This window comes from Oryx dammah, unplaced genomic scaffold, assembly GCF_014754425.2.
Source record: "Oryx dammah isolate SB20612 unplaced genomic scaffold, SCBI_Odam_1.1 HiC_scaffold_12, whole genome shotgun sequence".
In the NCBI taxonomy this organism is placed as follows: domain Eukaryota; kingdom Metazoa; phylum Chordata; class Mammalia; order Artiodactyla; family Bovidae; genus Oryx; species Oryx dammah.
The window spans coordinates 5,043,411-5,172,398 of NW_024070196.1; the positions used below are offsets into that span (position 1 = coordinate 5,043,411).

General features: G+C 44.1%; 1 protein-coding gene and 1 non-coding gene across 5 annotated transcripts; both read left to right on the forward strand.

The window, feature by feature from the left end:
- The first annotated feature begins 9,718 nt into the window (after positions 1-9,718).
- On the forward strand, positions 9,719-61,857 carry TMEM154 (transmembrane protein 154). 4 transcript variants are annotated; one of them, XM_040251444.1, is made up of 7 exons: positions 9,719-9,913; positions 34,573-34,830; positions 34,921-34,959; positions 43,497-43,524; positions 44,681-44,766; positions 46,747-46,807; positions 59,260-61,857. In XM_040251444.1, exons 1-7 carry the CDS (start codon positions 9,826-9,828, stop codon positions 59,273-59,275), a joined length of 576 nt encoding a protein of 191 aa, XP_040107378.1. In that variant the 5' UTR covers positions 9,719-9,825; the 3' UTR covers positions 59,276-61,857. The 4 variants fall into 4 exon arrangements, with proteins under 4 accessions (XP_040107378.1, XP_040107377.1, XP_040107379.1 ...); XM_040251443.1 differs by lacking the exon at positions 9,719-9,913 and adding an exon at positions 34,275-34,494; XM_040251445.1 differs by lacking the exon at positions 9,719-9,913 and adding an exon at positions 34,275-34,494 and having other exon boundaries at positions 46,774-46,807.
- A 24,488-nt stretch (positions 61,858-86,345) lies between these two features.
- TRNAE-UUC lies at positions 86,346-86,419 on the forward strand. Its single transcript has one exon. It is a non-coding gene; the product is annotated as a tRNA-Glu (tRNA).
- Positions 86,420-128,988: the final 42,569 nt, after the last annotated feature.

The window sequence follows — 128,988 nt, forward strand, 5'->3', positions numbered from 1 at the left end:
GCCACCGAGATCTGGAAACACTGGTGGCCCAACATGGCCAGGAGAACCCCTGCAGGTATTCACACCCTAACCCACATGTTAAGACCTCCATTCTGTTCTGTTTCTTTTTTTTTTTTCCAAACAAGCAACACATTTTTCAAAGGACCCTGATGAGAGAGTATGGACAGGTTTATGCAATAGCAAAAAGTAGGTATACCAGAGGAGGAGAATTAGGCATGGTGTGATTGGAGCTCACTCCAGGGACTGTGCTGCTTTGAAAAGGCTTACGGATTAAATTCTTGGCTGGGAGACAGTAAGAATTATTTTGTTTCTGGTTCAGTAACTTGTGCCCATTTACAAATACAGGTGTCACTGTGCAAAGGAAAGATTTTTTAAAATACCATTTAATAAGGGCCATTTTTAGATTCTTTCTCTGATTCCTTTGTTCATTCAGCCCGTATCATCGGTTTTGGGCTGTCTTGGGGGGCAGAGTTTTGAGGAGGAGGAAGTCATCAAGTTGACTGAGACATGGAAACTGCTCTCTTTCAGGGAAGAAAGAGATTGTCTACATTATAAAATGCAAATGTAATGTGGCAAAGGTCATGAGGGCGGCCAATATGCTGCAGATGCTACCAATATACTTGTTTTCCAATGAACACTGCCGTGAACAGTGTTTCTAGCACAACTAGCTGTCCAGGGACCGAGAAATCCAGAAAGGCCACGGGCGACAGCACAGCACAGCTCAGCCATGGACATTTGCCGGCTGTGGATCGAACACGGGTCCCGCAGGTGGGGGTAGGAAGAGGAGAGTGGCGAGTTGAGTGTGGACAGCCTTATCCTTACTGTCTACAGGATCATGTGGCAGTCACATTTCTCCGTGCTTTCACGGTTTTGCCAGCAGCAGCTCTGATTTTCTTCTCTGACTTTTTCTGCTCAGGTCTGCCACTTGTGAACGAAGGATCTTAAGAGCTGTATTGTTAGTCAGCTATTGCTGCGCTGATGCTGTGTGAAAGACAGCCCTAAATCTCTCTGCAGCTTACAATCTTAAACATTATGTCCACGTTCGTGCTTCTGTCAGCTGAGATTTGGCTGATCCAGGCTGGGCCGGGCAGGATCCCAGGTTGCCGGTCTTGTTGAGATCTGCTTCACATCACGGGGCTTATGATGTCAGATCACAGAAATGCAAGATTCCAGGAACAAACACGAGACGGCGAGCCGTACTGTATGATGGCGCTCGGATAATTCAGTCCACACTGTCGCTTCCACTCATGTTGTTTTTGGTCAGATCAAGTCATACATGCCCTGGCTCAAGATCAGTAAGGCAGGGAGATAAACAGTGCCTACGTGAGTGGGAGAGACTGAAGTCACAGGGCGAGGAGGAAATTCATGTCATTCAGAGACAGCGTCAAGAACTGGGAACAGTTATCTAATCAGCTATAAGGAGTTGCCATTTTCCTCAAAGAGAAAAACCTCACAGAGAGACCTAGAAGGAGCGGCCTCTTTCCATGGAGTGGACTTGGCGCTAGCCTGTGGTGCTGAGACCCCAGTGTCACCGCCCCTGTGTGGCTGGAGCTGAAATGGCCTTCACTGTAGAGACCTGATGACTCCGGTCCCTGGCTTCAGATAAGTTTTGGGCCTGCTGCTTTAGTCGGTGAAGGAAACGTGCCATCTTTCTTTGCGGTATTCTTGCCTGTTTATTTCCTTCCTCCTGCCCCAGGCCCACAGCTGTCACTCTGCTCCAACCCGCTTGCTCATAGCTGCTCCTGCTCGGCTGTCTGGCAGCTCCGGAGGTCCTCTGCCCTCTCCTCTCATCTGGCCCAGGGCTGTGATGCTGCTATCAACACCTGCTGCAACTCGGAGCTCGGTGATGAATGACAGGCTTGAGGATGGGCTGGGTGGTTTGTTGCAGGGCCTGTCCTTAGGCCTTTAGAAAGGCCTTTTTCTCCACTAAGAACTTTTAAATGCACCCACCCCCAAAAGGATCTCACAGACACATAGGGTATGAGTGCCGGGGCGATAGCCACTGTCTTGTCAGCCCCACTGTTGCACAGATAAAGCCAACGAGGCCAGAGAATCGAGTTCCTGACAGAATGAAGCCTCTCAGTTTGGTGTGCCCCTGGCGTCTCACCACGCCCATCCTTCCCCATTTCGTGCACATTGTGGCAGGGTACTAGATGAATTCCAAGAGTAGGCGGATTGGGGAGCTCGGCACTCCATTTATACTCCTGTCTAAAGACCCCATGACTAGCAAATGAGGCTACTATCTGTGCTAGGAAAAGGAGGACTCAGTTAAAATGCAAAGATAAAGAGTTAATTCTTCAATTTTGATCTTCTAAAGGCCCAAGGAAGGAGACAGTCCTCCCTACCAACTCTGGCATTCCCAAGGCAATATCAGAGAAAACTGCAGGATGGAGGGAGGGACCCTGAAACAACTGAAAAGTGAAAGCTTTAGTCACTTGGTCATGTCTGACTCTTTGCAACCGAATGAATTGTAGCCTTCCAGGGTCCTCTGTCCAAGGAATTCTCCAAGCAAGAATAATGGAGTGGGTAGCCATTCTCTTCTCCAGGGGTTCTTCCTGACCACAGGGATAGAATCTGGGTCTCCTGCATTGTAGGCAGATTCTTTATCATCTGAGCCACAAGGAAAGCAACTGAAGTTAATCCTGAATAACTGAGAAATCACTGAACTGCTGAGAGGTTGTATTTGTGACTGTATTCAGTTTACCACGACCAGAATGGAAAGTCAAAATTGATGCTGTAATAGAAAAATAGAGCAAATTACCCTCTTTCCATACCTGAGTTTGTACCTATAGTCTGTTGGCAGGATAGTGGCATGAATGGCTAGTACTACAAGTGCCAGGAGGGGTGAACTGCCAGCTAATATCTGGAAAAAGATCTGGAAGGGTTTAAACATGGAACAATTTTGTTTTGCTTTTATGCACTTAAAATTGTTCCACAATAAATATATAATGTTTTTACTATAATTTTAAAATGTACTATTTCAATTTAAAAATAATTGCCTCCCAGCCTCCCCTATTCTCTGCCACTGGATTCAAATACCCTCAATTTTTGCTTATTTTTGGCATGGCCCACATACCTTGGAACTGGAGTTGTTCCTCCTGGTATCTTTCTTTACTCTATTATAACTTGCCTTTGTGCTTTTGCATTTGATAGTTTCTTGGGTGTTGAGGGCTTAGTTGGCCAGCACATCATCAACTGCAAATCTGGAAAGTCAAATTAAACAGGAAAACAAATAAAAGAACAAACATTAAAGTCACTCATCTGTGTTTATCATTCTAAAGTGCAGTCTAATACAGATACTCTGAATTTGTTAATAATCTATGTCCTTCAAAAATACTTGAAGGGACTTAGAAAAAAAGCTATCAGTATATGATCTGATCAAAGCTGAAACAACAGTGGGAGGAAGTTTGATTTCCTTTAACGGGCATGCGAGGCTGCAGATGAGTGAGATCAGGGTGGTCAGTGGGGAGACCAACCAACGAGATCTTCTTAGTAGGTTCTGATGGGTATTGTGGGATAGGGGGAGGCTCTTTGACCAGTGTGGGGGCAGGGGGAGGCTTCTGAGAAGGCTGTCTGGTGGAGATGCTTCATAGACTAAGTCCTGGAGGATGAGTCAGGGTTAGCCAGGAAAAGGAATGTTCCTGGAAGTGGTGAGGAAACCTGGGCTAATGGAAGTTCCACTCCCAAGCTTTACTTCTAGTTCCAGGCTTTTGGGCCAATAAAGTGAAACCAGAAAATAACTCATGCTATTTATTTCTTACTGTGTGAGAAAGGGGACATAACTTTCTAGGAACAAAAATGAAACTCTATAATAGTGATTCTCTAGTTTTATCATGAATGAAAATGCCCCCAAACATCATTAAAATTGCAGAGTTCTGGACCTCAGCTCAGATTCAGTCATGCTGGGATGGGGCCCAAGGCTACATATTTTAACAAATTCCCCAAATGATTCTGGGGTATGTACCCTTTACCCCCAGTCCACCTAAAAAAATACTGCTGTAAAAGGAATTTTTTATTCACCGACCCTTTCATTCATTTGTTCATTCAAAAACAAAACTGGGAAGTACCGTCCTAAATGCAGGGGATAGACTACAGAGCAAGGCAGGGAAGCTCCCTGCTCTCGGTGGGCTGTGGGCCACTGGGGGGAGGACTCCTGCCTCTCTGGGCCAGCAGCCTCTTCTTCCTCTGGTGCTCCCCACAGGGCCTTCTGGACTAGAGACCACAGGTTACTGTAGCTCCTAACTGCAGTCCTTCTCAGTTTCACTTCTGGTGACCAGACATCTGCTTAGGCCCTGGAGACTCTGTCGTGGAGGAGGTCCAGGCTGAGGCCGAGGGTGGAAGCTGCTAGAATTCCCCCACCCCGCAACAGCTCCTCTGAGCAACCAGCTGAAGGGTGAGTGACCAGGGCCAGCAGCCAAGATGCAGGGGCAGAGCCACCAAGGGTTCTGAAAACAGGTCAGTAGGGACCTGGCTGGCAGAACTCCCAGCTTCAATGGTACTGTGCTACAGACCGAATACTCGTGTCCCCCTCAAATTCAGATTTGAAGCCCTAACCTCCAATATCTGTATTTTTGTCTCGGGGAGGAAAGGCGATTAGGGTTAGATAGGGCCATGAGGGTGGAGCCTTCCTAACAAGATCAGGGTCCTGTAAGAAGAGATGCCAGAGGGCTTGCTTGTCTCAGTGCCATGTGAGAACACAGCAAGAAGGTGGCCATCTAGAAACCAGGAAGAGGGTCTTCACCAGGACCCCACAGGCAGGCACCGCGATCTCAGCATTCCAGCCTCTGAACGCTCAGAAAATAGGTGTCTGTTGGTGGTATTTTGCATGGCAGCTGGTGCTGACTAAGACACAGAAGAACTGCTGTCATCTGCTCTCCTGGCTGGGATTCCCGGCACGACCTGGGGTTCCACCCCAGCTCCAGCCCTAGTCCCTGCCCATTCATCTCTCTGGGTGCTTCTTTAGAACCTCCGACCTTAACCTGCACCACCCGCTCAGTGGGCTTCAGAGTGATCTACAGGCCGCCCTGATGTGACTGTTACATTGTGTGAGGGCCTGCCTCCTTTTAAAGCAGAGTGCACACCCTTAACTACCACCAGCTAGCACTGAGAGAAAGAGGGGTGCCCCAGAAAGTGTCTGCAAGCATGTCAGTGAGTGTGTGTGTGTGTGAGCATGCATGTACATTTATGAGTATGTGAGTGTGTCTGTGGGTGGGTGTTGAGAGTACACAGACCATGGCTAGGGTATATACCTATATATATATATGTATTTTACATGAAAACATAACTCAGACCCTACCTGTAGTAGCAGTCCAAGAAGCTGAGCACTAATCCCTATAACACTGGCTCTAATTTTTCCTCTGCTTCTGATTTAGGAGAAGCCAGATATGCATCTCTGAGCAATCGCTGGAACCCATCAGTAGAACTGGCTTCTGGTACCCCACGCCAGTGGCTCCCATCAGGGTACTGGAGCCTTTACTTTTTCCACTGTAGAACTTTCCCCACTCCTCTACTAGACTTTGAGTCACTGCCTACTGCAGATGGTGGCTGACTCCCTGGCTGTCGCAAGCTCTCCGTAAATGGCCTGTGCTTGTTCTCTGGTTGGCCTTCCTGTATTTTCCACAGTGCATGAGTGTGTTAAGCACGTGTATGGGGTGTGTCTCTGTGTTGGAGACGGTGAAGCTGGGGGATGGAGGGGAAAGTAGGGGTGGGGAGCCCTGCAGTCCCTGCAAGATGATCCCTTCTGGAATGTTCTTGAAAGGGGATGATCCTTTTCTGGCTGGAGGGGTGAGGCAAGAGGGAGGGGAGGAGAAACTGGATGAGAGTCACCTCCGTAGTACAGAGAGTTGATTGTGAAAGCCAGACTGTTGTGCAAAGTCATAAAGAGTGGCTCCAACCAGTAATGGGCTTCTCTTCCCGCCCTCCTGATCATAAGGAGGCACAGGGCATCTTCCAGGCACACTACCTCTTCTCTCTCCTCCCTCCCCTTCCCTGAAGGCTGACAGCAGGCATGCTGACCCCACCCCTGTCTGCAGGCCTTGCTCTGAGGCTCCCCGCTGCCTCACACCTACCTGCGACTGGGACCCTGACTTCCTGCCAGGAGCGTGTCAGGATTTAATCTGGGGCCAGGTGGCCACTGCCAAAATGAATAGTTGGTAAAATTAGAACAAACAGAAGTAAATAGCCCTTTACCTCGCACACAGTCACCCTGGGATTTAACTGCAGTGAAGAGATCGCTGAGGTGCTGCAATTTTCTGATCAATGATGGTAATTTTCTCCCCGTTAAGATCAGCTTAATCACTCTGAGGGTCTTACAGAGCACAGGGGTCAAAAGAAAATTACAGAGTGGTGCAGGGCTTCTCTGTAGCTTATTTTGCACATCGTTCTGAGTGATGCAGTGCTGTCTGCTCAGAAGCAACACTGGGGACCCTCGGAGAGACTGTGAGACACTCAAAGGCGGTGTACGTGCTGCAGAACAGCTAGAGTCTGTGCTCTAGCTGCAGACAGACACCTGCCTCTGCAGACCTTCCTGCCAGACGTATCTTAAAATCACAGAAACCAAGGCTTACACCTTGCCAACCACATGCCTCAAGCCTGAGATCCAAGATGGTTTTAATAGAGTGTAAATGGCAAAATGAAGAGAACGTTCAGGCCCTGGGCCTTTTCTCTGGCACACACGCGGTGCAGCAGGAGAAACGCCTCCTCGCACAGGAATGATTGCCCTCAGACTCGGTGCTAGAGGAGCTCAGAGCCAGCAATCAAGATTTTGATTAATAGGTCCTTGCTTGTTGTTTCCGGAGAAGGCAATGGCACCCCACTCCAGTACTCTTGCCTGGAAAATCTCATGGACAGAGGGCCTGGTTGGCTGCCATCTGTGGGGTCGCACAGAGTCAGACATGACTGAAGCAACTTAGCAGCAGCAGCCTGTTGTTTCCAAGTCAATCATCCAGTTTTGAACTCTTTTCTTCTGCTGTTTGTTCTAAATTGTTACCTAAAGCACAAAAGCATATTTTATCAGGATTTGACTTAACTGCCGGTTAAAAATATTGAAATACATACTGTCAATCCATTAACACACTGATTATTACATGAATCATCACCCTGTTTCTGTGGATAAGAACTGAGATAAACAGTTACCGTGGACAGGGAAGAGCAGCAATGCACTAAGCAAAAAATGGCCACGTCCGGGGCTGAGGATGACAGTCACCTTGTGCGCTCACACCGGCCAGGCCACTGCAGGTGGTTTGGACCGGAAGCTGGCGACTCACGGGCCACTGCAGGTGGTACGGACCGGAAGCTGGAGACTCACGGTAAGCTGCAGGCAAAGGTTTAGAGATGAGATGGGTGTCTGAAGCCTCGCTCTGTCTGCCTGTCTCTCGTACCACTGCAAACATGATGATGAAATTCCATTCTTTTTCTGTTCTATGAACTTTATTTCTCAAAAACAGTCTTATGTATTTGTGGAATAAAATACCCAATATTTATGTGGAATTCCGTTCTGCAGTGCTTAGACCCTATACCTAAACCGAAGAAAGGAGTTCAATGGAACACAGAACTCCTAGCCTACTCTACCGGCTCTCAACACTGGTGTAAACTGTTGTGTCCTCCCTGCATTTTTTCGTTCGGGCAGGCTTCCCACACCCCCTTCTAGTCCAACTCACTCTACTTTGTTTTGTTAGGTAGTTAGAATAGGAGAAAGGAGTCCAAAGCGGCAGTGGCTAAAAGACAAAGGAAGGGAAAAGCACGTGAAAAGGGAACAAAGGAAAAACCCACCTCACACCTGAAGAGTGAGACCCCCAGATGAAAACCCACGCCCCCTCCTGGCTAGCCCTACTTTGCATGGGGCAGGCTCAGGGAGTGGGAGACAAAGCATATAAAAAGAGGGAGCCAAAATGGATTGAGGCCTCTCCCTTGGGGTCGGCTGACCCTCACGCCTCAAGGTGTACTACTATTCTTTGCTTGCCAAATAAAACTCAGCTGTAACACTAGTCCACCATTTCCCACCTTTGCTGTGGCAAGACAGAACCAAGGAAACTACACACTCTGCTAACTGTTCGTTGTTAACAACGCCTGAGAAAATTGTCATTCAAGTATAAAGAAACATAAAATCCAGACTTTTCCCCTCCTGACAGCATATTCTACTTTGGAAATGGGCCCTTTAAAAGATTGTTGACTATCAATCCAGCAATCAAGCTGCTTGGTATTTTCCCAAAGGAGTTGACAATGGCTGTCCATGCAAAGAGCTGCACATGGAAGTTTCTAGCAGCCTTATGCCTAACTGCCAAAACTTGGAAGCAACCTCGATGTCCTTCAATAGTGTGTGTGTGCGTGCTAAGTCACTTCAGTCATGCCTGACTGTGAGACCCTGTGGACTGTAGCCTGCCAGCCTCCTCTGTCCATGGGGTTCTCCAGGCGAGAATACTGGAGTGGGCTGCCATGCCCTCCTCCAGGTCCTTCTAGTAGATGAAAGGATAAATAAAGTGCAGTACATGCACCCAATGGGATATTATTCAGCACTAAAAGGAAGTGAGTTATCAAGTCATGAAGAGACATGGAGGAAGCTTAAATGTGTATTACTAAATGAAAGAAGCCAGTCTGCAAAGGCTAAATACTTTGTGAGTCCAACTATCTGTCATTTTGGAAAAGGTAAAACTATGCCAACAATAAAAAGATCAGTAGTTATCAGGGGTGGGAGGGATGAACGAATGGAGCACAGAGGATTTTTAGGACAGAGAAACTACCCAATATGATACTATAATGATAATACATGTCATTATTATATATTTGTCCAAACCAATAGAATATATGGCACCAAGAGTGAGCCCTAAAGTAAACAATGGGGCTTGCTGTGGTTATGACATGTCAATGTAAATTTATCAATTGAAACAAACTACCACTCTGCAGGGGTATTGATAGTGGAGGAGGTGCTGCAGGTGTGGGGACTTGGGGTGTAGGGATAATCTCTGCCCTTTCCTCTTAACTTTGCTGTGGACTTAAAACTGCTCTAAGAAATAGTCTTTATAAACAAAAAACCAAACATGAAAAGATGATTTCTCTCTGGAGAAGCAGAGCACGCCCTTCCGGCACGGGTAGAGCATGGGTATACTGTACCTTTTCCTTCTAATGAGCTGTGGGGGTGGGGCACGCAGGACCCAGGACCCAGGGAGAAGGGTGTGCATGACCAAAGAGAAGGATTGGTCTGTTCCTGGCTGGGCACAGTTCCTGATGGCACAGGTGTCCCTGCTGAATGGGGTCCAATGTGGTAGCCACTAGCCACAAAGAGTTACTTAAATTTACATTAATGAAAACAAAAACTGACTATTCAATGCTCACCAGCCCTATTTCGAGTGCTTAGCAACCTATGTAGCTAATGGCTACTGTATTGGACCACATAGATTCAGAACATTCCCATCATCTCAGAAAGTTCTACTGGAGTGCGCTGCTCTAGACTCTAGGCAGAACGGGACGCTGACCTGGGGATGGAGTAAAATCACAAACTCAGAAGGCGTGTGGTCCACGCCCCCCAGCCCCAGATCCGGAGTGACATCTGAGCGCAGGACACTGCTCCTACTGGGGCGATGTCACAAGGTGGGGGCCCATGCGGGCCGGGGTGGGGAAAGGCCTTGCGAGGTGTGTTAACTGAATCAGTGCTTGAAGAGCAACTTCTCTTTTGCAACTCTTGCTGGTCTGACAGGCTCCTACAGAATTACATCACTTCCTAAAAAACAGGCAAACACCTCTCCTTCAAGTTAGCACCGACCCAAACAAGCAGGAAACAGGAAATGTTCACGTTTCAGCGGGACTGAAACTGCGCGCAGCAGCATCGCGATGCCGGGGCGCGCGCCCCCCGAGGCTCCGCGCGCCGCCCTTTTCCTCGCCGCGGTCCTCGCGTCTCTTCCCACCCGCCCGGCGCAGGGTAAGCACCCCTCGGCTTTCCACTCCCGGCGAGGAGGATGAGGAAGGCTTGTCTGGTACCTGAGGCTACAGATCTCTGCCGGGGAGCGTAACACTTAGAAAAACCTAAGCCTTACTGTGAAAAAAGTGGAGGAAAGTCTAGCTGTCTTTTTGTTGGGAGGAGGAGGGAGGAGGGACTTGGCTTCGTTCGCTGCCGGCTGATCCAGCTGCAGTTCGCTCCTGGAATTTAAGCTCCCCGCAGTCTTTGTTTTCCAAGATGTAATTTACCGGTCCCAGTCATTTACCGGCTTTAATGGGCATATTAAGAAATGATCAACTCTTTGGCAGTTCCTGGAAAAGACCGTTTCAATCAGCTGAAACAGAGAAGTCATGAATTAACTTTTAGTAATGTGGGCCGAGAAGTCTGCTGGTTCCAAAAAGTCCTGGAAAAACTGGGCTATGGAAATTTAGGACTGGAAAGTAGACTAAAGAAACACCATAAGTTTAAAAAAAATAAATAAAAGAAAAAGCAAGCAGGAAATTGTCTGAGGAATCCCCGGGCATCCATTCCAACTTGTAAGGTCTTTCATCAGCTTTCCTTTGATCTTGTTACCTTGGGAGAGATTTTCTTTGTGTTGATGTGACTAATGAAGCTTTGTTTTTAAAAAGTTATGTGATTGTAGTGAATCAAAGGTATCAGAAAAGACAAAGTATTAAATCTCCTAGTGTTGAGCTAAGAGCAGCAATTGACAGTTGCTACAACCAGCACAGTCACTCTCGGTTGCTTCTTACTCTTGGGTGGATTTGCTCTTGGGTAAACAAACTAGTTGCAGGTGGTTCCTGTTGGTGGACACCTCCTGCTGCTGGCGGGGAACAGTATTGGACCCACAAGGAAGGTTCTCAAGCTGAGGTTCTTTAAATAGGATGTGGGGAGGGGCATCAGACACTACCTAACAGACAAGTAACCTCCTGGAGATTAGAAGTCAGCAAACAGCCACTCCACCCTGCCAATCTCCCTTTCCCTGGGTGTTCTCAGCATGGTCTCTAGGGTTCCAGGAGGAGACTGGAAAGGCCAACCATTCCAACTGGAGAGAGATTTGGTTGAAATTGAGGTTCATGTTCAAAATGAGTTTGGGCGACACTGAGTTTTTAACGCATAAAGTTTTGGAGCAGGTGTGCTGTGCGCTTAGTCGCACAGTCGTGTCCGACTCTTTGTGACCCCATGGACTTGACCCACCAGGCTCCTCTGTCCATGAGGATTCTCCAGGCAAGAATACTGTAGCGGGTCGCCATGCTCTCTCCTCTGGGGGATCTTCCCAACCCAGGGATCAAACCCAGGTCTCTCGCATCGCCCGCGGATTCTTTACTGTCTGAGCCACTCACTCCCTTCCCCATTTGGAGCAGGAAGAGAGCTTAAAGGTGATGCTCAGACTGTACTGAGTGTTTAGCTGTGCTGGAGGTGCAGCTGTGCTGGGGGTACAGACGAAGAAACTGAGAGGAAAAAGGTAAGACCCACTGCCAGTCAGCTTTCCTGACTTGGACTCCAGGGTCTTTCCTCTGCAGCCAGGGAATCCACCATGCCCCCTGCTAAAACCTCTGGACCACATTCCTTTCCCTGACAGGCATCCCTCAGCACCCATGGGAGCAGGGCCCACCTAGCCTTCTTCCCTGCTTTTAACTCTCACTGCTACCACACTTGCCTCAAACAGGCTCCTGAGAGTGATATTTAACCTTAGCTGAGTAGTTTTCTTGAGCAGCTGAAAATGATGGAATCAAAGTGTCTGCCATTCAGGAGCTGTCCTCTGGGGTCTGTGTGTGATCAGTGACCCTTCCCTTCACAGAGGTGGCTCCTCATTCGTGGCCCCTGGCCTCTCCCTGCAATCTCCTTTCCACAGCATCTCCTTGAGTCTCTCCTGCTCCCTCGCCGCAGCCCCTCAGTCACACGAAATGGAGCGTGTGTTCCAGGCCTCTGTGGCTTTGGCTACAAGTGATGACAGGTTCCTTTTTTTTTTTTTTTCCTACAAGTGGATGCCTATGTAACCTTAAAAGGCTCAGACTGAATGTTACCTCCTTATTGGTGTCTGTCTCACTGCCCCTTCTGTGGCACCTTTCCTATTGTGCCCCCATAGACCTGCTGTTGCTGCTGCTGCTGCTAACCACTTAGAATCATACCCAGGCCTTCCTCCAGGCTGTGAGCACCTCCAGGGAAAAGAAAATTTCCTTTTGTTCATCTTTGATTTCCTCAAATCTTGTAAGGGGTCAGCATAAATTAGGAATTCGGTGGTTGTTGAGAAATACAGAAATCATCCTAGAGTGGGTGTGAGACTGATCACTAAAACTGATGAGCTCCTGAAGGCAGGTAATGTTAGGATGTCAGGAGAAGGACAAGGTGAAAAGCTGCATTTGAGGGGAGCACGGGGCTTGTCTGGGTCAGCCCACCCTCACTGGGCTCTGTCTCCATTCTCGGTGCCTGAAAATGCAAAAATGCCCACTTGCAAGCATCTGGATAATCAGAGCTTATTACTTTGAGATTAACCGAGGGAAAGGCTGCTCTTAATTAAGGACTGAATGAATATACATTGTAAAATTGAGTAAGATATACATCCTTTTGAGGGGCTTCCCTGTGGCTCAGCAGTAAAGACTCTGCCTGCCAGTACAGGAGACGTGGGTTCAATTCCTGGGTCGGGAGGATCCCCTGGAGGAGGAAATGGCAACCCACTCCAGTATTCTTGCCTGGAGAATTCCATGGACAGAGGAGCCTGGTGGCTACAGTCTATGGGGTTGCAAAGAATCAGGCACAACTTAGCTACTAAACAACAACAACTTATCCTTTTGGGCTAATGGTGTCTAAGTGTCGCGTGTGTGCATGCTAAGTCGCTTCGGTTTTGTCCAGGTGATCTTCCCGACCCAAGAATCAAACCCGCGTCTCATGCTTCCTGCATTGCAGAAAGGTTCTTTACCACTAGTACCACCTGGGAAAGCCAAGTGTCATAGTTGTATCTAAATATTTCCTTGAATTCTTCAAAAAATATCACAGAGGTGTTTGGTAGAAGAATGCAGTCTACCTAACAGCCTGATTCCCCTTTGCAAGCATAATCCAGGTTTATCTCAAATCAAACGGGCGACATTATCTAATACCTGCAGTTATCATTACTGCTGAGTCAGCATCTTTTAATCTTTTGTTTTATGTAGATATGGAGCCTGGTACAGAATGGATTACTATCTCAAGTGAAGTCATCCACTTAGAAGTCACCAGGGGAGAAATGAGGAAATAGCTTTTCTGGGATTTTGACCAAACAGATGAGAACAGTTAAAGTATAGCTCTGGGCCTAGGGATCTTGGCCAGTGTAGGATGCTAAGAAAGTTCAGAATGAAGGCAGCGTTCTGCCTGTGGGAGGAAGGGCCACCTTGTTCCTTATCCTGCGTCCTGCCAGTGCCAACTTAACACTATCAGAAAGTTCAGAGCAACTTCCCAGATACCAAAAGCATGGGATTTATTAGCTGCTAAAAGCAGAATAGTGTTAGTGTTAGTGTTAGTCGCTCAGTCGTGCCTGACTCTTTGCGACCCCATGGACTGCAGTCCACCAGGCTCCTCGGTCCATGAGATTTCCCAGGCAAGGATACTGGAGTGGGTTGCCATTTCCTTCTCCAGGGGATCTTCCCAACCCAGGGATCGAACCTGGGTCTCCTGCACTGCAGGCAGATTCTTTACTGACTGCAGAATGGTCTGTAGAAAAAAAGAACTGAGAGGCATGAGGCAGGAAGAAGGCAGCTATAAATGTTCTGATGGCCAAAGTTAAACACTAGGTTTGATGGGGAGGACTGGGAGGTTTTCTGGGCTGTTTCAGAAGAGTAAGGATCATATAAGGCTTGGATGAACCTTGAGAAGGGAAGAAATAATAGAACAAAGTACTAGTTGCATAAATGAAACTAAACTTTCTGAAGCTGTTCTTATTTCAGTGACTGTGGCCGCCACGTGCTATTTCCTGGGACAGTCCCAGTTTCAAGTACTAATAATGATGATGGCCAACAGAGATAGAGCTCAGTATATACCTGTTCTGAACACTGTACATATACCAGCTCATTTGATTCCTTTAACAAATGTTATATAGTGGGTACTATTATTGCTGTTTTTCAGAGGAGAAACTGAGGTACAGAGGGGTTAAGTGACTTGCCCGAGGTCACACAGCTAAGTAGTGTATCTGAATAAGATTTAGCCTCGTGAGTCCATGCTCTGACAGGACACCATATTGCCTCTGGGTTTTCAGGCTCTGCCAGGCTGTGTGTGTGAGTTTCAGGTCTGTCTCTGGTGCCTTCCTGACTGTGTACGTGCGTCACAACAACTGTTGGCTGGGCTCTAAGACTGTCACACTTGGGGCTGTGTGTGTTTGGTTGGACTGGAGGCGGGCTCACAGGAAAAGGGACAGAGGAGTTGGGTTGAACTTTGGCCTTTGGAGGAGAAGGGAGAGGCGAAAGGTACAGGGTAAGCAACAGAGAATCTGAAGTTAGTACAGTTAAGACCAGAAGCAGGAAAAACAGAATGTTGAAGTGAGAGGCGGCAGGGTGTGGGAAGCAGGGAGAGGAAGCACAGCCTTCTCAGGCATCAGGCGGGGTCACTGTGGGAGAACCCTGCTGAGGTCTGACCTCCCCCAGGAATCAACCCGCCCTGGGGGCAGAGAGAGGAAAAGCAAGCAGAGAGAGATTTATTAAGGCTTGAAGTCCTGTGTCTAAAGCCAGACCCGGGGAGGGCAAGACCTTGGCTGGGATGGGCCCAGTTCTGTAAAACAACAATGCAGCCTGCGATCGGCCTGCCTGTGTATGCTTTGCGCCACCCTCAGCTGCTGGCAAAGGTGTGGAGAAGCCCTGCGCCGCCCATGGGAGGGCGGATTAATGCAGTCATCTCCTGTCGCCTGCTGCTGAAGCTTTTCATATCAAGAAAATTCGAGAATATAGAATATTCATAAAGATATATGTGTGTGTATATATGTATATGTCTTGGCTTTATTTTTTCTTTATGTTCTTTATTCCTTCTTTTAAACATATTATTAACTATTTGACAATTTTTGTCTGATGTTTATGTAGATCTAATCTTGTTGTATCTGTCAACTCCCATCATGATGGAAATCTTGGGGGCACTGAGGGCAAAACCCAGTACGCAGAGCTGGGCCCAGCCTATTGAACAGAACTTCAACTTTTCTGATCCTGTCATCAAGCTACTGTAAATACTTCCACAGCACAACCGCAGTCCTGTCACCACAAAATAGGGTTTGGAAAAACTCAGACAGGGATGTGCACGGGGCTTGAGGAGAGTAGGGGCTTGGACCTGAGGCTTAAACCCCAGCCCTTGGGTGTGGAGGGAGCAGCCCCCAGGGGTCGGCCTCCAAGAGCTGTGTGAGGTGCCAAAACCTCGTTAAAGGGGCAAGCCAGTAACTAGAAGCAGGTGACCAAAGTGAGCAAAGAGACTGCCAAGGAGCATGAAGCAGACAGAACCAAATTCACAGCCGGGCCATGGGCCAGGGGTCCACAGTGTCAGGATGATGGTGAGGTCAGCCTAGGGGAAGCACTCCTGACTTTGACCTTTGCCAGAATCACTGCAGCTGCTTTTCTTTTTTTCTTTCTTTTTTACTACCATGACCTAGTGTTTAAGCTTTAACTTTTGACCCAGTGGGTGGACTGGAACCCCTGAAAGCGCTATAGAACCGCTGATATCCCTGTGGGGTTCTGGGAAGTCCCTGTAGGTAGGTAGGTATGGCTGTGAATTTAAATTCCCTCTACAAGCTGTTGTTTTGCTTTCTCCATGTTTTCTGGGCCCTGGGGATTGCCTTGCTTTTTTGTGATTTATTTATACATTCAAGAAGTTTCTTATATAGCCAGTCCCCTACGTACAGACCTTCAAGTTGCAAACTTTCAAAGATGCAAAGTTGTGTTCCGTCATCGTCAGGCCTGAGTGAGACTGCAGCTTGCTCTCTGTCTCCTATTGCTGACAGTCCTTCAGCTCCACCATCTTCCACCTCCTCTCCCTCCTCAAGTCAGTGACTCTTCTTGCCTGTTCACTTGATGCCAGCTCCAGTATGCCAGCTATGGTACTGTAATGTGAGATTAAAACCATTTTCTGTATTCTGTGTTTGTTTTTTATGTATTATTTGTGTGCGAAAATATTATAAACGTATTACAGTAAGTACTATATAGCTGTTTGTGTTAGTTGGGTACCTCAGCTAACTTTGTTGGACTTATGAACACATAGGACTTAGCAATGTGCCCTCAGAATGCTCTTGTTCATATGGAGGGGACTTACTGTATTTCATTTGTATCTCTAGGTATTGAATATTGGAAGAATTTTTCAGGTTACTTACTATATGAGATTATTGGAAAAGGAAGCTTTTCTATACAATCATTCTAGGGAACAATTTGGAAACATTTAGCCAACTGAAGATGTTCATAGCCTTACAGCTTCAACAATCCACTCCTAGGCATGTACCCCAGACCACTCACAAATGTATAGCAAAGAAGTATGGCTAAGAATGTGGAGTGTAGCCTTGTTGGTAAAAATGGAAAAAATAGAAACAATCTCAATATCTATTAACACAAGAAAAATATAAAGAACTTGATATAGAATGAGATATAATAGATTAGGTAAATTTAATGAACTATAGCCAAATGTATAAATCAGTCTCAAATGTACTGTTGACCAAAAAAAAAAAAAAAAAGAAAAGAAAAGTTGCAGATTATTATGTACAGAATAATTATATTTATTTAAAGTTTTAAAAACACTCCAAGTTCTGCTTCTATGGCTTAGGGACACAGGCATATTTGAAGAGTGTGGGATGGATACATGCTGACTTGAGAGCAGTTAACTTGAATGAGACCAGGGGAAGGAGGGCTTCAGCTCTATCTACAATGTTGTGTTTCTTTCAGAAAAAGCATGGTGGTTCAGGGTCAGCAAACCAGGCCTTATGGCCCCAGTTCAGCAATCATCCTGTTTTTTTCCAACTCTCGAGCTAAGGCTGTTTTTTAATGGTTATCTAAGAACAGATAATAGCCTCTATTTGGCCTCTTGGCCCACAAGGTCTAAAACCTTTACTCTCTGGCCCACTAAGAAAAAGTTTGTCAACCCCTGCTGTAGTCATTATGGAGACATAGAAGAGAATTGGGCTGGGTCCCCTGTTATTTGTTATATTTGTTTCTGTTCTCTTCGGTAGATGAATGTTCATAATGAAAAGTGAGTTCTTTCCCAGTTCTCGGGGGTCCTTGCTGGCTGTCCCACCTCTTTTCTTTCCATGGCTTCCCATCTCTTTGAAAGACAGCCAGCACATCTTCATTTTCTCCCTCTTCATTCATCTTTCAGCCCCCTGTGATCTGGCTGCCACGGCAAGCACAACACTCAGCCACTCTACCCGAGTCAGCAGTGCCTCCTGATAGCTGAGCCCAAAGGGCCCATTTCCGTCTTTATCTCCGGTTTCTCTCTGTAGCCCTTAACGTAATTAATCAATTATTGAAAGCCTCGCCTTCTGTGGCTCTTACGAGGTCATTTTCTTCTTGGTCTCCTACGAGTCTGGTTGTTCCTTTCAGGTTTGGGGTTGCGATCTTTCTCTTCCATCTGTTCCTTTCATATTTTTTCTTTTCTCCTCTCACTCCTTCCATCATTTCAGGGCCACGTCTTCCATTTTCTCGGCTTCCATCTCAGTCCTCGGCTGATGATTTGCCCCATATCACTTCCAGTCAGGTCTGAAGGCCCAGCCCCTGTCCTGCATTTTGATCATCTGTCCTCCTTGGAGGTGTCCCAGGGACCTTGGGCTCAGCCTGGCCAAAACAGAACTCTTTCTCTGCTCCCTGCTGGTTTAGGCCCTTTCTAGCTCTCACCTAGGGTACGTCATCAACTTCTGAACTAGTCTTCTTGGCTTTGTCTCCTCTCCAACTCCATTTCATATAACCTCCAGAGTGATGCTTCTCTAACAAAAATGTGATAGTTTTTCTCTTGTACTTACCCCTCCAGTGGTTTTCCATTTCCTCTGGATAGACTCCAGTCTCCCTGGCATCATCCCTTTATAAGCTTGTGCTGGCCTCCTCTCCTGCTGGACCCTTCCCACCACACATCCTGTGATACAAGCACTTGAATGTGCCAAGCTCTGTTGGGCCCCGGAGTCTTTCCTTAGCGGTGCTTCAGCTGCAATGCCTTTGCAGCCATCATTGCTTGACGAATCCTGAGATTCAGTTCAGTGATCACTTCCTCTGTGAAGATCTCCTGAATCCCCCACCTCTAATGCAATGTGTGTCTTCCCCTCCTCATGATGCTCTGTACCCAAACCTGTTACAGCTTTTATGAAACTGTCATGTGACTATTAATTTGAATGCTGTTGTCCCTACTTACCCACTGCTTCCCCGGGGAAGTGGTCTCATTCACCTTTATGTCCCAGAATAGGGCCTGGTGCCTAGCAGGGACATGAATGGCGTGAAATTTATTCAGTCGCCCAAGACATACTCGCGTTTCTGACAAAGTTATAATCATTTCAGTAATGCAATGTGGTGAAAACTGGATGCATGCGATTTTTTGCTTAATCCAGTTTTATTTTATTCTAAAATGTTAACTCTCTCCAATCATTTGGTCTGGGAATAGTTCAGTTCTGGCTCCTCAAACCAAACAGGCCACAGCTATTCCTCCCTCCTCCTGTGGAGAAAGCTACGTGGCTGCATCAGTGAGTAGTTCCGAGAACGCCTTCTGTCCACCTCCCTCTCAGAATATGGAGGGAAGTTCAGGAGAGAAGCATTGAGTGGCATGACAATTTGCAGAAAATCCAAGTAGTTACAGAAGTACTTTTGGAAAAAAAAATGGAGAATGTAAGTTTCATAGACATGAAATTTCAAGCCAGGAAGAACTGATTTGAAAACTTGGGAAAAAAATTATGTAACATAAAAAGGATGGAAGAGTCTGCCTCAGGTGCTTGAGGACATCACAGAAGGACTTCCTGAGAAGTTAAAGAGGTGGAAAGGAGGGCTATCCACCGAGTAGGGTGTGATGGATGGTAGTATTTTTTTTTCCCATAAAACAAAACCAATTGATCTAGTTTGTTTTTGAAATCTGATTTTTTTCTATATTTCTTTATTTTATATGAATTAAAACCATCTTTATTATTTCCTATTTCCCCATTCCATTGTGGTTTTCAGAAACAGGAGCCCAGTAATTAATAGGGTTTGCTGATTTTTTCCCCCATCACTGTTTATTAATTTAAAATCTATTTATTCTTTTCTAAAAATTATGCTTATTTGTCTATGATTAAGATGGCTAGCCTAGTGGTGAAAAAATCCACCTGCAATGCAGGAGACCTGGATTCAGTCCCTGGGTTGGGAAGATCCCTGGTGAAGGGCATGGCAACCCACTGTAGTGGAGAATCCCATGGACAGAGGAGCCTGGCGGGCTACAGTCCAGGTGGTCGCACAGAGTTGGACACGACTGAAGCAACTTAACAAGCATGCAAGATGGCCAGAAGGCTTCCCAGGTGGCGCCAGTGGTAAAGAATCCACCTGCCAGTGCAGGAGACCAAAGCGACTCAGGTTCGATCCCTGGGCTCGGAAGATCGCCAGAGGAGGGCATGGCAACCGGCGCCAGTGTTCTTGCCTGGAGAATCCCATGGACAGAGGAGCCTGGCGGGCGACAGTCCATGGCGTCACATAGAAATGAACATGACTGAGGCGACTTAGCTTGCATGCACGCAAGATGGCCAGATTTAGCAAATAATATAAAACACTCAGATAGATATACATTTTAAATAAAAAAATTTTAGTATAACTGTACCCCCATGTAATTTATTGTAAGTATACATATAAATATTACCTATTTTTAAAAAATTATTTGTTGTTTACCTGATATTCAAATTTAACAGGTGTCCCATATTTTATCTAGTAACTCTATTTATGATTAGATGATCTTTTGCCAAGCAAAGACCACTCCTCTTTAGGTGCATCACTAAACCCAGAGACATATTGACTATGTAGCCAGTTAACAAATATTAGAAGAATATTTAAACTGAGTCCTAGATCAGTCATTCAAATAACAAGGAATTATCACTTTAAAAAAAAAATTAAAAAAACCTTGGTGATGAAGTAGAAGAACTCAGGACTACAAGTATGGATCAACTTGAAAGCATATTTTGACGTAATTAGTCTCATTAAAAGCAAAGTGAGAAAAAAGTCATGGGGTATATTAATAAATGCAGAAAAGAGGTGGACAGAAGAGAGTGGGGCTAGCACATAGAAGGCCAACAGCAGTACTAAAACTCTGAGGAGGGCTTCTCTGGTGGCTCCAGGTAAAGAACCCATTTGCCAGGGCAGGAGACACGGGTTTGATCCCTGGTCTGGGAAGATCCCACATACCGCAGAGCAACGAAGCCCGTGTGCTCCAGAGCCCAGGGGTCGCAGCTTCTGAAGCCTGCCTGCCCTGGAGCCCGTGCTCCAAAACCAAAGAAGCCACCGCAGTGAAAATCTGCAGCACCTCCAGAAACAGCAGCCCCTGCTCTCTGCAGCAACAGAGACCCAGCACAGCCGAAAATAAATCAGTAAGATTCTAAGAAAAGACAGGTGGAATTGTAATAAAAACAGTGATTATGACCAACCTGAATACTTTTCCATCACTTAAGAATCTTTAAAAAAACTTTTAAAATACTTTTCACACTGCTATATATAAAACAGATTATAAGGACCTACTGTAGAGCACAGGGAACTCTGCTCTGTATAACCTGTATGGGAAAAAAATCTGAAAAAGAGCTGGTATATGTGTATGGATAACTGACCCACTCTGCCGTACACCTGCAACTCACGCAGCGTTGTCAATCAACCATACTCCAATATAAAATATTTTTCTAAAAAGTACTTTTGTGTCTATCATCCCACTGATGATAGGAAGAAATTTTAATTGTTAGAAGTGTATTCTGTGTCATATAAATATGTACATTTCTTTAAACTGCCAGGTACTGACAGGCCAGGATAAGATGAAAGGTACTCAGATGGTCAGAAATGCAGCTTCCCAGGCAAGTAACTTCAAGCCAGAGACAGCCTTAAGGTCTGGGCACATCTGCTTAGATACAAGTAAGCTTTCTTTAAAAAAAAGACACCAAATAAAACGTTTAAAATGGAAAAGACATCTGAGCACTGGGGGCCCTGTGGTGGGCATGTTTTCTGTTTTTTCTGCATTTTGTTGGAGGATAGTTGATTCACACGTTGGGTTAGCTTCAGGTGTACAGCTAAGCGATTCGGTTATACATATATTCATTCTTTTCCAGATGCTTTTCGCATACAGTTTATCGCAGAATATCGAGGAGGGCTCCCTGTGCTGTACAGTAGGGCCTTGTTGATCATCTGTCTTAGGCATAGCAGTGTGCATATGTTTATGCCAAGCTCCTGATTTATCCCTCACCCACCCTCACTTTCCCCTTTGGTAACCATGTTTGTTTTCAAAATCTGTGAGTCTGCTTCTGTTTCCTAAAAAAAAGTTCATTTGTGATACAAAATTAGTTTCCACATATGCGTAGGCATATTGTATATGTAGTCATATGATAGGATGTTGTAACCTGAGGGTAGATTGCAATTGCAGGGCTGCTCCTCAAAGCAACGGGGTAAAACACAGCCCAGCTTCACAGGTGCTTTCCCAAAGCAGACTATTGTATGAAGGCCTTCATCAGATGACCTCCTCGGAATGAGCAAAAGAGATGCTGGTTTCTTCCACGTGAGGCACTGTGACCTTTGGTCATCTGATGGCTGAAGAGAAAGGGTATAGGAAACACAGACACTGCTTTACCCAGACTTTGGTGCTTACAATCTGCCACTAACCTTCGCTGATTTTGTACTGAGTCTGTTCAACCAACTGTTTATTCTTCTTCAAGTATAATGTCAGAAAAAACATCCTGAGTGCATATTTTCACTTATTAAAAGTTGTCCAGTATGTAGTGAACAGAGCTTACAGAGGAATTAATAGTCCCTCCACCCCTGGTCCTGCTACCCAGAGAGGGTTCAGTCACTCGGGCTTTATGGGGGGAACCCTAAGACACACCTGATTCCAAAACCAAAACCAACAGAAAGAAAACCCCAAAAGCTAGAAACATGAAATCTCATTATTAGAGGTTCTTGTCTTTTTACTCAGTTCCTCTCATTTCCCAGTGTTTTCTTTAAAATTCAGATAACGTTTCTGAGAAAACTGCTGTAGATCCCTTTTCTGTCTCTAAGAACACACTGTGTGTGTTCCTGGAAGGGGGTTGATTGAAGAAGAAGATACCAGACTCCTGATAAAAAGGCGCGATGCCTGTCTAGCACTTTGCCTCCAGCTCATCTGGCCTTTCTCCTAAACAGCTGTTCAATGAACGGCAGCCACCCGGCAGACAGGGCTACCTGTGCTGTAGAGAGCTGGGGGGCAGGACGGTGGGGGGAGAAGTCACTTCAGATAATAAACAGTTCAGAGTACTATTTCAAAACCAAGTCAACTAGAGAAGGGACTTGCCCTTGAGAACGTGCCCCACGCTCCCGATGGGATGGTGTCCCAGGGCAGCCTCTGGTCCATGCCAGAGCCCCGACATCAAGGACATGGTCTGTCCACTTGGCATCAGTAACCCCAGCATCAGCACAGCCATCCTCCCCCACAGCCCAGCTGGGGCCTGGGGTGTCTGGTAATGTTTGTTCCTGTTTTATTCCCATTTTGCCCCTGACCACATCACAGTCAGATGTCACAGATGCTGAACAACTGATTAAAAAAAAAGATACCAGAGCTGAAGAGATAGGCTCTTTGACAAGTACATACACAGGTATTTCTATTGTTAAGGTATAGTCAATTTACATTGTTAGGTTAGTTTCAGGTGTACAGCATAATGGTTCAGTATTTTTTATAGATTATACTCCAAGTTATTACAAGATAATGGGCTTCCCTGATAGCTCAGTTGGTAAAGAATCCGCCTGCAATACAGGAGACCCCAGTTGGACTGCTGGGTTAGGAAGATCCGCTGGAGAAGGGATAGGCTACCCACTCCAGTATTCTTGGCTTTCCCTGTGGCTCAGCTGGCAAAGAATCTGCGTGCTGCTGGAGACTTGGGTTTGATCTCTGGGTTGGGAAGATCCCCTGGAGAAGAAGAGAAAGGCTACCCACTCCAGTATTCTGGCCTGGAGAATTCCATGGACTGTATAGTCCATAGGGTCGCAAAGAGTTGGACATGACTGAGCCACTTTCCCTTTCTTCACTATAATCCCCTGTGTTGTACAATATATCTGTACTGCTTATCTATTATTGGAGAAGGCAATGGCACCCCACTCCAGTACTCTTGCCTGGAAAATCCATGGATGGAGGAGCCTGGTAGGCTGCAGTCCATGGGGTCACTAAGAGTCAGACACCACTGAGAGACTTCACTTTCACTTTTCTCTTTCAAGACTTGGAGAAGGAAATGGCAACCCACTCCAGTGTTCTTGCCTGGAGAATCCCAGGGATGGGGGAGCTGGTGGGCTGCCGTCTATGGAGTCGCACAGAGTCGGACACGACTGAAGCGACTTAGCAGCAGCAGCAGCAGCAGCTTATCTATTTTATACAGTAGTCTGCCTTTCTTAACCCCATATCTCTAATTTGTCCCTCCCCACTTTGGTTTCCTCACCTGTAACCACTAGTTTGCTTTCTGTATCTGTAAATCTATTTCTGTTTAGATTCCACGTATAAGCGATATCACACAGCACTCTCTGTCTGACTTATTTCACTAAGCATCGTATTCTCTCGGCCCATCCGTGCTGCCACAGAAGGCAGAATTTCATTCTTTCACGGCCGAGTGGCACCCCGCTGTCTATATGTACCACATCCCTTCACCTGTTCATCTGCTGATGGACACCTGGATTGCTTCCATATCTTGGCTGTTGTAAATAGTGCCGCTGTGAAGATTGGGATACATGCATCTTTTTAACTTAGTATTTTCCGAATATATACCCAGGAGTAAGATTGCTGGATCACACGGTGGTTCTATTTTTAGTTTTTTGAGGACATTTCATATTGTTTCCCACAGTGGCTGCATCAATGGACGTTCCCACCAACAGTGTAGGAGGGTTCCTTGTTCTCCACACCCTCATCAACATCTGTTATTTGTAGACTTTTTGATGATGGCCATACTGACAGGGGTGAGGTACTATCTCATTGTGGTTTTGATTAGCATTACCTAATAATTAGTGACATCGAGCATCTTTTCTTGTGCCTGGTGGTCATTGTATGTCTTCTTTGGAAAAATATCTTCAGGTCCACTGCCCATTTTCTGATTGGGTTGTTTGTATTTTTGATATTGAGTTGTGTGAGCTGTTCATATATTTTGGATGTTAACCTCTTGTCAGTCATATCGTTTGCAAATATTTTTCCACATTCTGTAGATTGTCTTTTTGTTTTGTAGGTGGTTTCCTTTGGTGTGCAAAAACTTTTCAGTAATTAGGTCCTATTTGTTTATTTTTATTTCTTTTGCCTTGGGAGACATATCCAAAAATATATTGTGGTATATTCTGAAACCTGGGAGGGTTTGCTTCCAGCTTTGTTCTTTTTCTTCAGGATTTCTTTCATGATTCTGGGCCTTTTATGGTTCCATATGAATAGTAGGATTAGTTGTTCTAGTTCTGTGAAAAATGTCATGGGTATTTTGATAGGAATTGCATTAAACCTGTAGATTATTTTGGGTAGTATGGCCATTTAAAAAGTATTAATTCTTCCGATCCAAGAGTATGGGATATCTTTCCATTTTGGGGTATCATCTTCAATTTCTTTCATCAGTGTTTTATAGTTTTCAGTGTACAGGTCTTTCACCTCCCTGGTTAAGTTTATTCCAGGGTATTTCATTCTTTCTGATGCAATTTTAAACAGGATTTTAAAAAACTTTCTCTTTCTGATAGTTCATTAATAGTGTCTAGAAATACAACAGTTTTCTATATATTCATCTTGTATCCTGAAACTTTGCTGAATTAATTTATTAGTTCTAATAGTTTGGAGCTGGAGGCTTTAGGGTTTTTATATAAAGTATCATGTGATCTGCAAGTAGTGACAGTTTTATTCTTTCCTTCAAATTTCAATGTCAGAATATACCTTATTAATTTTGCTCCCAAAGACGTCTTTCTCTGTAGGGTTCTCCAGTCATCTTTGAAGTGAATAGACTGTCTTCATGAATAACAGCAAATTAAAGTTAATTGAATTATGATTTAACTCAGTAATTTTCAACCCAGCATAAATACTTAATGGACTCACCTGGGGAGCTTTAATAAGATACCGTTGCCCAGGCCATGACCTTGGCTGTCCTCAGGAGCCGGTTTTGAGTGGACCTTAAACAGCACCAGGCGCTATCAGTGTGCAGTGAGTGCCGTGAGCAGCCGTGGGTGTGACTGATAGCTAAACTCAACCCCGTGAGGTTGTCTGCGCCACTCAAACCCCTGGTTCTCAAGGTATGGCCCCCAGACCAGCAGCATGAGTGTTTTATTAGAGGTGAAAGTTCCTGGTCCCATCCCAGACCTGCTGAGTCAGAAGCTCTGGGGACAATGTCTAGCCGTCTGTGTTGGGCGGGGGGACCCTCCTGCTGATTCTGGTACACACTAATGTAGGTGGACTGCTGTGTGGGTAGTCCAGCGGTTACTTTTGCTTGAGTTGAGGTTTTAAGCTCCTGCATGATTTCTCTTGTTAATGCCTCTTAGTCACATAATAAGGCATGATTGTCACAGCTCTCTCTAGTATATCCAGGCTAGAGGTTCTGAGGGTCAAGGCTCCAGTAATGCTTTTTAAACGACCATGTTCTTATGACACAGTGGGCAGCTGCTGGGAGCTGGGAATCCACTCCCTACCCCGATTCTCCACCAGTTCACCAAGAAGGAACATAGAGAAAGAGGGGTAGGCTGGGGAAGGTCGGGAGTGGACAGGGTTTGGAGCCCCGGTCCTCAAGCTTGGCTGCACACTGGAGTCTGTAAAGGGTACTGAGACCTGGGTTCAGACCGAATACCACAGGTATTCGGATGTAATGATTTGGGCTGGGCTGAAAGGTCCCCAGGTGGCTCTAATACTCCACTGAGGCTGAGAAGCTGGAGGACGTCTCAGGTGGTTTGACCCTGCCTTCCTATGAATCTGCCTCTTTTCCGTAGACAGAGGTACACAGTTAATGGAAAGTTGGTAGGCTTCTTGGGCTTGGTTTCTTGAGCATCCTGAAATCCTAAATCAAGTTTCTCCACCGAGCAGGACAATATTTGACTACCTGATACCTGCTGTGTGTGTGTGCGTTTCATTTCACTACCTGAATTATAAGACGGTTTCAACCATCTGTGTGTTGGAATCGACATAAGTGAAAGAACGGGGCATCTGACTGAGGTCCAGTATGCTTCCTGACATTCTGAGTTTAATAATATTCTCTCACCAGTGTTGTATTTTACATTGTAATACGAGTGTGGCAACCTTTCAGTTGCTATATAACACTTTTGTTTAAACTTTAAAAACGAGAGCTTGATTGTGCATTTGTTCCACTTTCAAAAAGAGAAGTTAGCGAGTTTGCTTCACCAGGAAGCAGAGTCACTTCCACTTGCGGACAAGGTGTGGGGCGATAACAAGGGGGTGAGGTGCCTGCTTGGTTGCCTAGCTCCCAGGCTCACCTCGGGCATTTCCCCCCGTTGCCCATGAATGAGGATCCCTCCCAGGGTCCTCGCCAGATGTCTGAGACACACATCGCAGCTGTGTTTGTATGGATATTGTCAACAGTCTTTTGTGACTCTGTGCACTGTCCAGTTATCTGGTAATTTTAGGATTAAAACTAAAATGAATATTGCAGCTTAATTTCATTGCTCGAATGACCATTCCCATCATCTCCTGTTAATGCTCCATTTTGTGAGCAGAGAGAGAGATGGTGAAAAGATCACCCCGGGGAGACTTTGCATGGGGGTCACAGGAGAGAACACGACCGAGCCCCCTGGAAGAGGAGAGTCCTAGCAGACCTGCACTGAGTCCCCCCCTCTTCCCCCCCAGCGCTGGCTAGGTTCAAGGTCACGCCCACAGCCCTGCCCACAGCCCTTCTGGTTTCAACAGCAAGTCCAATTCTTTCTTCTGCTTTCTTCTCTTCTGCACTTTGCCGGTGGCTGCCTCTATCCCGTCCCAGGCTTGAACCTCTCTCTTTTTTTTCTGCAGCTTCTTCAGTTTTACACTCTGCCCCCACCCCCAGGCCACACCCCTCTTTTCTGAAATATGTCCTCTTGTAGATAGAAAGACAACAATAAAATAGAGAAGTTTTACCGGACAGATGAGTCTCCTGGGGAACAGAGAACACATCAGTCTAGAGTGGGAAAACAGACTGGGCGGAGGATGCATAGCGACCTTCCAAGGCTGGTGTGAAGGAGGCCCCTGTGGGACACACAGCGTCTTCGCAGCTGAGATGCCTCTATCCTTCATGTGATCACGGTGGGATGGGCCGGGCTGGTGGCCCCCTCTGGGGCCTTTTAGGAAAGGTAGAACTGGAGGAGAAAGAGGCTCTTTCCACGCCCCACGATGCAAGAAGACATCCATCCAGTCGGCGCTCAGCACAGGAACCAGCCCTGTACTTTATGCAGGCGACGTGCTGCAGATTCACTTCTGGAAAGAGTGCGGGTTCGTCCATAGTGGAGGTGGACCTCTGAGTTTCTAAAATGTTGTACTTTTACCCAAGAAGCATGGGATGGTAGGATGGCTCCCACAGGAACTCACCACTGACGGTTATGGGCCTGACCTGGTGTTTCCTAGAAAAGGCAAGGCGCAGGGGGCTGTCTGGGCCACACAGTGATCCACTGGGTTAAGAGTTACTCTCAGCCCACAGGTCACGGGGGGAACTGCTGTCATGCTTTGAGGAAATTCCCGACCTGCCCTCCTTGGCTCCACTCCCACCCTGCTCTTGTGGCCTCGGGATCCTCTCTGGTCTCCACCCCTGTCCCCCGTGTGACTTACTCCTGGCTAGGGGCTTGATACGTGGCCTGGCCCAGGTTTTCAGCTCCACCTTTGAGGACATCTGATGCTCTTGGCACAAACTCTTGGGCTGATCCGCAATGTTTTCAGCTTTTCCATCAGAGATGCCCTGGGTACCAGCCCTTCCCCAACGTAGTTTCTGCCAGTCCTCACTGTGTGGGCACCGGGCTGGTGTTGTGGAGTAGATGTTAGGGCAGACCCCCAAGACTAGTTTGGCGCTGCACGCTCGCCCTCTCCCCACTCGAGATGACGCTGCACATGAGGAAGCGGACAGGTGTGCCGGTGCAGCTGTGGCCACGGGAAACAAAGACTTCCAGACACGAAGAAAGGACCCAAGGCCCTGTCAACAGGAATAGATGGCAAGACAGCCAGATAATGGGAGGAAAAGGCAACTCTCTATGTACAGACTTGGAATAATCCTCAAAATCTAATGTTAAGTAGAAAAAAGCACAAGGGGCAGCACACTATATAGATTTTGCTACCATTTGTGTTAAAAAAGGAAACAGGAAATGATACTTATGCTAGTAGATGCAGAGAGTTTTCTGGAAGGCGGCAGGAAAGCGTGGTTACCTCTGAGGAAAACTGAGCGGCTGAGGAAAGGATGTCGTGAAGTGTCCTCTGAACTTGGCGCTGTGTTTGCAATGCCTGGCAAAAAGTCAAACTGAAGACAAGATCAGTGCTTCCGAATCAACACAGAGATGTGGAACTAGAGGGGACCTTGGGGAGATAGAGACTAGCCTAGAACATTTAGCCAATCCTTAGAGTACAGATTAGAACATTTAGCCATTAACGGGATTTACCAAATTCCCATAATCGCTGAGTGAGTAGACCCCCACTGTCGTTGGCACCCACGCTCAACGGAGGGCAGCCTCACAGATGGGCCACCTGCACCCTTGCGTTCACAGACGCACTGTTTACAGTGACCAAGACGTGGAGACAGCCTCGACCCCCATCCCTGATGAATGGATAAAGAAGGCACAGACTATCACTCAGGCACGAGAAAGAAGCAGATGCCACTTTCAGCAGCATAGGTGAATCCATAATGAAGATTATCTATTGCCTTACGTGAAATAAATCAGAAAGAGGAAGACAAATATTTTATAATGTCACTTCCACGTGGAATCCGAACCATGGCCAACACACGCACTTATGAACAAAGACACACAGCCACACAGCCACAGGGCACAGCCGAGCGTTGCCAAGGGGAGAAGGGGAGGGAGGGAGGACTGGACTGTGGGATCAACAGACGCAAACCGTTATATGTAGAGTGGGTATACAGTAAAGTCCTCTACACTGAATATCCAATGATAAGCGATAATGGAAAAGAATATATGTGTGTATAATTGAGTCACTCTGCTGTACAGCAGACATTAACATAACATTGTAAATCAACTGTTCAGTTCAGTCACTCAGTTGTGTCCGACTTTTTGTGACCCCATGGACTACAGCACGCCAGGCCTCCCTGCCCATGACCAACTCCTGGAATTTACTCAGACTCATGTCCGTTGAGTCGGTGATGCCATCCAACCATCTCATCCTCTGTCATCCCCTTCTCCTCCTGCCTTCAATCTTGCCCAGCGTTAGAGTCTTTTCAAATGAGTCAGTTCTTCGCATCAGGTAGCCAAAGTATTAAATTTCAGCTTCAACATCAGTCCTTCCAATGAATATTCAGGACTGGTTGGATCTCCTTGCAGTCCAAGGGACTCTCAAGAGTCTTCTCCAACACCACAGTTCAAATGCATCAATTCTTTGGTGCTCAGCTTTCTTTATAGTCCAGCTCTCACATCCATACATGACCACTGGAAAAACCATAGCTTTGACTAGATGGACCTTTGTTGGCAAAGTAATGTCTCTGCTTTTTAATATGCTGTCTAGGTTGGTCATAACTTTTTTTCTAAGAAGCAAGTGTCTTAATTTCATGGCTGCAGTCACCATCTGCAGTAATTTTAGAGCCCGCAAAAATAAAGTCAGCCACTTTCCACTGTTTCCCCATCTATTTGCCATGAAGTGATGGGACCAGATGCCATGATCTTCGTTTTCTGAATGTTGAGCTTTAAGCCAACTTTTTCACTCTCCTCTTTTACTTTCATCAAGAGGCTTTTGAGTTCCTCTTCACTTTCTGCCATAAAGGTGGTGTCATCTGCATATCTGAGGTTATTGATATTTCTCCCGGCAATCTTGATTCCAGCTTGTGCTTCTTCCAGCCCAACATTTCTCTGCATAGAAGTTAAATAAGCAGGGTGACAATATACAGCCTTGATGTACTCCTTTTCCTATTTGGAACGAGTCTGTTTTTCCATGTCCAGTTCTAACTGTTGCTACCTGACCTGTATATAGGTTTCTCAAGAGGCAGGTCAGGTGGTCTGGTATTCCCATCTCTTTCAGAATTTTCCAGTTTATTATGATCCACACAGTCAAAGGCTTTGGCATAATCAACAAAGCAGAAGTAGATGTTTTATTGGAACTCTCTTGCTTTTTCGATGATCCAGTAGATGTTGGCAATTTGATCTGTGGTTCCTCTGCCTTTTCTAAAACCAGCTTGAACATCTGGAAGTTCACGGTTCATGTATTGCTGAATCCTGGCTTGGAGGATTTTGAGCATTACTTTACTAGCGTGTGAGATGAATGCAATTGTGCATATAAGTTAAATAAGCAGGGTGACAATATACAGCCTTGATGTACTCCTTTCCCGATTTGGAGCCAGTCTGTTGTTCCATGTCCAGTTCTAACTGTTGCTTCTTGACCTGCATACAGGTTTCTTAGGGGCAGGTCAGGTGGTCTGGTATTTCCATCTCTTTAAGAATTTTCCACAGTTTGTCATGATCCACACAGTCAAGGGCTTTGGTGTAGTCAATAAAGCAGAAGTAGATGTTTTTCTGGAACACTCTGGCTTTATCGATGATCCAGTGTCAATTTGATCTCTGACTTTTCTGCCTAAATCCAGCTTGAACACAGTTCACGTACTGATGAAGCCTGGCTTGGAGAATTTTGAGCATTACTTTCCTAGCGTGTGAGATGAGTGCAATTGGGCGGTATTCTTTGGCATTGCTTTTCTTTGGGATTGGAATGAAAACTGACCTTTTTCAGTCCTGTGGCCACTGCTGAGTTTTCCAAACTTGCTGGCATATTGAGTGCAGCACTTCCACAGTATCATCTTTTAGGATTTGAAACAGCTCCACTGGAATTCCATCACCTCCACTAGCTCTATTTGTGGTGATGCTTCCTAAGGCCCACTTGACTTCACATTCCAGGATGTCTGGCTCTAGGTGAGTGATCACACCATTGTGGTTATCTGGGTCGTGAAGATCTTTTTTGTACAGTTCTTCTGTGTATTCTTGCCACCTCTTCTTAATATGTTCTGCTTCTGTTAGGTCCATACCATTTCTGTCCTTTATTGAGCCCATCTTGCATGAAATGTTCCCTTGGTATCTCTAATTTTCTTGAAGAGATCTCTAGTCTTTCCTATTCTATTGTTTTCCTCTGTTTCTTTGCATTGATCACTGAGAAGGCTTTCTTATCTCTCCTTGCTATTCTTTGTACTTCAATAACAGTTTTTAAAAAAATCCTGTGTATCAGAACTGCCAGCATAAATATCAGGGTTATGCCACCGGGGGAGACATTTAAGACTGTTCCTTTGTTTGTATTGTGAACAATGAACTTGGGGAGATTGTCAGATGGTGCATATTTATCCTGGTACCAGCATACTCTATCAACATCTAATAAATGACTGTTATTTATTATTTGCAGCTATCACAGTATTGTTTGGGGAGGGAAGGGTATGAGGAAGGTTGTCATAGGAGTGTGTGAAGATGAAGACTTGCAGGGTAAAGAAAAAGCACACACAGAGAACCCTTGACTCATTTATTTAATCACTAAAGAATCAGAGAGAGTAAATGATGGTTAAATCGAAAACATGTTAGAGTGTGTGTGAGGAGTACTGGGAGGAAATTTCACCCCAGAATGCCACTAAGAGCCACTTGTCACCAGCCTTGTCACTTGTGCTAAGAAAGAAATGTGCACAACCCAGGACCATCTGTGAGCTTCTCCATTTCTCTTTCATGCCTGATTGTCCAACACCTTCATTATTCTTGCTAGCTTATTTCTTTTCCAGTTCTCTCCTTTTCTGGGGCAACAGGTCAGATGTGACTCAGAGTGCTGAGTGTTCTACTGGGAACTTGTCCGCCTTCCGTGGAGAGGCTGGAAGGATCCTGCCCTTCTGGGCAGTTCTGCTCACAGCCGCCTGGCCCCAGGAGCCCAGTGAGAGCGCTCCCCTCCCTCTGTGCCAGAAATCTGCCTTCTTGTGGGCTGAGGGGCAAGAACGTGAGGCTCCCTCTCTTGGTCACCACTTCATCGTTTGTAATCATTCCATTCCTGGCTGGTGGGAAGGAAAGTACCACGTGAGGTTCCAAGCTCACGTTCTTCTCTCAGCCCTCTGGGCTTTAAATCTTCATTCCTCCACGATAACTTTGTGGGTGTGGGCTAGCTGTGTAACCTCCCTGCCTCAGCTGCTATCTGAAAACAAAATGAGATAATCTGGGCACAAGGCAGAGCACAAGGCTTGGCTTTCAGTAAATTGTTTGTAAAAGTCAGTGTGAAGTAGTAGCAGTAGCAATAGCAGGGGCAGAAGGAAATAAACAAATACAGAGGAGGTCTGGGTATTGGGGGAAGGTCCTCAGCGCTGACCTCAAGGAATGGGGCTGTGGTCACCAGCCACAGGCGTCTATGTGCCACTCTCCCCATGGCCCACCAGTCCCCTCGCGGCATACCGTCTTTGCTGGCAGAGGTTACCCGTGAAGAATGACGCTTGAGTCACTAGTTCTAAGAGCAAGGTGATATGTCAAATCTTTTAACAAATACGTTATTGACTTACCTTATTTCAAAGACATAAATGTAGAACGAGGTCACTTAACCCTGAAGGCAGAAGTCAATAAATGGTAGATATTTTCTGAGCCCTGCTTTTGGTGTATACACATGAGGAATACCAGTTACTTAGCAGTTTGGAATTGATTCTGATTGTCTGGGGTGTCATTGACTGATATGATTACTAAGTGGATCCCCTGGTCTTGGGGAAATTGAAGTGTTTATATAACTGAAAAATTAGACTGTGATCAAACAAATATTTTTATAAATGATTGTCATGCAGACATGCGGAGAGCTAAGGCCTAAGCCGGCCATGCTGTGGCCAGTCGGTCATTCTCTGTGAGGTAGCCTAACCTGCAGTAGTGAGCGTGGCTTCAGGCAGTGGACATCTTCATCTGAAGAGTGCCTTTCACCTTAGGAGGAACTTTCATATAAATTATCTTACTGTTGCAGCCTCAGCTAACATGCTCCTTTTCACAATGGGTCCCACCTGAATGATAAGCAATGCTGTAGGACCACGATGGGAGGAAAAGCCGACCATGGTCATGACAGAGCCAGGCGAGGAAGCATTTTTTCAAATAACCCCCTAGCTACTAGTCCTTTCCTGTCCTGTGATGAACCAAAGGATGGTTTTCCAACACAATCCAAAGTCCCCACAGAATAAGCCTATTAATAGGGCAGGTTCTAAAGAGTCATATTATGCAGTAAATTTAATTGTTGGTGCAGTTTCCTTAGTTTCTAAGGGAACATCCCCTTGAGAATTTCACTTTACAAGAAAAATACACATGGTATTTTTAAAAACATTTATTTGTTTATTTTTGTCCCTGTTGGGTCTTTGCTCCTGCAGGGGCATTCTCTAGCTGTGGAGGGCAGGGACTATACTCTCTAGTTGCGGTGCACAGTTTTCTCATTGCAGCGGCTTCTCTCATTGGGGAGCACATGCTCTAGGGCCTGAGGGCATCAGTAGTTGTGGAAGTGGGCTCAACAGTGGCGTCACCAGGGCTTAGAGTACAGGCTCAGGAGTTGTGGTGCATGCTAGTTGCTGCTTGGCATGTGAGAGACTTCCTGGATCAGGGATCGAACCTGTGTCTCCTGCACTGGCGGGGGGTTTCTCTACCCCTGAGCCACCAATGAAACCCCCACGCAGTGTATTTTTATCTAGATCATTTAGGATTTCTGTGAGATCATTTCAGAGGCAGACTCAGTTCCCTTCAGAACTGAGGCCTGACATTGACATTTGATCAGTCACCCCAATTTGAAAAAATTCATTTCCATTGGTAGGAAACCTTACAGTCTGTTCCCTTTACCTAAAAGTGTTATGTGGTGAGTGATTAACTCTCAGAAAGTTGGAATTTAGATTTATTCACAAATATATGCTGGGAGGGATTGGGGGCAGTAGGAGAAAGGGACGACCGAGGATGAGATGGCTGGATGGCATCACGGACTTGATGGACGTGAGTCTGAGTGAACTCCGGCAGATGGTGATGAACAGGGAGGCCTGGCGTGCTGCGATTCATGGGGTCACAGAGAGTCGGACACGACTGGGCGACTAAACTGAACTGAACTGATAGGATATCCTGGAATATTGTGCTAGACACCGCCAAGCTTCTCAATGCCCTTTGCTGAAGTGCATCTGAACCGCCTGCCTTTGTGGGAGGTTTATCTCTGGGTTCTGATTCCACGTTGAATGTACTCCCAGCTTGAGCTCCATTTATGTTCAATCAATACTCTGTGTCATGCTGAACTGGAAGACCAAATCCAGTGGATCAAGTTTCTCGCTGGATGCACGGAGGGTAAGTTTCAGATCATTGAAAACATACCGTACTAGCTTCGTCTCCATGACAGTCTCAATTTTGTATGTGTTCCCACAGGAGAGGAGGACACAGAACTGTCAGGAGACGTGCCCCCAGGCACGGGAGGCCTGGATGAGGAGTCAGAGGCTCTAAGCACACTTGCTTCACTGACCACAGAACCTTACATCACCAGTATAAATTCTACCCTTATTGACGAAGACACAGAACAGTTAGAGTTTATATTAATGGTGTTGATCCCAGTGGTTTTACTGTCTCTCCTGCTTCTATCAGCGATACTCCTTGTAATATACCATAAAAGAAAAAGGAATAAACAAGGTAAATATTTTGCCTATTCTCATTTCTAGACAACTGCTCCATGTGTTCATGAATAATTAATAAAACACAATACTCTCTGCTTCCACACAGAGCCCTCTAGCCAAGGATCTCAGAGTGTTTTACAGACACGTGAGTATTATCCTAACACCTGCCTGGAGATGGGATGGGGTGGGAAAAGAAACTGAGATGTTTTGAAGTGAAGCAACTACATAAAATAATGAGTGATGACTTGTTTCAGTGACATTTTCCAGAATTTAGAAATGTCATATACCTTTCTGTTTAAAAAAAGAAACAGAAAATGCCTTCAGCCTAAACTGAAAATTGAAACACACAGCTTCCATCTCTGTATCTAACCTGGATGAGGGCCTTATGTAATTTGGGCCAGTGTTGGTCAGTGTACTCAGTTGTGGATGTGACTGGTGATAGAAGCAAAGCCTGATGCTGTAAGGAGCAATATTGCATAGGAACCTGGAATGTTAGGTCATGAATCAAGGTAAATTGGAAGTGGTCAAACAGGAGATGGCTAGAGTGAACATTGACATTTTAGGAATCAGCGAACTAAAATGGACTGGAATGGGTGAATTTAACTCAGATGACCATTATATCTACTATTGTAGGTAGGAATCCCTTAGAAGAAATGGAGTAGCCATCATAGTCAACAAGAGAGTCCGAAATGCAGTACTTGGATGCAATCTCAAAAACGACAGAATGATCTCTGTTCGTTTCCAAGGCAAACAATCCAATATCACAGTAATCCAAGTCTATGCCCCAACCAGTAATGCTGAAGAAGCTGAAGTGGACTGGTTTGATGAAGACCTACAAGACCTTCTAGAACTAACACCCAAAAAAGATGTCCTTTTCATTATAGGGGACTGGAATGCAAAAGTAGGAAGTCAAGAAACACTTGGAGTAACAGGCAAATTTGGCCTTGGAGTACAGAATGAAGTAGGGCAAAGGCTAATAGAGTTTTGCCCAGAGAATGCACTGGTCATAGCAAACACCCTCTTCCAACAACACAAGAAAAGACTCTACACATGGACATCACCAGATGGTCAACACCGAAATCAGATTGATTATATCCTTTGCAGCCAAAGATAGAGAATCACTATGGAGTCAGCAAAAACAAGACCGGGAGCTGACTGTGGCTCAGATCATGAACTCCTTACTGCAAAATTCAGACTTAAATTGAAGAAAGTAGGGAAAACCATTAGCCCATTTAGGTATGACCTAAATCAAATCCCTTATGATTATACAGTGGAAGTGAGAAATAGATTGAAGGGATTAGATCTGATAGAATGCCTGAAGAACTATGGACAGATTCATGACATTGTACAGAAGACAGGGATCAAGACCATCCCCGAGAAAAAGAAATGCAAAAAAGAAAATGGCTGTCTCTGGAGGTCTTACAAATAGCTGAGAAAAGAGAAGCGAAAAACAAAGGAGAAATGGAAAGATATACTCATTTGAATGCAGAGTTTCAAAGAATAGCAAGGAGAGAGAAAGCCTTCCTCAGTGATCAGTGCAAAGAAATAGAGGAAAACAACAGAATGGGAAAGACTAGAGATCTCTTCAAGAAAATTGGAGATACCTAGGGAACACTTCATGCAAAGATGGGCTCAATAAAGGACAGAAACGGTATGGACCTAACAGAAGCAGAAGATATTAAGAAGAGGTGGCAAGAATACACAGAAGAACTCTACAAAAAAGTTCTTCACGACCAAGATAATCACAATGGTGTGATCCCTCACCTAGAGCCAGACATCCTGGAATGTGAAGTCAAGTGGGCCTTAGGAAGCATCACTACAAACAAAGCTAGTGGAGGTGATGGAATTCCAGTTGAGCTATTTCAAATCCTGAAAGATGATGCTGTGAAAGTGCTGCACTCAATATGCCAGCAAATTTGGAAAACTCAGCAGTGGCCACAGGACTGGAAAAGGTCAGTTTTCATTCCAATCCCAAAGAAAGGCAATGCTTAAGAATGTTCAAACTACCGCCCAATTGCACTCATCTCACACGCTAGTAAAGTAATGCTCAAAATCCTCCAAGCCAGGCTTCAACAGTACATGAACTGTGAACTTCCAGATGTTCAAGCAGGATTTAGAAAAGGCAGAGGAATCAGGGGTCAAATTGCCAAAATCCGTTGGATCATCAAAAAACCAAGAGAGTTCCAAAAAAACATCTACTTCTGCTTTATTGATTATGCCAAAGCCTTTGACTGTGTGGATCACTATAAACTGTGGAAAATTCTGAAAGAGATGGGAATACCAGCCCACCTGACCTGCCTCTTGATAAATCTATAAGCAACAGTTAGAACTGGACATGGAAAAACAGACTGGTTCCAAAATGGAAAAGGAGTACATCAAGGCTATATATTGTCACCGTGCTTACTTAACTTATATGCAGAGTACATCATGAGAAACACTGGGCTGCATGAAGCGCAAGCTGGAATCAAGATTGCTGGGAGAAATATCAATAACCTCAGATATGCTGATAACACCACCCTTATGGCAGAAAGTGAGGAGGAACTAAAAAGCCTCTTGATGAAGGTGAAAGTGGAGAGTGAAAAAGTTGGCTTAAAGCTCAACATTCAGAAAACTAAGATCGTGGCATCCAGTCCCATCAGTTCATGGCAAATAGATGGGGAAACAGTGGAAACAATGACAGACTTTATTTTTGGGGGGCTCCATAATCACATGGTGACTGCAGCCATGAAATTAAAAGACGCTTACTCCTTGGAAGACAAGCTATGACCAACCTAGACAGCATATTAAAAAGCAGAGACATTACTTTGCCAACAAAGGTCCATCTAGTCAAAGCTATGGTTTTTCCAGTGGTCATGTATGGATGTGAGAGTTGGACTGTGAAGAGAGCTGAGCGCTGAAGAATTGATGCTTTTGAACTGTGGTGTTGGAGAAGACTCTTGAAACTCCCTTCAACTGCAAGGAGATCCAACCAGTCCATCCTAAAGGAGATCAGCCCTGGGTGTTCATTGGAAGGACTTATGCTGAAGCTGAAACTCCAATCCTCTGGCCACCTGATGCGAAGAACTGACTCATTTGAAAAGACCCTGAAGCTGGGCAAGATTGAAGGCAGAGGGAGAAGGGGACAACAGAGGATGGGATGGTTGGATGGCATCACTGACTCAATGGACATGAGTTTGAGTAAATTCCAGGAGTTCGTGATGGGCAGGGAAGCCTGACCTGCTGCAGTCCATGGGGTCGCAAAGAGTCGGATACGACTGAGCGACTGAACTGTACTGAGCTGAACTGGCCAGTGTAACGCTTTCTGACCTTTGGAGGAGATGGTCAAGCTGGTGAAGCAGTGGGTTCGACTCGGGGTCTGGTGGCCAGGCTGGCGTCCTTGAGTCATCTCCACAGGGAGAGGATTCTTCCGTCTGTGTTTTGTCACAGGCACTGTTTTCTCTACCATGCCACACACCCATTTGATCTTGAAAAAAGCCTGGGTAAAGCATGGTTCTTAGTCCTATTTAAGCTATGCTAACTTTTAAAATGAAATTCCTAATCAGCTAAAGATGTAAATAGTAAACCATCAGTAGTAAACCAATCTGACAGATCATTCTCTGGGTCAGTGATACACTCTAAGAAGATTCACTTCCAATGCCAGGACTTTCAAATACAAGGTTTGGGGATGGTTCTGGGTCCAAAGACAACTTGGGTTCTTTTGGCTTATGTTGCTAAAAATGACTCCAATTATATTTTCAGTTTGAAGCCTTTAGACATTCCAAAAATCACTCAAGGGTGATAAGATGCATATTTATATGGGCATACAAAACTCACTTTTTGTCTTTCACATCTGCTAACAGGGGTCCCCTGTCTCTGAGGGCATGCCTTAGGCCTGCAGGTCCCCACACCATCCTTGTACCAGGAGAAACTTTAAGCTCTCACAGAGCTGTAAATGGTCATTTTCCATTATGCCAACAGGTAGGGCAAACTTGAACTGGGAAGGAAGCACTGAAGTACATTACCTTTCATGGCAAGGACTGATGTAATAGATTCCAAAAAAGTGGGAAATACACGTTTTTCCACTGCTTGCAATTTCAGGGTGACCTAATAACAGTGATCACGTGGGAGCTCTTTTGTAAGCCAGAGAAAAAGAAAAAACAAACAGAAATGCCTGGATCTTTTTTTTTTTTTTTTTTTCAAATTAAGGAAAGTAGGACTTCCCAGGTGGTCCAGTGGCTAAGACTCCATGCTCCCAATGCACAGGGCCCTGGTTCGATCCCCGGTCAGGGAATTAGAGCCCCATGCTGTAACTAAGACCCAGCACAGCCAAATAAAAACAAAAACAAAAAATAAAAGTAGGGAAAGTAGAATTTCCTGCTGAAACCGTAGGCTACAGCTGGTCTTAGCTAACAGAGTCCTGGGGTCGGGGGAGTTTGGGGTTGACTAGTCAAATGGTCATCCTCTAAGGCACTGAATCCAGAAAGAGATTTTTCACTGAACTTCATTTTGAGACACTCAAGATTCAAAAGCCATTCACAAGTGAGCACTGACCTTGGACAGGGTCCACGGGTTTGTGCCGCTCCCTTCCCTAAGGCCTCCGTACCTGGTTGATGCTGTGTCTTCAGTCTGGAATTTCCTTCTTGGCTGCTTGGCAGACTGCCACCCCATTCTACAATGCGTAGTTCTAAGGTTTTTATAAAGAGCTGAGTACTTAGACCCCAGGCAAAATTAATCACCACCTCTTGACTGTGTTCACACTTACTTTGCACAGTCGTGAATACTGTCATCAGCTGGTGACTTGCCTTTTTTGGGTCTCTCTTTCTTACTAGGTGCTGTTCTCTTTAAGGTCCAAAAGAACCAGGAACTTGTCTTATTCATCTTGTGGAGTAGTGTGGCAGGAAGGTTATAGGGACAGATTCTGGAATACTCTGCCTAACTGGCTTTTCTATGTCCTAGTTTTATAACCTCTGGTTCAGTTTCCTCATCTGTTAAATGGGCAAAACTCAGTACCAGCTCATAGAGTTGTTGGGAGAATTAAGTGGATTCATTTATGTAAAGCACTTAGAAAAAAAAAACAGTATGTGGCATATTGTAAGTGGAAGCTAATTATTTTTACCCCTTTATCTCCCAGAGTGCCTTCACCAACACAATACTAGCTGCTCAATAAATGTGTATTGCAGAGATGAGCTGATGAAAGAATGTGAGAACTTTTTTTAGAGAACACATTCTCAGAGGTAAAAGTAAATTTGCACATTATTCTTAACACAAATTGGCACATTGTTTTTACTTTAAATGTGCCTCACCTTAAGAAAACACAAATGGAAAACTTAGAATTTCAAAGCAGTTGCTTATCAGCAAAGTTCTAGGTCAAGAGAGCTGTATTTGAATATCTTCTTTTACTCACCATTCCTTTAATATAGATACAGATGGTTAACGATGAATCTCTCTTCAGACAGCTAAAAAAATTCACAAACATTGCCCACCAAAATCCACCCATTCATATTTAACATTATAATACAAGGCAGTAAAAGGAGACTATTTAAATGAGCAGAATTTGATTTAAATATATTTTTTATTTATCTTTCCAGGAAAAATAAAACTGTCATACTGGGTCAGACCAGCATGTTGCTTGGAAAGTTCTCAAAGGAACGTTTTGTGGCAGGTCAGAGAGGATGTCCTGTACTTAGGAATAGACTACAGCCTGATGTATTCTTCCACACCAAGAAATGTCTTGAAATTTGACAGCTGGGGAGCATTTGGCCAACATTTTTGGAAAGAATACTTCACCTGCGGGGGAATTGCCCTTTTTTCTTTGGCCCTGCCTGTTCCGTGTCCAGGAAAAGGGAAGGCTATGGAGTGACTCGATGTATAATGGCCCTTCTCCGCAGGCTCGCAGGCATTAGATCTGCAGTTGTTATTATTTAATATTTATTAGGTGTCTTGATGGGCTGCCTCTCTGGGAAGGAGCTGCAGGGGAAACAGCTGGCAGTAAAGCATCGCTTTAAACAGGCTGTGGCTCCAGGACACTTCGCTCGGCTCACTCTCCAGAAAGACACTCGCGTTGAGCACGGAAGCCAGATAAGCAAGATGGTCTCCTGCTGCGCTTGGCCCGGCCCCACCCTGCGCTGCTCCCATCGGCTGCAGCGGGAGAGTAGCCGGGCGGGGCCCCGGGGGCCAAGGGGGCGTCCTGTGGGAGGAGAAGGTGTCCTCACGAAGGAGGACAGGGAATGGCAGGGCTGTAGGAGGCAAAATGGAATCAAGTGCAGGTGGGGGGCTGTGCGAGAGCCTCGGGGGCGCACAGGGAGTAGGTGGCTGTTAATAAAGAGACGAAGCCAGGTGGAGTGGAGCGGGCAGGGCCTGATTGCAGGGGACGGGTAATTGGTCTCCCTCCCGGTTTAATGCTCTGCTCCGGGGCGCCCTCCCAGATGTTTTCGCGTTGCCATGGCGGCCGGGGCAGGGGTAATGGCCGTGGAGCAGGGGAGATGAAGCCACAGGAGGCTTTTTGCTCTGTTTGAATACTGATTACAGGAGCTTCGCATTCGGTGCATCTGGAGTACTTTTGTAAGGGGTTTTTAAACTTTTCCATCATCTGCACGCAGGTCTAGCTCCAGCTCACAGCGAAGCCTGCAGGCACCCAGATTAGAAAGATAAATCCACCCCCTCGAGAGTCGGGCTGTGGGGCCGTTTGTTCTGAAAGAAATTAGTAAGGGGCTATTAAGCAGGGAAAGAGGGGGAGCAGGGAGGCGGTAGTGACAAAACAGGGGCATTTTTGTGGGTCACCTGTGAAGGAGGTTCGGTTGCATAGGAGCTTTATTTATAGTAAAATCCTTTAAGGAAAAGAGCCTGTAAATGTTAGATGAAAAATGCATGTATATAAAAATAAGGTGAACATCCCTCCTTTTCCCAGTCTAAGTGTCCAGAGGAGTCCGGGGTCTGCAGGAAGCTTCAGATTCTTGCCCAAGAGTGGGAGGACACAACCTACAGCTCCTCAAAGGGAAGCAGTGATGGCGTGAAACTGGCAACCGTGCCCGGCTTCCCGGGGTTAGTGGTGCCATTAAAGCTTGCCAACCCACAGGAAATTACAGCGGCTCCTGGCTGCCAGGAGCTCAGTTCCAGGTGTCTGCTGGTTGTGCTCCCTCTCTGGGGGCCTCCCCTCTGCCCACCAGACAAAGGAGGCCTCTGATGGCTGAGAATCAAGACCATTTGACTATTCAGTGGCTCTCTGTAAAGCCGTGTGCTTCTCAGTGGTTCTTAACATCATAAGAGGTGCAGTGGGGCTGTGCTGTCCACTCACTGGCCATCACTGCCTCGTTTTTCTGGGTGCATCTGTTCCCCTGCCAAGCAAAAGAGAGGCTGAATTAGAGCCCTGGGCTCTAATTCTCGCCACATGTTCATATGGAATCTGATCCGCATCCAAGCCATTTTGCAGACTGTAACCTGACGTATCTCAACTAAAGCAACCAACAGCATCCTTGTTGGAAGTTTCACTATTATGAGATGCTAAATCCAAAACATTGGGCACGAATTTAAACCCAGAGTCGGACGATCCAGATGAAGACCTGTTCGTTTATTCAGTTCATATCGGGTGTTTGTTGGGTACAGTGCAAGCTGGGTGAGGGGGGGATGTCGCGATGAACAAGGCAGACACAATCCCACTCTTTGGGAGCTATGTATGGTCTAGTGGGAGAGACAGACATGAAGAGTTAACCAGAGAACCTGATTGATGGCAAATTGTGGCAGACACCATCAAGGAGCAAAGAGAAGCTGAGCTGGCAAAGATGCGCCCTGTTTCAGATAGAGGAGATGGGGGAGGCCTCTCTGAGGAAAGCTGATGTAATGGGGCAAAGGACTCTTGTGCCTGCCATACAGGAAGCCAGGCTCTGACAGTGGGAGTCTGCAGCACAGGAAGGGTTTATTACAGGTTGCCATGAAAGTGGGCAGGAGAGAAGCCTCAGATCCACTCTAAATTGGTGGCTGAGTTTGGGGTGTTTTTAAAGGAGAAGAACAAAGAGGCTGCAATCAGTTATCAACTGTGACATTTCTTAATAATGACTTTGGGAGTCAGGATGTCTCTGGTTTATGATTCTCTGGCCAGGTGGGCCATGGCTGGGGGTCCGTGAGCTTCTCTTGTCCTGGAGAGACAACCTGAGTTTGTGCTTTAATGATGACATATTCACAACCATTTTAGTCATTGGACTCTGGTTGATTAATGTTCAATTAGCCCAGGATTGAGGTCAGAGGGAACAAGAAAGGAAGAGAGATTAATCAACTGGCAAGGGTCCTTGTGTCTTGGGGGGTTGGTTTCACTGAGACCAGAAGGCTGTAAGGGGTACAGCCATACAAAGAGCAGGGGTGAGAGAAGGGTACCGAGGGGAGCCTGGGATGGATGCTCCACGTCCTACTCCGAGACAAGGGGACAGGGTCACAGAGTCCAGTTTGCTGTGTCACAAGGAGATGAGAGAGCAGTTGTGTAAATGCTTTCAGAGGATCACTAGATCTAAAAGAATGATTTCACATAGACGGGACCTCATTTCAAAATGGCCATCTGCCCTTGATTGACGTAGAAGTTAACTATAGCTCCTTTCAAAATGTAATCTCTTGGAAGTCATTTCCCTGCTTTGTAGAGATTTCAGCTGATGTGGAAATAAAGAGTTGTTACACATACTGAACAGTAACATGACTTTTATATTTACTGTCTTTTAGATGAACTGGGAAGTGAAAACGTGAAAGTGTAAGTCCCCCCCCGCCCCCAGCCCGTGTCCAGTTCAGCTTTGGGGTGGACCAGGATGTTGGTGGAGGAGGGCGGTGGTGGTGAGCAGATCAAAGGGCCAGATTTCCAAGAGTTCTGGTTTGACAGCCCTGGCAGGGCCCTCCTGCTTCCCTAACCCCAAGAGAATATGCCAGAGTCCCCACACCTCACCACAGGACAGGGGGAGAAGGTCCTCTGTTCAGAAAAGAACCCTTTTCTGACCGCCATCAATTCCAAATGCATCGGTGATTGAGTATTCTGACCCTGGGTATATTGCAAGGACATCAGTTCATTTATTCTGATTAAAAAATTTATTGCCAGGGAAGAGATTTTAGTTGGTATTAAAGGAGGGGAACCCTAGTAGAAGCCCAGAGTTTGTATGGTGAGAAGATCCTGGTGGGGTGTGGGGCAGGAAGAGGAATGGAGGTGGCAGGAGGGGATGGGGAGAGAGGATTCTGCCTGGAGGAGTGGCCTGGGGCGCTGTCACTGGCGTCTCTGCTTCCCCCAACACTCCCCCGTGCTTGTTTGGACCCTAGGCTGGCCTCCTCTGCAGGGGGGCAGCCAGTGGATCCGAGCAGGTGGGCCCCTCCCCCAATCCTACCTACGTTAACTGGGGCCTCTTCCCTCCCCCAGGAGAGCTGAACCCCAGCCAGGGAGGGCCCTGGATTTCTGAGCATAAGGGCTCCATTTCTTCTAGGCAGGAAAGCCTGGAAATGGAAGGGTGAGGTGGTGAAAGTGGCCCGTCCATCAGCTTCCTGACCTGGAGCGCTGATCAAAAACCCCCAAAGATAGGGAAGTGAAATTGAGCAAGGCTAAAATGCTAAATGTGGCAACTCCCTGGAGGAGCCTCAGACTCATCTCAGTACCTTCGGGGGAGCCAGCTCTCCTGGGCTTCCTCTCAGCCCATCATCAGTAATGGACAAAGGTTTATTTTCGTGTTTGCTTTGTTTCCTGTTAGAGTTTGGTCCTTTTGAACAGAGCAAATGCCTAGATTACCCTGGAGTTTAAGACGTTGAATCAAGTTCAGCTTCCTCACAGCCAACAGCCCAGGCTGTCCTCAAACAAAATTTAGCACATCACAAAACATGTTGGTTTTGTCTTTTGTTTTTCCAACAAGCTCTTGACTTTCTCTCTCTAGCCCTATTTTTGAGGAAGACACACCCTCTGTGATGGAAATAGAAATGGAAGAGCTTGATAAGTGGATGAACAGCATGAATCGAAACGGTATGTGGTGTGGAATACGGAAGGTGGTTTTTTCTGTGCTCTGGTAAGAGGAGGCTGCTCCCTCTTTATAACTATGCCGCTGGATCCTGGGTGGGACCCTGTGAGCCCACCTACCTTACTTCCGGCACGTGCAAGGAGTTAGCTGGGGCCTGGCCATCCTAAACACATAGTTTAATTACTGCGTCAGTTGTTGCCACGCGTTTGTATTTTTGCACATGCTTTTCAAGTGGACTTTTTCAAGAAGAAAACGGACTTTTTTTTTTTTTTCAAGTGAGGAAATCTCTTGAGACCAAACTCTGGAAAAAGTTAGCATCTGGCATTACCCGAAGTATTATAGAATTTAGACATCTGTGATTTTAATGTGTGTTTAGATGTAAAACTTTATCACATATAGTTTACATAGATCTGCCCTATAGGCACTAGCCATCTATGTCTATTTAACTTAAAAATTTTAAAATTAAGTAAAAGTTTAAACCTTCGTACCTTAGTCACTCCAGCCACCTGTGGCTAATGGCTGTTATATTAGACTGTGCAAATCTAGAACGCTCCCCTCATTGTAGAAAGTGCTATTGGACTGTGCTAGCAGGGATAGTAATATGAATATCCCATTATAACTTAATTTCCAGTGGGTATCTGACAGTAGTTGTAGTCTATGTTCCTTGCCGGTGGTGGTTTAGTGCTAAATCATGTCTGACTCTTCCAGCCCCATGCACTGTAGCCCAGCAGGCTCCTCTGTCCGTGGGATTTCCCAGGCGACAATACTGGAGTCGTAGCCATTTCCTTTGCCAGGAGATCTTCCAGACCCAGGGATTGAACCCTGGTCTCCTGCATTGCAGGCAGATTCTTCACCAACTGAGCCACCAGGGAGCCCATACGTTCCTTACTTTTCATTAAATCAATATTTGGACTTAAAAATGATGACAGCTGGGTTTTTTTTCTATTTTTAATTTCTCTAAAAAAATCAATAAATTATCTTAATGCTCATGTTAAATTAATACAATCCACTATTTATATTATCATACCACTTAAAAAAAAATTTATAAAAAAAAGGGGGATTTATTAGATTCAACAATCAACAATGGAGTTCTCAAAAACCAGATACTTGTTATCGGAATTTTTGTACCAGAGGCTCATCAAGGTGAACATTCCAAAAGATGAAAACTACTTAACTAACATGGACAATGTTGGGGAAGAATGGCTTGGTAAAGCATTTGAGGATAGGGGTGAGTCACAGATAATCCTTAGAGTAGTTTCCTTTTGTGGCTTTTAGTTTATAAAAGTAATGTACATACACAGCAGAATTTGAAAAATGCAAAAAAAAAAAAAAAAGGTAGAATGAAGAAAAAATTTCCACCACCCAGAGATAATCTCAATATTTTGGTGTATTTCCTTTTTTGTGGCTGAGATAATTGCAATACAAGTCATGGTCCTGCTACAATCACTAAAACCATTTCCATTTGACAACTAAAGAAGAGAGTTGTTTTGAGGCATCGGTGATGGATCCGGCAGATTTCTCTCCCTTGAAAACAGCAGGCATGTAACGGGAGAAAATTCTGATGGCTTTAAGAAGGTCGGTTGTTCCCCACTTTACCGGCTTCTTGCTCCTGACTGAACTTATTCTGCAGACACAGCAGAACCTCGGTGAAGCTGTTTTATTCCAGTGTCTACCCTGAACTGGGCAGATTCTAGTCTTTGGAGCCCCTGGGGGGTTGTTCGGCGGCTGAACAACCAAGCAGTGATGAATTGTGCCCTTTTCCGCTGAGGCCAGAGACATGCTGAAGTCTTACATCTGCACCATTAGTGCTTTTTCCATTTCAAGAGCCTTGCCATGATTCATCTTTTAACCTCTGAAATTCCCTGGTGAGGCTATTTTTGCACAAGTAACGGATCAGAGAGATATGATGTTCAACTGCACGAGTCTTGTGGATAAAAAGTAGAATTTCAGTGACTAATAATGAGCCTGGTTTTCTTCTGTCCTAGCCGACTATGAATGTTTACCTACTTTAGAGGAAGAAAAGGAACCAAACCACAACAACCCAAGGTACTTCTTGTTTCTACCACATATGTGAGTGGGGGAGGGGGATTGGAGGCCACAGCTGAGGACTTTCACTCACCTTCTCTGTGCCTATAAATTTTATGTGACCATTTTCATGGGCGTCCATTGGTGTCTTGTGGAGAAATGGAAGTGTGAGTTATGGAAAATAGAAAAGTCCAAAGTAAATATCTTACTGATTCTTTATCTTTAGAAATAAATTAGTACTTGTTTTCTTGGCCTTCTAAAGAGACACTGTTGAGTAGGCATCTGCTTTAGTCCTAAAAGTTTCTGGTTATAACAAACTGTAGGTTTGTTTATCTTGGATGAATAGATGTTTGGTCAAAAAAACAGATGGAGGTGACAATCTCAACAGGATAACTGAACAAGAGTGAGTAAAAATGAACATATAACAAACAAAAGAGAAGAAAACTCCACTTGGGCTGGATTGTTCTTAGTGTTAGTGGCTCAGTCGTGTCCAACTCTTTGTGATCCCGTGGACTGTAGTCCCCCGAGCACCTCTCCTTGGGATTCTCCAGGCAAGAACACTGGGGTGGGGTTGCCATTTCCTTCTCCAATGCATGAAAGTGAAAAGTGAAAGTGAAGTCGCTCAGTCGTGTCCGAGTCTTTGTGACCCCATGGACTGCAGCCCAGCAGGCTCCTCCATCCATGGGATTTTCCAGGCAAGAGTGCTGGAGTGGGGTGCCATTTCCTTCTCCAGTGGGTTGCTATTCCGTCCTTCAAGGGATCTTCCCGGCCGAGGGATCAAACCCATGTCTCCCACATCGCAGGAGGATTCTTTACCATCTGAGCCACCAGGGGAGAGAAATTAAATGAGAATTTTAAAACTCCAATACTGTGGCCACCTGATGCAAAGAACTGACTCAGTGGTAAAGACCCTGATGCTGGGAAAGATTGAAGGCGGGAGGAGAAGGGGACTACAGAGGATGAGATGGTTGGATGGCATCACCGACTCAATGGACGTGAGTTTAAGTAAACTCCAGGTGTTGGTGATGGACAGGGAAGCCTGGCGTGCTGCAGTCCATGGCGGCACACAGAGTCAGACAAGACTGAGCGACTGAGCTGAACTGAGCTGAACAAAAACCCATATTCTGTTCTACCACTAGGTGGCTCTGCTCGATAGAAAATTTTAGTGAACCAGGGCAGGCGTGTTCTTCAGCCCTCCACAAATTTGTTTAAATTATATTCTCTTCTGTGAGGATAGAAATGATCATGTGTGGGTGTTTTTGATCAGAGAATTCCCAGTCAGGACTTGGGACGTGCTGGTAGGAAATAGGATTGATGATTCAGCAAGTCAGGGACTTGCTCTGTAGAGCACGGCTGTGATTTGGTGGGGTGGGGGCGCTGAATTGTTGATGGGGTGACTCTGAGATGAGCAGGGTGCAGGGAAGTTGACTGAGCGCGTAACTGAGATGTCGGACTTCCATAAGAATAAATTTTCCAAACAGCATAAATACCCACCCCGTCTCCCTCCAGGTTAACCAGAGGGCCCACACTAGTCACCATAATTGGGTCCAGAGTGTAGTCACCTTTCACAAGCAGTTCCTGAAACCATCATGTCACAGGGAAAGACTGGTTACTAGACAGTGATTGAGGCAGTCAGATGTTTGTCTGGCTTGTTCTGCTTCTTCCACTAAACCTTGCCTGGGAAGTCAGGCCACCACCGTCTTAGTCTTAGTGGGTCAAACCTCCACTCTGATGCAGAATCTACCTACTCTTGTTGTAGATGTCAGTCATTGTTACCTCTGTAGGTGCTTGCATATTAAAACTCATCACTGGTTCAGGAAAGAGTTTATCCTATTTAAATGGATTATCAGACATTAACAAGCAGATAAAAGAAAATATGCTAGTGAGCCTATCACAAAGCCCATTACCAAGAAATATTTTCCTTGCATTTTTACCTAAAATGAACATCTGTCTGTGTCCAGTATAGGGCTCAGATCACCATTAAACCCCTGTAAGTATCTTATTATTGAATCTCTGATGGGCACCCTCTAAAGATGTGAAATGTCATTGGTTTTTATATACCTGCCTCTTGTTCTTTGAAATTATTGGCAACAGAAGAGACTTAATGTTAGAAATTGTATGATGGTAAAAGCTTTTTAGAAGTAACACTTCTTTGAAACATTGAGAGGCTGGTCTCTGAAATGAGTTCTACCACATTTCACCTGTAAGGCAAAAAGCTTTAAACTATTTGGAGAGCTGGTTTATACTCAATTATTGCTTTTAAAGGGAATGTCTACATTCCTCTGTTGGTCCAGAGCTTTCTGTTTTAATTCACAAGACAGCTCTCAGCCCATCACTTCATTCTTTCTTGATGAAGCCAGGACCAGAGTTATAGAACCAAAAGTGGCAAGTCCCCAGTCTTTGGTGTTGGAGACACTGTCTGATTACTCCAAAGGGTATCTTGATATTGCAAAGCAAATTTAGTTTTTATTCACTAAAACTCATAAGAGTACAAAGCACTTAGAACAAACCTTGGTACAAAATTAGCTCTTAGTTAATATTAGTTGTTCTTAATTATTATTAAAAAGTTAGAATTGATGTACATAAACTCATTGCCTTTTGGGTTAACGACCCTGTGTCCCAAGGTCGAGGCTCATCTACTACCTGAAGCATTATTTTTGCCCCTGGTTCCCCTGGGGACTTCTTTTTGGAGCTTTCTAATCCTGAGAAATCATGAATTTATTTAATCCCCTAGGAATGATCTGGAGACTAAGTTCCCCATCCATTTTCAGCATAGGTTCCATTTATGTTGATGATTTCAGAATAGCCATCTTAGAAGTTTGGAAGGTCTGAAAGGGTGCATATTTTGGATTATCTCATAGTTTGTATAATCTTTCTTTTCCATCATGATTTTATTTACATCTCTCTTTTTAAAATTGTCTTCATTACATTGATAATTGATGAAACATTTATTTGGAATATCTAATCCAGGACAGAAAGAAGGTCCTTTTTTTCTCTGACACGTTGTGAATCATTAGAGATATAGGTGGCAACTGCATTGATCTTTGGACTTAGATCAGACAGCTGGTTTGAAGACCTGATTTGGATGCTCATTTGTTCTTTGTACTAAGACAAGTCACCTGAATTTTGTAAGGTTCGATCTTCTCATCTTGAAAAACGGATATAATGCCACCTGTCCTCCTAATTTCACAGAATCTTAAAGAGAGAAAAAAACATTTTGGAAGTTTCATGCAAATGAAATGATTTCTTTTATGCTCTGGCAATAGTTCTCTCCATCTCTTCCAGTCAGCTTTTTTTTTTTTTAATCTTCTATTTTGAGCAAATTTAGGTTCCCAGCAAAATCGAACAGAAGTACGGAGAAATCCCGTACACCCTGGTCCCCACATACACAGCCCTCCCCACTGTTGATACCCTCGCCAGGGTGGGGACCTTTCTTACAGTTAGCCTCTTTTGACACACCATTACTTCCAAAGTTCCCCAGTGGTTTCTTCCTTTACCATCTAAGCAATATACAAGTGATTCTACTGCTTCAGAAAATGCAGTTCAGTTCAGTTCAGTTGCTCAGTCGTGTCCGACTCTTTGCGACCCCATGGACTGCAGCACACCAGGCCTCCCTGTCCATCACCAACTCCTGGACTTTACCAAACTCATGTGCATTGAGTCAGTGATGCTATCCAAGCATCTCATCCTCTGTCGTCCCCTTCTTCTCCTGCCCTCAATCTTTCCCAGCATTAGGGTCTTTTCTAATGAATCAGTTCTCCGCATCAGGTGACCAAAGTATTGGAGTTTCAACTTTAGCATCAGTCCTTCCAATGAACAGCCAGGACTGATCTCCTTTAGGATGGACTGGTTGGATCTCCTTGCAGTTCAAGGGACTCCCAAGAGTATCCTCCAACACCACAATTCTAAAGCATCAATTTTTTGGCATTCAGCTTTCTTTATAGTCCAACTCTCACATCGATACATGACTACTGGAAAAACCATAGCCTTGACTAGATGGAACTTTGTTGGCAAAGTACTGTCTCTGCTTTTTAATATGCTATCTAGGACTGAGTGACTTCACTTTCACTTTTCACTTTCATGCATTGGAGAAGGAAATGGCAACCCACTCCAGTGTTCTTGCCTGGAGAATCCCACGGACGGGGGAGCCTGGTGGGCTGCCATCTATGGGGTCACACAGAATTGGACATGACTGAAGTGACTTAGCAGGTTGATCATAACTTTCTGTCCAAGCAGTAAGTGTCTTTTAATTTCATGGCTGCAATCACCATCTGCAGTGCTTTTGGAGCCCCCCAAAATAAAGTCTGACACTGTTTCCCCATCTATTTCCCATGAAGTGATGGGACCAGATGCCATGATCTTAGTTTTCTGAATGTTGAACTTTAAGCCAACTTTTTCACTCTCCTCTTTCACCTTCTTCAAAAGGCTCTTTAGTCCTTCTTCATTTCCTGCCATAAGGGTGGCGTCATCTGCAAATCTGAGGTTATTGATATTTCTCCTGGCAATCTTGATTCCAGCTTGTGCTTCTTCCAGCCCAGCGTTTCTCATGATGTACTCTGCAGTAAGTCCCCCACGTAAGAACAAGTTCCATGCCAAGAGTGCGTTCATAATCCAGTTTTTGTTCATAAGTCCAACAAGTTAGCCTAGATACCCAACTAACACAATCACCTATATACCACTGCTTTTGTTTGCTTCCAGACATCCTAGGCCTGACATAAAGATCCTGTACCACTGTACTCTATATGGTACTGTACAATAAAGTGTGCAATAGCACAGCCTCTTATAGGGGTTGCACATACATGACAGTATGCACTAGCTATGTGAACTAACTTACGTGATTAGACATTTGAACGTGTGCTCGCATCTTTGAAAGTTTGCATCGTGAAGCTTTGTATGTAGGGGATTTGCTGTGTATAGAAATCACTGGAGACTGGAGTGAATGGAAAGCACACTTTTCCATCCGGCTTAGATTAGCAGGAGGATGAGCAACTAAGACTTCTGGAGTCCATTTACTGGATGCTAGGGAGACCCCCCGACACAGAGCCTCTGCTACCCGTAAAGTCCACTGTGCTCCTGGGGAAAAGGAGTCGATCTGCCCACCATCCTGCCCTTAATGCACTACATCGTGCGTTAAAGACGTCACCCCTTCAACCTCCTCTTGTTTGGGTCCATAATCTCAGGTCTTTCAGAGCTTTTCCTGTTCTTTTGCCTTGTCCTCACTGAGTGGACATTTTCTTTAAGCTGTGGAATCTAAAATTTCACACAGGATTTTGGTAAGGGCCAGAGATGTACAAAGTATCATGGGAATTTTGCAGTATGGTTTTCATTGTTTTCAAAAAAAATCAGTGGGTAAAGACAGCAAAGGAATTGTGGGGGAAGGAGGATTCTAACTCCTTATTTCCCACCTTAGCATGCTCTCCTAGAGTTCATACTTGTGATGTGCCAGGCCACGTACGAGGAAGTGGGAACAGCGTCAGTGGAACAGAGTCCAAGGGGTGGGCAGGGCAGAGCAGAGGTCTGCGCTGGAGTTGAAGAGAATTGCATCACTGACATTGTCCAGCCTTGCCAGTGCATGGTAAAAACACAAACAGACCCACTGGGTTGGTTTCATTATTGTTTAAACTCTCTGTAAAGAATTCACTCCCTTATTGTCTACCCCATCCTTACCGTACTTTTTTGAATACCTCTGGATGGTGGCAAAAGCAAGATAGACTTCCTTTCATCCTGGTGCTTTTAGTCTGGGCAGCCTCTTCCTTCTTTCTGAGGCCTTTGTAACCAGACAATTTCCTGAAAGCTTGGTGTTTCTGTCTCTGTAAGCGTAAGTGAATAATCACAGAGAAGGAATTGCAAATATTAGCCAAGTGCCTGTCGTCTTTCCCTTTATGCCTGTTGGCCACAGTGGTGATTTTACGTTGAGTAACAGCATTGGGAAAGATTAGGGGGAAATTAGATTTGGTTTCATCCAAGCAGATTTATAATTTTGAAAGTACAATAATAACAAAATAATGAGACATTTATTCTAGATGTCAGATGCCTAGGTACTACTCCCTAGGAAATTAACCAAGTCAGAGAGGGTAAGTAACAATATTCTGGTTTTGAAATAATTCTGTTATTCATTTTATGATTCATGTCTGAGCTCAATAATGTTGTAAAAATGTATCACTGCAGTATTTCTCAGGAAAATCCAGGTTAGCTTAATAGAGAATTTTTTTAACTTTTCCTGTTTCTTCCCTTCTCTTTGTTTTTCTTTCTTCTTTCTTTCTTTCTTTCCTTTTTTTTTTTTTTGAGAAAATACAATCATGGATGTAGTTTTTCATGATATATTTATTGAGTGCCTAATATTTGCCTGGCACAGTCCACATCATGCCAAGACAACCAGCTGAAAATGAAATAATCTGTTTGAATAAACCTGGAACGTAAAGAGGTTAAGTAATTTGTCCAAGTTTACACAGCAAGTTTATGATGACGCTCTATCTAGAGGAGAATTTCTTTGAAAATCACATTTTCATTTTCTTTGATTAGTTAAAAGAGATATTCCAAAAATGAAAAGACAAATTAGAGGTTTTTTTTTTTAAAAGAACCCTTTGCAGCAAGAAAGCCAGCCACCACGAGACTGATAATGGAAGTCTTTGGTGGCCAATGAATCCGTCGTGCAGTGCAGTCATTGACAAGACTGCACCATGAATTGCAACAAAGCAGCAGTTCTGTGTGAACTCTTTTGGGCTCTCCACTGCAGTAAATCTCTGTGGCCACTTCCAATTACTTTATGGGTTTCTTTCCTCTTTTTCTCTCTAGTCCCAAAAGTCATTTAAAAGTCAACAAGTATTAAACATTAAGTATATTAAGTGCCAACTGATTTCCCTCAAATCCAAGCTAAGTATCATGAGGGGTACAAAGTAGCAGTTTATAATCCTGCAGTATGCTAACTTCAAATGAGATGGCTAACCTGCAGGTGTGTGTGTGTGCGCGTCTTATACGTGTGTGTGGTGGGTGAGAGGAGACGTACTAAATTCAATCAACCACAGCCTTGCTTGAACAGCGGCCCAGATTGGGTCTACACCGTGGACATGATCTATATGTCTTGGCGCAGTTCTAGGTCTGGCTCTGATGTCAGCCAGATGTGTGTCTCTATAATTCCCCCCGGGCCAGGCCTCTTACGGGAAGGAGAAGGGACGCGCTACTGATGAAAAGGAAGAGAGCATGAGCTAACTGTTACATGATTTCGTGCTAAATTGAACTCTGCTGCTGCTGCTGCTGCTGCTAAGTCGCTTCAGTCGTGTCCGAAAATTGAACTCTGGACTCCCTCAAAACCAAATGAGAGAGCATCATAACTGGAGAAAGGTTTAGCCTAGGTTTATTGCATCTTGGGAGATAGAACATTGGCTGCTGTCAGAAAGAGGGACTGTTACAAGATAAACTGGTCAGAAGGGCAGAGATGGCTTAACAGATCCTGACTGCAACGAAAGGACAGTTAGGAAGCGAGGTGTCAGAATTACGCTTCCTCGTTTGACTGGTGGCGTTCCATTCAATGCTTTCTTTAAAATCACCAGATGATGCTTTTAATCAATTCAATTGGTTTTTAGAGTTTGGAGGCCTGTTACCATACAGCTTTTGGGAAAGCTGTCCCACATTCTTAAAATACCTATCTAACACTCCGAGAAAAATCACTCACTCATGCCTCTGTCACAGATAAGTGACTAAAACCATACGAATTACCATCAAGGCAAGCAATAGAGGTTTGAAGCAGGATCACTGGTTTTGTTTGTTGCAATTCCGTGGCAGTCTGCCAAGATATTTTTAACAGGGAACTCTAGGATTTGCCAGAACTGAAAACGCCTGGGCTGATTCGATCATTTCACAGAGATGATAAATAGCCACAGAAACAGCAGGGAACACATTTAAAGGAATGAGCAGGAGAGAGAATAATGCCTCCAGGCTCGGGGGTGGGTGGGGGCCAGGTCCAGGTTGCTGACGCGCTAACAGGCTGGATGGTCCTCACACCACCTGCAGCAATCCTGTGTGAGAGTTGTGACCCTAGGAATGACCTGATGCCCCACAGCTGAAGCAACTTGTATCCCCACTGGGACTGTCTCTGGTGTGGCTTGCCTGGAACGCTGTCACAGTGCCCAGATCCTTAAGCACATAAGCTACACATGTAAATATCATGCATAGAATCTCGTGCTCTCTGATGCTTTAAGTGAATGGGTTCTGGTTGGTAGACAGTCTCACATGGTAAGTCTTTGTGATCCTTGTAGAGTGTTCTAAACAAACCACATTGAAGTACATTCTCTTCAGAAATTGCAAGTTTGGGGGCTTCCCTCAGTGGTAAAGAACCTTCTTGTCAATGCAGGAGACACAGGTTCAGATCCTGGTCTGGGAAGCCTCCACATGCCGCAAAGCAACTACATCAGTGTGCCACAGCTCCTGAGCCCGTACTCTGGAGCTTGTGAGCCATAACGACTAACCCCGAGTGCCACAGCTGCTGAAACCCTTTGCCCTATAGCCCGTGCTCTGCGACGAGAGAAGCCGCTGCAATGAGAAGCCCATGGAGTGCAGCTGGAGAGTAGCCCCTGCTTGCCGTGGTTAGAGAAACCCCCGCAGCAATGAAGGCCAGCAAAACCCAAAGTCAAATAAGTAAATAAGATAAAATTATTTTTTCCAAAAAGAAATTGAGTTTGTTTTGGAAGATAGTTTCTTAAAGCCTTTGGATATGTGAAACACTGTTCAAGGTCAGGTTTAATGGATGAACGTTCACTAGTGTAGAATCTTCACCATCAGAACATAGGTTCCTGTGTCTGGAGGTCAGGCCCTTGGTATTGAGCTTTACCTACATTTCCTCATTGATTTTTTTCTAATACCCCGCTAAGGTACATGGTATTATTAGTATGTTTTGCAGATGAGATGAGATCAGAAAATTTGAGCTGAGGAATATTTGCTTGCCCAAGGTCACACAGCCAAGGAAGTGGCTGAGCCCTGATTCAAGCTCTGGTCACCTGACCCTGTGCTCTAAAAGCCCCTGTGAGCATTGGCTCAACCAGGAAAGAGGCCCAAGAAGAGGAATCTCCTGCAAAAGCTTAATCAAAAGATATATGGGGTACTAGAAAAAGAAAGTGTTCAGATTTTTATGGAGGAACATAAAAGGTTTAAACAAATAGAGACATACTGTGTTTGAACGAAAGACTCAACATTGAAAAATCTACGTTTAGAGTCAACTTAGTGTCTTAAAGAGCCCAGTGGGCATTTCATCTAGAAGGATACTTGGGCACAAATAGCCAGGGTAATTCTAAAAGAAGAAAAAAGAACAATCCTGTATAGGTGGGTGGAATTGCAGGGAAAATGTCCAATAATTAAAACTGTGTACACTAGAGCTAAATAAGAAGTTTTAGCGGAATCAGTTCAGTTCAGTCACTCAGTCGTGTCTGACTCTTTGCGACCCCATGAACTGCAGCACACCAGGCCTCCCTGTCCATCACCAACTCCCGGAGTTCACCCAAACTCATGTGCATTGAGTCGGTGATGCCATCCAGCCATCTCATCCTCTGTCGTCCCCTTCTCCTCCTGCCCCCAATCCCTCCCAGCATCAGGGTCTTTTCCAGTGAGTCAACTCTTCGCATGAGGTGGCCAAAGTACTGGAGTTTCAGCTTTAGCATCATTCCTTCCAAAGAAATCCCAGGGCTGATCTCCTTCAGAATGGACTGGTTGGATCTCCTTGCAGTCCAAGGGACTCTCAAGAGTCTTCTCCAACACCACAGTTCAAATGCATCAATTCTTCGGCGCTCAGCCTTCTTCATAGGAATAGAGTATTCAAAACAGCCTCAAGTATATGTAAGCATTTAATAGACTCTCAAAGTAGCAAATCATAGCAAGTGGAGTATTTAATAACTAGTCTTAAGACAACTGACTAACATTTGGAGGGAAAATTTAGAACTCACACTTTAGATTAAAATAGACTCCAGATAAGTTTAAATGTGAAAAAGAAAGGAAAAATTCAGAAAAATTATAGATAAATATTATTATAATTGTTAAGTGTGGACTGGCTGAAAAGTCAGAAACTGTACCAGAAAGGAATAGACGTAACTACATTAAAAAAAAAAAAAACACGAATAAATGTGTCAAAATTGCAAAAACAGAATTTAACATACTTAAAATTTCCTGGCTCTTTGAATGACATTACTTTAAGATAAATAGATATGCTCAATGCTCTTTGTTTCTGTAGCCAGTCTTTTTAAAAATCATAAAGATTACTTTTTGAAAGTTTTTTAAAAAGCACAATAAATAAAAGTAGGAGGAAAAAGACCAACTAGGAAAAAGCATGTGCAGTATGTGTGATGAAGAAAAATGACTGCTATTGCTAATACATAAATCAATAAGAAGGCAATTGTCCCATATGAGCAAAGAATGGTAATAAGCAATCTGGCAGAAGAACTTAAAATTACCAACACAGCCTTGAAAACAATCTTTAGTCTTCCTAGTAACACAAAAAAGTAACACAAGAGGACATTGAGGTAAATATTATACTAAGTTTACAAAAACTGAAAATAATAATATTAGAGAGAATGTTGGGGAAAGGATATTTCCCTAAAGGAACGTGTCAGGAGAAGGTAAACTTTTAGGGAAGGGGGTTGACAGTGGACTGGTTAAGCTTTAAAACTACATACATTTAACCTAGTAATTCCTCTTAGATATTTATGCAAGGCTAACAACTGGAAGCATGCAAAGATATAGCAATTTTTATAATAAATGAAAACTAAAAATTGGAAATAGCTTGAATGTTTAACAATAAGGGTATGCCTAACTTTTTTTTAATCAAGTGTGCTCTGTAGTCACTAAAAGATATGGTATATTTATTAGCCAGGAAAAAGGTGTATAGATAAATGAGAGTGAAAAAGCAGATTATATTTCAATATGCATACTATGATTCTATTTTTGTATAAGAATATGTATATCATTATCACAGAAAAATATTTTGAGATGTAAACACCAAAACATTAATTGTAGTGAGATTGTTAGTACTTTTATATTATTTGTATTTTCTATTTTCAACAATGAATATGGATTGGTTTTATGGTAATATATTAGTTATAATAATATAACTAATTTGAAAAATCACTTTTCTTGTAACTGCTGGACACAGATCAGTCATGTAGACAAAAGAGGGATTGTGGCCCTTGCTGTACAGCCTTGTGTTTTGGTCTGCTTAGAGTAGCTGAAATGTCAAGATAAGGCGCAAAAGAAAAACATGTAATCCAGAGACTTATGCTCGGTAGAGATGAACTCCTGGATCTTAGAAATATTATCTTGCTACCACCCAGTTTCCAAGAAATGAGGCCTCCTTGCCTAGTTTAAGAGGTGTGCAGGGTGACTTGTGAAATGGGTTGTTACGTCTGCTCTTCAGATAAAGAATGTCTTCATTGTCAATCAGGTTTCCATGAAATAAGTTTTGCTACAGAAGTTGTCTTTTTCCCCATGTCTACCTTCCCCCTTCTTTCCCCTTGATCAGCCCTCCTGCTCTCAAGCTTCTTCCCTGCCTTCACTACACAGACGCAGACACAAGTAGGCAGGTCTCCCCTTCCCTTTCTTGGTTGGATCTGTGTATTTTCCATCTATCTGTCTGTCATCTATCAAGTTGCTCCACTGACCTTTTGGAAACACCTGGTGAGCACTGCACAGGTGAGCACTGCAGTAAGAGTCTGGGGAGCACGATCGTTCGCAGCCTCCCACGCCTCTGAGCAAAGGTGACACCGGGTCCTGATGGTCGTCATTCAGACACAGGTCACTTTAAGTGGAGACATGCTAGAATTTGGTTGAAGGGACACAAAAGGTAAAAAAAAGAAGGGCGTGAGGAGGTCGAATGGTCTGCTTTCCAGGAGACTTGGGTGGAAGTGTGGTCTCACTGGGAAAGAGCCGCTCAGCCAGACACGTGGCCAAGGTAGCCACGTTAGAAACACAGGCGGAAATGCGGCTGCCGGTACGGCCACGTGCAGACACCACGTCCATAGCTTACGCCTGCTCACACCCAAGACGCCTGGTGATTGAATTCTAAATGGCACCGAGAAGCCAGATCCTCTGTGGATGTGAGCAAAACGGGCTTTTGAAACCATGCCAGGACCACAAGCTCTGAGAGAAAAGAACACATGGAAATTTTTTTTCTAAAGGAAGAAAAAGGCAGTTTGGCATCTACTCATAGAAATGGGATTAGATTTAATTAAAGGGGGAACCCCAGCTCCATCTGGTTCTCTCTGTGTCAGCCCTGGGGAGGGATATTACTGCAAGAGCTAGGGATTATGTCTTGGCTTTTCTAGATTTCCTCCTCAGGGTTCAAATATAAAATCCAAACCGACCTTTGTTTGGGAAATTGTAATCTGGACACTGCTGGCTCCCTGACTGTTTATACTCTCTTGAGTCACCTCCATAGCTGAGTGACCAGCTCTCAGGAACTTCTTGGAAATATACTGTTGTTCTCTTTTTTACAGTGACAGTGAATCCTGAAACTGAATGGTGCTAATGCTTTCCAAGAGAAGCAGCCCCAGAGGAAGCCCGCTGGGCCTGCCAACAGAGGATGAAGAGGATCCGAATTTAATTAACTTCAAATCAATGTAAACACAAGAACCTTTTGCTGTTGCTTCCAACGCCTACTCTTCCGACGCCCAACACATCACCTTTACTTGGAAGAATGCTTGATTGAGAAGTGCTGGGCAAAGGCCTGGATGCCATCCATTGCTGGGGGTGGGGGAACCACGAGGTGCAGTCAGCGCTCACCACGGGGTGTTCCCTCCGCTCAGCCGACCTCTGGGGACTGGACCACCACTCTGGCCATGTTGAGTCCCTGTTACCTTTCTGCTTCATTCCTTTGAGTACAAAACTGGAAACTGTCTTATCTCTGGTTTCCTTCTGGGTCACCTTGGGTCACCTTAAGACCTAAATAGCTGGATAGTTTCTTCTGATTAGTCAAGTCCTCTGATAGGTCAGTTACGTTCAGCAGGAACTTTGCTCAAGATGAGTTATGTCATGGAAAAGACAGCAAACAAAGCAAGTATTTCAATGTGTACGCCATCCCAGGGGGGTGGTAAGCTTGTTCCTGCCTGCCGTGAGACGCAGTGTGAGATACACAGTCAAAGGGATGCTGTTTGGTGACGTGTGGACCGTAAGTTGGCCGGGTGAGAGAGAAATGGGAATTTTCCATGAAAAACCGACTGTTTTCCTTCTCAGCTAAAATCAGCTGCTTATTTCCACTTCCCCCTGGCTCTTCCTTGTCCTCGCCACACCTCCCTGGTGTGTGATGTGTGGGTAGATGGGAGCAGCTGGGCCTCTTCTGTCACCTTCTGTGTCCCGGAGATCTTTAAGGTCATCTGGAACAAACAGAACGGCATTAGGCTCTCTCTGTGCAGGTGGCGGGGACCTCTCCTTGCACTCAGGACCTCTCCTGCTCCCGGGACAGGTCTGGTGTGCTCAACACCACTCCCCAGGAGGCCAACACCTGTCCGTCAGAGATGACATTCTACGTGATATTTGTTGACATCCTCCTGCTAGAAATGATGGCACAAAATCAGAGGGGCCTCTTTATCACTCCCACTCACGTAAAATCAATCTCCATTTAATCCTTAATTTTCCAATTCTGACCTTTAAAGCAATCTAGCAAATTAGGCCTCCTCAGCTCTTCCACAGCACCCAGTAGTTTATTCCAGGAAAGAAACAAAGAATGAAAATGGTCTTTAACTCCCCACCCATAAACTGAGGCGGGGTGGGGTGGCGTGGTTGAGGGTCACCAAACATTTGCTGCTGAATTTGGGGTCTTGTGTTTGAAAGGCTGCCATAAGGCATGACACAAACTGCCCTCCCCCTTTCCAGAATCCCTTACCTTCTAAACTCTGCCCACAATTTTAAAAGCAGAGTTCCAGGCTAAGGAGATTTTTCTGCGCCACTGAAAAATAGAACTATCTGGCTGTGTTTAACCACTGCTCTTACGCCATCCTGGGACTGTGCAGAGCTTTGGCCAAAAACAGTCTTCACGGTACAGAACCACAGCAGATCTGTCTGTGGCATTCTTTTTAGCACATCCTAATATGGCAGTTTTGTTTTGCATATTTTCTAAAGTCTTTTTCTGATGTGAACCATTTTTGAAAGTCTTTATTGAATTTGTTACAATATTGCTTCTGTTCTATGCTTTTGGTTAGGGGGTATGCTTGGCCAAAGAGGCATGTGAAATCTTAGTTTCCAACCAGGGATCAAACCTGCAACCCCTGTGCTGGAAGGCAAAGCCTTAACCACTGGACTGCCAGGAAAGTCCCCTGTTTGCATATTCGTATTCAACTTGTGGTCCACAGTGACTCAGATATTTATGCCAGAATTGCCATTTTACCAAATCGTCATTTCTGCCTGTTTCATTTCTTTGTTTCTCATCAACATTTTAACTCTCTGCAGAGTCTCTGCTCTCTCTAGCTAGCTGTGTTAAGATTTTTGCTGAACGCTTAGGTAGGCAAACATCACCCAACCCTATCAAATAATGGACGTTAGCAGTTCAGAGAAGGACGAGGGTTCTTGGAATCTCGCTTGATGAAGTAATATTTCATAATATGGTAAAAATATTCTTATTCCATATGTGAAATTACTTCAAATTCCAGAAGAAGCCAGCTTCAGCAATATGTCATTGAATTTATATCTGAAAAATGTACTAACCCCTCTAATTGCACAATGTGCAAAGCACTTTTAAAAATATAGTTTATTCTGGCAAGATGTATGACGTTAGTATGGGTCAGAACAGCCAAGGGTCGCTTCTAGTGATCTGTGTATTTTATTTACTATCCAATCAAAAGGCATAGGTTATGGTCCTTCTGAGAACTGTTTTTTAACCCAAACTAAATTTTTATGTTTTAGATTATTGTTAGTAAAAATCTTAATAACTTGCCCTAATTAGGTGGCCAATCAGAGCATAATGTGGCTTTAGAATATTTTCAAGATGTTTACATGTTATTGCAGTTTTGAACATGTTAAGCAAGTTAGGCTAACAACGTTGCCTCGTTGAACTCCTCAGGAAACTTGTGGTAATAAAGGTATGAAAACCTCAGTCTAAACTCAGTGACGTGACTCCTTTCTCTGGGAAGGTCATTGTTATCCACACACTGAGCACACAGCTCACATCAGACTTGACATCCAAGAGGTGATGGGCTCCTCTCATCACCCTCATAGCTCTGACAATGTAGAGAGGCACTTTAAAACACACATCTGTCTCGTTGTTTGTTTTGGTTGTTTAAACTCTCAGTTTTCACCATCTCTGAAAGAAGGCCCTTACGTTGAGTAAATATGAAGTGTACACATTAGTTTCAGCTCTATCAGAATTGTACAAATTCTGAATATAGTAGAGCGAGAAGATGTGGCTTCACACTGGGAAGATGGCTAAAATCCTCACTGTGAGGAAAACATTGACATTTTCTACTGAAGTACATTTACACATGCTGCTTTTTCACACTCAGGATGAAATCTGGGTTTTCCATTTAGATCTACAATAAGCAATCCAGAGTAGCTTCATAGACTATATTTCTTCTATCTTACGATAACCAGAAGATCATGGTATATTAATGTGGCATGGAAGTAATCAAATTGGTTGGTAATAATTACATAAGACCACCAACCAATTGCCTGAATGATTTATTTTTTTGAACAGCTCTTTGACATTATCTTTGATACTGTCTTGTCTGACACCCTAATTTTACTTTCCTCTTAGTCCTTTTGGGGGTGGTTATTTTTAGATATCTGGTGGGAGGTTTCTGGTTTGTTTTGGTTTTTGTCCTTTTCTAAATAATATATCATGTTCATGAGATAGCAATACATACAAGTATATGAAATAAACCTTTTTAATCAACTCAATAGATGCTCTAAGCCCCTTTTGAAATTATATTTTAAGAAGTTAAATACTTAAAGCAAAGTGTTAACAGTCACATGAAGGCTTTAATCTCATTGTTCTACAAAATTAGAAATATATGTTGAACTATTTATGACACGCAAAGGTGGATGGGGCCCCTTGCCAGTTGGACTCCAGGTGGAGAAGGCTCAGTTAATCATCCTCCTTCGTTCCCATCACATTATTATCACTGGCCTTTGTTGTCTGCCTGCTAAGTTGCTTCAGTCGTGTCCAACTCTTTGCAACCCCATGGACTGTAGCCCACCAGGCTCCTCTGTCCATGGGATTCTGCAGGCAGAAATACTGGAGTGGGGTGCCATTGTCTCCTCCAGAGGATCTTCCCAACCCAGGGATCGAACCCATGTCTCCTGTGTTTCCTGCATTGCAGGCGGATTCTTTACCCGCTGAGCCACCTGGGAAGCCAAGGTATAGGGAAATAATTGGACTCTTTTACAAAAAGCTCATTTACATTTTTTAATTCTTTGGTCTGCGTGGACTCAGTTAATAGTCTCTAGATACTGCAAACAGTAAGCGCTGTCTTTTCCAGTGTAAAGACCAGTAGAGATTGATCTCTGTATTCCTCTGACTTAGGTGAAATCCCTGAAATTACAAATAACTAAGGAACGTGGGAAAACTGCATGTTTAATAAATGTTAGTTTTCAGAAAGAGCAGGAATGGTAGTGATTCAACAAGTTAAAAAACAATATGATAGACTAGCAATAATTACAGAGAAGGCAATGGCAACCCACTCCAGTACTCTTGCCTGGAAAATCCCATGGACAGAGGAGCCTGGTAGGCTGCAGTCCCTGGGGTTTCGAAGAGTTGGACATGACTGAGTGACTTCACTTTCACTTTTCACTTTCATGCATTGGAGAAGGAAATGGCAACCCACTCCAGTGTTCTTGCCTGGAGAATCCCAGGGACGGAGGAGCCTGGTGGGCTGCCGTCTCTGGGGTCGTACAGAGTCAGACATGACTGATGAGATTTAGCAGCAGCAGCAGCAGCAATAATTAATATATGTGTATCCTGCTTTTAAAATTAAAAATAAGATTAATGTAAACAAAATTCTGTTGGATGCTCTCAAAAGCCGTGTAAAGTATTTTCTCAAGAGGTCAGTAAGATCATCATATATCATATTTATCAGTTGGCATTTGTCCCAGCAATATGTAAGTTCTACCTTGTAAGCCTCATATAAGAAATGGACCCATTACTACTGAACAGAATGATTTGCAAAGCTATCAAAGTTTTACAACTGATTGAGGGTTTCCCACTTTGCATGCTGAGAAAGAGGCGTAATTCACCTCTTTACACTTAGTCATCAGCATTTTAGTAAATATCTCATTGTAAATAAATGTTTATTCTAAATATTGGTATAATTAATTATATAAAAATTCATGTAGAAAACATTCTTTCCTTCTATCTTGTGCTTTTCAATTAAAGTTAGAAATGCTTCTCAGTATATCACTGCTAAATGAGCAATTTGGATTATACACATGTATGTACTTACTTATTTTTATCAAAAACTATGCAGCTGAGGGGAGAATAATCTATACATACATATTTAACCATGTATATGTTAAATACACATCCACAGCAGACCCTGGAAGAGGGCTCGTGTTCCCGGCGCGGGGCATGTCCCCTGACTTCTGTCAGAGCTGACAGGCCAGCTGAGGGAGGTGGCGGGTCACCTGCATCTCTGCCCACATCGAGAGTGGTGACGTGAGGAGTGGACAGGGTGGGGCCCAGAAATAAATGAAGATGCTTCTCCTGGAAAGGAAGAAATATACTTTTCCTAGTTTCCTTAAATGCTGGTGTGTTTGTTTAAGTAAGACTCTTGGTTCCTGTAATAAGATGTCCCACTCAGAGCAAGAAGCATACGGACTCCAGATCCAAACTGGGGAGAGGCAGAAGACAGGCAGGCGTTGGTGCGATGAGGCACACCAGGAGGGGGCCCCACATCCAGGCTTCCAGTTTCCTATATTTCCTTCATTCTGAGACCAACTTTCTCCACAGCTAGTGGCTCCAGGGCTCATCCTTCCATTGTTACCATCAGAGTAGAAGGGAGTCTCTTTCCTTGCATCTGATTAAGAAAAGTCCTCCAGAAAGAATTAGACTGGACCGCTGGAGTTTTATGTCCAACCTTGTGAAGATGGGGGTTGGAACTGACTGGGATGGACAATTTTTCTCTTGACGTGGCTTGGAGTGTGTGCATGTGTGTTCATGTACTGGTTGGTTGGTTGAATGAGTGGGTGAGTAGGGGGGTGGTTGACTGGTGACTTGGTTGGTTAGGGAAAAGAGGATGTGGGGGAGGCAGTTTCCATGGGGAATCCGAGTTCTGTGACCAGACCGGGGCATTCCGGCCCAGCCAAGGACGTGGTTATTCACCGCTGGTTATGTTCCTCTCTCCTGATCCACTTACCCATGCAGTCAGAGCTCCAGAACCATCCAGGTTCTCAGGATGGGATTTATTGATGCTTTTCACATTCTTTGGGCATTTAAAATATTTTCTAAATATTTTGCAGCAAATATCCATTGCCTTTATAATATAAGGTTTTGTTTTTTAAAGAACAGAATGGGTAAGTTTTCAGTAATCAAGGCAGAAATATTAAGAACAAAAACATAGAAAAATCCTAATTTTACATTGATGTTCTTGCAGTATGTCTTTTGAAATTTAGTTGCAAAGCTGACAATATATTTAGGTGTACATCTAGGTAGGAGAACGGATACTGAAAAACAAACAAACATAAAAAGTAAGAGGCCCTCAAAGCTTTGCTCCATAAGGCAGAATATATAGATTTTTCTACATGTAATGCAGGCAGTTTATTTTACCCCTTTCTCTTCAGAGACAATGAGAGAAGAAGGAAAACTTCTGGAAATCTGCATATACCTTGTGGATGAAGTCACTGTTTACAACAGGATCAGAGAGGGTTAAAGCAGTTGTCAGGACCCTGATAAACTAAATGAGAATAAGACAGAACAGAAAATATCTTCTCTCCCCATAATGCATAATATCTAATTACTCAGGTTCTTTTCATTTTCTTGCCCTAAGGATCATTTAACATTAAAGAAGATTTGGAATAAAGAGCAAAAATATTCTCCATGTAAAATTCTCTTTCTCATGTACTTTTCTCACTGTCCAAGTTTTCACAATGAATGCACGCAGCTTTGACAAAGGAAAAAGCTATTGAAAATAAAGTCCAGTTAAAATCTGCTTTCTAAGAAAGAAGAAGTGAGAAGAGGCCTGGGGTGGACCTCGGTGGGATGTTCATGGGGTGACTCCCTAGAGACAGCCAGCAGGAGCGAGTTTTCCTTAAAAGGACAGGCACACTTACCAGCTCCTGTTGGAGAGTTTGGAAGGGTCAGTGAGAGGGGAAGCCAGTCAGAAATTTTGGATAAAGAAAATACTGGAAGTCTTCCCTGAAGATGCCCTGGGATTCATTTATTCAGCAAACATGTATCGAGTGTCTATTATGGGAGGGTAGGTAGAGCAGCCGGAGAAGGCAATGGCACCCCACTCCAGTACTCTTGCCTGGAAAATCCCATGGACAGAGGAGCCTGGTGGGCTGCAGTCCATGGGGTCGCTAAGAGTTTGGCACTACTGAGCAATTTCACTTTCACTTTTCACTTTCATGCATTGGAGAAGGAAATGGCAACCCATCCCAGTGTTCTTGCCTGGAGAATCCCAGGGATGGGGGAGCCTGGCGGGCTGCCGTCTATGGGGTCGCACAGAGTCGGACACGACTGAAGCGACTTAGCAGCAACAGCAGCAGCAGCAGCAAGTAGAGCAGCAAGATGAAGCCCAGAGCTGCTGGAGCCAGCTGCCTGGGTTGAAATGCTGGCTGTGTGCCTCTGGGCAGGTCACTTAACATCCCTGTGCTCCTGTCGCTGCATGAGATTTTGGGAAGACCGCACTAGTTGATCCACATGAATGCTCTGAACAATGAATGCCTGCTGCAGAGTGTTAAGAATTGTATATTGCTGGCTGGTACACTTATGGTCTCTGTCCTTAAGGAGGAGGCTAAAACAATACAAACCGGAAGTCTATGAAGCAAGATGAAAGACCTGCCAGGTTCATTTTATCAGGTCACAGAATTGCTGGGAGGCTCCCCAGCTGAATAGCTTGTGGGAAATCGTGCTGCTCAGGGCTCCTGCCCCAGGCAGCCTTTTGTAGGTCACTGGGTCACAGAAGGCAGGTCTCATGAAGGGAGTTTCACCCTAAGTCAGCATGACAGGGTGATGATGAAGACTTTTACTGAGCATTTCCTCTGTAACAGGTACTTTTCTAAGTGTTCGTGGGAGTTAACTCCCTCACCTGCTCAGGCAGGTATATTATTACCCCCATTTTACAGATGGCATAGAACGAGGAGATAACTTGCTTGTGGTCACACGGGTGGTGTATGGTAGAGCTGGGATGTGAACCCAGGTCATCCATCTCCAAAATTAGCCTGTATGTCACCATGGGCACCCCGTAGATGTACTGTTTTTATTGACTTCGTAGGAATTTTGCAAGTGTGACGCTGGCTGCTATTTGCCCACTTCCTTGAGTTTCATTCGTCTGTTCCTTCAGCTGACATTCACTGAGCTCCTTGCGCTAAGCGGGACACAGCGTGACCTACTGGGTGCAGAACGGAAGCCAGAATCCTCCCATCAAGCTGTTTCGGGAGATAAGGCTTTTGCCCAAAGGCGGAAAGTGACGCGTTTCTAGTGAGGAGCAGCGGATCAGGGCTCAGGGACACAGGAGCAAAGATGGTTTGGGGATGGCAGACCAGGCAACACCTCAGGTCACTCAGAACCGAATCGTGAAGGACAGAAGGTTTCGACAGATGATCATTCAAGAACATGTCATTGCAGTCAATGAGAATTTCTTGGTTTGACAAATGTATCATGGTCCTCATGTGGAAGCGCTTTATACTATCTTTGCAACTTTTCTGAAAGTTGAAGTTTTTTCCAAACTAAAAAGAAAGTTATTTAAGAAGTAATAGCAGAAGAATATGAAAGTGCATAATAAGTTTTTGGATACATTAAATGTCCACTGAATACTGTTTACACATGAGACAGTGAATCTCCATATGATACATTTATTTACTGCAGGGAAGTGCCAAGATTACATCCGTACTGTAACATTTTAATCAATATATAGCAAACTATGACTTTGAATGTATGACTACTCACTTGCTAAATTAACATCACACAATTTTACCTCTCAGGCAATAATATCTATCCTAACTTCATAATTATTTAAATGTCCTAGTAAAATCTTCTATGGAGTTGCACAGAGTCGGACACGACTGAAGTGACTTAGCAGCAGTAAAATCTTCATGTTGACTGATCAAATTATTTTTCATTTTTGTTTAAAAGCACATTTTGCATCTTCACTGTATTATATCCCATACATTATTATATAGGCAATCTTAGGAGTATGTAACAACTTAGATATAATGGGTGTTTAATAAATAGTTAAATAAATTTAATAAATAGGCTGAGTCAATTTAAAAAAGTTCAGGAAGAGAAGCAGGTACTAGGGAGCATGTGTCGCAGCAGAAGGAATTAAGAAAAGAGGAGGGAAGAACTAGGAAGAACCTGGTCAGGGCAAAATCCTCCCTTTCTTTGCTCTTAAAACCCTGTGGATGGCTTCCTGTGAGAATGAGGCTCTAAGTCCTCGTCATGCCTGCTTCCTGCCTTGCCTCTCGGATCCTTTGAGGCTTCTAGTGCCCCAGCCAACAGCCTTCTTTCCACTCATGGACTAGAGGCTGCTCCTCCTTCCTTGGGGCCCCTCCCCTCCCTGCTCACTGTCACGTTAGGCCCCACGTATCCTGCAGGTTTCAGCTCAGTTGAAGCCTTCCCTGGCCCTCACTCTGTGTTGTCAGCACACTTTTTTTTGGTAGCACTCGCTTGTTTGTGTGATTAGTCAACTAACGCTTTGATGATAAGCGCCATGAGAACAGATAAATGCTTGCCCTTGATTGTACACATCATAAGAACAGATAAATATCTGTTTGGCTTACTCTCGTACCCCAGCACTGAGCATCTCTTGAGATAATACGCCCTCAAAACATGAGATCAGTGAATGGAGAAACTACCAGATTTGATAACTGATTAGGAGGAATGCAAACTTTTGAACACTAATGACAGAAAAAGAGGAGCTGACATTTGCTATGAAAGGGAGCATAGGATAAAAGGTTTCCAGGAGTCATTTATGAACCCAGCGTTGTACATATTGATTTGGAGGGCCTGAAGGTCATGAATTTGTCCAGCAGGGCATAGCACATTTAACACTTAAAGGAAATATTACAGCTAAGGAAAGAAAGAAAGGATGAAGAGTTTGTAGGTATATTAGTGAGAATTAGTTTAGAACAGCAAATAACTCCAAAAGAATAGCAAAAACATCCAAAAGACAGAGACTTAAATTTGTAAGGACTTCTTTCTATCTCCCCTAAAAGAGTCTGTAGGTAAGAAGTCCCAGGCTGTTCTGCTGGCTGCATGGCCCCTGAGCCCGCCCTCTCCTTCTCTTCTCTGTGCCACCGTTCTTAGTGTGTGGATTCGATCCTCAAAGTTGCCTTTGGTCTCAGATGTCTGCTGGGGCTCCAGTCATCAAAGCTGTCTTCCTGGCAGCAGGAAGGAAGGAGGAGAGGTGAAACAGACTCCCCTGGAGGCCCAGTCCACTTCCGTCTCACTGGCCAAAGCTTAGACAAGAAGACTCTTGCTTTAAGTTAAGCTGAGGATGTAGCCTTTGAGATGTGTGCATTGCTACCTTGAAGAAAGTCAGTGATTCTTTTACTAAGAATAATAATGGTTCTCAGGTGAGTGAGGGCTGATTGTACCACAACCCAGAGGAGACAGTCGAGAGAAATGTGGCTTCATAAATACTCCCCCTGCTGAGAGGCACAAGTCTCCAGTAGCAGAGGTATGGGATGTTAGCGCAACAGGGAGACTCGGGAATCAACTGGTCAGTACGCGCATGTGGCTGTTGCAGAGACTTGACCCCTAGAGATGACGAGACTTGGCCAACATCACACAGCAAGTGGAAGGCAGGGCTGGGCAGAACCAGAGTCCCTGGAGGAAGTCAGGGACCATTAGACAGGGAGTTTGTGGCAGCTCCATCTGAACCCACCCAAATAAGGGCTCACTTTACACAATTTTACAGTCACTCAAGGGAGACCTGGCAGGGGGCGGGCTTGGATCTGCATCTCAGCTGTGTGACCTTCTCTGAGCCTCAGACCCTCTGCTGTGTGAAGGCGGAATGGCACACACAGGCACCCCATATTTGGTAGTCATTATTATCATTATCATTAGAAAGCAATACATCTTTTTGGAATCATGGAATGAATTGGTGAACAAGTAAAACATGAATGAATGAAATGAGAACAGCCAGCCAGCCCTCTGAGATGATTTCACTGTAGAACTGGATAGGTAGCTTCTCATGAATGAGTGAAATTAGTTGGATGGTTCACCGGTCTATCTGCGATATCTCAAGTGTAAAGCTGGGTAGGGAGCGTCTTGTGTGCCCCCAGCTCCCCATTCCATCCTTCCGGTTCTCCATGTCTGTCCGCCTGCCGTCTGTGTGCCTTTGGGTCCACTGCAGCCTGCCTGCCAGACCGTGCCACGCCCCTTGTGACACTGATCCCCTTCCAAACACACCAGTCCTATAAAGGCTGCCTCCACACCTTGATTTAATTTTCCTGCTTTCACCTTCACATATCTCCTCTCCCACTATTTCATCTCACCTCAACCCCCTCTCCCATTCATTGGGCAATGAATTTTGACTGTTTCCATGAGGCTGAGCTCAGGATTGTGGACCAGTATAAAGAAGAGAACAGTCCCAGACTCTGGCCTTGAATTATTTCCAGCATGATGACAAATGCCTCTCAGACGTCATGACTTGGAGGGAAGGTACGGACAGCCATACTGTAGCTATGTCTTCCTCACCATCCCCCTTCATCGCTGACGTTTCTCAACTCTGTCTTGATCTACTATTTGCCGCTTAACACCGTTTTGTGTTATCATTAGTAATTCTTACCAAATTTAAAATGCTGGGAAATAGTTATATTTGTGGTCTTTTCTTTTCTATGTTAAGGAAAAAAAAAAACACTTCATCAATTCAATATCAACACTCCAGGTAAAATAGCATTAAATTACCAGGTGAAACATACAACATCCCGAAACACTGTGAGATCCTCATTAAAATTAATTTGTTTTCCCTGAGCATATACCGGATTGGAGTTTTATTTGGAAACACAGAATTTATATCTGTTGTAAAATATGGCAATAAGTCTCCTGTGGCCGTGGCCAGGACTGCGTGCCAGCTGGAGCGGAAGCAGAACTCTGGTGTTAGCTTGTCTGGGGAGGCTTCTCATCCAGGGAGCCCGAACCCCTCCCTGTGGTGAGAACAGCCTGAGTTTCCTCTCCCGCCACTAACTAGCTGGGTGACTCTGGGACAGCCGCTTCACTTCCCTGGCCTCAGTGTCCCCATCTGCAATATCAAGACACTAGATTCAACCATTTCCAAGTCAGCAGGTCTCACACTAAACAGTGCACAAAAAGCATCTGAGCAGCTGCTTAAAAATTCCAAGTCCAGTCTTCATCCCTGAGGGGGTTTGGGCCCAGGAATCAGGGGCTTTAATAAGCATCCCAGATTATTTTCCAGGGGGTAGTCTGAGGGCCATGCTGCGGAATCCACTGTAAGCTCTTACTGAGATCCAACACTTCAGTGTGCTGGGTCTTCCTCAAAAGCATATTTCAAATAAATTCTCAAAGAAGAAGGAAGAGAAGACGGAGGAAGAAAGCAGAAAGGGAATAAGAGAGGCCCCTATCATCCCTGAAAAGGAGCTCTGCAGCGCAGGCAGCGTGGTCCCGGGCTGAGCGCTCCCCTCCCCGCCATGCACTGGGGGAGCTCCATCAGAGGGGGCCTCTTACATTACCTGCTATTCCCACACTGCTATGACGACGGGGTCTGCTTTGACATACTGGACATTTTTAGCAGCCCCTCGCAGTGCCAAGCGATTCCCCCAAGACTTGAGGAGGTAACAGTACAAGTGAGGCATGAGCAACTGAGTCCGGGGAGAGGATGTGTCTTCAGTGTTCCACCGGGAGGAAAACACAAGCATGAGTCCCTTGGCACCCAGGAGCAATCACCTTCAAAGACCAGCTCCCTTCTTTAAGGATCTGAAAGGCAGCGGCTGCTGCTGCCGCTGCTAAGTCACTTCAGTCGTGTCCGACTCTGTGCGACCCCATAGACAGCAGCTCACCAGGCTCCCCCGTCCCTGGGATTCTCCAGGCGAGAACACTGGAGTGGGTTGCCATTTCCTTCTCCAATGCATGAAAGTGAAAAGTGCAAGTGAAGTCGCACAGTCGTGTCTGACTCCTAACGACGCCATGGACTGCAGCCTACCAGGCTCCTCCATCCATGGGATTCTCCAGGCAAGAGTACTGGAGTGGGGTGCCATCGCCTTCTCCGGAGAGGCAGTGGGGAGAGACTTTATTTCCCTTAACGAGGTCTTGTTATTGCCGATCTAGGGTGATAGGTACCACCAGACACTTTGGGGCATTTAAATCAGGAACTGCTTAGAACAAGCGTGGAAATAACAACAATGGCTAGAACTCACTTTATGCCAGGGAAAATTGTAAGTAATCCACCTGCACTAACTCATGTAAGCCTTTCAGCAATCCCTGGCAAGAGGAATTATGACCGTGGTCATTTTCCAGAGATGGAGGTCATGGCTACAAAACAGAAGACCTGGGATTCCAGGTAGGGCAGTCTGACCTTCAGCTGAAGTTCTCCACTTGGCTCTGCCACTGTTCTGAGGCGTCTCAGCTCTCCCTCGCTGTAGCTCATGACCCCAAGAGCTCCTTGGTTGTCCCTTTCTCAGATTACTCATCCTCATTTCTTTTTCCCATTTCATCTCTGTTCTGCAGAAGGGCTTCGCAGAGGGAGGACCAATCAAAGAGGAGTTCGTGCTCAGGAGGATAACAGAGGGCAGCCTCGTACCCTCCTTGGCAGCAAACACTCAGAAATCTGGGGCAAGCCGAGTCTGGTGCCTAGAGAAAATACAGGAGCAAAACAGCCTGGATGATCAGACTCTTCGGGGTCCATAATTGCAAGAAAAGCTGGTGCAAGCCCCTCTCCAACCCTCTCCACTCAGCTCAGTCACCTTCAGAGTGAAGGTCTAGTTCATTTTCTTTTGAGAGCTGTACTTTTTTTCCCCCTAAGTAGGCTCTTCTTAGTCTTCAGGTGATTAGATGAAAAAGATAAAATGACTTGTGCATGTAAAGTTTCCTCCTGCAGAAGGTGAGTGGCTGGGAGAGAGCCTCTGTAATGATGAGTCACCGGCTGGATTTGAAACATCTACAAAGATGCACAGGGTGAAGACTCAGGAAATAACCAGCTGACTGGCACTTCTGAACCCAGTTTCTACCACAGATTAGCTCTCCTAATTTTTTTCCTCGTCGTTTTTCACTGCTGTGGTGCTAAGCAGCAGCCTGCTCACCGGCCTCATTAAAATGCAGATCGATACTTCCTCTACCTGGAGTCCTGGGAGCCAGACTCCGCACAGAGGGGAGAAATGAGAGCAGGGCTAAAGAGGAACATATAAAAAATAAATGAGCCATTCATAAAAGTGAGTATTATTACCAAAAGGAGCCGTCTGCCAACATCTCTGTGTGTATATTAGCTCTGGATGCTGAGCTCTGTAACAACGCGGGATTAAGCCAATGCATCATCTTTTTAGCAGTTGCTCACTTGATCTACTATTAACTTTAAACAAACCAATTGTGAAATGAACGCTTGGCTCTGCCATAATGATGATGAGGCTTCACCCAGTACTATTTTTTATAATGTAAGCTTGAAAATTGTGAAAATAAATTCAGCTGTGCTTAGTGCACGCTCACAGTTCTGCAAAGAAGCCAGACATTCGGATCAGGTTCGGGGGAGGGGAGGGTGGCCTTGTTTCACTCAAACAGCTTTATGAAGTCATTTGCACACATTCTAAAAACTGACTTTATTTTTCTTTAACTTAGCATATCTTTCCCTGAAAATCCGATATGCCAGTATGTTGGGCTTTTTGCTGTCTCCATGAGCAACTGCTGATGGCTTTTTTTTCTTCACACTGAAAGATGTACATGTTCGACGCCTGTCTTGTCTTCTAAGGCCTGTGAATCTGCTGCGGTAAAAGTAGCAAAGAATCCCACAAAGAGCCTTCTTGTCATCAGCAAGGCCCCCAAGACAGTCTGAGCACCTGTTTCTTTTCATTTTTTAAAAAAATGTTTTTTACTGCTGTATCGTTGCTTTGGGGCTTCCCAGATGGCGCAATGGTAAAGAATCTGCCTGGCAACCCACTCCAGCATTCTTGCCTGGAGAACCCCAGAGACAGAGGAGCCTGGCGGGCCACAGTCCATGCGGTCGCAAAGAGTCAGACATGACTGAGTGACAGGATGTATGCACGCAGTTGCTTTGCAATGCTATGTTAGTTTCTGCTACACAGCAAAGGGAATCAGCTATACGTACACATGCATCGCCTCTTTTCTAGATTTCCTTCCCATTCAGGTCTCCACAGAGCACTGAGTGGCGTTCCCTGTCTGAGCACCTATTTCTTATGCAGCTGCATGAGTCTTACTGCTCTTCGCTTCTCACAGTTGGAGCTGGGCTCAGGCCCCTCTGGCGAACTGTGACTCTGAAGGAAAAACAACAACTGATCCCCACCCGCGGCTGGTGGAATCAGGGTCGTGACTCGGCAGGCACCCCTTGTACATCTCTGCGGGCTACAAGCTCGCGTCTGTCGCCCGCAGTTCTGAGAACAGTCCGCTGCAGACGCTGGCCGGAAGGGTCATTACGGTCGCTGATGTCCTCACCATCTGGAATGGTCACAGTTGTCAGGATCCAAGCTGACTCACCGTGCTGAGGAGTCGGTTCGCTCGTGGCAGCTCCAACCAGGAGGGGTGAAGCTGTTGCTTAGTGCTGTGGCGGGAAGCAAATGCCAGCCAGATGAAAAGGAGGGGCCGCTGATTTGCTCTTGCCTGTTTGAAAATAAAGTGGCTTGGAATCTCCTGCTCAGCTGCATCTGATAACAGGCCATATTCCTGCCGGGAGCTGGGCTGTGTCCACGGGCAGAGGACCTGGGCTTCCTCTCGGTGGTGCCCCGAGGAGCTGCAATTCCCTGGTGGAGGCTGAAGCAGTCTGGTGTGGAGAGGCTCCACAAACAGATGAGGGTACAATTTTTTATGCAACACCCGCCTGGCAGCATTTGCCCTTAGGTTGCTCTGTGCAAATCCTGCCCTCACCAGAGACACCTGGGGGCTGGCACACTTGGGCCCTGCGGAAAGCCCCATCGGCAGCTGGATGCTTGGAGGGGTTACTCATCCTGCGCTTCAGCTCTTACCTCCTGGCCACCCTTGATTTGGGACTTCCAACCTCCAGAGTTGTGAATGAACACACTCAGTCTGTGGGCAATTGTATGGCAGCCCTAGGAAACTAAGCCCATGGGGGACCCTCAGACCTTACACGTCATGAGAAGCAGCCGGCAGACCAGAGCCCAGTGGACTCTCCTTACAACCGAGGCTTTCGTCAGCTCCTCCATGAGACGCGGCACCAAATACCCTTAGAGTCTGTGCTATAAAATATGAAAAGTTTTCATCTCGTGGGGGCTTGATTTCTTTGAATCAACTCCTTTTGCCACCATCAAGGATCCTGAGTCTAGGCTGCAATCTCACCTCTATCCTTTCCAGGTTGGGCAGAAGCAGGCATGCCATGACAATTTCTCCTGGAGGTGACAGTGCAGGGCGTCTTTTTACACCATTTCCTGTTCATTGCCACGTGGCGGCCACGTCGTCCTCTTCTCTACTCGTCTTTCCAGCCTCCTTTTCTCCTTGGTCTTGCCTTCTGCAGGCACCTGCTCATTTCACCTGTGATCCTGAGGACCCTGTTGTGAGGAAACCCACCAGCATCCTTAATCTTAAAAGAAAAGTGAACACTGAGGTAGCATTTACATGTTATCCAGTAAGCTCATTTAATGGCACCCCACTCCAGTACTCTTGCCTGGAAAATCCCATGGACAGAGGAGCCTGGCGGGCTATGGTCTATAGAGTTGCAAAGAGTTGGACACGACTGAAGCAACTTAGCACATAAGGAATGTTTATGTCTTGTCTCAGGTATTCCTTGAGTTCCCTGCTGGCTCAGACGGTAAAGTGTCTGTCTACAATGCGGGAGACCTGGGTTCGATCCCTGGGTTGGGAAGATCCCCTGGAGAAGAAACTGGCAATCCACTCCAGGACTATTGCCTGGAAAATCCCATGGACAGAGGAGCCTCGTAGGCTACAGTCCATGGGGTCACAAAGAGTCGGACACGACTGGGTGACTTTGCTCACGCAGGTGTTCCAGCCACAGGGGACTCACCGTGTTGTCCACTCAGCCCCAAACCCTTAGGAAACGAAACTGACAGTAAGACCGCAGTGAAAGTGATCCTTGGCTTCTGGGAAGCTGTCCTGACCCTAATTGCTATATTTCATTTGGTCCCTTCTGCCAAAAACTGGCATCTGATTTCTGCCTGTGCCAATGACTCCAGTTATTAACTCGATGCCAGGGTGTGACACGTTTGAAAACTGCAAATTTAGTGATGGCTCAGTGCTGGTCAAAGGCTGTGCACACCGCAAAAGTGAAAGTATGATTTTTGCTTCAGGAAAATCTGCAGAACACTTTCTTAAACCACTGCCTGATGTGAAGGGGAGGGTTTTGTTCCTCCCCCAGTAGAAACCAATTTCTGATTTTGACATAAACAGGAGCTGTATGTTATGTGCTGAAAATGAAGTTATCTATTTTTTAAATCACTTCTGGTTCAAAAAAGCAACTTGCTATCAAGATCGTGATAGTAGTTTTAAGATCAAGTTCTTCAAAAGACAAATAAGATTTTTCCAAATGTTATCACACTGAAATATTGAACATTAGAACCTCAATTTATCAACAGTTCATACTCAGGATATTAGGAAAGCAACTGACTCAGTTATAGGGCAGCCTCTAGCAGAATCTAGAAAGATGCTTAGGAAATGAAGGTTATTGGTTTTTAAGTTAAGGAAGGAAATTTAGTGATTCAACTTCTTATCTTAAAGATGAAGGCGAGGGACTTCCCTGGCAGTCCAGTGGTTAGGACTCTGTTTCCACTGCAAGGGGCACAAGTTCAATTCCTGGTTGGGAACTAAGATCCTGAATGCTGCTAGATGTGGTCAATAAATAAATAAAAATAAAAATTGATGCAAAAAAACCCCCGCAAAACACCATGATGAACAACAGCAAAAAAAAAAAAAGAAGAAGAAAAAAAAGAAAAAAAGAAGGTGGGAGAACTTCTCTGCTGGTCCACTGGTTAAGACTCTGTACTCCCAAAGCAAGGGACATGGGTTTGATCCCTGGTTGAGGAACTAACATCACATATGCTTCATGTCATGGCCAAAAAATTAAAATTAAAAAAAAAGATGAAGGAGAAAAAAGGTTTGCAGGTAAGTCTGGGAAAAGTCGTCAGTCCCCAGAAGGGGTGCTTTCCAGCCCTGTGGAGTGTTCGCATTTGGCGGCCTGTGCTGTGCTCAGGACTGCAGGCTACTGACACTTTTGATGTCTGACCTGAACCAAATGCCGCAGGGCCGCCCGGGTGTTTTTCACACCTCCCTTGCACCTTGCACCTGTCCAGCTCACTTCAGGATGGAAGTGTTCATCTTTTAAAACCTCAGGGTTGAGTGGCTGCACTAACCACGTCAGCCACGCCCCTACTGTCTCACCAGCCCCAGGGAAAGCTAGCGCTCACAGCAGCCGTTCTTCTTTGCTTGCTTTCTCTCTTGTTTTCCTTCTATTTTATACCTAATTATATTCCTCTAAACCTCTGGCTGGCTTCATTTTAGCCCATCTACTAACATAAGAACCAGAAAGTCTTACCATCAAGGTTCTGAACTTAAAAAGGCTCTTAATTTTGCCAAAAGCTACCCAAAAGATGACCTTAACCACGTCATCCTTATAGATTTCCTCTTTCCCTTCTCTGGATCATGCTTTTTAAAAGGGATCAATTTGGGTAGAAAAAGAATTGATCCTGTATTCATTTAGGGAAAAGAAATCAGGCATTTAGCTTTGAGACCAAATTTTTTTTAATAAAGTAGAGCTGAAATTTACTTTCATATGTTAATAAACAATACAAAACAAACAAAAAGTGATTATCTGGGTAGAATCAAGGGGAAAGCCCTCCTGTAGAGAGATCCTTGTACATTGTTTATATCAACATCAAGTTCAATCAGCACTCTAGTTCTGAAACTATTTTTATAAATAGTTTTATTGTAAATATAATAACTACCCATTATAAAAAAATAAAATGAATTTGGATATCAAAAACAAACAAGAACAACACAAAAACATTCAGGAGACCTGAATTTGAAGCTTAACCCTGCTGCTACACAGCAGTGTGAATTCAAAGTTGTCATTTGAACTCTCTGCACCACATTTCCTCATTTGTAATATGGAACTCACAAACTAAATTGTTTTTAATTTGCTGAGATCTTGGATGCTCTCTAGGGCAGCAAAATATATTTTCTCTCCTTTTTGTAGATGAAGAAATTGAAAACAAGGGAAATTAAATGAATTGCCTGAAACTATCACCCCAAAGGACTGAGAATAAAAATAAGATAATAAGCAAAGAATATATCATAACATCTAATACTTTGAATTTATAGTTGTCTTTGGCACAATATTGGGGAGGATAAGGCCTATTTTTCTTAGCTTTCAGTCCTCACTTCTCTCTGAGCACCACTTAAATTTGCAGCCATTGTTTGCCCAGAGGGACAAGGCAAGCTGGTAATGCTGTTGTATTAATAGCTGTCTGATGTGCTTTTAATGTTACACTTCAGGACAGCTGGATTGGTATACCTCAGAAAATACACTATGAGAAATATTGCAAATTCAGCAACTTTTGGAAGTATGATGGTTGCCTGCTGGTAGCTTCTCAGTCTTAGCCTTTTGTGACTGCTGTCCTACCTTTAACATAAAAAGGTTAGGGTGCAAGGAGATTGTGCCTGGAGATAAATGGACTAGATGCTGGCAGCTTGAAGATAATTTCTGGGTATGAAAATCATGCCCTGTTCTCCCTTCCTAAAAAGCTGATCATTTGGAAGGCAACCCAATACAAAGCAAAGTTAATTTAGAAAAGTGCATGTGAATGAAATGTGATTTATTTTCAAATATCTTCATTTCAGTATACTTTAGTTATTTTAGGTAAACAATGTTCGTCCAAATTCCTAAAGTGGACCTAGAACTGCATTGGTTCAGGGCTGCAACCAAGAGACCCAGTTGCCAGAGGTTTGTGTTGGACTTTGGACCAACAGCATTAGAATCCCTGGGATACTTCTTTAAAATGGAGGTTTTCTACTTCTGTTTCATTGACTGTGCCAAAGTCTTTGACTATGTGGATCTCAACAAACTGTGGAAAATTCTCAATGATGGGAATACCAGGCCACCTTACCTGCCTCCTGAGAAATCTGTATGCAGGTCAAGAAGCAACAGTTAGAACCAGATATGGAACAATGGACTGGTTCAGAATTGGAAAAGGAGTACGACAAGGCTGTGTATTGTCATCCTGCTTATTTAACTTCTGTGCAAAGTACATCGTGCGAAATGCCAGTCTGGATGAATCACAAGCTGGAATCAAGATAGCCATTAGAAATATCAACAACCTTGGATATGCAGATGATACCACGTTAATGGCAGAAAGTTAAGAGGAACTAAAGAGCCTCTTGATGAAGGTGAAAGAGGAAAGTGGAAAAAGCTGGCTTAAAACTCAACATTCACAAAACAAAGATCATGGCATCCAGTCCCATCACTTCATGGCAAATAGATGGGGAAAAAGTGAAAACAGTGACAGATTTTATTTTCTTGGCTCCAAAATCACTACGGATGGTGACTGCCGTCCAGCAACAAAATTAAAAGACACTTGCTCTTTGGAAGAGAAGCTATGACAAACCTAGACAGCATATTAAAAATGTAGAGACGTCACTTTGCTGACAAAGATCCATCTGGCAAAAGTGATAGTTTTCCCAGTAGTCATGTATGGATGTGAGAGTCAGACCATAAAGAAGAGCATTGAAGAATTGATGCTTTCAAACTGGGGTGTTGGAGAAGTCTTTTGAGAGTCCCTTGGACTGCAAGGAGATCAAACCAGTCAATCCTAAAGGAAATCAGTCCTGAATATTCATTGGAAGGACAGATGCTGGAGCTGAAGTACCAATACTTTGGCCACCTGATGCGAAAAGCCAACTCATTAGAAAAGACTCTGATGCTGAGAAAGACGGAGGGCAAGAGAAGAAGGGGATGACAGAGGATGAGATGGTTGGCTGGCATCATCGACTCAATGGACGTGAGTTTGAGTAGGTTCCAGGAGATAGCGAAAGACAGGGAAGCCTGGAGAGCTGCAGTTCATGGGGTCACAAAGAGTTGGGCACAACTTTGTGACTGAACAACAAGAGCTAGGTTTTTTTGAATCAACCAAAGTGGAATGGAGCCTGGTCATCTGTGCAGTTTTAAATGTCCAGGGACTTGTCAGTAGCTAGTGGCCATAGGCCCAGGTATTCGTTGAGAGGTATTCAGTTGTTTCAGGACTAAAGTGGAGACAGTTTGTAGTAAAAGTTTCAGTTCAGTTCAGTTCAGTTCAGTTGCTCAGTCGTGTCCCACTCTTTGCGACTGAATTGTAGCACACCAGGCCTCCCTGTCCATCACCAACTCTCGGAGTCCACACAAACCCATGTCCATTGAGTCAGTGATACCATCCAGCCATCACATCCTCTGTCGTCCCCTTCTCCTCCTGCCCTCAATCCCTCCCAACATCAAAGTCTTTTCCAATGAGTCAACTCTTCGCATGAGGTGGCCAAAGGACTGGAGCTTCAGCTTTAGCATCATTCCTTCCAAAGAAATCCCAGGGTTGATCTCCTTCAGAATGGACTGGTTGGATGTCCTTGCAGTCCAAGAGACTCTCAAGAGTCTTCTCCAGCACCATAGTTCAAACGCATCAATTCTTCGGTGCTCAGCCTTCTTCACAGTCCAACTCTCACATCCATACATGACTACTGGAAAAACCATAGCCTTGACTAGACGGACCTTAGTCGGCAGAGGTAATGTCTCTGCTTTTGAATATGGTATCTAGGTTGCTCATAACTTTTCTTCCAAGCAGTAAGCGTCTTTTAATTTTATGGCTGCAGTCACCATCTGCAGTGATTTTGGAGCCCCCAAAAATAAAGTCTGACACTGTTTCCACTGTTTCCCCATCTATTTCCCATGAAGTGATGGGACCGGATGCCATGATCTTCGTTTTCTGAATGTTGAGCTTTAAGCCAACTGTCTCACTCTCCTCTTTCACTTTCATCAAGAGGCTTTTTAGTTCCTCTTCACTTTCTTGCATAAGGGTGGTGTCATCTGCATATCTGAGGTTATTGATATTTCTCCCGGCAATCTTGATTCCAGCTTGCGTTTCTTCCAGTCCAGCGTTTCTCATGATGTACTCTGCATAGAAGCCAAATAAGCAGGGTGACAATATACAGCCTTGACGTACTCCGTTTCCTATTTGGAACCAGTCTGTTGTTCCATGTCACCCAATGTCAAAAAAATGTTGAATGAGAAAAACTGATGACAGGTGTTTTTTCCCTGATCCAGAAACCACTGCACACAACCAGTAAACGCAGTGGTGTGTCTTCCAGTTTACCCAGAAAACATTTGTTTAAATGCCATGATGTTCATTTCTATCCTTTGATCTAGAAATTCCACTTCTAGGAATCTAGAAGGAAATAATCAGAAAGTAGACTAAAAATTACATGGGAGATTCACTGAAAAATCTTTCATCATCACACAAAAAAGGAGCTTATAGCTTATATCGAGCTTATAGCTTAGCTGGCAAAGAATCTGCCTGCGATGCAGAGACCCCAGTTCGATTCCTGGGTTAGGAAGATCCCCTGGAGAAGGGAAAGGCTCCCCACTCCAGTATTCTGGCCTGGAGAATTCCATGGGCTGATATCCATGGGATCACAAACAGTCAGACATGTCTGAGCCACTTTCACACACAAACATTCAGCACTCACAGTATACTACTAGATGAGACAGCAGGCAGGCTACTGACTGAGTACAGGCTGTGATGCTAGTTGTGTAAGAGGCTGCAGAGTACACTAACATGGCTATCTTTGAATGGATTAAAAATGATTCTCTTCTTTTTCAAGTTTTCCTATTTTTCAACATTTCTGTATTGAACATGATTTACTTTGATAATCAAGCAAAACCAACATTTTTTTTAATGCTCATGTCTGCCTCACATGATAAATATTCCCAATACAGAGACCTACAGAATCTCCTCTGCCATCTTGTATAAAAGGCATTGATTATCTGCTAGCTGCCTATTAATTTGAAGGGATTCAGCCAGGCAGAGGGCAGCCACGTCGTGTGTGGCTGAGGGTGCAGCTCCCTGGGAAGGCATATTGCTAAACAATGGAAGTCTATCTCCTGCAAGAAATTGTTTCTGCTGGCTGTGCAAACGTCAGGCTGCAGCCTGCCCCTGGAGAGGCAGCTGCATTACTATGTATTTGTACAATCAGCAAAGCCAATGCATGAAAGCTCACGAGGGTGGATTTTACAAGCTACTCACGATGGGCCTCTGCATCTATAGTTAAAGAAAACCATACCTCAAAGTAAATTTAGCCTATTGTGAGTCCTTCTTATTTTAGGCTTTGCCATTTTGAAAGGGTATCGTTTCCCCCAGGAGAAAATGCTCTTTGTGTGAAATGACTTCATAGACATGAAATTACAATATATTACCCTCGATCTGGTACAGCCCAGCCTACATTTCATACTTTGCTGAACCGCTTCTCATCCTTGCACTACTCATACTCCAGGGACAGCAGCCTTGGGAGGTCCACACCATGGACAGTTGGCAGGCCCCAAGGCTTCAGAGGTCCTCCCCAGGAAAGAGGACCTCCCACAGGGCAGAGGCCCTGCTGAGCCTTCCCAGGGCTTGGCCTCCACACTCAGGACTGCCGCTGGTGACCCAGCCATGTCAGTATTTGGTGATGGAGAGGCCTCTCCACCTGTCTGCTGCTGGCTTGGGACCAAGTCACTGCACACAGCCAGCAGCAGGTGGTAAGAGTTTTTAACCACCACCGACAGTGCTGCCTTCAAACTGAAACTTAGTGAAGTCCCCAACTTTTCATCTGCCTTCCCTCAAGTATCATTTGCTGTCAACTTTACCCTTCAAATCATCCTTTGGAATTGTGCCATTTTAACCAGCCAGATTAATTTTGCCATGAGTGAAATCAATAAAACATTGTAAAACATTCTTCTTGGAACTTTAAATTTGGCTTTAAACTTTTTCCAGTTTTATTGAGAAATAAATTGTCATCCATTACCGTAGGAAGTTTAAGGCATACAGCATGATGGTTTGATTTACATATATTGCAAAACGATTACCACCATAGGTTTGGCTAACATCCGTCTTCTCATATAGATACAACAGAAAGAAAGGAGCAGAAAGAGAAAAATTTCTCCTTGTGATAACTTAGGATTTACTCTCTTAACAGTTTTTCTATGTATCACCTAGCAGTGTTATAGTCACCATGTTGTACATTGTAAAATTTTAAAATGACAATACAAAAATAAACCATTTGAAAAAAGTCATTCTTAGCCAATTAGGTAGGCAGAGCAAAAAAAAAAATTGTGAAGCTTTTTTGACACACTGCTTGGTCACATCCCGAAAGGTTCTGACCTAGTAGGTGTTTAATGGAAAGTGTTCATCTGTATATTGAAAATGCTCCACTTAAGAGCCATCACATTGAGAGTGATTGGAAGAAATGAGGCGATTCTAATAGTATTTATTGTTAGTAGAATATCTTACGAAGGATGGTATTTTTTTTTTCCTTTTACACTTGATTGCACCCAGACAAAAGATGTTTACTCGCTGCTGTTCTCAGCTCCAGACTACTGACTCAAGGTTTGAGCAAGGGCCAAGAAGACAGCCACCTCGACATGAGGTTGAGGGATTGTCCTCCTACATGATCATGTCTTCCAAAACCGAGCAGCTCATTTTGCCCACAGTTTTCCAAGTTATGGCTCAAAGCTCCCCAATCTCAAGCCAGAGTGAGAGAGGATTCACATTTCTTAATGATTAATATGGCATTCTTTGCAGAGAGAATTAAGTGTGAGTGTAAATAATTTGGCCAAGGATAAAAAAGATGAAGACAGACATATCTGAAGATGTCTGAAGTTGCAGAAGGTAATACTGTAATTGCATCTGACTAAGAATCCCAGGGACGGGGGAGCCTGGTGGGCTGCTGTCTCTGGGGTCGCACAGAGTCGAACACGACTGAAGCGACTTAGCAGCAGCAGCAGCAAACATAATGTATTTATTCACAGAGAGGAAAATATAACTTTTAAAATCTGTAAGAAGGCAATGGCACCCTACTCCAGTACTCTTGCCTGGAAAATCCCATGGATGGAGGAGCCTGGTAGGCTGCAGTCCATGGCGTCGTTAGGAGTCAGACACGACTGTGCGACTTCCCTTTCCCTTTTCACTTTCATGCATTGGAGAAGGAAATGGCAACCCACTCCAGTGTTCTTGCCTGGAGAATCCCAGGGACGGGGGAGCCTGATGGGCTGCTGTCTATGGGGTTGCACAGAGTCGGACACGACTGAAGTGACTTAGCAGCAGCGTGGAGCAAAAGCTGAATTTCTTTTTTTTTTCTTTTAAATTCTATCCTACACAATGTGGGAAACCAGAGTTCCATCCCTGGATCAGGAAGATCCACTGGAGAAGGGAATGGCTACCCACTCCAGTATTCTTGGATGGAGAATTCCATGGACAGCAGAGCCTGGCAGGCTACATTCCATAGCTTTTCAAAGAGTTGGACAGGACTGAGCGCCTTTCCCTCACTCATGTAAATGTATTACACAACAGAAGTTATCGAAACAGTATCAGAGAGAGCCAGAAAGGGGTACAGGGCTGCCTTTTTTTATGCACATGATCAGAGTTCTGAAAAAATTGTTATATGACCAGGTCAGGTGGCAAATGTTCAGTTAACACAAAGGAAAGTGTTGCAATCAAAGAATCATTCCTCTATGAACTTAAAAATACAGAGTGGTAATTGTGTATTACTATTACTTCATGGCCAATGATTCCATCTGTCTGGATTGAGCCCTCGGGAAAGGTCTGGATAGTGCTTGCTGTGAAGGAAAGACCAGATTTATTTTCAAGGAAAGGACACAGATTCATTTTCAAGCAGCAACACTTTAAAAAACAATGATGCTTTGTGGGCTCTCTGCAAATACAAAGTGATCCATACAGAAGAAGTTGAGGATTTCTACTCCCAGAAAAGGAAATACTATCAACGTGAATGAGTCCTTCACAGCGTCTCTGGTGGTTTTGGATTTCTGTCCCCCGTCTTACTAGGGACTTCGCAGGTGGTACTAGTGGTAAAGAACCCCCCTGCCAGTGCAGGAGACACAAGAGACAGGGGTTTGATCCCTGGGTTGGGGCAATCCCCTGGCAACCCACTCCAGTGTTCTTGCCTGGAGAATCCCATGGACAGACGAGCCTGACGGGCTACAGTCCATGGGGTCGCACAGACCTGGATACGACTGAAGTGACTTCAGCATTAACATCTTATTAGGGATAGGTCAGAAGGCTAGACTTCCAAACAACATCTGGGATGAAATAATAGTAACAGCCAGACAAGAAATTCCCTTAAAGGACTTCCCAGTGGTTAAGACTTCGCCTTCCACTTCAAGGAGAGCAGGTCTAATCCCTGATCAGGGAGCTAAGATCACACATGCCTTGTAGCCAAAAAAATCAAAACATGAAATAGAAGCAGTACTGTACGAAATCAATACAGACTTTAGAAAAATGGTCCCCATCAAACCACCGTAAAAAACACACACACAAACCACTTAGTCTAAGAAAAATATTCGCTGAAGATGAGACCAATTGAGATGAAGTCCAGAGCAGAGTGATCCTGACGGCCAGCTCTGGGGTACTGCCCTGCTCTGGGGTACCGCCCTGCTCTGGGGTACTGCCCTGCTCTGGGGTACCACTGCTATCTGGGAGTTCATGTTTAAGTCTCTCAGCATCTGCCCCAGATCTTTCCAGAGAAAGGATTGCTAAGCAGGAGCAGGATGACCACATCACTCACACTTGAACTCTATGCGATGAGCACATCTGTTTGTCCTCATTAAGTGCAGCAAGGCCAGCGCTAACCGACATGCAGAGGCAGCTTACTGGGGGGGCCAGCAAGCGGGGAGCCCGGCAGAAGCACAGGGCTGGCCCACCGTCTGCCTGAGACCCGCTCCGCCACCTGGGCCAGGGAGCCTCTCCCCTGAGATCTTGGGTAACTTGTCCATAATAGAGGCCTTGAGGTCGAGGTTTTCCAGAAGCCCTGGGGTCCCAGGAAATGCCCCAGGCCACCTCACGGGTTGGAGGCAGGCCAGACTGGGCCAGTGTCTACAGGGCCTTGCCTCCCTTTCAAGCAGGGCATCTCTGATTGTGTCCTTTATATATTGAGTTCTAAGGAAGACAGATTTTAAAGGTGTGAAAACCACAGGACCAACAAAGCTTCCCATTCTTTGCTTACAAAAAGACAAAGTGAGGAATTTGATTATGTTTCAGAAGCGTGGACTCTGGGGACTTCTCTGGTGGTCCAGTGGCTAAGACTCTGCACTTTCAATGCAGGGGACACGGGTTCGATCCCTGCCCGGGAAACTAAGATCCCACATGCCAGAAAGCACAGCCAAAACTGGAAAAGAAGCAGCGTGGACTCTGGAGCCCTTGCCCGGGCTCAACCGTCATCTCTTCTGTCTGGAGCTGGCTGCCTTGGTTTCCTCATCCGTGACGTGTGTCCTTGCCTCAGAGGGTTCTCGTGAGAATTAGATGAGGTAACATGTACGAAGCCCTCAGAATAGTGCCCAGCACAGAACAAGTGTTTCTTATTATCCTTGGCCCCAGTTAGCAGTGAGCTTCTGCGCCAGCATCATTAATAAGGCCACAAAAGGAAACTCAGAAGAGCTCTCTTGTTCCATGGAAAGGTGCTTGGGAGCATAATTGGATTGGCTGAAAGTGCCTTTTTAAATGATACTGTTGGTTTCTGAATCACATTTAGGAAGAAAAGGAGAACAGAAGGTGATAAATTCCTTCATGGGAGAGCTTGGCGGGAGAGGCAGATGCGACTGTGAAGTTAATTGGTGGCTGGGAGGTGGGACCCGGGCTGAGGAGGGGTGTCAGCGGGAGCTGGTTCCTCTCCCGCTCTGCTTTACGGTGATTAATTCATTAGAGATTCTGAAAGGCTGTGCTTGGGTGGCGGCTGGCCTGTCTTTGCCCAGACAAGGATGATGTCAGCCTGTAGTTTATGGACTTCTGCGACCCTCTGGAGGATTCCGGGAGCTTATAGAGCGTCTCCAGGCTGCCGGCCAGCGCTCTGAAAACTAAAAGCCCACTTGGATCTTGTGTATCCTGGCTCGCATGTCCCTAGCAGGATTTTTGTTGTTGTTGTTCTGTGTATAAGCACGGGGACATGAGAAGCCACTCCCAAAGTTCCTTACGTAAGAGTCATTTTTCTAGCCCCGCTGGCTGGCCGAGAACTCAGCCCATTTCTCAAACTCTCCTCTCGTTCAAAAAGGTATGGAATGGAATGGGCTAACACAGCAGGAACAGATGGAATTTATGAAACAGAATTTCAGATTGTAAAATGTATCATTATTTTATGTACCACTAAGAAAGAAACAAATACCTGCTAATTAAACTCTGACACAAGCTTTAAAAAAATCCGTTTGGAAATGCTCCTTTATACATACTCAGACCCAGATTTCTTTAAAAAGTCACATGTTACTCTTGTGCATATATAAAAAGAAAAATAGCAGGTTAGAGTGTTCCTAAAACTTTTTTGCCTACAGAGCCTTCTGAATCACTTTTTAATCCTCAGTCAACAACATCTGTGTTTCTTCATGTATCGTCATCTTCTGTGTGGTCGGGAGCCATGGTTATGTAGAATGTTCCTGTCAAATCATAGAGGGAATTATGAAGACATTGCAAGTGGCCTGGGGACTCAGCACCAGGGTGACAACCAGGCACACCTCTCCGTTGAGATGCCCCAAGAACAGCTGTGGCAGGTTTGTGCCCGTGCCAGCAAAGACAGCTCCTTCCCCACTGCCACAAGGCCTGCAGCTGCGGTGAGGTGCACCCCAACGGCAAGAAGCTGTAGATGTGAGAAAACGTGCATCTTGGGATTTGTGAAACTAGTAAGACAGGTTTACAGTCGTTTCTCTAATATGATGGAGGAAACTTTATTTATTATTGAAACACTGCACACCATCCTATTTGTGGAAAGGTATATAGTAAATTTTAGGCCTTTCTCAAAAACTCCAGGCAGGGTATGCTGGAGGATCTGCAAACTCCAGAGACGAGAGCCAGTCTTGGCAGAGGACAGCATGATGTGCTTTACATTCGCCTCAAGTGTCTTCCAGTTGGTCCATAAGGAAGGCTGAGCGCTGAAGAATCGATACTTTCAAACTGTGGTGCTGGAGGACTCTTGAGAGTCCCTCGGACAGCAAGGAGATCAAACCAGTCAATCCAAAAGAAAATCAACCTGATTATTCATTGGAAGGACTATTGCTGAAGCTGAAGCTCCCATACTTTGGCCACCTGATGCGAAGAACTGACTCACTGGAAAAGACTCTGATTCTGAGAAAGATTGAAGGCAAAAGGAGAAGGGGACAACAGAGGATGAGATGGTTAGGTAGCATCACTCACTCAATGGACATGACTTTGAACAAATTCTGGGCGATGATGAAGGATAGGGAAGCCAGTCATGCTGCAGTCCATGGGATCACAAAGAGCTGGACATGACTTAGCAACTGAACAACAACAACAGCAGCAGCAGAAGTGTCTTCCCCTCAGTAAGAGTCGTTGATTTGTGTGATGTTGTTGCTATTTGCTGTGAAATATAAATAGCCTTAAAAAGGTCATTCAGTGTTCCTCCTGTCTGATTGATGATTTCTCCCTTCCAGGGTGGATCTCGCCTGAGGTTTATTTAAAGGAGCTAATCTTTATTTATTTATTTTTGCCTATCTTCTTAAAAAGGAAAGCCTCTGAATGTTTCAGTGACATAAGACAAGATCACAAAGCACCACATATTTTATCATTCCATACAAGTAAAACGTCCAGGATAGGAAAATCTATAGAGACAGAATGTTGATTAGCAGTAGGTAGGGGCTGGGGGAAGAAGTGGGTGGGAGTGATAGTTAATGGGCACAGGGTTTCTTTCTGGAGAGATAAAACTGTTCTAAAATTAGATGGTGGGGATGATAGAACAACCCTGTAAATATACTAAAAACACTGAATTGGACACTTTAAATAGGTGAATTGTATAGTATGTGAATTATACCGCAAAAGAATTTTTACTGAAGTATAATTGACTTCAATCAACTATTCGGGGCTTCCCTGCTGGCTCAGAGGGTAAAGTGTCTGCCTGCGGGAGACCCGGGTTCATTCCCTGGGTTAGGAAGATCCCCTGGAGAAGGAAATGGTAACCTACTCCAGTATTCTTGCCGGGAGAATTCCATGGACGGAGGAGCCTGATGGGCCACAGTCCATGGGGTCTCAGAGTCGGACACGACTGAGCGACTTCACTTCACTTTCCATAGGTGACTTACAACATTGTGTTAGTTTCAAGCATATAGCGAAGTGATTCAGTTTTATACATACATATATGTATACATATACATGCACACACACGCACGCACACACACACACACACACACACACACATACTATTTCAAATTCTTTCCCCTTATAAGTTATTGCACTATTGAGTATGGTTTGTTGTGCTATACAGTAGCGCTTTCAACAAAGAACTTTTTTAAAACACTAAACAGAATGAGCTGTAAATATATTAAATAAGCTAAACAGAAGTTCTTTTACATGTATCCCAGGGATATTGTTTAATAAAAGTTTAGAATGATTTCATTCAAAGCAATTCAGTAGACTCAACAAAGCAAACTCTTATGGGCTGTGGCACAGAGGAGTCGACCTCCCCTCTGAGGAGCCACAACCAAGGAGAGGCAGGAGAGACACATGAATCACTCTTGAGGACAGAGGAAATAATGCTGAGGGGTTCTGAGGGGGGCTCCATGTGGGTTCAGGACTTGACTTGGCCTCAGAGCTACCGGACTTGGATAGGCAGGTATGGGATGAGGGAACACACGTGGAGCAGAGAAATGTCTCAGGTGCTTTGCAGCTGAGAGACTTTCCTGTAAACAGGCCCACCAAGAGGATCTCTGCGTGAGCTTAGGAGTCGAGGGGCCCCAGAAAGTGAGGGTGCGTAGAGTCCAGCCAGAGAAGGTTCTGGGTCTGAGGGGGAGAATGTTGTCTGCAGGACTGGACCACGGAGTGATGTGAACTAATCAGGAGACTCGAGCAGGGTCACTCAGCCGGTTGCTAGGACAGACCGTGAAGTCCAGCCCAGCGTCCTGACTCTCACCTCAGTCACCAGTCCTCGGAATGAATGGTGACACCTTCCGAGCCAGCCCCAGCAGCGGTGACCAGCAGTCTGGAGAGGCTGCAACCTGGTGAACAAACACAGTCTTTGAAAAGATAAAAGATGAAAGTCAGGGAGGTGGCAAAGTAAGAACCTGCCATTGGTCCTTTTCCTTATTTCTTCAACCCCTCTCTTTAGGATCAGAAGCACTCGTTCCATTAATTCCCAGTCCTGCAAGTGTGGAGTAAAGCTCATCTTGACAGGAACAAGGCCCTCCTACTCCTGGTCTCTCGGGGAGGGGTCTCCAGCCTCTGGGATCTAATGCCAGAGGACCCGAGGTGAAGCTGATATAATGACAGAAACAAAATGTGCAATAAATGTAATGTGCTTGAATCACCCTGAAACCATCCCCTCACTCCCATCCATGGAAAAATGGTCTTTCGTGAAACTGGTCCCTGGTGCCAAAAAGCTGTGGACTGCATAGAGTCTAAGGGATGCCGCTGACCTGGCCTGCCGACTCTGGAACCTTGATTGCATTAAAATTGGCATCATGGAGGACAGTTTTCTTGCTTTAACAAAGCCTCAGGTGTTTTTTTTTTTTTTAATTTTAAATCAGTTCTTTTATAAAGACCCCTCCCCCCCAAATAAGCTGAGATTGATTGAGTTCATTCTCTGGCAACTAACAATATACGTAACCCAATGGTTGACCCAAATAGTTGACCCAATCAAAATGTATCGGTACTAAACATACAAAAATATCCCAAACGGTTCTGGGGTTAACTTTAAATCCCTCCTTGGGGAGAATCACACTGAGGTCACTGTGTCTGTGACCTGGCAGCCTCTATCTTTTCTTGCCCTGGATGTTTTCATTAAGTAATCCCTTCACCAGGCTTCATGCCGTTCCTCATCCGCGCTTGTCATCGTCAAAATGGTTATTTCCCTGCCTGAAGATGTTTCATTAATTTTCTTTTTCCACCTGCAGTTGCCCAAAGTGCTCCTTTAAGAGCAGAATCTCTCTCAGCTGTATTTCTGTCATGGGCCACTAAGCCTACGTGTCGAGTAGAAGGCAAGTGTTTCCTCCAGCAGCACACACACTGCAAGAGCCTGCGGGGGCCACCTGTTATCCAGGAAATTCTCCTCCGCCCCTCGTTCACGGCTTATTCTCTGCTCTGTGTTCAGCTGTCCCCCTAAGCTCTCAGAGAAGCAGAGAGGATGTTTACAACTTCTAGTTTAGTCCTACCTTAAAACAAATCTCCTCTCCTGCTCAGATGTCCTCGAAGGGTGAGAACAGCCTGGATTTGCTCTTGGCCTGCCCTTTGTGGGCTCCGCTCAGCTTGTGTTCTTGGTCTGGGCATCTTTGATCCCTGGGGTGGCAGCTTTTCGTGCACCCCACACACAGGCACACGTGCCCTTCTGCTGTGGGGATTATTTCATTTAAAGGGAAGGCTGAGAAAGACAAATATCATATGATATTGCTTACACGTGGAATCTAAAAAAATAGTGAAATAGTTCATTTATTTATAAGACAGAAATAGAGTCACAGATGTAGAAAATGAACCTATGATTATGTGGAGGGGGTATGGGGAGGGATAAATTGGGGGATTAGGATTGTCGTATACACACTGCTGCTGCTGCTGAGTCACTTCAGTCGTGTCCGACTCTGTGCGACCCCATAGACGGCAGCCCACCAGGCTCCCCCGTCCCTGGGATTCTCCAGGCAAGAGAACTGGAGTGGGTTCCCATTTCCTTGTCCAATGCATGAAAGTGAAAAGTGAAAGGGAAGTTGCTCAGTCGTGTCCGACTCTTAGCGACCCCATGGACTGCAGCCTACCAGGCTCCTCCGTCCATGGGATTTGCCAGGCAAGAGGGCTGGAGTGGGTGCCATTGCCTTCTCCACATATGCACACTACTATATATAAAATAGGTAATTAACAAGGGCCTACTGTAGAGCACAGGGAGCTCTACCCAATACTCTGTAATGACCTATATGGAGAAAGAGTCCAGAAAAACAGTGCCTATATATATATATGTGTATGACTGATTCACTTTGTTGTTCCACAGAAACAAACACAGCTTTGTAAATCGACTGGACTCCAATAAATACATAAAGGAAAAGTTGAGAGGCTCTGGAGGGCCCACTCGGGGTCTCAGCCCAGCTTTCCCCAGCCTCAGTGACCTTTTTCCTTCCTTCATCTGTGTCTGTGTGCCTGCTAAGCCACTTCAGTCGTGTCCGGCTTTCTGAGACCCTGTGGACTGCAGCCCACCAGGCTCCTCTGTCTGTGGGATTCTCCAGGCAAGAATACTGGAGTGGGGTGCCATGCTCTTCTCCAGGGGATCTTCCTGACCCAAACCTGCGTCTTCCTGAGTCAAACCCACGTCTCTTATGTCTCCCGCAATGGTGGGGAGGTTCTGGACAACTAGCGCCACCTGGGAAGCCACTCCTGCATATAGTAGATACATGCTAATATACTGCTATTACTGCAGATGCCTAATTCATTCAAGTGGTAAATATATCCCTGTCCATTTCTACCATAATAATGGACAATCAAAAATTTGCACACTTATGTTTATTAAATAAAAGAATAATGTAGAGTTAATTTGCTTTCCAGTTACATCATGTCACTTACCGAAGACTGCTTTCCTTCAAAATATTCGAATAGACTGGCTAATTCACACTATGTGATCTTTTAAACTGCTTACCAATTTTTCAAAATGAAGGAATTCAAACCAGATTTTGTTTTTATTTTATTTTTTGCTTTACATCACTTTTTATTCCAAAAGCGCTTTACAAACATAGACTAATCTTTACAACATTCAAGGGAGTTATAAACCAGATGTTTGTAGAAAATGCATTCTTCATAAACCAGGAAAGGATCCTCAACTCTGAGAGAATCCCAGATGTTTGGATATTTTATCTCAATCCATTCCTGTCACTTCTCTTGTCAGATTCAATCACTTCTTTTTTACGACTGATAATCGAACGAGAGCAGCCAGGCTAACACCTTTCTGGACATTATCTCTTTCCATAAACACCAGCAGAGGAAAGTTCTGAATCCTTAAGGACAGTCATGCTTTTTGTTGTTAATTTTGGTTGCACTGGGTCTTCATTGCTTTGCATGGTCTTAGTTGCGGTGTGCGGGATCTAGGGCCCTGATCAAGGATCATACCTGGGGCTCTGCACTGGGAGCTTGGAGTCTTACCCACTGGACCACCAGGCAAGTCCCCTTTCATGAGCTTTGATCGACTCTTCAGTGATCATTTCCACAAACATTCTTGATCTTCAATTAAACATTCCCAACAAATATACAAATCAACAACTCTGTCACCTTGTAGGTTAGTTTGTGGCGAGCACTGTTACTTAAAATCATCTTATTGACTTACAGTCTCAAACAATTATACATCTAAGGACTCCAAACAGTGGAGACTTCTGAACATTTTTGGAAGTTTAAACAGTCCTCCCTACCTACTATATAGCACAGCGAACTGTATTCAGTGCTTTGTGGTAACATAGATGGGAAGGGAATCCAAGAAAGAGGGGATGTATGTATATGTATAACCGACTCATTTTGTTGTAGAGTAGGAACTAATACAACATTGTAAAACAACTATACTCCAATAAAATTTTTTAAAAATAGCCTTCCCCTGTTCACATTTTATAAATTGTTCTTTCAAAAAATATTAACATGCTATTAACTTCTGAAAAGGATAAGTGACAGAAGTAGCTGATGGTCCGTAAGCAGATAAGGAGAAAATACACTGTTAAATATGGTATAAATGGAAAGAGGCAGTGGGATACTAACGGTGTGTGTGTGTGTGTAGAGGGAGGCCTCTCAGAAGAGGTCACCCGAAGCTGAGGACTGAGGAATGAAGAGAAGGAAACAAGCCCAGGAGGGGCGCAGGGTCCCAAGCAGAAGGAACAGCAAGTGCAAGGCCTTGAAGCAGAAAAGGGGTTGTGTATTTAGTTAGAGAAAGGACTTCAATGAGGCTGAGAGCAAGAGGGCAAGCGGATAAGACAGGAAAGGGGAATAGGCCAGGTAACACAGGCCATGAAAGAAGTCTACATTTTATTGGAAACATGATTCTTTATGGTTTCCAAATGGCTGTGTAACATAATTAGATCTGTGTTTTTAAGAAATTACTCTGGGGACCTCCCTGGTGGTCCAGTGGTTTAAGAATCTGCCTTCCGATGCTGCGGACTCCGTTTCAATCCCTGATCGGGGAACTTGAGATCCCTCATGTCATGGAGCAACTAAGTTCACAACTGTTGAGCCCAAGTGCCACAGCTAAGACCCCACACAACCGAAAATAAATGAGCAAGTTACTCTATCTTTCGCCAGGAAGCAAGGGTGGGAACGGGGAAGTCAGGACACTGTTCCAGTGATCCAGGAAAGAGCAGAGAATGACTTACAGCTGGAGAGAAACTGCTGAAGATGAGAAATAGTCAAGGAAGGAGAAATGGAAGGTTTCTTTGAAAGCGAGAGAAAGGAGAAGAGGGGGGGAAGGTCTACAGAGCATTTTTGATTTAGCAGCTGGAGGAGGATGGTCCCACTCAATGAGATGGAGGGGAATGAGGAGAGGGAGCATTCTGGGTGGGCATTGGGTTGAGTCAAGAGTTCTGCTTGGGAGATGCTGAGTTGGAGGTGTCTGTGAGGAGAGTTTTGAGTTCTTAAGGGCTGACATGCTCTAAGATTCATCTGTAATTATCTCTACCAGCATCTTCAACCTTCAGTTAAATGAGGGAAATAGAAAGGAGGCAGTTTGATTAGTCAGGTGGATGTATGGGAGCTTCAGGGAGAGGATTGGGGAAATATTTAAACCACGGAAATAGATGACTTGCCCTAGGGAGAGGGTATTGAAAAAATTAGGGCTCCAGGTTGAACCTTGGAAAACTCCAACCTTTAAAGAGGAGGAGAGAGAGAGAGATTGGGAGTTTGGAGCTGACATGTGCACACTGCTATATTTAAAATAGATAACCAACAAGGATCTATAGCACAGGGAACTCTGCTCAATATTATGTAACAACCTAAATGGGAGAAGAATTTGAAAAAGAATAGATACATGTGTATGTGTAGTTGAATCACTTTGTTGTACACCTGGAAGTAATACAACATTGTTCATCAACTGCACTCCAATAAAATAAAAATAAAAAATAAAATAAAAATGAAGAGAAGTCAGCAAAGAAGCCTGAGGAAGGGTGGCTGGAGAAATAGGAGGGGCCCCAGGAGGACAGGGAGTCAGGAGAGTGTTTGAGAAGGTAGAGTGAATCCCTCATTTCAAAAGGAGAAATTTTAATGATGTGGTAGAACATGAAGCCACAAGGAAAGTTGGGGCAACCCAAAGGTCCAGTGCTTCTAACTGCTCTGTTTAGTCTATCTGTGTATAAAGTTTAGTTTATGAACTAAAATTCCACTGACAGCACCAGTCCAAAAGTCAAGCACAACGTCTAGAGTCCTGTAGGATCCTTCATTCCTGGAAGGAAAGAGGAATAGAATAATTCAGATAGAACTTGTGACATAAAGGATTTGGCAATGTATTAATATGTAGTAAATTTCAGTCAACAGATCAAAGAACAGGTTTTTGTTTAAGTGGGTGGATTTATTTATTGTTAAATATTTCTGCATAGTATCTCCATATAAATACACTATGTGCACAACTATATTTGAACGATTCACGTGGGAAGTAATGTTCAAAGATGAAGTTTTGTTCCAGTTATGGCATTTATATGGTTTTTAAACAAAATTATGTTTATCTTGCTATTATATTATCTTCTTCTAAAAAATTTTTAAAAAATGGATTTCACGTGACAAGGAAAGAAAGGAACTCAGGTTTCTGCACTTTCTGCTCCACGGGTATATATTTTTTGGGTAGAGGAGCACTCCTTAGACCAGATAGATGATGTCCCTAAGCCACATCCAGAGGCAGCGTGGCGGGACCAGTCACAGGTATTTCTCATTCAGTTCAGTTCAGTTCAGTCGCTCAGTCGTGTCCGACTCTTTGCGACCCCATGAATCGCAGCACGCCAGGCCTTCTTGTCCATCACCAACTCCCAGAGTTCACTCAAACTCACGTCCATCAAGTCAGTGATGCCATCCAGCTATCTCATCCTCTGTTGTCCCCTTCTCCTCCTGCCCCCCAATCCTTCCCAGCATCAGAGTCTTTTCCAATGAGTCAACTCTTCTCATGAGGTGGCCAAAGTATTCATTAAGTGTGTGCAATTCTTTTCCCACTGTTCCTTCAATATTAGCAAATAACCAATATGTCACTCAAAAATCTATTTTTCATCTTATCTCCTACCTTCTTCTTGGTGACAAGATCCGAGTTGGATCTCAAGGCTGAATTACTTCCCTGCCTCATTTCCCTCTGTGACTTTTGCACCTACACATGGTCCTGGGGGTTTGTTTCTCTGAGGGGCAGGCCTGCGTGGGCTCCCTGGCTGTTGGCCAAGCCCCAGCTGTACTGGCTGCGGGCGGAAGTCAAGGGGAGCTGTTGCCTTAATGTTATCAGCTAATGCTTTGTTACTTCATTACTGGCACCTTCCTGCCATGAGCCAGCAGAAAGACTCTCAATTTAGTTCCTGAGGTCAAAGGTGGCAGGGAGCCAGGGAAGAGAAGGGGCAGAAGGAAGGCAGATCAATTGTCTCTGACACCTCGCAGCCCGGTGCTCGCTGAGGGCAATCGCAACATCCGTTTTCACCCACTAAGCATTTGTTGTGAACTTTGAGCAGTCACTGTGTTGAGAAGGTAGAGTGAATCCCTCATTTCAAAAGGAGAAGTTTTAATGATGTGGTAGAACCTGAAGCTGACCAAATTCTTAAAGCAAGCCGCTGCGGTTATCAATTATGAGAGACAGAACAGTATCAGGGTAGGTGTCTTTCTGAAATACCAGTAACCTTAAGAAAAGTCATAAAGGTTACCCCTGCTTTTGTAAAATTTAGAAAACTTGCACCATGTTCCTCTGAACCCCACTGAAAACCTTTTACACATCTACCCATTCATTTGGGCTTCCCTGCTGGCTCAGAGGGTAAAGCGTCTGCCTGCAATGCAGGAGACCTGGGTTCGATCCCTGGGTCGGGAAGATCCCCTGGAGAAGGAAATGGCAACCCACTCCAGTATTCTTGCCTGGAGAATCCCATGGACCGAGGAGCTTGGTGGGCTACAGTCCATGGGGTCACAAAGAGTTGGACAGGATTGAGCAACTTCACTTTCACTTTCACCTGTTCAATTAGAGGAATTGACAAAATAAGAGGTAGAGAGCTTTCAGATTAAAATATATCTCAACTTTCCATGGCAACTGGAGGAATATTGAAGGAAATCAGATCATTTATCTCTCCATTTATTACTCTGGATTACAATTTTTAATGGCTTTCTTTCACTGTTGCCAGATAAAATATAGGATGTGTTACATGTTAGGTATCATATTATTGTAGTATAAGTAGTGATGAAACATTTTATAATAAAAGCTATTAATTGTTTATCTGAAAAAAAAATAAAATATATCTCAAGAACCCTTTCCATGCTCCAGTGTAGAAATTATTCATTGACTTCTAGACAAATAAAGTCTCCCTCCTTTATCTTTACAAAACTGTTTAAACCATCTTTTTCCCCACTCTAGTCAAGTTATTATTTCTTATTACTTATTTTTAAACCTGTTTTATTGTAGAACCAGCTACTTCTCTCAGTTATTGTGACATCCATTTATATTTGAAAGAATATAACCTAAGATCAGGCAATAATGATGCTATTTTGAAAGGTGGTTCATTTATGTCCATTGAGAAAAGACACATTTTTCAAATGGCATATTCAAAATGTGTGTAAATATCTTTAAGAAGCCACTCCATTATGACATTACACATTCCCTTTCTTTAATAACTTGGTTTTTAAAGCTCATTCCTTTTCCATGACATCTTTTAATGCTCTCTTTGTACAAAAGGTTCTCAGAAGGACACAGAGAAAAAACACTTTTAAAGAAAGATAACAAGATGTTACATAAAAAGTGTGGCATAAAAGCAAGTGGCTTAGAATCTAGAGACCGAGATTAAGCCCTTCTGAGCCTCAATTTCCCCTTCTATATAACAAGGTAATAACAATATCCACCTCCTGGAGTTATCACAAAGAGTGTAATAGATGCACCTATTATTACTAGGAAGTTGTAAGATTATGCTCCAATTGGGAGTCTAAGGATAACTCAGACCTATAGGGTTGTACATGTATTTTTTGATTCTGTGACAAATTCACACTAGGTATTTTAGTTTCCAAGACATGAGACAAATTTCAAAGCCTTTGCACAGAAAGAAATCTTACCAAAGTCTTCTTAAAGGAAACATACATTTATTAATTCAGGAAACATTTATTGAAACCTACTATAAAGCAAGTATTGGGCTAGGTACTGGGGAGTGAGCTAAATAGTTTCTGCTTTCATTGAACTTGGACTCATGGAGTACATTGTGATTAATCAAATAAGCAACAATAAATAACAGAGTCTATAATAAAAGCTATGAAGAAATAATCTGATTTTTTAAATCATGGAGAATAGAACAGATGTTGAAGATTACACTTTGGAAGTGTAATTTTGCCATTTCTCAATCTCAATCTCTTTCAAAACTGACAGTTATGATGTTAGTACTTGGGCTCCCTTGTGGGTGGTGTCATTTGTTAAGATAAACTGTACCAAATACATCTTACATTTTCAAAATTGGGTTAAAATATGAAATCCCTTAAAATGGCAAACAGATGAACCTCTGAAGCTGCAGGTTCATGTCATCACCAAGCACACATTGTCAAGGGGCAAGAAACTCTGGACAGGAAGCCTGGCTCGGGGCTGGGGAGTGGAGGCATGAGCAAGGGCGGTCAAGGTTAGCAAAGCATTGATCAAGACCTCTCCATCAGGACACCACCCTGAGTCAGAGCGACAGAGGCAGCGGGGCAGGGCCAGAAGGACTAGATCGTGACACTCAGGAGAGTTTTCATCTGTATTCCAAGGATGTATTTAGAAGGCCTTCTCGGAGTATGATTCTAACAGTAAGTCATGACCCATTAGTGGGTCACAGAGCAAATGTAGTGGGTACTTAGCATTTAAAAACGTGAAATAGAAGAAAATTAAGACGGAAAATGTCAGTGTGCTGCTTCGTGCACGGCAATGGTGAGTGGTCTGTGTTTTAGGGTGTACACATGAACTAGGCGGACTCTGGGGCCCAGAGACTATTCAGTGGAAGGGATTCCCCGAGGAACATCCTGCCCCTACTCTTCCCAGGAGACAGTCCTGGTTAAGTCCCTGCCCCCTCCCAAGCAAGCAGGGCAGGGACAGGGGCGACAGGGCGGAGCTCTTGCCCAGACTGCGTTGCAGGGATCAGTCCAAACTAAACATGGCCCCTGGGTGTGGGGCTGGCCTGCAAAGCAACGATCCAGGAGAGGTGTCCCAGGAAAGCAAATGAGGTAGAGACGAAGCACAAGACAAAGCTGCCCCTCCCTGGATGGGAAGGGAAAGGATAGGTTGGGTTGCTATTTGGTGGATTTGACCCACAAAACTGGCCCTCAAGCTCCTCTGTCCTTGGGATTCTCTATGCAAGAACACTGGAGTGGGTTGCCATGCTCTCCACCAGGGATCTTCCTGACCCAAGGATCGAACCCGCTTTTCTGTCGATAAAGGACAGAAATGGTATGGACCTAACAGAAGCAGAAGATATTAAGAAGAGGTAGCAAGAATACACAGAACTGTACAAAAAAGATCTTCATGGCCAAGATAATCACGATGGTGTGATCACTCACCTAGAGCCAGACATCCTGGAATGTGAAGCCAAGTGGGCCTTAGAAAGCATCACTATGAACAAAGCAGGTGGAGGTGATGGCATTCCAGTTGAGCTATTTCAAATCCTGAAAGAAGATGCTGTGAAAGTGCGGCACTCAATATGCCAGCAAATTTGGAAAACTCAGCAGTGGCCATAGGACTGGAAAAGGTCAGTTTTCATTTCAATTCCAAAGAAAGGCAATGCCAAAGAATGTTCAAACTGCCACACAATTGCATTCATCTCACACACTAGTAAAGTAATGCTCAAAATTCTCCAAGCCAGGCTTCAGCAATATGTGAACCGTGAACTTCCAGATGTTCAAGCTGGTTTTAGAAAAGGCAGAGGAACCAGAGATCAAATTGCCAACATCCGCTGAGTCATGGAAAAAGGAAGAGAGCTCCAGAAAAATATCTATTTCTGCTTTATTGACTATGCCAAAGCCTTTGACTGTGTGGATCACAATAAACTGTGGAAGATTCTAAAAAAGGCAGACCACCTGACCTTCCTCTTGAGAAACCTGTATGCAGGTCAGGGAGCAACAGTTAGAACTGTACATGGAACAACAGACTGGTTCCAAATAGGAAAAGGAGTACGTCAAGGTTGTCACCCTGCTTATTCAACTTATATGCAGAGGACATCATGAGAAACGTTGGGCTGGAAGAAACACAAGCTGGAATCAAGATTGACGGGAGAAATATCAATAACCTCAGATATGCAGATGACACCACCCTTATGGCAGAAAGTGAAGAGGAACTAAAGAGCCTCTTGATGAAAGTGAAAGAGGAGAGAGAGAAAGTTGGCTTAAAGCTCAACATTCAGAAAACGAAGATCATGGCATCTGGTCCCATCACTTCATGGGAAATAGATGGGGAAACAGTGGAAACAGTGTTGGACTTTATTTTTTTGGGCTCCAAAATCACTGCAGATGGTGATTGCAGCCATGAAATTAAAAGACGCTTACTCCTTGGAAGGAGGGTTATGACCAACCTAGGTAGCATATTGAAAAGCAGAGACTTTACTTTGCCAACAAAGGTCCATCTAGTCAAGGCTATGGTTTTTCCAGTAGTCATGTATGGATGTGAGAGTTGGACTGTGAAGGAAGCTGAGCGCCGAAAAATTGATGCCTTTGAACCGTGGTGTTGGAGAAGACTCTTGAGAGTCCCTTGGACTGCAAGGATATCCAACCAATCCATCCTAAAGGAGATCAGTCCTGGGATTTCTTTGGAAGGAATGATGCTAAAGCTGAAACTCCAGTACTTTGGCCACCTCATGCAAAGAGTTGACTCACTGGAAGAAACTCTGATGCTGGGAGGGGTTGGGGGCAGGAGGAGAAGGGGATGACAGAGGATGAGATGGCTGGATGGCATCATTGACTCGATGGACATGAGTTTGAGTGAACTCCGGGAGTTGCTGATGGACAGGGAGGCCCGGCGTGTTGCGATTCACGGGGTCGCAAAGAGTCGGACACAACTGAGCGACCAAACTGAACTGACCTGACCTGCGTTGGCAGGCAGATTCTTCACCACTGACGCACCAGGGAGCCCCGCAGTCCCACAGGCAGACTGACAGATGGGCTGGCTGGACCTTAGAGAGGTCTTCTGAGGACACTGTTTTCTTTAGGACTCCCCTTAAATGGGAAAGGTGCTGATAACAGAGACAATGGGGAACAGGATTAAACTGAGACTCACATCCATATTTCCTTTGCTGGGCTCTTGGCCCTTGAGCAACTGCTCTGGGCACCTGTCAGCTGCCTTTAACTGAAGCCTTTGTGTTTGAAACAAAGTAGGCTTAGAGGGAGCTTCCTTCTCTCCTCAGACCTTTATGACTAAGACTGTTTTCCAAATACTGTAAATGTTTTCAGTTTTATTTCCTCACTTGATAAGATATTTCTTTTACTGTAGTTTTTTTTTAAGTTAATTTATATGAGAAAGTTCTCATATAAGACATGTCCCCTTTCCCAGAAGGATAAAGGGGACATGTCTTATAACTTCAGCTCTTTCCCACATTGTTTTTGGATGACAGAGAGAATTCTCAAAGAAAAGGAATGGAGAGCTGGTCTTTCTTAGAGCATTCTGAAGAGAATTCCTTGAGGACAAAAGGGGAGGAAAGGTCAAGGGGTGATCTGTGGGAGTTTGGCAGACAGTGTGGTCACTTTCTGCTGAAAGTTATCAGCTGGTGGAGCGGCGGGGAGAGAAGAGGCTCACCCCTGGGATGTGGCCTGATAAGGCTCTACCACAGTCACGAAAGATGCCAGCTTTCCCGCCGGCTGGCTGGAGCGGCGAGGCCCGGGGCTGGATATCTGCAGAAGCTCCGAGAGGAGGGGTCTCCATCCGGGGACCGAGCAGGAGGCAGAAACCGTCAAGAAGGAGAGGGCAGAGATCAGGATCACAGTTCTTTTCTTTAAAAAAATTGTGTTGTTGTTGGAGTATAGTTGATTTATAACGTTGTGTTAGTTTATTCTGTACAGCAAAGTGAATTAGTTGTATAGATACATATGCCCACTGTTTATTAGACTCCTTTCGTATACAGGCCACTGCAGAGTATGGGGCAGAGTTCCCTGTGCTCACAGCAGGTCCTCCTTAGGGATCTGTTATATACAGTTGTGTGTATAGGTCAGTCCCAGTCTCCCCATTCGGCACGCCCCTCCGCTTTCCCCCTCTGGTAACCACAGATTTGTTTGCTACAGCGGAGGGTCACATTTCTTTGAAATAATCCACCCTGTACTTGCTACTTGGAGAAGGAAATGGCAATCCACTCCAGCACTCTTGCCTGGAAAATCCCATGGACGGAGGAGCCTGATAGGCTACAATCCATGGGATCACAAAGAGTCGGACACGACTGAGCGACTTCCCGCTACTTCAGCCTGAGTCTCTGGCCTACTCTTCAGGAATGTGAGTTCTTCCACAAGCTTTTCTTGATCAAGTCCAAAGGCCTCTCCACTTCACAGGCAGAGAGGGAGAAGGAGAGGGATTTTCTTTAAATTTCTAACATGAAGCTTTAATTGTGCAGAAAAAGTGTGTGCCTAGAAATGAGACAGACTGGGGTAGCATTTTTAAAAATCCTCAGCACAGACTAGCTCTGAGCCCTTGGGTAAGTTAGGAAACTCGAAGAGCTGCAGTTTCTTAACCTAAAAATAGGAATCTGTAGGGTTGTTGTGAGGATTACACAAGATAAAGTTTACCAAGTGCAAGGCCATTGCTAGGCACTCAATAAATGAAGTCAGTATGTATGTTTCCGTTCCAAGAAGCAGTTAAAGGACAACCACAGCAGAGTTTGCAACTCTCCTAGGACACCAGTGTTGATCATACCATGAACATTTGGGGCACAACTACAGAATTTATAAGTCAAGATAGGGGCTTTGTAAAATGCTTTTATGAAAATGTTGCATCGAGTTGCTTAGACAATATTGTTAAAATTCCATGTCAGAATCAAAGGAAATGTATCCAGTTTTAATTTGGGAGTGAGTCTCAAGTCTGAGATTACCTAAGCCCTCTGCACTTCTGCTGTTTAACTTTCATCTGTTTTATTTAATTTTGGCTTCTTTAGTATCATTAACGTGAGCAAGGTTTGGAACAAGGACTTAACAATTATAGACATTTTAGAGTCAGAGCTAAAACATACTTTGGGGATCATCCAGTCTAGTATTTTCCAGATGTTACTCATTCAAAAATAACATGTCACTATTTTATGACTATTTTATATCGTTTACTTAATATTTTTCTTTCTATTCACCGACTTCAGTATCTACTTTAACCAGTACTATTCATAAACATCATGGGTTTTGAAAGTTAGTAAATAAAGATATAACTTAGAGCAATTATTCACATATCACCTAAAATCATCTGCTCTACACCCGGTGGCCACTTGGGCAAACACTGATCCATGTACTCGTCACTTCATAGATGAGAAAACTGAGACCCAGGAGAGGGGAGCGGGGGTTGGTTTGCCCTGAGTCTCTCTGTGATTGCAACTCCAGTAAAAGTCTTGATGCAACGAAGAATTTTGTGATTAAAAACAGTCTAGGTATCTCATTTAGACCAACTCTCCTTTCTTACTCCCTAAGATCTAGGAGAACAGGCAAAATAAGGATTGGCTTTAGTGAAAGAGAAAGCACTACTTAATATATATAATCCTTTCAAAAAACATGAAGGTGGGTCAGCGGATAGAGAATTGGGTCTGTAACTTGTTTCTCTCTGTAAACAACTTTGAAAGTCATCTGAACCCAGCAAAAGCTGAAAGACACGTCCCCTCTTTGCTTATCCCGGTTGATGGAGTTTATTCTTACTGACCAGATTCAGGTCAGCAGTACTGGCCTCCTCCTGACCCTGCATGCCTTGTTCATTGAAGCCCAAGTGTTACTTCCTGCTTGCACCATTGTACCTTGTGAGGGAAGGTATTTCTATTCTCCAGACAGTGAACAATAAGCTACTGTATGTTTGGTCTCTAGAGTTCATTTCTTCATGTTTTCATTAGTTTTATTCATAAGATTCTATTAGAGTCAATTGTTAAATTTCTGGAAACGTCCCCAACAAAGGACAAAAAGGTTCTTCTATAAAACAAGAACAGCCCATCCCCTGCCCAGACTTGAAGGACCATAAATTAGTGTAATAAATTGCAGAATATAAGCAAGTGACTTTTCTTCTTACTCTCCTAGGGGCCTGGGATTTGTGAGTCCACGTCTGAAAGTAGGTCAGTGGCATATTTTAAAAAATTCTGCTAATTATATACAAGTTGAAGTTCACTGCTTTGAAAAATTGTAGTCCCGTCTAGTTTATCAGAGTCCGTTGTGTTCATTTTGATGGATTCATGTTATTATAGATAACCTGAATAACTGAAATGACTATCATTTACGTGTGAATAATACCTTGTCTGAGATATTCCTCTGTTTTAAAAGTTCTCTCTCTGCTTCCAGGGTTTATGGTCAGAAGAACATTCTTCAGTTTACTCTCCAGGTTTCATCTGATGCAATTCCATTGAAGAGCCACATTTTTCCAGTGTTTTGAAGATCCTAGAATCCCTTCCTATTTTGAATTCAAGGGAGCATTTGAATATAAATCTATTTTAATTCATTATCACAAAAAGCATATAATCCAAAAAGGTACAAAATTTGAGAGTATGCCTGATTATGTAATTTCTAGCCAAAAACATAAAGGGAAGTACACCACTTAGTATTTATTAAGAATTAAGTATTCATGGGGGGTTAGTCACTAACAAAGACAGAAACACATGCAATTCTGTGTTAAGTGAGAAATTTGAGCATATTCATTAAGGAGCAAGCCTTAATCTTTTATGAATTATACAGTTAAAATAAAGCAACATGGGGGTAAATTACAATAGAGTAAAGAAAAGAGGCAATTTTAGGGAATTATAATGTATTGAAAACACATGCCAAATACTTCCCTCTGTACTGATGAAGGGGATCAAGTCCTATTCCATCTGAGCTTCACATTGGTTTTCCATCCTACATTCTAGCAAAGTCCGAAAGAAAGCTGCGTAAGGAGGCAGGGATGGAAATGTGGCAGAAATATTTGTTTCATAGCACGATGGATGTTTATCTTATTTTAAATTAAATCTCCCCTAACAGACAGCTGCTTAACGGCCCTCGTGTACTCCCCTTTCACTCCTCTTTTGTAATTTTTGCCCACAGCATTCCCCTTAAACTGCTAGAGTGGTTTTTGCTGTTCTTTGAATTTTTGAAAACAAATGGCCAACATCTCTGTAACGTGGTGGCAGAGTGTTCTGGGAACAGTTATTAGCCCCTCTCTTACACATCGATGCCTGGTTCATTCCATGAACCTCAAGACGATTTCCCAACTGCTTGTTTGCTTTTAGCACATTTCCCTGCAAACTCAGAAACCAGCTGCCACTTCTTCTATACCCTTAAACTGGGGTGGGAGTGTGTAAGTGACGCAGGGTCTAGTGAAAGGGCCCCCGCCTCCCCACTGCCCCTGGGGGACTGAGGGACTGAGGGGCCCCTGCCCCCACTGGACGGCAGCCCCAGCCGACGGCACCTGCAGAGCCCCCTCTGGAAGGGACACCCGCCAGGTGTGTCAGCCCTTGTCACTTGCATTTAAAAACAAAACAGGAGGGACTTCTGACTTGGAATCAAGAATCGTGCTCTGATGGTGCCCTTGTCAGCTGAGTAATTTTAAATAAGCAATAAGGGAACATTACAATAAAGTAAAGAAAAAAGACTGTTTGGGTCATGATAATGTATTGGAAGCACATGGGGAAAGCTTCCCTTAATGCTGATTGGGGAGTCAAATCTCTCTGGTCATCCTCTGGTCCACTGAGCTGGATGTGCTTTCCATTCACTCCTTGGACCCTCATTGGACCCTTGGCCCCCAAGCTCTGCCTTCTCGCCGACTCAGGATCCTTAGTTTCAGTAGTTAGTCTGCCTGCCCAGAGGTCCCAGCTTAGATTCACTCTAGGTCAGTCATATGCTTCACTCTGCTTCCTCCTGCATGTGGCCCCTTTTATGGTTTTCTAAGCTTGACCAGGAGAAGGCCATGGCACCCCACTCCAGTACTCTTGCCTGGAAAATCCCAGGGACGGAGGAGCCTGGGAGGCTGCAGTCCATGGGGTCGCAAGAGTCGGACACGACTGAAGCGACTTAGCTCTCACTTTTCACTTTCATGCATTGGAGAAGGAAATGGCAACCCACTCCAGTGTTCTTGCCTGGAGAATCCCAGGGACGAGGGGTCGCACAGTGTCGGACACGACTGAAACGACTTAGCAGCAGCAGCAGCAGCAAGCTTGATCATCCAGGACAGTATCACCCTGGGACATCCTTGGTCTTGGTTTTCTGTAGCCCGTGCTTCCCCCTACCTCCTGCACTCTTGTTCTGACTCCACTCCAGTTTCCTAAACTCATGAATTAACGAATTGAAAGGTAGATTAAAATTCTGGCCCCAATTTAAAAATTACAATTTTGTTAAAAATGCAAAAACATCGAAAGTACTTAGGTAATTCATATCCTCAAAAGTTAACATTTACTCAGAGGAATTGACAGTTTAAGAGAGTAAGTGTTTCTTAGAACTGCATTCTGGATAGAAAGCATTCAGATCTTTAGTCTGAGGGGAGAAAGAGAGAGAGTGGCAAAGTCCAGAAAAATCTGGAAAGTGTTAGAAAATGGGACCAATGGGAAAGATGAAACGATGGAGGAGTATTATTTGTGAGAAGAAATTAATTTGCAACTTCTTCTTGACTCCCTTTAAGAATGTGATGTTACCATATACCAACACATATGTATGGAATTTAGAAAGATGGTAACGATAACCCTGTATGCGAGACAGCAAAAGAGACACAGATGTATTGAACAGGCTTTTGGACTCTGTGGGAGAGGGTGAGGGCGGGATGATATGGGAGAATGGCATTGAAACATGTAAATTATCACATGTGAAACAGATCACCAGTCCAGGTTTGATGCACGATACAGGGTTCCCGGGGCTGGTGCACTGGGATGACCCAGAGGGATGGGATGGGGAGGAAGGTGGGAGGGGGTTTCAGGATGGGGAACACATGTATACCTGTGGCGGATTCATGTCAATGTATGGCAAAATCAATACAATATTGTAAAGCAAAATAAATATATTAACTTTTAAAAAATTAAAAAAATGTGATGTGATTACATGAGAATTGCCATTTTGTCTTGTCCCCTCATTTCTTCTGTTCAGTAAATACTAATGAACTCCCCCTCACCAAATAAAGAATGCCAAGAAAGTATATTGATTCTAGTGCTTACTGGGGCAGGGAGGGACAGGCAGTGGCTTAAAAGCCATATCATGAAGATGAGCAAGAACTTCTTGAGTTCACATGCAGTTCACAAGGGTACCAGACCAGGATTTCCCAGCACCCTGATTTACCTTCCTGTCATCAGCATGGCCCAGATCACACTGACTAAAATAAGTCATTTTCACTCTGACACCCAGTAAGTCCACTTTGAAGAACAGGCTCCAACAAGAAAGAAAAAGAATTTAAATTATTTAATAATTAATTATTTAATTTTATAATAATTCCACCAATTATTCACATTTTAGGAGTCAACCCAACCCATGAATTATCCCTTCTTCTCAAGGAACTCCTCCACCCTCCACCCACACGGGCCCTGGCATCCACCTCCTGATCAACCAGATGGATTTAATGCAAGCTAGGATATGGAACTGGAAAGCACAATACAGGCCAGTCTTTGTAGATGGTCAGGGTGGTAAAATGAAGCGGGCCTTGATATAACTCTATTCCTCTATAAGGAGAGATAATCAGGGTAGGAGAAAGAAGAATGAAGCAGATTCATCAAGAAATATGGAGATAAACAAAGAACAGACTGACAGCTTTCTGGCTTCTTCCAGACGCCCAAACTGCACTTTTTCCCTTTGACTCCAAGACACACCCTTCATCTTTATAATATCCCTTTCAACATAAAGCAGCTTGAATCACTTTTTGTTGCTTATAACCAGAGTCTTAACTGAGACACAACAATAAAAAATCAGAAGCAACCCAACCCCAAATAAGAGAATTATTAAATGAATTACTATCTGGCATATAACTGAGTATATTTTAAAGTGATGAGGTTTCAAATTGTCCACATGAAAAAATGCAGGCCATGAAGCAAAATGAACATACTGTTTGCAACTCTTGAATTGTAGATTTAGTCAACAAAGACTGGAAGAGTATACAAAGCAATGTAAACACTAAGTGTATGGGATTTCTTGAAACACTGTTTATACAATGTCTTTAAAATAAAATTTAGACCACTGGCAGTCTGAAATAGTGATTTAATATCCTGTTTCAAATCTTTCCCAGAATATTCATTATTCTAATCTCAATATGTTCAATCAGTCTTCACCTAAAACATGGAAGTTTTTCTTGATTTTTTTCTCCAAGGAACCCTTTATTGGGAAATGGTATTTAGAAGTAACAATTCTGAGTATGTTTTAAACTCATCCTTGCTATCTTTTATTTATTTATTTATTGGGTTTGTTTTTTTTTTTTCAATTTTGCTTTTAAATAGAGAATGGAATGAAAGTGAGTTGAGTGAATTGGAGAAACTGGTTAGGAGGTAGTGTGGTAATCTACTTGAACTACCAATAAAAAAAATTAGGGCTCCTTGCAGAATAAGCTGTTTACAAGTCTGGGGCAAGAAATATGAAAGATTAGTCTAGAACATCTTGCCGTACCAGTATCAGTGAAGCAACTAAGACTTCTGAGGACATGTCAAAAGGACTCAAGGGTTAACTCAAAGAGATGCCCACTGGCCCCACGTGGGACAGTCATATGCTGATAAAAAGAACTGCAAGATATTGAAACAAATCAAGGTGAAACTTACGATGATATATTTTAAAAAACCAAAACTTTTGAAGGATACTAAATGACAATCTACATAGAAAATCTCAAAAATAATTTTTAAAACTTTTGGAACTAATTTATGATTATAGCAAAGTTGTAGAATACAAGTTTAATATATAAAAGTCAAATGGTTTCTTATATACCAGCTATGAATTTGAAACTAAAAACACAATGCCATATATGTTAACACCAAAAGAAATACTTAAGGTATAAATTTAACAAAATATGTTCAAGATCTATATAAGGAAAACTACAAAACTCTGATGAATGAAATAAAGATCTAAATAAAGAGGGAGCCATTCTACTTTAATGGACAGGAAGACCCAATGTTTTCAAGAAGACTCACAACGGCAGTTTTTCTCAAACTATAGATTCAACAAAATCCCAATGAAAATCTAAACCAGATATTTTGTGAATATGAACAAACTGATTTTAAAGTTTATATCTTTTTGATACTAATGAACCCATTCGTTATTTTAAAAACTGATTTCCAGTAATGATGTACAGATACGAGATTTGATCCATAAAGATGGTTGAATGCCAAAGAATTAATGCTTCTGACTTGTAGTGCTGGAGAATACTCTTGAGAATACCTTGGACGGTAAGGAAGCTCCAACACTTTGGCCACCTGATGTGAAGTGCTGACTCATTGGAAAAGACCCTGATGCTAGGAAAGACTGAAGGCAAAAGGAGAAGAGGGCAGCAGAGGACTGGATGGTTAGATAGCATCACCAACTTGATGGACATGCTGCTAAGCTGCTAAGTCACGTCAGTCGTGTCCGACTCTGTGCGACCCCATAGACGGCAGCCTACCAGGCTCCCCATTCCTGGGATTCTCCAGGCAAGAATACTGGAGTGGGTTGCCATTTCCTTCTCCAGATGATCATAAATTTGAGCAAACTCCAGGAGATACTGGAGGACAGAGGAATCTGATGGGCTATAGCTCATGAGGTCTCAAAGAGTCAGACACGACTTAGCAACTGAACAACAAAATAAAGGGGAAGAGTAAAGCAAAAATAAAAGTAAATAAGATATGCCACTTTTCACATTTAAACCTCTCAGTTGTTTCAAACTGTACTTTAAATAAAAGCCAACCTGTAAAGGCTGTGCTTGATCTGACATCGTCTAACCATATGCATCACTTAGTGTCTTGCTTGTGATGTTCCAGCTGTAATGACCCTCAAACAAAAACCCTGTTTTTTCCTGCCCTAGACTGTCTCCTCATGCTTCACATCCCCTTATACCTTTTCAGAAGGACCTTCCCTGATCATCTTAGCAAAAAAAAACCTAATTTTTTTTCTCCCTGGAACCTACCAATTTTTGTTTGTTCCCTTGTTTTTGCTTGCTTCTCTCAGTAAACTGTAAGTTTCAAGAGGGGCGGGATGCCTTATTTCTGCCCAGAACCTAACACATTCAGGCACTCCATAACTATTTGTGGGAAACGTGGATGAAGTTTTCCATCAAAGTGAGGCTTGGTGGCTGAAAAATTGGTGAAATTCTCAAACCATGGAGCGTGATTGTGAGGGCTCTGAGAGGGTAGAAGCATCAAGGTCTACACATATGAAAGAGCCAGGAGAGGACTGGAAATAAAGAGAAATGTGATTTTTCTGTATTTAAAAACCAGACAGGATCACTGTAGGCTTTTGCACTATGCTAAATTTTAAAAATTGTAAATACTACTTTAAATTAAGAATAGTAGAATTCCTATGCTTTAGCCTCTTTATTCTCAATTAACTACTCCCATATTACAGATAATAACTAATGGGCCCTTTTTCTTATGCACTTGGCTGTAGCATTGGAACAAATACTCCCAAGAACTTTTATTACAGTATCTGATTTTTGACATATTTAAAAAGTTGGCTTAAAGCTCAACATTCAGAAAACGAAGATCATGGCATCCGGTTCCATCACTTCATGGGAAATAGATGGGGAAACAGTGGAAACAGTGTCAGACTTTATTTCTGGGGACTCCAAAATCACTGCAGATGGTGACTGAAGCCATGAAATTAAGACACTTACTCCTTGGAAGAAAAGTCATGAGCAACCTAGATAGCATACTCAAAAGCAGAGACATTACTTTGCCGACTAAGGTCTATCTAGTCAAGGCTATGGTTTTTCCTGTGGTCATGTATGGATGTGAGAGTTGGACTGTGAAGAAGGCTGAGTGCCAAAGAATTGATGTTTTTGAACTGTGGTGTTGGAGAAGACTCTCGAGAGTCCCTTGGACTGCAAGGAGATCCAGCCAGTCCATTCTGAAGGAGATCAGCCCTGGGATTTCTTTGGAAGGAATGATGCTAAAGCTGAAACTTCAGTACTTTGGCCACCTCATGCGAGGAGTTGACTCATTGGAAAAGACTTTGATGCTGGGAGGGATTAGGGATAGGAGGAGAAGGGGACGACCGAGGATTAGATGGCTGAATGGCATCACTGACTCGATGGACGTGAGTCTGAGTGAACTCCGGGAGTTGGTGATGGACAGGGAGGCCTGGCGTGCTGCGATTCTTGGGGTCACAAAGAGTTGGACACGACTGAGCGACTGAACTGAACTGAAGTGAACTGAATGTAAGCTTATGTGTACATACAGAAAACTCATCATGGTTATGTGTTGTGACTTGGCAGTATGGTGTGGGTGTGCGTGTGTGTAAAAGGACATAGGACATGGTAAGGAGATTCTTGGTCTCAGGGCAATGCAAAGCTGTTGCAAAATTTCCAACAGAGAAGTGACATGTCTGATCCAGATTTTAAAAAGTATTCTGGTCACCAAAGATATTGTACAGAAATTATTTCTGCACAAATGAGGACACAAATGATAAGGACTGAATCCCAACTCAAATCAGCATCATCATTCTAAACCATGTGTCAGGAAAACTCATGTAAGTGAGAAGTATAAGGGGTTTAGGTAGGGCTACATCCAGGGATCTGGAGGATGTCCTTCAGTTCAGTTCAGTTCAGTCGCTAAGTCGTGTCCGATTCTTTGCGACCACATGAATCGCAGCAGGCCAGGCCTCCCTGTCCATCACCAACTCCCGGAGTTCACTCAGACTCACGTCCATCGAGTCAGGGATGCCATCCAGCCATCTCATCCTCTGTCGTCCCCTTCTCCTCCTGCCCCCAATCCCTCCCAGCATCAGAGTCTTTTCCAATGAGTCAACTCTTCACATGAGGTGGCCAAAGTACTGGAGTTTCAGCTTTAGCATCATTCCTTCCAAAGAAATCCCAGGGCTGATCTCCTTCAGAATGGACTGGCTGGATCTCCTTGCAGTCCAAGGGACTCTCAAGAGTCTTCTCCAACACCACAGTTCAAAAGCATCAGTTCTTTGGCCCTCAGCCTTCTTCACAGTCCAACTCTCACATCCACACATGACCACTGGAAAAACCATAGCCTTGACTAGACGGACCTTTGTTGGCAAAGTAATGTCTCTGCTTTTGAATATGCTATCTAGGTTGGTCATAACTTTCCTTCCAAGGAGTAAGCGTCTTTTAATTTCATGGCTGCAGGAGGATGTCCTTAGACCTTTTTTAAAAAATGAATTCTGTTTCTCTTTGTATGTTGCCTCCTTCCTCCCCTCTGCCCTTCGGATCCAGTCAGTGGAGGGTAGAGCTGCCAATAATCCAAGGTCAACCAAAAGGAAGAGTGCCTCTGTCTACCTGCACTTTGAGGCTTCCCAGGTGGTGCTAGTGGTAAAGAACCTGCCTGCCAATGCAGGTCATTGTAAGGAAAGTGGGTTCAGTCCTTGGGTTGGGACTATCCCCTGAAGGAGGAAATGGCAACCCTCTCCAGTATTCTTGCCTGAGAATCCCATGGACAGAGGAGCCTGGTGGGCTACAGTCGACAGGGTCACAGAGAGTCGGACATGACTGAGTGACTTCAGTTTTTTTCTTTCTTTATGCGTTCAGTCAGTTCAGTTGTGTCTGACACTTTGAGACCCCATGGACTGCAGCATGCCAGGCCTCCCTGTCCATGACCAACTCCCAGAGTTGACTCAGACTCATGTCCACTGAGTTAGTGATGCCATCCACATCATCCCCTTCTTCTCCCGTCTTCAATCTTTCCCAGCATCAGGGTGTTTTCCAATGAGTCAATTCTTTGCATTGGGTGGCCAAAGTATTGGAGTTTCAGCTTCAGCATCAGTCCTTCCAATGAATATTTAGGACTGATTTCCTTTGGGATGGACTGGTTGGATCTCCTTGCAGTCCAAGAGATTCTCAAGAGTCTTCACCAACACCACAGTTCAAAAGCATCAGTTCTTCAGTGCTCAGCTTTCTTTATAGTCTAACTCTCACATCCATACATCCATACATGACCACCAGAAAAACTACAACTTTGACTAGATGGACCTTTGCTGGTAAAGTAATGTCTCTGCTTTTTAATTTGCTGTCTAGGTTGGTGATAACTTTCCATCCAAGGAGTCTTTTAATTTCATGGCTGCAGTCACTATCTGCAGTGATTTTGGAGCCCCCCAAAATAAAGTCTGTCACTGTTTCTACTGCTTCCCCATCTATTTCCCATGAAGTGCTGGGACCAGATACCATAATCTTCGTTTTCTGAATGTTGAGCTTTAAGCCAACTTTTTCACTCTCCTCTTTCACTTTCATCAAGAGGCTTTTTAGTTCCTCTTCACTTTCTGCCATAAGGGTGGTGTCATTTACATATCTGAGGTTACTGATATTTCTCCTGGCAATCTTGATTCCAGCTTGTGCTTCATTCAGCCCAGCGTTTCTCATGATGAACTCTGCATATAAGTTAAATAAGCAGGGTGACAATATACAGCATTACTATGCATACAATATATGCATATAATATACTATGCATTACTGAATGAATGTATTCTTGTTATGTAATTTAGTTGCTTGAAATCTTTTATAAACATTGTTTTACGGTTGTCTTGGTGCATATGGTTTTTTTTTCCCATGCTTTTTATTTTCTTTATCTCCAGAAAAGGGGCCCTGGATAAAAAGGCATGAGATCTTTTTCTCTTCTTGATACATTTTGTCAAATTTATTACTTTCTATAAGGTTGTATCCTCGTGAAATGTCACTAGGAACGCATAAGCACGCCCATGTCTCTGTGCCTTCCATATTAATGAGTGTCATCACTTTTTAAGTTTGCCAATTAAAAAGGTAAGAATGGTATAAATTTGTTTCATTTGTTGCTTTTTAAGTCACAGCTGCTGGTGAACTTTTTGTTTGCTTGTTTGTTTACAAACAGTTGTAATTGCTCTTCTGTTAAGTGTTCTGCCCATGCCCTTTGCTGGTTTATCTATTAAAGTCTTAGTAATTTTTATATCTATTTGTGAATTATTTAAAGTTATTGATAGTTTACTGTTTGCCTTTTTAACTTTCAAAATTGTTTTTATGTTGTTAGATTTTTATTTCTTCTGTCGTTTCCAAGCTTAGAAACTCATCCTTTTCCAAGGCTTGAACAATATTTAATTCTATTTTCTTTTAATGCATCTAAAGCTTGATTTTTCTTTTTTTTTTGTCTCTTTACATATTCTAAAATTTATTTTTAATTTATGATGTGAGGTGAAGACATGAGTTGATTTTTCTCCCAATTGCTAGCTATTCAGCCCAATACAATTTATGGAATGATCTTTCCTTCCCAATTGATTTCTGAAATAACACAATTCATATTTTATACGTGAAAGTGAAAGTGAAGTCGCTCAGTTGTGTCCGACTCTTTAGGACCCCGTGGACTGTAGCCCACCAGGCTCCTCTGTCCATGGGATTCTCCAGGCAAAAATACTGGAGTGGGTTGCCATTTCCTTCTCCAGGGGAATCTTCTCGACCCAGGGATCGAACCCAGGTCTCCCGCATTGCAGGCAGACGCTTTAACCTCTGAGCCACCAGGGAAGCCCGATTTTTATACATACTAGTACTCTTGCCTGGAAAATCCCATGGACGGAGGAGCCTGGTAGGCTGCAGTTCATGAGGTCGTGAAGAGTTGGACATGAAGAGTTGGACACGACTGAGCGACTTCACTTTCACTTTTCACTTTCATGCATTGGGTAAGGAAATGGCAACCCACTCCAGTGTTCTTGCCTGGAGAATCCCAGGGATGGAGCCTGGTGGGCTGCCGTCTCTGGGGTCGCACAGTCAGACAGTACTGAAGTGACTTAGCAGCAGCAGCAGTATCCGTTTACCAGTCATTGTGTTCTCATAAGAGATTTGTCAGTTCATCAGATCAGCCCCAGAAAGTTTTCACTCTTATTGCTTTATGTTTTAGTGACAGAATGGATGAAGTTCGCTCCCTGCCTCAGTTTTCTTCAGAGTATCCATGTTGTTTTCTTTTGTTTATTCTTCCATATGAAGATTAGGAGAGCTTCCAAGTTTAAAAAAAAAAAAGATCCTATTGAGAAGTTGATTGGAACTGCGTGAACTTTAAGAGAGAAAACTTCTGGAAAAGACCTGATTACGAGAATCAGAGTTCCCTGCCATCAGGTAGACCTTGTTCTCCTCTTGTCAGTTCACTCGCTCTCTTTGAGAACAAAATTCATTTGCATGAAGAAGAAGTTTCCTGTTCTCGTGGTGTTATTATTTAAATTTTGCATTTTAGGAGAGGCTTCTGTTGTGGCTTAACTCGATGCTAAAACTTGACCTCTGTGCACCAGTGCCAAACTGAATCTCAGAGACAGAGTTTTGGGTGAAGTAGTCTGGAGAATCCCCGTGGATAGAGGAACCTGGAAGGCTACAGTCCATGGGGTCACAAAGAGTTGGACAGGACTGAGCTACTAAGCACATCACAGCACAGAAAATCATAGCTGTACTGCTTTGCTAGGCAGAGGGGGCCACATGGCTGAGGAACTTCCCTGATGGTTTAGTGATTATAACTCCACACTTCCAATGCAAGGGGCACCAGTTCAGTCCCTGGTGGTAGAACTAAGATCCCGCATGCCAAGTGTGTGCGTGTTAAGTCACTTCGGTTGTGTCTGACTCTTTGCTACCCCCTAGACTGTGGCCTGCCTGGCTCCTCTGTCCATGGGATTCTCCAGGAAGGAGTACTGGAGTGGGGTGCCATTCCCTTCTCCAGGGCACCTTCCCGACTCAGGGATCGAACCTGCATGTTTTATGTCTCATTGCAATGCCAGGCAGGATCTTTACTGCTAGTGCCACCTGGTAAGCCCAAGAAGTATAGCCAAAAGATTGTTGTTGTTTAGTTAGTAAGTTGTGTTCAAGTCTTTTGTAATCCCATGGACTGTAGCCCACCAGGCTCCTCTGTCCATGGGATTCCCCAGGCAAGAATACTGGAGAGGGTTGCCATTTCCTTCTCCAGGGGATCTTCCTGACCCAGGGATCGAACCTACATCTCCTGCATTGCAGGCAGATTCTTTGCCACTGAGCCACCAGGGAAACCCAGCCAAAAGATTAAAACACTCAAAACGTTGTCTCTGAGGTTTGATTCAGCACAGAGGCTGAGTTCTGAGATTCAGTCCCAAATGCTATATTCCAGTTTGGGCTCTCCTTGTGTGGTGGGATTTAGGGAAAATCATGTTGCTTTCCTCGTGTCATCTTGCGTTATCACCTGATGCACTGCAATTGGTAGACAGATAAAACCAGCTTGAGACACATGCCCTGGCCAGATCTGAAGAATAAAGGAAGGAGCAACAGGTCAGCCAGAGGAGTGGGTGTGGAAGCAGGAAGGAGCAGTAGGACTTCTCTGCCTTTTTGGTGATGGGAAAGATGTCCTAATTGTATAAGCCTGTGTTTTGCTTTGTTTTGTTTTAAGCATCAAATAAGGTACCTCCTTCTCTCCTTTTCATGGCTGTATCCAACAGACTATAACTTGGAAATCCTCAGAAAGAATACAGCCTGAGTGTGTATGTGTGTGTCTGGGTGATGATATCATGTCTCCTCTGATGACTTACAAAACCACACCTGAGCTTTTCTCTGACTGCTTCAGGAGATCGTGATTTTCCACCCATTTGTATATAACATGGACTGTTTCACCTTCAGTTTTATCAGGGTGCTTTCTGTGTCTTTATACATTTACTTAGTCTTTGAACCTTTGTCTTTGTTCCAATCCATTTATTTTAAATTCCTGGCTAATTGTTACACTTCCTAAAGTTTTTTCCTTTTTTCTTCTTTGGCAGGTAAACATTTCCTCTCCTGAAGAATCTTGTGATCGAGAGAATAAAAGAGCTCTTCTTTTTAGTTCTCAGAATAGGCAGTTTTTCTTTTTTTTCTTTACTGTACACTCCCCAGCAGCACTTTAGTTGGCACTCAATAGAGATTTATTTACTCAGAATAAAATATATTCTAAGGACTATTACCTCCTTAGAATGTCACATTCATTCACTCCTCTAGTTTCTGGTAGTTCCTTTTATATTATGCTGGAGTGCAAGTCAGGGGCAGAATAAAGCTTCATAGGCTTTAAGAAAAATTAATAGATTTCCTTATATTATAGCAGTTTTAGATACATAGACCAATGAGCAGAAAGTACAGAGAGTTCCCATATACCTCCTCCAGTTCCCCGGTTTCCCCTGTTATTAACATCTTTCCTTAGTTTGATACATTTGTTGTAACTGATGAGCCAATAGTAATATATACTTAGTCCATAGTTTCCGTAAGGCTTCAGTCTTTGCATTGTACTGTTCTGCAAGGTTTTGGCAAGTATATAATGGCATATATGCACTATTAAAGTATCATGCAAAATAGTTTCACTCCCCCCCAAATCCTCTGATGTGCCTATTCATCCCTCCATCCTTCCTTCCTGCAAACCCCTGGCAATGATCTTTTATTGCCTCTGTAGTTTTCCCTTTTCTGAACATCGTGTAGTTGGACTCACACAGTGTATACCCTTTTCAAACTGGCTTTTTTCACTTAGCAATATGCATTTAAACTTCCTCCATGTATTTTCAAGACTATAAGACTTAAAAATTTATCAACAATATGTATTAAACACCAGGCAGAGTGGAGAGGTGCTAAGTATGATGCAATGGACATGAACTTGGGCAAACTTCGGGAGATGGTGAGGGACAGGGAGGCCTGGCGTGCTGCAGTCCATGGGGTAGCAAAAAGTCAGACATGACCGGGTAACTGAACAACAGTACTACGGTACACAAGACAAGCAAGACTGCTGTCCGTGACCTAAGCTTCAAAACTGTCAGATATTCAGTACGCAGCTAGGCAACAGGTGTGGCACCTGTCACACTAAAGGCCTTCTCTGTCTTCCCTGAGAAAATCACCTGCTTACATCATCAGCCGGGGGGAGACCTGCGGTGCCCACAAATGAGTCACCGTGTTCCCTACTTGCCAGTTCCCTCTCTATACCGGGGCAGGCCTGAATCCCTCTGGTTCACGATGTAGATGTTGTTCTAATTCTTGACTACACAATTTGATGAAGCAGGAGAAAGGCAATCGCCCCTTCTCAGATGGTGATCTCCACCTGTTTCCTTAGCCTGGAATACATCTGGATCGTTTTTTCCTACCAAACGGCTAACATATATAAATTTATTTATGCTTATAGCCAGTAATAAAGTCTACATTTGGACTTAGATAATTTATGAATCACCAATAATATTGATTCAAATGAAAATGTAAGGCATTTTCCACATTCATGAGCTGGCCCCTTTCCCTGAGATGGGCAAGATGCATCTTGTATGTGCTAGATTTCACTGGGATAACAAAATAAGGAATCTAGTCCCAGACTCAAATCAGTTCTATTTCAGTTAAAAATAAAGGTTTTTGTTTGTTTACTCTTGTTCACTCTTAAGATGGAACCAAGGAGACGACCCTCCATCGCGATCCGTAGCAGTTTGCTGCTGTAACAGCATAGGGCGCTCAGCGCTCAGTGATGATCCGGGGGGTGGGCTGGGGGTGGGCCGGGAGGGAAGTGCAAGAGAGAGGGGCACATGTATACATACAACTGACTCACCTTGTTGTACAGCCGGAAGTGACACACCATTGCAGACCATAATACTCCAGGAAAAATTCATAGTAGTTTAAGTTTTCAGTGAAGGTAGCAGCAAGATTGATTGATTGATCGTGATTGTGAAGTCACTCAGTCGTGTCTGACTCTTTGTGACCCCATGGACTGTAGCCTACCAGGCTCCTCCTTCCATGGGATTTTCCAGGCAATTATACAGGAGTGGGTTGCCATTTCCTTCTCCAGGGGATCTTCCCGACCCAGGGATCGAACCTGGGTCTCTTGCATTGCAGACAGACGATTTACCCTCTGAGCCAGCAGGGATATTTATCTTCTGATAAGACCAAAAATGCTTAAAAAAAAAAAGGATATATTACCAAAGAGAGCAGTATTTCATATACAATTAGAAATACTACTGCTAAGGACGTGAACCATGTACAGCAAGCAGATCAGTGTTTGTTAGTTTTTTTTTTTCTCTTCATGCGTTGAGGTTTTCTGAACTATAAGGTATATTTACAGAGTCATGAGAACCAAACAAGTTTTAACCAGGTTAGAAAATAGATTGGATATGATGATATAATGATACCTGAAAAAATGAATAATTAAGTCTCTGATTAATATACAAACATGATGGTTATACTGAGATACCCTACTCACCACTGCATGCTGCTGCTGCTGCTAAGTCACTTCAGTCGTGTCTGACTCTGTGTGACCCCATAGACGGCAGCCCACCAGGCTCGCCCGTCCCTGGGATTCTCCAGGTACTTTCATGGATTTTATTTTAAAGTCTTAGGCCCACAAAAGAGGACTGTCAAAATGGTTATTAAATCACAAAGAACACGAACGCCCACAAACAGACAATCTTTTTCATTTCTACTGCAAGAAAGAAATTAACTGAAAGATAAGAAACCCTGGAAAAGGGCTTTATATATTAATTTTATACAAAGAATGTGCATCTGTTTATGACTTAAAAAATTCTACATCAAGGATAAGAATGGGACATGATTATTTCGATTACTCAGGATGATTATTATTAATATAAAAAGAGCATTTAAAAAATGAGACATATTTAAAATAATACCTTGTTTTCCCCCTTGTGGTCTATTGTAGCATGCAGGATGCAGCTGAAGCTCCTTGTCTTGCAGACAATCTGTATTTTTTTTTTGCTTACAGACCTGTTAAGTGTTCTTTTTCCTTCTTTAGCCTTCTATCCTTAGATGTCTTAATCACTGCTGCTGTTTTCTTCCCTTCCTTTCTTTTCTTTTTAATTGCTTTGCACTGCTGTGACAGTTTCTGCTGTACAGCAAAGTGAATCAGCTATACACATACATGCTGTGCTCTGTTTAGTCACTCGGTCGTGTTCAAAGCTTTGCAACCCTATGGACTGAAGCCTGCCAGGCTCCTCTGTCCATGGGGATTCTCCAGGCAAGAATACTGGAGTGGGCTGCCATGCTCTCCTCCAGGGGATCTTCCCACCCCAGGGATGGAACCCAGGTCTTCTGCATTGCAGGCGGATTCTTTACCATCTGAGCCACCAGGGAAGCCCGATACGTATACATATATCCTCTCTTTTTTGGATTTCTTTCCATTTAGGTCACCACAGAGCGCTCTACAGGAACTCATTAGTTCCTGTTTTATACATAGCAGTGTATATTGTGTCAATACCAGTCTCCCTCTTCTTCCCACCCTCTGCCTTCCCCCTTGGCATCCAGACATTTGTTTTCTACGTCTGTGTCTCTTTCTGCTTTGCAAATTAGATCGTCTATACTACCCTTCCTTTAATGAGGGAAGTAATATACAGAAGGAGAGATGTAATATACAGCAGTCAGATGATGGGTGTCTGGGATCTGCCAGACCTAACAGAGGTGCTGAGGTGATGCACAGTGATGAGCAGAGGGGGAATGAGCCGGCGTGCCTGGAGCCATCCTGGAGCCCAAGGTTCAGGAGAAATCAGTCATGCTGATCCTGTGTTTATTTAAAATTCTGACATCATCAAATATCATCATCCATGCTTTGCATTTTTATTTTCCAAGTGTTTACATAAAACATTACATATATAAATATTATAAACTGGAGCTATTTAAGGTGTATTAGATACGGTACATTCTTATAAGCTACATGTTCTAAGACGTGATCGGAATGTTACAGATTAAAAACAGGGTGAAGAGATAACCAAATGCAAAGAGTGAAACTTGACTGGGTACTCAGCTGAAAATACTTGATCCCTGAGTTTTTGGTATCCTTTTAACAATATATATTTCAAGTGAGTACCTCACTTGCTTCAGCCTGGAAGTTGGTCAGCTGGGGCAGTACCAACCACTAGGCTAAACCTAGTGACGATAAAGACTCATTTTTGCTAAGAGTTACCAGCAAGGTTTTCAGAAGCCTTAGAGGATAAGTAGCATTTCTGCCTGCCAGTGGCAGGTGGGGGGGTCGGGGGGCACATGTGAGCAGAGGCATCTCCCACAGAGAGAACAAGATGGACAAGGGCACCAGGAGCGCAGGCACGTGGTCTGTGAATAGCAGGCAGGCCAGCCAATCTGGGAATGGGTTACAGAGAAGGCAGTGACGAGAAAAAAAGCTGAAAGGAGACACTTAGATCCTTCAGTGAACTGCCTCCAAATTTCAATCAGGAGACAAAGGGGAGCTACTGACAATTTTTTTCCTTTGGCTTTTAAATTAAGTTGCATCTTAAATGTTTTCTTAAATTATTTTCAAGCACTTTCATAGAAGTCATTTAAAACTTAAAATGTATTTTTGCTGTCATTCAAGATATATGCCTCTTCTAAAACCAGCATGAAATGATGTGAATGAATTTAGGATGTTTGTTGTTGTTGCCTAGTCACTAAGTTGTGACTGACTGTTTGCAGCCCCATGGACTGCACCCTGCCAGGCTCCTCTGTCCATGGGATTTCCCAGGCAAGAATACTGGAATGGGTTTACCATTTCCACCTCCAGAGAATCTTCCCAACCCAGGGATGGAATCCATGTCTCCTGCATCGGCAAGCAGATTCCTTACCATTGAGCCACCAGGGAAGCCAGAAATAGGATATCAGAGAGAAATTTAGAAACAAGTTGGATAAAGCCTTGGTGACTGATTATAAACTCAATTTCTATGTAGCCTGAATTTTAAAGTTTCCCAGTTCAAAATTTTCTGTCCTAGCACTTGCATTAGTACACTCTGCCCACCCCCAACTTCAGTTTGTTTGTTTTTGGTTTTTTTTCACCCCCAACTTTTTAATAGCTTTGTTAAGTTGTAATTGATGTACAGTTTAAAACGTGGGCTTCATCACTTTTGACACATACACACAACCGTGAAACCATCACCTCAATCAAACAATGCATGTCCCATCACATTAGACGTTTCCTCAGAAACCTGGAGATGCATCCCTTCTGCCACTCACCCTCTGCCCCATCCCCAGGGAACTGCTGATCTGCTTTCTATCACCATAGATTAGTTTGAATTTCTCAGAATTTTATATGTACAGAATTATACAGTACGCCCTGAATATGATTCGTTCTACAAGATGTATTTTTTTTAAAGTGGAGGAATGTTCTAGATTAAAAGAGAAGAGCCATAACAAACAAATATAGTGCGTGAAACTCGAAAGGATGTTGGTTTGAAAACAATTGAACTGCTTCATAAAAAGTTAGATATGTGCCAACCAAACGACTCAGTCATTCAGTTCTTAGATATTGACCCAAGAGAAGTGAAAACATTTGTCTAGACAAAAACTTATTCGCAAATGTTCATAGTAAGAGCCAAAACTGAAAACAACTCAAATATCCATCAACAGGTAAACAGATAAACAAATTGTGGTATACCCACACAATGGAACTCAACAATGAAAAAGAACAAATTGTTGATATAGGAAAAGGAAAAAGATCTTCAGAATAATTAATTATACAAGAGAAAATCTACATAACCTTGGGTAAGGCAATGACTTTTTAGATATACCACCAAAGGCATTATCATGAAAGAACAATAATCTGTACTTCATCAAAATAAAAAACTTCTGCTCCACAAAAGACAACATCAAGAAAATGAAAAGACAAGCCACAGATGGTAAGAAAATATTTGCAAAAGACAATCTGATATAGGACTTATCCAAAATATAAAAGGACTCACGAAAACAAGCGACTAGGTTAAAAATGGCCCAAAGACCTTGATAGACACCTCACCAAAAATGATATACAAATGGCCAGTAAATATATGAAAAGATGTTCCACATCATATGTTATCAGGGAGCTGCAGATTGAAACAAGACACCAAGACACACCTATTAGAAAGGCTCAAAGCTGGAGCAACAAGAACACCGCGTGCTGGCGAGGGTGTGGAGCAACAGGAGCGCTCCTTCATTGCTGGTGGGAAAGCAACACGGCACAGCTACTCTGGAAGACAGTTTGGGGGTGGTTTCTTCACCACGTGATGCAGAAGTTGTGCTCCTTGGTATTCACCCAAAGGATCTGAAAGTTTATGTTCACACAGAAACCTGCACACAACTATTTAGAGCATCTTTATTCATAACTGCCAAAATCGGAAAGTAAGCAAGATGTCCTTCAGTAGGTGACTGGGTAAATATACTGCAGGACGTTCTGATACTGGAGTCTGACTCGGTGCTAAAAAGACGTAATCTATCAAGTCATGAAAAGACATGAAAGGACCTTAAATGCTTAGTACAAAGTGAGAGAAGCCAGTCTGAAAATGCTACCCACTGTATGATTCCAACTATATTACATTCTGCTGCTGCTGCTAAGTCGCATCAGTCGTGTCCGACTCTGCGACCCCATAGACGGCAGCCCACCAGGCTCCCCCGTCCCTGGGATTTTCCAGGCAAGAACACTGGAGTGGGTTGCCATTGCCTTCTCCAATGCATGAAAGTGAAAAGTGAAAGGGAAGTCGCTCAGTCGTGTCCGACTCTTAGCAACCCCATGGACTGCAGCCTACCAGGCTCCTCCATCCATGGGATTTTCCAGGCAAGAGTACTGGAGTGGGGTGCCATTGCCTTCTCCGATATTACATTCTAGAAAAGGAAAAACTATGGTGACAGTAAAAAGATTGGTGGTTACTAGTATTTAGCAGGGAGAGAGGGAGAGAAGGATGAATGGGTAGAGCACAGATGATTTTTAGGGCAGTAAAAAGATTCTGTATGTATTATGACAGTGCATCCATTATACACTTATCCAAACCTACAGAATATATGACACCAAGAGTGAGCCCTAATGTAATCTGTGAACCCTGTGTGGCTACGACAGATCAATGTAGATCCATCAGCTGTAACGAGTGTACCAGTCTGATGGGGGGATGTTGATTACGGGGGAAGCTGTGCGTGTTGAGGGCAGGGTGTATGTAGGAAATCTCTGTATCTTCCTTTGAATTGCATTGTGAACCTATAACTGCTTCAAAAAATAAAGTTGAATGAAAAAAAATTATGCTAAGTGAAAGAAGCCAGACAAAAAAAGACGTAGTTGATTATCTGCTTCTGGTGGCGTTTAACTTACACCTCGATGCTTTGGAAGTTTAATCTAAAGGCTTGACTTATGTTTGGCAAGACCATTTCATCAGTCATGCTATGTACTTCATACTACATCACATAAGGAGGTAAGTAGATTGTTCCTCTACACGATTCTCAATTTGATCATTTGTTTAAGGCGGTGAATGCCAGATCTCTCCTCCATGAGGTATATTTTTTCCTCTGCAATTAGCAAGTAACTTAAGGACTGTACGTTAGCAACAAGTGAACATCTCATCCGTATTCATGGATAATCCTTGCCAGAAATGATTATTTTATTAGTTTTTTTAAAGCATTAATTTTAAAGATTCTATGATTCCTCCTCAGTGAATTAGCTGGCTTTCTTCTGAATCAACTGAGACTGAAAAGTTTTTGAATGGAACAACTTTCCCATGTTTATTTCTCTTGACACATCAAGCTCATCCTTTGATGAGCCCCTTTTCTGAACCCCTCATCTTCTCCTTCCTAGCTTCCTAACCACAGAAGCTAAGTGTTTTCAAGCCATGTTGCAGCTGTTACCTTTTTTCATTCACTTACTCATTCAAAAATACTTATTGTGTCCACGCCGTGTTTTAGGCACTGCCTAGGCATGGGGCATGTAGTCGTGAATAAATCTGATGAAGTCTCTGGCCTATATTGTAGGGTATATAAGAAGGAAACTATAAACAAACAATGTCAGGTAGAAATACTACTGTAAAGAAAAGGAAAGCAGTGGAGGAGAAAGGGTAATGATGGGGTGTGTGTTATTTTAGATAGGAAGTCAAGGGAGGCGTAGCTGACAGCCACGGGTGCCGGGCCCACATTCCGTAGGCATTCTGGAATGATCCAGTTCAACTCAGTCTTACTGGAAGCACATGTGACCCTGCCTGTGGCCTGAGGGAGTGTCTCTCCGTTTGTGTGACAGGTTCATGCCTGACAAACAGTCCTTAGCCAATGACCAGCAGGAGCAGAAGGACAAACTTCCCCGCCTGCCTGCCTACAGGGTGGGACGTCTTTGCCGTGCAGCCCATGTTTCCCAGCGGGCTCCTGCGGGCTGAGCCCCGGCTGTGGTCAGCGGTACCTTGCTCGGTAAAGTGCCCTGGGTGGCCTCCTTCTCTTCACTCCTCTCCTGCTACCTCCTGGCGTCACATTTTACTCTCCAGACACACTATTTGCAAACTCAAATCCCTAAACTTTGGAGGAAACTCGTCTAAGTGGGTAGGTCCTCGCAGTGGGGTAATAAAGGAGACTCTCAGAACAAGGTTCTAGAATTGGACCTCTTGTTGGTCAGATGACAGCTGAGACCCCGTTGCTGTTGGTGAGTGAGGCCAGGATAGTGTCTGGCATGGTGTTGCATCACTGCTACTGAGAATCTTACCTGCAGTAAATTGGGCTCGTGTGCTGGTATAAGAAAATGTCCCAGCCTATAGAGTAGCTTTGGAGCCAAATGGGGGGCAATGGCAATTATTAGGATTTTGGAGTTGGTTTGTTATCAACTGCTAGAGGAGGCATGAAAGAAGCAAGTAACAAACAGACTCAGGCCAGGTAACCATTAATTTAGAATTTGGATTGAAAGACAGAAGTCTTCCATGTCATCTTTTAAAGGGAGTCTCATTTCCTGTAGACAGAGGGTAGACTGAGCTGAACAGTAAGATTTCAAATTTGATCTTAAATACAGCAGAGCTAAAAAGAAAAAAAGGAGGCTGAGTTCACAGCCCAGACGGGTTCTTATGCTAAAGTCAGGAGACTGAAAGGGAAGGTGAGAAGCCCTTTTGGGTAGATGGGGTTGAGGACTTGACCACCTAGGTTCCTCTGAATAATCTGAGCCAGAATTCTCTGGAGCCCTCCCTCTTGCCAGAGGAAACCAGTCTCCAGCTGCCTGGAGACTGTGCAAAGGCCTCACTGGGGCAGATGCCTTGCAAGATGATGCATGTCTGCAAGACCTTTCCTTGCCTCTCTCTATTGCTCCTTATTATGAGCCAAGCAGGAAAATACTGCTATGTGAAGAAAGGGATTATTCACCAAAAGTACTGCAGAATTTGGCAGTGTTATGAGCCACCAGGAACTGGAAGAATTTGCCTAGAAACGGATATTAAAGGTGGTGGATCAGGGAGGACAGACTATAAGGCTGAACAGAAGAGAATTTATTAATATGGGTGCATTATTTAGTGACTCAGAACTTAATATCTTGGTAGGATGCCTAGAACTGTCCATAGTAAATAGCAGGAATTGCTCTTTGAAACTTGAAAACAATCTATTTGAATGGAGGTGCTTGCATTTCTTAGAAGAAAGATGAGGAAGGGGTAAACTTACTCAAACAGACTAGATTTAAGGCTGCACTTATTACATAATACCAGAGAACCCACCTGCTAACAAGGTTCCCTGGCATGGGGGCTTCAGAGGGCCCTTCCTTCACTAAATGGGTTTCCCAGGTGACGCTAGCGGTAAAGAATCCACCTGCCAACGCAGGCGACATTAAGAGACGTGGGTTCGATCCCTGGGTCGGGAAGATCCCCTGGTGAAGGGCATGGCAACCCACTCCAGTATTCTTGCCTGGAGAATCCCATGGACAGAGGAGCCTGGTAGGCCACAGTTCATAGGGTCATAAAGAATCAGACACGACTGAAGCAACTTAGCACAAGCTTCACTAAAATATGGAAAGTGCTGATAAATTCTGAGAATCTCAGAATTACTGGTCCTCTAGACTAGGGGACCCCAGCCTCCAGGATCTAATGCCTGATGACCTGAGGTGGAGCTGATATAATAATAATAGAATTAAAGTGTACAATAAATGTAATGCACTTGAATCATCCTGAAACCACCCCCCACCCATGGTTCCTGGAAAAGTTGTCTTCCATGAAACCGGTTCCTGGTTCCTGGTGCCGAAAAGGTGGGGGACTGCTGCTGGATTAAGACTGTTGCCCCAGCATGAATGGGAATATCAGGATTCTAGGGGTCAGGCTGGCAGCAACAGGTAATCAGAACAGGGAGATAATTATAATCACATACATCAACCTGAACAAGTCCTAGGGGCCTGACATTGATGGGGGTAAAGTGAGTCCCTGAAAAACACGGAAGCTATTTAGATTTTAAAAGCACAAAAAATTGATTTCGCTGATGGTCCAGTGTTTAAGAATCTGCCTGTCAATACAGGGGCCATGGGTTCAAACCTTCGTCTGGGAAGATGACACATTACTTAGTGCACAGGGCAGCTAAGCCAGGGCGCCACCACGACTGAAGCCGCCCGCTCTGGAGCCCGAGCTCCCCAACAAGAGAAGCCAGCGTGCTGAGACGCCCACACGCTGCACCTAGAGAGTAGCCCCTGCTCACAGCAACCTGGACCCCAGGCAGCCAAACAACACACACGCACGGAGGATGAACATTTAAGTGTGTGTGAGAGAGAGGTCAGTAAACACAAGACTTGAATAATGGCTTTGGCAGGAATGCTGGAACATGTTAGAACATGTTCTAGCACAGGCTGGAACATTAAAGGAATCCCAATAAATCTTGGCACATGAATCAATCTAGTAGGCAGGTAGAGTGGACTGAATTGTGCTCCCCCCACAATTCACATGCTGAAATCCCCATCTTCAGGACTTCAGGATGTTTTTGGAGACAAGGTCTTTGAAGGAGTGATGAAGCTAAAACGAGGCTGTTAGCATAGGCCTAATGGAACATGCCTTCTCTCCTTATAAGGAGAGTAAGCAACCCTAGCGATGAGCCCCCCAAGGGAGAACTCCAGAGAGAGAGGCCCCGGGAAACAACCCACCAACACCTTCATCTTGGACTTGTGGTCTCCAGAACTCCAAGGAATACATTACTGTTGTTCAAGCCTCTTGGTCTGTGGTATTTTGTTATGGCAGCCCAAGCAGATTAAGAGATTATCCCCAAGTTATAAATGTGTAAACTGAGTTTCAGGGATTAAGATCTGTATAGAATTACGTAAACAGTAAAAGCGTAGACGTGCTCACTGAATTGAATCTAGGTGTCAGATTCTGACATTAAAGATGTTTCAATCTATACAAACAACTTTTAAATCAAATCCTTATTTTTAACAAAGCACTACATGGATTTCTGAAAGTATCAAGATTCAGCTGTTTTTCCCTTATCTAATCTGGCTTCCCCAGAGGTAACCACTTTTAACTCTTTAGGTGTTTCTCCCCTTAGAACATGTGACTAAATAACATACTGATACAGACATGTCATGGTTTTTCAAACCAAGACGTCATCTATGAAGTTCGTGTTACTAAAGATGTCTTAATTATCTACACACACACACACACACACACACACACACACACACACACACACACAC

What these genes read in the sequence shown, in the direction of transcription:
- TMEM154 (XM_040251443.1), top strand. Translation starts at nt 34,389, where the DNA reads ATGTACTCCCAGCTTGAGCTCCATTTATGTTCAATCAATACTCTGTGT. An exon ending in TCAGAGTGTTTTACAGACAC is followed by an intron (nt 34,960 to 43,496) that starts GTGAGTATTATC and finishes ACTGTCTTTTAG; the next exon opens with ATGAACTGGGAAGTGAAAAC. An exon ending in GAACAGCATGAATCGAAACG is followed by an intron (nt 44,767 to 46,746) that starts GTATGTGGTGTG and finishes CTTCTGTCCTAG; the next exon opens with CCGACTATGAATGTTTACCT.